At 42.1% G+C, this 113,583-nt stretch overlaps 5 protein-coding genes and 1 long non-coding RNA gene across 6 annotated transcripts; 4 read left to right on the forward strand and 2 right to left on the reverse strand.

Moving 5' to 3' along the window:
• The first annotated feature begins 9,112 nt into the window (after positions 1–9,112).
• FGG (fibrinogen gamma chain) lies at positions 9,113–18,182 on the forward strand. Its single transcript, XM_033160168.1, has 10 exons — positions 9,113–9,307; positions 9,418–9,468; positions 9,780–9,963; positions 10,066–10,159; positions 10,831–10,961; positions 13,323–13,456; positions 13,574–13,758; positions 15,514–15,791; positions 16,760–16,926; positions 17,755–18,182. The coding sequence occupies exons 1-10, from the start codon at positions 9,245–9,247 to the stop codon at positions 17,767–17,769; spliced, it is 1,302 nt and encodes a 433-aa protein (XP_033016059.1). The 5' UTR covers positions 9,113–9,244; the 3' UTR covers positions 17,770–18,182.
• Positions 18,183–22,797: 4,615 nt separating this feature from the next.
• On the forward strand, positions 22,798–30,555 carry FGA (fibrinogen alpha chain). The gene is made up of 6 exons (XM_033159898.1): positions 22,798–22,922; positions 24,890–25,018; positions 25,718–25,901; positions 27,652–27,797; positions 28,319–29,303; positions 29,703–30,555. The coding sequence occupies exons 1-6, from the start codon at positions 22,872–22,874 to the stop codon at positions 30,404–30,406; spliced, it is 2,199 nt and encodes a 732-aa protein (XP_033015789.1). The 5' UTR covers positions 22,798–22,871; the 3' UTR covers positions 30,407–30,555.
• A 3,553-nt stretch (positions 30,556–34,108) lies between these two features.
• Positions 34,109–43,561, reverse strand: FGB (fibrinogen beta chain). The gene is made up of 9 exons (XM_033159981.1): positions 43,419–43,561; positions 43,170–43,190; positions 40,994–41,200; positions 39,525–39,708; positions 38,198–38,425; positions 37,292–37,405; positions 36,188–36,310; positions 35,059–35,344; positions 34,109–34,438 (listed from the first exon to the last, which is right to left on the reverse strand). The coding sequence occupies exons 1-9, from the start codon at positions 43,518–43,520 to the stop codon at positions 34,210–34,212; spliced, it is 1,494 nt and encodes a 497-aa protein (XP_033015872.1). The 5' UTR covers positions 43,521–43,561; the 3' UTR covers positions 34,109–34,209.
• A 6,936-nt stretch (positions 43,562–50,497) lies between these two features.
• Positions 50,498–69,830, forward strand: PLRG1 (pleiotropic regulator 1). The gene is made up of 15 exons (XM_033160193.1): positions 50,498–50,627; positions 55,616–55,722; positions 56,694–56,827; positions 57,539–57,592; positions 60,175–60,268; positions 61,270–61,360; positions 61,554–61,655; positions 63,369–63,461; positions 63,768–63,917; positions 64,009–64,110; positions 65,425–65,527; positions 66,113–66,221; positions 66,415–66,554; positions 67,861–68,054; positions 69,298–69,830. The coding sequence occupies exons 1-15, from the start codon at positions 50,619–50,621 to the stop codon at positions 69,355–69,357; spliced, it is 1,542 nt and encodes a 513-aa protein (XP_033016084.1). The 5' UTR covers positions 50,498–50,618; the 3' UTR covers positions 69,358–69,830.
• Positions 69,831–91,423: 21,593 nt separating this feature from the next.
• LOC117053223 (protocadherin-16-like) lies at positions 91,424–94,061 on the forward strand. The gene is made up of 2 exons (XM_033160810.1): positions 91,424–93,265; positions 93,870–94,061. The coding sequence occupies exons 1-2, from the start codon at positions 91,427–91,429 to the stop codon at positions 94,059–94,061; spliced, it is 2,031 nt and encodes a 676-aa protein (XP_033016701.1). The 5' UTR covers positions 91,424–91,426.
• Positions 94,062–103,825: 9,764 nt separating this feature from the next.
• Positions 103,826–104,735, reverse strand: LOC117052681. Its single transcript, XR_004427307.1, has 3 exons — positions 104,681–104,735; positions 104,086–104,232; positions 103,826–103,906 (listed from the first exon to the last, which is right to left on the reverse strand). It is a non-coding gene; the product is annotated as an uncharacterized LOC117052681 (long non-coding RNA).
• Positions 104,736–113,583: the final 8,848 nt, after the last annotated feature.

The raw sequence follows: 113,583 nt of genomic DNA on the forward strand, positions 1-113,583 counted from the left end.
CCTCCTCCTCTGGTTCCTCCTCCTCGTTCAGCGGCGCTCTAGGATTGCAGAGGGGGAGCAGCTCTGCTCTCCCCGGACCCCAACTCTCCTTCCCAGACACTCAGCTTGCTGCCCGGCCCTGGTTCCCCATGCCACTGGCGCCACAGGGTAGAGACGTGCCTGGGGAGAGGAATATTCCCTTTGAAACAAGGGAAATTTAAGGGATATAAAACATCAGGGATAGCAGCGGGAAATGGCTTGGAATAAGGGAGTTTCCCGCAAAAAAAAGGGAGACTTGACAGCTATGGTCTGGAGACAGGATCCTCCATTGCACCTGAAGGCAGCAGGCTAGCTGAGGGACCGCAGACCACGGGGTCCACACACTCTTCTCTTAAACTATCCTGCTTACTCCCCAGCATCTGCTTCCTGGGATCGTTGTCTCACTAGCTAATGGAGCAGGATATAACAGATAATAAAAAGAAATTCAAATTGCTATACGTCAAAGGAAGCAAAAGGTTACCGATGCAGTTCCATCTGAGAGAAAAAGCGAAAAACAATAACACACACACACGTTTTGGGAGTTTTTATTTAGGGTTCCAGTCACTGCCCCCCATTTTTCAATTCTCGGACAAAAAGATCTGTCAGAATTCTGTGCTCAATAAAAACAAATTTAAAAACAGAAGATAGGCTTAAACGTTATCATCCAGAGCATGTGCAAAGAGCACTTCTTCCCTGTTCCTACATTTTACTTGACTCTGACTAAATAGTACTTAAAACTACACTTATTAATAGTTGGGGAAGAAACAGCATACTTCGGGTCAACATGAAATGTTGGCGTGCCAAGCATTTTTAAAACCTTTTACGTGTACCTGATGTGTACATTCGAAAGTCATTTAATGTCATTAGGACTGCTTCCTGATGGATGTTTGTTAGCTTTCCTCACGCATACATTATTTTATTTTATTTTTTGCAATGATGGCATCAAAATGCCAAAACATATTTTCCCCCATTCCAGTTTTATCCTTCTGGTAAAAATCCAACAAGTTCAAACACACACATTTGCAATATTTTAACAACCTTAATTAAAAACACCATAAGTAAACTTTGGCCACTGTGAGATACTTAACTTAAAAATTCCTTAGAATTACAGGTATACTTTGACCAGCAGGAGGCTGTGTTGCACCACCATCAACAGTGGCCAATAATGATACAGGTATAAAAAGAGCAGGAATCAATTTAAGCAATGCTATTTTTAGTTTACCATACAATGTGCCAACTATCAGTCACTGAAAAGCATAAGCAGAGGCTGGTTTTGCATGATGCAACTCACTACCGTACTTTAGGAACGAGTTAGTCGCAATCAAATTCAGATGGAATAGCCATAGTATAGCTAAAAATAACACTGCATGGCAGCCATATTAACATGCCTTTTGGTTATAAAAAAACACACATTAATTTGAATTTCTTAAGCTTTTTCTCAGTGAAAAGGCATTTCTGATGCATACCATAGTTTGGCATTTTGTTTTCCTTTTCCCCTAAGGAATTCTAATGCTACCATATAAAGACAGCAGGTGGCAGTGTATAGTAGTAATAGATACTTAATATATTTTTGTTTAGAACATGTTCACAAAAGGATTGGTGTTTCAAAACTATTTACTGGCCTATTGATCTAACTATAAAGAAGTTAGCAATGCTGTTGTCTGTGCAGCCTGCTCTAGTCCCTATTGACTTTATGGACCCATATGGGACTAGTGTAAACTTGAAACAACTTTTGGAGTAGAAAAGCAACTAATATTTAATCATTGTGTCATTGGGTAAGGTTGATCTCATCCCCCACTCCCATCTTGTTTTCCGTGTAGATCTTCATTCACCCCTTCTTCCCTGGTGGGGAGGAGGAGGAGGACACCATTTTGTGGTTTGCCTCAGGTGCCAAAATGTCTTGGGCCAGTGTTGCATTGTTCAGATGCAAATCTATCTCTGGATGAAACGAATTAGCTTTGGGAAGTGATTTCACTTTCTGTATTGAGACAAGTGAGGTTATACAACAACTAATCAGAGATGTAACTATATTTAGTGCTGCAGCCAAGGATAAGGTAAAGGGACCCCTGACCATTAGGTCCAGTCGTGTCCGACTCTGGGGTTGTGGCGCTCATCTCAGTTTACTGGCCGAGGGAGCCGGCGTACAGCTTCCGGGTCATGTGGCCAGCATGACTAAGCCGCTTCTGGCGAACCAGAGCAGCGCACGGAAACACCGTTTACCTTTCTGCCGGCGCGGTACCTATTTATCTACTTGCACTTGACATGCTTTCGAACTGCTAGGTGGGCAGGAGCAGGGACCGAGCAACAGGAGCTCACCCCGTCGCGGGGATTTGAACCGCCAACCTTCTGATCAAGCCCTAGGTTCTGTGGTTTAACCCACAGCGATAGGAGCACACTAAAGAAACACCAAGCAGGGTCGCCAACCAGGGTATAGTTGTGGGTGGGACACATCTGGCCCCAAGCCAGCAAGGAGCCCAGATCCATTTTCATTTTTAAAAAAGCGAAGTCAATCGGACGTCTATATAGAGGGTTGGAAAGCAAAACATGGACACAATGTTCTAAGGCTGCAGATACAGCTGCTTTTGCTAAGGTCCCTTAATTACCTTTGCTAAGCAAATCAGGAAGGAACGCTGACCATCCCCACAAGGGAATCGGATGCAGGAGGTAAAAAAGGAGAAGCATGTTAGTGCTGCTAGCCTGAAGCTGGATGAAAGAGGAAAGTGTACTGGGATATGTTTGTTTAAGCACTTTCTTCCATGACCACATTATTTCATACACTCCCCAAATGCATTGCCTTTACAGTGTAAAACACAACTAGTTAACTTTGGTATATTCTACAAGGATGTAACTCATGAAATAAATGAGGTTTTCTTCCTAGTAAGGAAAAAATTGTGATATTGCGGGGGGGGGGGGCTTTACCATGTCTCCCACACAGCCAGTACTCGTCTGTTTGTCATCACTCTTATGTTATTTATTAATATACAGTATTCATCAAACTAAAATATAAAATGCAAAGTGAATCAACAAATACAACCATAAAAATCACAGCTGCAGCAAGTTAAAATTCATGTAGACCGTAATCCAAAGATACTTCTTTTGTTTATCAAGGTTGGTAAAATGGTGTGTTTTGCTGAGAGTTGTGAAACTACATATGCTTAGAGTGTGTGCTGCTTCTTTTTGTATACAGGCAATCCACATTTTGTGCCAAAGTTACAGTCTGGTCCCATGCGTGCGTCAGCAGAGCCCACTTAAAGCATTCTGCCCCATGCCACTCCTGCCCCGCCCCTGTTGCACCCTTTTAGAGATGGTTTGGGGTCACTTCCAGGTTCGGTGCCATGTGTGCACACTCGCACATCAATTGGACACGCATAAATTGGTTGTTGCCTGTATCTGTATCTTGCTTTTGCTCCCAGGAGCTAAAGGCTGTCTTCCCCTCCCCTCTTTTTATTTTTACAACAGCTTTGTGAGGTAGGCTAGACATGTATTGTCAATAGATTGTTTGGGGAGGGGAGCAGAATTCAGATGGCCCAATTCACATACAGTATACCAGTTGCAAGAAATCTGGCTGGCACCCCTAGACTTCAGCCTCAATTATGTCTGGAAAAAACAACAGCTTGACACAGTGTCCCGTTTGCTAAAGAACTCATGGAGGGCATTTTATTTTATAGCCATTTTATTTTACTGAGGACAAATGATGATGTACCTTTTGGCCATTTCACAATTAATGTCACATTTCCGGTTGCCAGTAACATTGCTTATTGTATACGATGTTCTGCAAACACATCAACCTGTATCCAATCCAGAAAATTTGTTTGATTTGTCAGTCTTTTCCTGAGACTACTTCATCAAAACAGCATTACTCACAAACAGCTGAGTTTGTTGTAGACTCTGTCCTCACCTAATTGCCGAGTATTCTGCAAATATTTGAGCTGATTATTTATCTCCCCCTTGCACATTAGCGCATCAGACCTTTGTTGAGCAAATGGAGTTCACTGTCTTCTGCTCAAGGTAAAGCATACACTGCAATCTCATTTGAATAAAGAACTTAAGGCTAACCTTTTATAAATGAGCCGAAGTCCTTCAAATATCTGTAGATCAGTCAAACGAAATCAGGCAATGTTGTGCTCCGGAAGCTGGGGCATGAACTAAGCAAAGAAAATTAAAATCTGATGTTGACAAATGCTTCCAAATTTTGTTCTTTGTATGAGTACATGAATGCAAAGGCTGGGACAGCTCAGTAGGTACAGCGTGAGACTCTTAATGTCACAGTTGTAGGCTCAAGCCCTACGTTGGGCAAAATAAGACTGCATTATTGAGGGTTAGACTAGATGACCCTCATGGTCCCTACCAACTATGCAATTCTATGATTCTATGAATGCAACCACACCTTACAAACTCTGGAAGACATAGAAACTACAGCAGAAAAAAATACTATTGTATTTCTAATGCTATTATCAAATTGTCTCCTTTATAATCTTAAAATGCAGTTAAATCTTCAATCAGACTTGTTGAATAAAACTCATGTGATTGCTATAAAGGGATGTAATTTTCCCTCCTCTGAATTTGGTTTGAATGCTGCACTACTGTATGTGTAGTCATGCAATATTTTGTTGTCTCTATTGCCGGGAGAAGCATATAGCAACAAAATGAGTATTTTCAAAATAAAATTGGTAATGAATATTTTCTTTCGATATACAGTATACTGTGTTATGTTTTAATAGACTTCCTCAGATAGGGATAGAAACCTGGGTAGGATGAACTGTTTGTGTTGGCATGCTTATTTGTGGTATGAGAAGGTTAAAGTTCATAAAGCTTTTCTGAGCCATGTTATAAGGAAAGCGGTATATGAAGTATGGGATAAATATAAAAAAATTGGAACAAAAAACACCATGGTGGCTCTCTCCACTTGAAGCAATATCGGTGAAAATAAAGAATATGAGAAATGATTGGGCAACATATAAAGAATTATTAAATGAAGTAGATCAGGATTTAAAACTAAGGAGTTTTGAAGATATAAGGTAATTAGTAGCAGATTGGTTGCAATATTACCAACTCTATGAAGTTTTTAAGTTGGATAAAAAGAAGAGTTTTTCCCCCAAATAAAACATCCCAGTTCAAAAGGAAACTGTTAGAAAATAAAATTAAGCTAATTTCTAAAATGTATAAACTTTTATTAGAGTGGCAAATCGGTTAGGATCCACTGGGCCAAGGATTTTGGTTATAACATTAAATTAGCAGCATGGGAGAGACTATGGACAACAGGACTGAAATTTACAGCATGTTATACTCTGAAGGAGAATTATATGAAAATGATGTATCGTTGGTATTTAACTCCTAGCAAATTAGCTAAGATGTACAAAGCAAAGTCTAAAATGTTCTGGAAAGGTAAAGAAAAAGAGGGTACTTTTATAATTTGTGGTGGTCATGTAAGATAATGAAAGACTTCTGGGAAATGATATATAATGAACTGGGGGGAAAAGTTGAAAATAACTTTTCCTATGAAACCAGAAGATTTTCTTTTAGGTATTATAGGACCAGAGATCCCGAAGGACCAGATGAAACTATTTATGTGCACAACGACGGCTGCACGGACTCTCTTAGCCCAGAATTGGAAAGATGATACATCTCCAACCAAAGAAGTTGGTTGAACTATGCTGAGATGACAAAATTGATGAACTATGCTGAGATGGCCAAACTTACAGGAAGAATTAGAAACCAGGAAGAGGAGGTCTTTGATAAAGAATGGGGAAGGTTTATAATTTATTTGAAAAGCCATTGTAAACAATTACATACATTGGTAGGATTGACAGAAAACTTGTATTAAAAAAAATTGAACTGTGGATTGACAAAGGGTTTATAAAAATAGAGCTATGAAAGATATGGAAAGGGGGGAAATCATTACATTAAGATCCACAAAGTGGGGGGGGGAGTCAAAAGGGATTGTGTCATTGTTTATGTAAAATAGAAAATGCAAAAATAAAATTTATTTTTAAAAGGATGTACAGTAGTACCTCGGTTTAAGAACAGCCCTGTTTATGAACTATTTGGTTTAAGAACTCCGCAAAACCGGAAGTAGTGTCCCGGTTTGCAAACTTTACCTTGGTTTACAAACGGAAGCCGAATGGTGGAAGGGCACCGGTGGTGGGAGGCCTCATTAGGGAAAGCGTGCCTCGGTTTAAGAACAGCTTTGGTTTAGGAACGGACTTCTGGAATGGATTAAGTTTGTAAACCGAGGTACCACTGTGTTGTTTGTGGAGTGGCTAGCAGAGGGCAGAGAGACTCTCAAATCCTGCCCAAGGACCAGATTGGATGTGTGCAAGCAAGAGACTGGCAGGTGGGCAGAGACGCAGAGTACACCCCAAACAATGGCTCTGCCGGCCAGGAAGAAAAAAACCAAGGTGGGTGAGTAAGTGCGGGTGGCAAAACACTACGAGCAGCCATGCAAGCTCTTTCCTCCTGCTCTATCCCGCTCTTTTTGCGTTATTTTGGCACTGTTTCTTGGTTATTATTATTCATTTATATGTTGCCCATCTGTCTGGGTTGCCCCAGCCACTCTGAGCAGCTTCCAACAAATTATAAAACAAAAACTTCCCTATATAGGGCTGCCTATACATGGTTCAAAACATTCATTTATTTATTTATTTATTTATTTATTTATTTATTTATTTCACAGTGATGCACATGGGGGGGGGGGTTGGTTGCCTGTACAAGTTCTGATTCCATTCTAAAACAGGAGCTCTAAACTTCAGTCTTCACGTTAACACAACGTACAACTTCCATCCCATCACTGCTGTGGTGCACAATATGTTCTGCGAGCGTCCTAACTTATTGCCTAAGTTTCTGGACTGCCTTATAAACAGATATTTCCATGGACTTCCGGTATCACTTTAAAAAAACAAACAAACCCAAAAGTTAATCTTAACAGGAATGTTCAGGATAACTTTCCAATGTCCCTTTGAAAGAAAAGGCAACAAAGATCGGCTCAAACCTATGTACACAACCAATGGGATTTATAAAGTTTGACCTAAAAACTAACCAAATACCATTTTTACCTTTCTTATCAGTTTGAGAAAGGTACATGAGTATCTAGGCTTAAGAAATCTGCCTTCCATCTCCATTTGCATTAATCATTCAGGAGTTGTTTGAGAAATCAGTCAATAAACCACAAAAGGGTCAAACTTGCTCAATTCAGTACACAAAGGGATTCACTTTGGCCTCTACAAATGAACTGCCCATTCTTCTATTTTCTAAAGATTTGTCTCTATAAGGACACCTTAGCAAAACCAAAAGCACTTTGAATGGCAAAGTAAATGCTGCCAGGGTCTTTATTAAATGTAGCAAATTGCCTCTCTTCTCACTCTCTCTTATTTATTTATTTATTTATTTATTTATTTTGATCAACATGACAACAAATCTATGAAGAAGAGTAAGGAGCATCTTGGTTTGTGCCAAAATTTTATCAAGAGATTTTAAGGATCAGCGTTATTTCACAGGTTTATTGCCCAAAGCAACAACACTGTATTTACTTACTTAATTACAGTGGTGCCTCGCAAGATGAAATTAATTCGTTCTGCGAGTGCTGTCGTATAGCGAATTTTTCGTCTTGCGAAGCACCAATGGGGGAATAGTGGTTTGACGGGGGGGGGGGAATCGGAAATTTTTCCGTCTTGCGAGGCAAGCCCATTGAAAAATTTGTCTTGCGAGACAGCCTTTCGCTAGCGAATGCCTTTCGTCTAGCGAGTTTTTCGTCTAGCGAGGCATTCGTCTAGCGAGGTACCACTGTACTTACTTACTTAATTGTTAAGAAAAGAAAAGCAAACAACCCAATAAGCGGTTTACAAAATTCAGTGGTGCCAGAAATCTTTTGGCAGGATAACTAACTTGAGCTTTTTCAGCCAAAGGGCTTCATTCCCTCATAGGCAACTTTCTGTGGCACTGCATGGCAGTGGTTGGCAGGTCCGCGGGCAAAAGTGGGTGAAGCAAATATGGGACTCTTCCCTTTGTACACAAGGCTACATGCTAACTGTGCAAATGCCAGAAGTTTCTGCATCCACGTGCATCAAGATGCATTTTTTCAGTCCAAGCACAGGCAAAAGCACTTGAGAAGGGTACAGAGCAGGGCAAGTGAGGGATGTTGCTAGATGCGGGTGTGTAGCCTCGCTAGAGGCCTGAGGGCCAAAGAGAGAGAGGCCCCACAGCCTCAGGTTCCCCACCTCAGATGTCTCCAGCTTTGTAGAGCAGCTCATTCTTCCCAGGTGTGGGATCTTCTTGAAGTGATACCACTCAGAAAGAATGCGGCACTCTGCAAACCCTGCCTGGAGCCTCCACAGGCCCAGATGACATTTATCAGGTGGTTTGGCCTTGTTTGGTGGACTTTTAAAGAAACAAATAGTCAGCGCAGGGGAGCCCAAGTAATATCAGGTCTGTGGCGTAGGGAGAGGGGACCTTTCTTGCTCAGAATCCGATCACATTGGTGTCAATGGGAGCTTTCCGCCCACAGCAAATAACCTAGAGGGGTTCGTGCACAAGAACTCCAGGATTCTGTTCCAGCTCAGGGGAACCACACACCAGCTATTTGTTTTTTTAAGCATCAGCCGCACAGAAACACTTTCCATGCTGCTACATCCCCAAGACTCATACCTTCCAAAATTTCCCAAACCTTTTAAGTTTATACCAATAATTTTTAAAGGCCACACAGGGGTCGCAGAGCATAGCATAAGCCGTTTTCCAAAATAATGCATTCATATGGAGCTGTTTGAACTTTGTGGTGGCGGACGTAGACTCTTCTTGCAATCTTTGCTATCTGTGATCATCAGGCCCTTCAGAGATACAGGTCACTTAGTGCAAGTGGTTCCTGTAAGTGATTGCTCCATAGGGCAACTTGTGCATCTTCTACAACCTTTTTTCTTTTTGTTGTTGTTGTTGTTCCCTGCAAAGGAGGACTTGTGGACATGGGTGCTGAGTGAGAAATGCACTGGTGCTAAAAATGGGAAGAACAGGCAACGGATCCCGGAAACACCCCCGCAAGGTCAGGAAGAGGCTGCCCTCCCTCCCCGCTCTCTCCCCGCCTATTTACAATACCGTGTCCACCCACTGTGTCCCACCTGATCCCTTAAGCTGCTGCTGTGCAGTTCAGAGAGCAATATCAGGTCCCTGACGCTTGCAAAACCTCACTGATTAAGCACTGCCTCTTCAGTGCTTGGGAAGTCACAGAGCCACAGGCACGATGAAACCAAGGTTCAACATCTGGCTGCCTCTCCTGTCTTTCCTTTTTTCAACTTGCAGCACAGTAAGTGTAGCAGGGAAGGGTAGCAACCTCTTAAAGAAACGGCTGAAATAGCTGCCATAGTAGCAAAATCACTGAAAGTCTCATTCTATTTTATTTATTATTTTACATAGTATGATGTTCCTGTGACCCGTGATAACTGCTGCATCTTGGATGATCGATTTGTAAGTCAATATCTCTTGTTATTCCTGCGCTTCTTACCAATATGGTTACTACTGGCATGTTGGCATGCGTATTCCTTTGTGAAGCAGTTGTTAAAATGTGTGGCTGCTTTTGACGTTGGCTACAGACTTCATGCAATATTTTAAAATAAGCTCATTTATCTTTGTGTTTTAAGCTCTCCTCTTGTCTAGCCTACAAGGAGGTGATTAATATTCATCAGGTTCTGCATGTGTGGGGCATGAAAAATTATATAGTCAGGCTGTTAAATATTTCTTCTTCTGCAGTGTGATTTAAAAGTTCTCTTTTCCTGTAGGGTAGCTTTTGCCCCACCACATGTGGCATTGCAGATTTCTTGAATACATATCAGCCTACAGTGGATCGAGATCTCCGGATACTTGAACAAATCCTGGAGCAGATCTCTAACTCTTCAGATTTAACGGACCAACTGATATCTCAGATTCGTCGGGTGTACATCGGAGCCCCTCAAACTCAGCCAAGTGAGAATGCAAAGGCTGATACAGTGGAAAAATTCCTTTATTTCCCAGTTCACTTAGCAGCACAGCGCTAACATTTTGCATGCTTTTGTTCCTGTTCCCCAGATGTGATTCCAGGTTATACTCAAAAGTCCAGAGAAATCATTGATGAAATCATCAGATATGAAAACATCGTTGTGGCCCATGAAAATACAATACAGTATGTATCTTCTGTTACTGCAGCTTTGAGGACTCTACTTAAACTCACTGCTTCGCTTCCTCAATGAAGTTCCGCTGATGTGTAAAAGAAAATGTGTGTGTTCTTATAACTTAATCTGTGTAAACAGACAAGTTGTTTGCTTAGTTAAGGTTTATCACCTAATCAAGCTATTTACTTGTTTAAAGTTATAATCCAACCAAGAGAATTAAGCTATCTGTGTAGCTACAGCTCCTATACCTGTTTACTTAGAAGCAAGCCTCACTTACTACATTGGGGCTAACTTTTGAATAAACCTGTTTAATCAGAGTACACCAGATGCTTCTTACACATCTAAAGAGCACAGATACAACCATCTGTTATTCCTCCAGTGAGCTCAAGGCAGCAGACGTGGAGGCATGCAGTACAATTATTCTTTTAGGTCATATTAGTGCAGAAAAACAAACACTTGCTCCTAGTATACTGACTGCATCGAGGGGAGAGAGGGGTCCCTCACTGGACCTGTGCCAAGCTCTGTGCCTTCAGTGGACAGTTTGCTAGACATGCAGAGAGTGAAGTAACTTGAGATAAGACATGATTCTCTGCCCCCCGCCTGCCTCCTCACAGTCTAAATGAATTCAGCTTCAACTATTGTTCCAATAAACCTGTCCTGTATTGGGTTTTTCAATTGCTAGGCAACTGACAGACTTGCTGATTTTGAACAATAACAATATTCAACATTTGAAGCAGAAGGCTGCTCAGCTCGAGGCACAATGCCAACAGCCATGCAGAGACACTGTCCAGATACAAGAATTAACTGGAAGAGGTAAGAGTGAGAGCATAGTACCTGTTTGATGAATTGTGTGCCATCACTTCCATCTTTTTGAGATGGCTAATAGCTCTTTTTTTGGGGGGGGGGGACTTAATCTGTTCCAGATTATGAAGTCCACTCAATTCGAATACACACACACACACACACACACACACACACACACACACACATTAATGGGAAGTTACAGTGACAAGATAATGCCAGTTTGATATACAGTGGTACCCTAAATTTCTATGGAAAGGCACTGCAGTTGGCTAATTGGCCTTTTTATAAACTTATTCTTGAGCATGAAGCCCATCCATTTGAGAACATATTCTTAAATCTGAAAGAACTGGGTGTGGGCACAAGGACTGTGGGTTTGAGATCAATAGAAATAACTCTTTATTTGACAGTTGTCAATAGAAAATGGTTTCATCCCTAAAGCATGGAAACAAAACAACTTTCTTCTAGTGACTTCTTCAGATCCAGATGGGCTTAAGTCCAGGCTAACATCTATGGGTTGTCATTCTGTTCTCACTCCAAGTCTAACCACAATTATTCATAGTTTCCGTTGATGTTTGCAGCATATGCTCACAAATAAGTAAATTTAAAAGTGGAGCCTTGAGGTCAACATGTTTACTGCATTGTATCTACTTGTGTCCTTCCACTGATGGAATCCTTTTTGAATGCAGCACAGACTTCCATCAGCTTAAGGTAGTTTTTGCAAAGCTTCCCTTTCACTTGAAGTTCCCCACATCACCTACCAAACTGTTTCAAAATGACCCCCCCCCCCCAAAAAAAAAACATTTGGAGCAGTTGCAAGAGGCCTCATCTCCTTCCCATTAGTGGAAGTCCTGGCTGGACCAATGAGAGGAGAGAGGCAACTCGTGGTATTTTCTGAAGGTCCAAAAGCTTTGCTTGACCTATAAAATTATCAAAATATCTATCTATATAAGTAAAGAGAAGGAGGGCCATAGCTCAGTTGTAGAGCATCTGCTTTGCTTGCAGAAGGCCCTTGGTTCAATCCCCAGTATCTCCAGGTAGGGCTGGGAATCTCCCCATCTGAAACTCCAAAGAGCCACTGCCAGTCCAGGTAGACCATACTGAGCTAGACGAACCAATGGTCTGACTAACAAGGCAGATCCCTTTATTATTATAAAGTGTGGCTGCATAAAGATCTTTAAAGGATATTTCAAATGTTATGGAAAGCATTGCCAGTATAGCACAATGCATGAAAAATGCGTGCAGATTACAACATGTGATCATTGCATATGCAAAACATAGGGGTTGAGAGCGGCGGCATGGTGAAGTATGCAAAATTTCAAAAGCAGGTTTGTTTTATCTCTTCATCTGCTATTCAGAAGACAACGTGAAACTCTTTCAGGAAAGAGTCTTTGCTTTTGCTTCTACCTTCTCAACATTTCCACATAGCGTTTTAGCAACCAGTGCTGGTGCCATTATCAGTAAAACAGTAATAGTGATGATGTTAGTGATGATGATGATGATGATAATAATAATAATATTTATTTAATACTTGAATGGAATCCTATGAGCAGCCATAGGATGACATTACTGTTATTGATTTTAATCAGTTGTAGAAATGCAAATGTTTTTGTTGTTTTGTTTGATTCGGTTACTTAGTGCAGCACCTATGAAGTAGAGTTTCAAAGTACTATATTTGTTGTTGGATCCTATATTGGTAATCATTGCCATTTGACACACACGTTATTGTGCACTAGGGCTGCAGAGCAGGCTATCAATGAATTATTATCACTGCAGCTCAGACTATCAATGGAATTAGCTTGTTATAAATACAAACACAACCCAGGCAACCGCATATTGTAAATGCAAAGGCATAGGTTTACATCTGAGTTTCAAGAGGAGAAATCTTGGTCACAACTTTGTAGGTTAATACAGTTCCAAGAAAACCACATTTCAGTGCAAACGAATAGGAACATAACTCCTATTCTGCAGACTTGCTATGAATAATGTAGGTACACCTCAGTGTCCAAAGCATTTTGTTAACAGTCTTTAAATTATGTACTCCAGAACAGTTTCCACATAGAGCAGAAACCAGTGGTTTGAGGGGTGTGGCTTGTGTGGGGTAGTGGACATAATATCAGGCTTTGTCTTAGGCCAGGGAGACTTGGGTTCAAATCCCTGTTCAGCCTAAGCTACTTCATGTGGTTGTTGAGAGATTAAACCGAGGGAAAATACACTGTGCGTATTGCCCTGAGTTCTTTGGGTAAAGCACTGGAGAAGAATGCAAATTATAACTATTGAGGTATGTGGAGTATTCGGTCTTGTTTAGTTAAAATGTGAATACCATAGACCGCAGTTTCACTAGTATATGTTGCTCCTGTTTCTTCATTATAGATTGTCAAGACATTGCAAATAAAGGTGCCAGGCAAAGCGGTCTCTACTTCATCAAACCTCTCAAAGCCAAGGAGCAGTTCCTGGTCTATTGTGAAATTGATACACTAGGAAACGGGTGGACGGTTTTCCAGAGGGTATGTGGTCTGCAAAGCGAATGTGTGGCACGCATTACATATAAGAGAAAATCAGTCGTATAAAATGAATACTAATCCTGCTCATTTCCCTTTCCTACCTCTCGAATTCCTTATCAGAGGCTTGATGGGAGTGAAGATTTTAATAAAAACTGGATTCAGTACAAAGAAGGCTTTGGGCACCTGTCACCAAACGACCAAACAGAATTCTGGCTAGGAAATGAGAAGGTTCATCTGATAACCACTCAGTCTAATGTTCCATATGCCTTGCGAATAGAGCTGGAGGACTGGAGTGGCCAGAAAAGGTATTCCTCCAAGAGGATTTCTTCAGTAGTTCATGACTCTTATGCTAGTGGTGGTCAAACATTGGCTTATTAACTTACATGCTCCTTCCAGGAGGAACAATGGGGATTTCCCCTTCCCAAACTTCACATTTTCTTTCCATGATAACTTTGTACCAGGGCCGTCTTCATGGGGCAAAGATACCCCCCCCCCCGTTTCCCAGAGTTGCCGACCTTTTTACGGCGCTGCCGGCAGCTTTGCGAGGATGGAGGAGGTGGGCAGCAGCTGGAGGGCGGCTCCTCTGGCGGGGAAGAGGCTGAGGCTCCGGGCATGGCGCTGCTTCAGCAAGACGGGTGAGGGTGGCGAGCTGATGCCGGGAGGCACCACACCCAGCCTCCGGCTCTTCCCTGGCGCCTGTACCATGGTGGCCATGGCAAACAGAGGCTCCGGGCGCAGCGCTGCTTCGGCACGGCATGGCGGAGGCGGGCGAGGGCAGTGAGCTGATGCCAGGAGGCGCCGTGTCCAGCCTCCGCCTCTTCCCTGGCACCCTCCAGAACTTGCCGCCCTGGTGCCCCGCGCCACTTGTCTCTATGGGCAAGACGCCCCTGCTTTGTACCTGCTGGAAACACTGCATTTGGCTCAGAAGGTTAAGAGGAAATAAAAGCAGGAACACACATGAGGCCTCCCCGCAAAAGGGCATCCCAGGGAGTAAAGGATGGGTGAGTGGGGTCTGACCAGAGGCCTGGAGGGGAAAGTGAAGCAACAGTTGTCTAGAGAGAGGTACAATGGTACCAATGGAAGCAGGGAAGGAGGGCTTTGTGAGGGAAGGAAGAAGAGGTAGATGCAGGATCTGTGTATGACCATTGCTGGGGTAGAGGAACTGTAGCAGCAAAGGCTTGGTGTCTTGTGACTTGTTGGGGGCTGGTAAGTGCAGCAGAAAGGGCTATGTGCTGCCTGGTTCTTTGTTGCAGGACATCATTGCTCTTAGACTTTGGAACTCTGGCTATCCAAAGTTTGCACTGTACAGTTGCCAAATTCTAAGGTATAAACTAGATCATTCTGCTTGTCCTCTTCGCCCATCCATGCCCCCACTCCAGGTCTGTGGGCCAAAGTCTGCAAAGAGGGCTCTTGCTTTGTCAACACCTGGCAAGCCTGTTATGCTGCGCCTTCATCATTCTGTCCATTTCCTACCAGCCAATACGAGCCTTAAGGCTGCTGTTGGTTTCTCTAGATTCTGCTGCTTCCTGCAACAGGTGATCCAGGCTCCTTCCCAGCAGCCAATCTGACATTGATACGTGTTCCGGCCATTAGTCCACAGCACTAATGAAAAGATCACTGGGTTGTCCCCAGTGTTCTTTTACCTGACAATGTTCCACTGAAGAGCATAAAAAGCACAATTATATTTGTTTAAAATAGCAAATTTTTAATTATAGAAGCAGGTAAAGTTTGTGTACTATGTTATGACCCAGGGATGGTTTGCATCCCATCTCTCAAACAAGCTCTAGTTTACTCCCGCAGTAACCATAATAGCAGAAAACTGCTTTACTATGGTGCCCAGAGCAGAGGAGTGCGATCAAGTCCTCTACATTTATAGACCTGCTAAGATGAAGTACTCGGCAGGCAGCTGTTTTAGACAGTTTCTGCGCACATGCCCCCATTTTGTACTCTTGAAATGCCTGCACCACGTAATATAATTAACGGACATGTCTGAGGAATCAAAAGTAAAAGACACTTAACGCTAGTAAAATTTGGAACGTTTAACTTTCTCCTTTCTACAGCTATGCAGATTACGCCCACTTCAAAGTGGGAACTGAAGCAGACAAGTATCGCCTGACTTACGCCTTCTTTTCTGGTGGTGAGGCTGGTGATGCCTTTGACGGCTTTGATTTTGGAGATGATCCAAGTGACAAATTCTTCACATCCCACAATGGAATGCAGTTCAGCACACAGGACAACGACAATGATAAATTTGATGGCAACTGTGCTGGACAGGACGGATCTGGGTGGTGGATGAACAGATGTCATGCTGCTCACCTCAATGGCAAATATTATCAAGGTAACACTATGAACTTTCGGCTTGCTCCAAGTCCTCTCCCCCGCCCCCAAACCTTTGAAGGCGGACAGGTAACAGGGACCTGACTCACCCCATCTCAGGTTTCAGAAAGAGTTGGGCAAACATAGACACCTCCTCACATAATCTGGAAATAGATTCAACAAAAGTGAACCCTAGGCTCACTGAAAATAGTGCAACATACTTCTGAGTTAACATGCATAGGTTGCACCTTTAAGCACTTTTCTGTCCCATTGATTTCAATAAGAGAGAAATCAATACAACTTTGATATGCTAGCCTTTGGCTACAGCAAGTTTGCAGGCGCTTCAGTTTTTCCAGGATCAAGTATCTGCTGCGCTGCGAATCTGGATGGCCAGGTATATGCATTTTCCTGTGGTGTAAACCATTTATGATTCTGAGGTAACTTGACATAGGAAACTTTAACACTGAAATGGTGCTATTAGCTTGTCAATTGACTCCTTACAGATCACACACGTGCAATTAAGAATTGTAATTACAAAGTACGTCCCCTTCATCTAACTTCAGAAACTTACTTCTGAATAAGCCTGAAAAGGAACCATTTGCTTGTTAATCGACATTTTACATATCACATATTTATTGTGTGTATAACTAAGTGCAGTGCTTTTTTTCTTTAAAAAATGTTTAGGGCTACTCTCATTTTCCTACTCGTATTGAAATACTGCCCCTTAATGAGGCCAAACTTAGATTCACAAAATGTTTAGGGGTATGCATTCCCCCCCCCCCCCGAAAAAAGCACTGACTAAGTGTTCTTATTATGAAATGTCCCATTCAACTCAGTGGAACTGACTTCTGAATAAACAAGTTTAGCAACTTGCTGCAGAATTGCTGGGGGCACAGAGGAGGTTAAAGTTAAGTGCAGCTTATCTTCTCATTCTGTAAAAATAATCTTACCATCCACTTACATAATATTATGTTGCTGCTTGTATTTTAGGTGGTTCTTACACAGAGAAAGATGCTGGTCCGAGTGGTTATGACAACGGCATCATTTGGGCAACCTGGCGAAGTCGGTGGTATTCCATGAAGAAGACATCGATGAAGATCATTCCATTCTCCAGGCTTTCAGCAGTAACAGGAGGGCAAGCTGGAGGAGTAAAAGAGGTTATTATTATTATTATTTAGTTTCTTTACCTTGCCAAAGCAACCGAAAGAAAAATGGCCTGGCACCTAAAGATAATATGCAATGAAGGTGCCAGAGGAACCTCACTGGGAAGAGCATTCCAAAAGTGGGGAGCCACCACAGAAAAGGCCCGTTCTCATGTTGCCACCCTCCAGACCTCTCGTGGAGGAGGCACTTGAAGAAGGGCCTCAGATGATGATTGCAGGGTCCAGGTAAGTTTATATGGGGAGAGACTCTTTGGGGAGAGGTTCATAAGGGGAGAGGCTGGATTAGGAGGCCGAGGAGACATTTAGGAAGACAGCAAAGTCAACTGAAAATTTAATTAATGGAAGCATTGCACCTGAACAATGTTAAGAGCACTTTACTGGTGTCTTATGGAAAATATGCTCAGAGCTATTTCATTCTGATTACTGTTCTATCACATTAAAATCAAAATGGCATATAGATGTGTGTAACAAACACATGGAACCTGCTGCCATGTGATGTGGTGTCGGAACTCTAGCTGAGAATGGCTTTACAATAGGACTAGACAAATTTCCTGGTGGATCATTCTATTGAAGCCATCATTCAGCCATGATAACTAAACAGAACCTCCATGTTCAAAATAAGTGTATCTTTGAATCCCAAACTGGAGTGGGGATTGTTGTCTGTTATGGTTTTCCAAAGATGCTGAATTAATAATATCTTTGGTTGGAAATAGCAGGGCTCTTTTGTTTTTGTTTTCACAAAATCCTCTTTATAGATGTATGTTATTCAGTCTTTTCTCAGGAGAAAAATGACAGCTGTTCCTTTTTCTTTCTTTCTTATAGGTTGGAGATGTTTAAAAGAACATTTTTAACAAAGATTTAACTGGTCAAGTTCACAAACTTTTATAAAATGCTACTCTGAAGTTCACAAAGCATCCAAAATGTAGCATCTGGAACTAGAAGCAAATCATTAAATGTTCATTTCCGCCCTCCAATAAAAGACATTCATTGCTCACGTTTCCCGCTGCATATTCACAGTTGCACAATTTTGCACAAGGTTGTGGAAAACTGAATAGCTCACAAGTTTAAAAGCCTGAATCCTGAAGTTCTCCAGATTGTGTCTGTATGCAACAATGGTATAGCAAAATCCACATGCAAGAAAACATAGGCAAAAACTGTTCTAGATTAGAACCGCTATTTGTAGTTATTGTTCAATATTTCTCCTCCGTATATATTTGAATAAATATTAATAAATAAAAATGTACTATTAATTGTTTCTCAACTGCCACAATAATTGAAAGGAATTCGGCAAATGTTCAGAATTGTCTTCAAAAGATTGTTTATAAATCTGTAAATGTGCTCCTAGCTTTATTCATCAGCACCCTATATTGTTCAATGAGAAACAATACCATACAAAGCCCAATCTATTACATATAGTTGACTGCCCTTTATTTAATGTCACCTATGGCTCCAGTACTTTGGCCACCTCATGAGAAGAGAAGACTCCCTAGAAAAGATCCTGATGTTGGGAAAGATGGAGGGCACAAGGAGAAGGGGACGACAGAGGATGAGATGGTTGGACAGTGTTCTCGAAGCTACTAACATGAGTTTGGCCAAACTGCGAGAGGCAGTGAAGGATAGGCGTGCCTGGCGTGCTCTGGTCCATGGGGTCACGAAGAGTCGGACACGACTGAACGACTGAACAACAACAAATGTTTTATTTGAGATGGACCACTGATGCAAATTGATTTTGTGAATAAAAGCACCAAATTACCAGATTTGGCAATTTAATAACCAAACTCATCTCACTGAATCCCTTATTGTTAGGTAAAGATGTTTGTGTAGTAAATGATACCCCACCCATTCACATTTAAAACAAATTATTCTTCCCTTGTTATTTATTCATATTCCAGAAATTACTTCAGTTTCTTTTAATGGAATAGGAACAGTGCTTTATGAACCACACTGTTTTAATTAGGAATAAAATATACTTGCACCAAACACTTTATAGACTGAAATTAACCACTAGTGAGTTTTCAAATTGGTTAAATCTTAGTGAAGATCTGACAGATACACAGAACTGGCTCACTAAAGCTCATTCTTCAAGAAGCATCAACATAATAAGGCTAAGACTCAAGCTGCCACTATTTAAGGCAAAATTATCTCATCTATGATACCTTGATTTGTGCAGTTGTATCTGTGTTACTTCTAGTTTGCTTTGGCACAAACATCATACTACCTTCCCGGATATGTTGCTAAATCTATTATATGGAAACATGGTGTTAAAATAAAAAGCGTTTGCATTGCTCTGAATATTGTGATATAGCATCAACTATATATCAGGTATCAATCCAGATAAGGACAGTTGGAATTAATTAATGGGTTGGATCCATATCTGCCATTCTGCAAACAGAAGGGATGTTGACAGACGGCACTGAGATCTAGAAGAGGCTCTTAGAAGATGATGTTGGGTGATTTTGCCAGTTCCTCCTCCTTCTAGCAGTGCCACTTCCCACACGATTCTGGAGGGTCCCACAACTTTAGACATCTGCTCTGCTGATTTGAACAAATCCAACTCAATCCTTGACAGAAGTAGAAAAGCAGATAACTGATGATAGCCCATGAATGGCTATAGCCAAGAAAGGTTAAGCAGAAATATCAGGTATTAATGCAACACAAATGTTATGCAAATCTCTATCCTCTTTTTGGGTAATGGATTTCCTTTTTGCATGCAATGTATAACAGGCCACCTTAGATCAGGTAGGCCTTTCATCTGACCCAGCAGGACTTTTCTTATATACGTGTCTTGACCAACCCCTGCAGAGGAATTTGTAGCAAACACAAGTGAAATTCAAAAATATTGGATCCTGTTATCAACTAGGCAGTTTCATAATATCACTAACCCTGAAATAGTACCTCAGGTTAAGAACTTTGCTTCAGGATGAGAACAGAAATCGCGCAGCCAAGTGGTGACAGCAGGAGGCCCCATTAGCTAATGTGGTACCTCAGGTTAAGATCAGTTTCAGGTTAAGAACGGACCTCCAGAACGAATTAAGTTCTTAACCTGGGGTACCACTGTACATATTAAACAGCAGGCTACTAGGGTGCTTACCTGGTTTGAAACTATGATTCTAGAAACAGAAAGCATGGAAAAAGGTGTCTCCCAAATACACAAACTGTGAACACTACAGGATACAGGGCACAGCAGGAAGTTTAAAACACATGTAGGAAATGAATTGGGAAATAGAAATTGAATATGAATATTGGTTTAAGATCTGGGAGAAATTCCCTTATAAATGTACTTCAGCCGGTATTAAAGAAGTGATGCTGAAAATAATGCAATAAAACTTCCTTATTTTCATAAGAATTCTGTTGGAGTGGATGGGGTGACAGAGGCAACTACTGCCAATGTGGTGGATGTGCCTGAAAAGTGTGATCATTTCGGGACCCGGTGGTTGGTGAAATATACAAGATTTTACCCACCAACACATTACAAGATCCATGGAAGCTGCCTTATTGAACTTATATGAACAAAAAACAGGATCTGACTGATAAACCTTTACTTTGATACTGACTCTTTACAGCACACATGGTTATTGCCATTATGTTCTTTCGGCTTGTAGGGTTCTCAGAGCAATCAGGTGATTCCACTGTGGGAAATAGGATGCTACATTAGATGGATTTTTGATCTGCTCCTAAGATCATATTCAAACCTTCCAAGGACATGCAAAACCTGTTAAAACATTTTGAATAGCCTGTCTACTATGTATATTTAAATATGCATTGCCTTCCAAACATGAGAAATTGAAACTGGAAGACTGAACCAATAGAGCAGAGCTTCCCAAACTGTTCCATGGACCATCAGTTTCATTCCAGAGACCTGTAGGGTCTCAGTGGATTTGTGGTTGACCATGGGAGATGGCACATCCATCACACTGAATATTTATTATGACATTTAATAATTTGTTTATTGCTTCTGTATTTTATTGTATTACAATTTGAATTCTACGGATTTACAATTGCTACAATAGGAGGGCCGTCAGCAATTTTCAAGTGGGAATGACTGCAGTAGACCATTGGAAAGATTGGCAGTTGCATGATAAAATTGTTTTATGAAATAAAAGAAACAGACCCTAGCCACTCTTTTAAAGCAAGCCACTTTCCAGAAGCATGTCACTTCTATCAATAAAAACTTAGAAATTGGAATCTTGTACAAAAAATACCAAAGCCCTTGAAAAATAATCTTCCTGATTCATAGTAACCTTTCCCCCTTTTTCTTTTTTGCACCAAGCACATTGACAAAAATATCATCGGGAAAGACTGAAGTCCCACTGATGTTATGACCACCATGATAGCTGAATGTGTGGCTCATTCAAATAGCTATCTGTCCACAGTCTTGTAACTTTGTAACTCTCCCATTATCACGGTTTATCTTTGGACTGAGCCTATCATTCATTTACTGATAGCGTTTTCAAAATGTGTCCCATATCAAAAGGTTTTTCGATATAGGCATGCACAAAGGTCCTACAAAGATTGGGCATAATTGAACAAATGTTAGTCACAACTAAGAGCAGTAGTATGGTGCAAATTCTTACTGTGTAATTGGTGGGGTCCATCTCTCTCAGAAGGGGCATGATCTGTCCTTGGGGGATCTACTGCAAGGCCTGCAGCCCACATTGGAGTCATAGGTAAGCTGAGAAATGACAAGTTAGGCTGGCTCCATCTTGCAGCAAGCACAACGTGGGTGGGGAAAAGAAGGTAAAGACAGTGCATGTTCCCAATAGTGAGCACTCTATGGCATCACCCTGGTGAAGGGACGTTTACCCAAGACAGTTCTGCAAAGCTTCCCAACTTGAAAGAAACAGGGAAAGGAGCCAACCTTGGGCAACTGAGGATTCACTGATCCTAAAATCTGATGGTTTGAGACTAATGATAAATCAGCAACCTCCTCAGCACCAGCCATAAAGATAGCTAATGCTCTGACCTACAGTGAGGTCACCTGATGGAGGTAGATAGCCTCAGAGGCAAGTTATTCCATTAACTGTTTCATCAGCCACTGTTTTGTGGGGGGGATTTAAGTGTGTCCTCTAAATTTAGTTTTGCACAATTAAAGTAAGTTATAGTTTCTGTCACCATAGTACAAAAATCAACTTTAAAAAATAATCAGACTTTTTGCAGTTTGGAAAGTGATGGGGAAATTCATAGAAAAGTGTGGGGTGAACAAAGGAAGACATATAAAAGCCTCACAAGCAAATCAGGGTGAAATCAGCACAAATTATACTTATCATATAACTGCCCCACAAACAAATCAAAACAAATGCTCAGTAAAGACCAGATATAATCTATTTTTGTGTGTGTAAGCTTTGTACAAGCAAATGAGGATGAATGCTCAATGAACAGGTAATCTGGAGGAGCCAATTGTTTAAAGGAAATTGCAGCCCATCCATGTCTTCATTCCTATTATTGGAAATGAGGCATTTACCCCATTGCTGGCTCTTTCTTCTGGATCCAAACAATAATAGCACAGCACAAAATGGCCATTGTAACCATGTGTTTCCTGTAATGTACTAAGAAGTGACTCTCCATCAATGTTAGAAATGCCAGCTCTAGATCGTTGACATTTGTCAGCGCTGTGTTCTCCCCTATGTGTTCTATCTATCAATTATTCATTTCAAACTTTAGGTCCTCCTTTCCTGGAATAGGGTTGGATTATCCACCCACGCCTGCCTTCCGTGTTTGCTGGAATTGTGCAAATGGACTTCTAGCAAACAAAGCAAGGAGTTTGTGCAACAGACCCCTGGGTCAGCAAACTCAGATGTTGCACTGTGACCCTGCAAACAAAAGGGAAACTAATCATTAATTGTGGGGGAAGATGGATAGTTTAAATTCAAGGTTTAAATTCAACCAAAAAGACCTAAGTGGAACGCATCCCTTTCTGTCACATCCACAGCTTTCTGAAGATGTTGCAGTTGAGAGTCTTCTGTGCCCTGCTGTGCTTCAGCATCACTTGGGTATGAGTTCATTTTATCTGATTCTCCTGTTAGCTTACCAGCTATGTTGCTTTTTGTTCTATTGGTCACTTGCTTGCTTAGAAAGTAATATATTTCAGCCCAAATAAACCTCTTACTACCAGACCAACAGTGACATGGAAGTGAAATCTGGGGGTTTCTCCTTTCAAATGATTGAATTCGGGAGGGGTGATTCTTGGGGCATCTGGCTGCATCTCCATCTATACAATATGTACTTGTTTCCATATGTACATATACAAGAAAAAAAGGAATGCATAACTGGTTGCATATAATAAGTGGCCCCAAGATACGGGAATATGCTTTCTCAACCAGCAGCAGAGATTGCATCTCAGTGGGACCCTGATGAGGGTTTTGATGTGGATGCACATCCAGCTATGTCTCTGCATTGTCATCTTTGTGTGTTAGCCTATCTCTGTGCATGCATCTTCCTTGCTGGACTGGGGCAAATGAGTGCTTTATAGACATGTGTTCATAATAGGAGCCTTTCTGATATGCATTATCTTCATATGAAACCTAGTCCATTAAAGTTGTAACTGTATACAACAACAAATTTAATTGAGTTCTCAGTTATATTACAAAAAGGCCCCAAAATTAATTAAATTATGATGTGATAACTCACCAAACAAAAGCAAACCCAAGGATAAATGCATTACCTTCATATGAAATCTAGCAGTGTTTCAGCATTTCATGAACTTTGTAACTGTATAAAGCAGAAATCATTCTGACAATCTATACTGAATTTGAATTTCAGTTTTGAGAGTTGCCATGCCCTGATGTGATTCATTCAGTTTTATTGTGACTTAATTGTAGACTCGATCTTAAAAACAGCAACTCAGCAGTATAGATTGTCAGAATGATTTCTGCTTTATACAGTTACAAAGTTCATGAAATGCTGAAACACTGCTAGATTTCATATGAAGGTAATGCATTTATCCTTGGGTTTGCTTTTGTTTGGTGAGTTATCACATCATAATTTAATTAATTTTGGGGCCTTTTTGTAATATAACTGAAACAAAACACTTGCTTGAAGCAAAAATTCTAGTGATGTATGAACCTAACCAAACCAAAAGTTTCCTATGGAACAGATTCAGATAAGCTTCCCTCTAGCTTCTAAGCTAAGAAGCCAAGTCAATGGAACACCCATATATAGCCTATTAAGTTATGATTGATCCAATCCATTTGCTATTTCAGTCAGCTGTTTTAATGAAAGAGGCAATCGTACACATACAAAACTTTTTATCAAAACATACTGATTTTAACTGAGGAGGATTGTAGCCTACATGAGTGGTAAATTCCTCTTTAGTTACTATTCATTTCACATACCTCAACTGTAACAGCAGTTACTTACTAATATTTGCTTGGTGATTTACTCGGCTTATTACTTTCCAGTTGCTTGGTACTTGACAGCATATCAATTGCATGAAGTTGTCCTTTGCACCAGAAACACACTTCCAGCAAATTCACTCATGACTCACAGCAGTTTTGCTTGCATTATATTCCACCTACCGTATATAGTAACATTTACTTTTAAAGGCAGAGCTTGAAAATAAACGACATTGTTTCTCTGCTGTGATGCTAGTGAAACAAGTGCAAGAGTTTCTAATTACTAGACTTCATTATTAGGGGCATCTGGGTATATTTTGGGTTGTTTTGGTAACTCAGTGAATTATTATTAAAGAGACAGTGTGGTGTAGTGGTTAGAATGTCAGACTGGGACCTGGGAAAGCAGGATTCAAATTCCCATTCAGCCATGAAGGGTGACCTTGGGCCAGTCGCCAATTCTCAGCCTAACCTATCTCAGGGTTGTTGTGATGATAATATGGAGAGGGTGAGAACCATGTATGCCACTTTGGGCACCTTGGAAGGAAAGAGAAAGATAAATGTAACAATAAATTAGATTAAATAAGTTATAATATGGTTTTGATGATTTCCCCTTCCTTCTACGACAGGCAGCAGAAGGTGAAGGCTCCTTTGCAGAGCTCGGAGGAGGAGTACGTGGCCCAAGAATAGTGGAGCATAAAGCCCAGCCTGGTTGCAAATCCGAAAAGAATTGGCCAATATGCACTGATGACGAATGGGTAAGCCAACGGAGAGCGAACAAGCCTGAAGCACATTCATCACATTTTTTGCTGTGCACCACGGTCTCCATACAAAATCACGGCCATGGCACAATAGACCCTAATGATATAGATATACAATGATACCAAAACACGCCTGCAATTCAGAAATTGCTACAAAGGGTTTCTTCAAATTTCTAGATTAACTGAAAATCAAGGATGAAAAACTATGTATTGCTTAGTAATTAGAAAGCTTTCATTGATTATTAATAAAGTCAATTTAGACTACACATATAACCCACTGAATTCAGTCAGACATCACAGCAGGAGCAAACATGTACAGAATCTAGCTGTTGAACACCCTGTGTGCTAGATTTTGGGCACACAAATCTTAGAAAAAATACAGAGCACTGGGTTTCCTAAAAAATATATTCACATATGACAAAGTTGCTATAAATAGAGAACAATGTTATTATTGCTAGGAAGTCAAATTAAACCAGGTTCTCCATTCCTGCATAAACAATGTGGCATGACAAGCAAGCATGGTTGAAACTGGGCATGTGATTATAATTAAATCTCATGTGATAATTAAATTACATGTGATTATAATTAAATCTCTATTAGCAGTAATAATAAAATAATGAACCTCAAGGACCAAATAAGTGACATGGCAGGTGTTTCATCTGTAATTTTATTTTATTTGCTATTTCCTCATTTCAGGGCACTAAATGTCCTTCAGGATGCCGGATGCAGGGACTGATAGACGAAACAGACCAGGATTTTGCTGACAGGATAAACAAAATTAAGAAATTGCTTGCGGATAATCAAAACAGCTACAAGACATCAAACATTATTAAACAGGAAATCACTAGCTATCTGGATAGAAATTTGGCCAGTGAGCAACGTGAGTATCATCCACACAAGTGTATTGTCATCTGACTTCTCTAACAATCACCAAATACAAACAAATGCATGTTGCATCCTTATTATATAAGACCAAGTGGACTCAAGTAACAGTCACAGAATCATAGAACTGTAGAGTTGGAAGGGATCTCGGGGGTCATTTACTCCCGCCCCCTGCAGTGCAGGAATCTCAACTAGCTCATACATGACAGAATAGAATCGTAGGTGTTATAATTACACACAATTAAGACTCATCAAGAACAATGAAAACTTTCACAACATACTTGCTTTGTACGATTTCACTGTCAAAATAATCTCCTTTCACAAGCTACCTCCATGCAGAATCATACAAAGAAGGGAGCAGGATCACACCTGCTGGCTGTACCCATGGGCCCCTGCACTCAGAGCCAAAGCTCTGTAGAAGGGCACCCACTTCTAGGTGCATGTGCCTAGTGGGTCTGTATCATCAGAAAGGCTGAACGCATAGCATTCTTGAACACACGGTGTCAACCTGCATATCCAGTGTGACATCAGTTACAGTAGGCTTTTAACAACTGTCTGAGACAATTGGGAGAGAAGCACCCTTAGCCAAAGCCTAATCAGCAGCCTCCCAATTTACAATTATCACATAATCTTCATTAATTACTTTGCTTTAAACCAGGCATGGCTATCTGTTTTGGCGTCAAGGACCACATGGACCCATGGCCAGTCCTCCAAGATGAAACATTATGGCAAATGTGGGCTTGGTCCAGATCTCCCTTCCAAAAGCAGACCATGTGATATACTTTCACATAATGTTCTAAAATAATTCTGAGGATTTACCCTGCCCCAGATCAGAGACCCTGTTTCAACAGTGAAAACTTCATTCTTCAAGGATGAATATTCACTTATTTTCTTAGTATCTACAATGTAACAACAGCAAAAATTGTTTCATTCCTAGACAGTCCATTTGTCCACTGAGTTCAGTGTTGTTGAAGCCGAACTTAACTAGAGATGTTGCTGGTTGAACTTAAACTGGAGATGTTGAGGGTTGAACTGGGGCCTTTTACATGTAAACGATGTGCCCTCCCAGTAAGTTGGGCCCCAATACTCTTCCTGAATATTCATGGCCTAGATATGAGCAGAATTCATGGCTCATTATTACTTTCTTCCAACATTTCTTTAACAAATTAAGATCTAACATGAATGATATACAGAGAAAGGGGGAAATAAAAAAGGAAATAAAAAAGCTAGGATTCAAATGGCTACAAAAGAGAGTGCCAGCTCATGCAGTGATGTTTTTCAGCACCTCTCTCTAACAGGTGAATTTTGTGGGTTCCAGTGCAGAACTGAAGGTTGGAAGATTAAGTAATAGGGATGCATAATTCAGGCATACATGGATGCATGCGTCCTTGAGCCTAGCGAAAAAGTTGACAATACTCAAGTGCTTTTTTTACAAATGGCACCCACAAGGCACCTACGCTGGGATCATGACTGGGGTGGGTGTGTCTTCAGGAGTGTTTTTCAATGGAAAGCAGCATGAGGAGGGAAGGTAAACCCTCCCTCTCAGATACTGCTGTCCCGATCTGGAGAAAAAGACAGTATCATCAAGGGTTGTTAAGGTTTGGCCCTAAAGGAGTCATTTGCTAATTTCCTCCTACCTAGTGTCCTTATACAGTACAATGAGTTGTTATTATCATTGTAATTCAATTTGTACCTTGAAATAGCTATTGCGGGGAAAGACTAAGCTATTGCAGATTCTTTTGCTTCAGAGATTGATGATAACTATGGTCAAATATCTGATGATCTGAGAAGGAGACTTGTGACACTGAAGCAGAGAGTCGCTGACCAAGTTAGCCGGATTAAAGTGCTGCAGAACACCATCCGGAACCAAGTTGTAGAGATGAAGCGTTTAGAGGTAGGCTGCAACCATCCAAGTAAATAATAATAATAATAATAATAATAATAATAATAATAATAATCTTGTGCTGGGCTGAATTCCATCCACTTGCCCTTTCTCAAGGGCACCCATCTTCTGTGAAAGTACAAGAGGCATTCTTCTCAACTTCTGGTGGAACTGGACGAATTCTAACTATTTTTTTGTTGAACAATGCCATACTGCTATAGATGAAGGTTTGGCTTCTTTATTTTACAACAAAACCTTTTGGGGTCACTTCAAGCAGTGATGAAACTGCCATCAGCAACAGCCCAGGGGCATTCCTCCTTTACAAACAAAATAGCCCAATAAATGCTTAAGGATACAACAGCTTCGGTAGACTTAGGAATCGAAGCACGCACATTTATACTGAGGTTGTGGTTTTGTATTTTATACATTGCATTTTGTCTTATAGGTTGGTTGACCATAATAAACACTTGCCAGACTGACACACTTCTCTTCTTCTCCCCTGTCTGTATTTTCACCTCTCCATCTCTGCCTAGGTGGACATTGATATTAAGGTACGTTCCTGCAAAGGGTCCTGCTCTCGAGCTGTCAACTACAACGTGGACATCGATAGTTATGACAAGATACAGAAGCTGCTTTTACAGGCCAATTCCATCAACTTGCAGCCAGCATATGAAGCTGCTCCCTTGAGGGTACTGAAAATAAGACCCCTGAAGGATTCCACTGTTCCTAGCCATTTTAAAACTGCTCCTCTGTCGGAACAAGAAACAGGCATCATTAATCGTATCAAGCTGGTCGAAGTCGTATTGGAAGATTCAGAGGCTGCTGGACAACCACACACTAGCAAGTTAGTTACTCCTGGTTCTGGCAGAGGCGATGCCTCTAGTAGTTTGAAAATAGTTGGTCCTTCTGATTCTCGTCTCTCCCGTACATGCATCAAAACCATCACTAGAAAAGTGATCAGAGGTCCTGAAGGTCCCAGAGAAGAGGTTGTTGAAGAGTATAAAACATCTGATGGTTTAGACTGTTTCCATTCTAAAGATTTAACCAGAGAAGCAGGAGGCACCACCCACACGAGAGTGATCACTGGCACTGGTGGAAGTGGCTCCTCTGACTTTTCTACCCTGCCTCTGAATGCAAAAGAGTTTTTCACCTCAGGTTCTGGCGGCAGAATTCATAGCACAGGGACTGGCAGCCGCACATCAACTTTTGAAGGACCCGACGTTTTCTCTGAGCTTGGGGAGGGAGAAACCGATGACTTCTCCATCTTTGACCAGCCCTCCCCCGAATTCCATTCTCATACAAGTGGCACCACATCCCATTCCAAGACGGTTGTGTCCAGCAGCAGCAGCAGCAGTAGTTCTAGTGGCTTCAACAAAGGGGGCTCCACTTTCGAAACCAAGTCAATAAAAATCCCATCAGTTGAGCTGCAACATGACGAGAGTGGAGAAGACAGACCTGATTTTCATGCACGCAGCTTAAGTGCAGGAGTGAAGCAGGGAGAAAGCTACACCGGGACAGGTACCCACCCACTGCATGGAAAATAATTATTGAGGGAGCAGCAGTGAAGTGTGCAACCAAACTGACACACAGATTAAACCACGAGTGCAATCCATGCCATTGTTTAAATAATAAGAGCAATGTGTCTGTTGGTTGCCATTTTGGAAAGCTGGGGGACATAGTTTCTCGCCATGAGTAATTGGATAACAAGGCAGTTGTGCACCCAACGTCATGGGTAATGAAAATGTGCATGCAAGCAATCAGTTTGGGGTGGGGGGAGAGTACAAGGATTCGTTCCACAGCAGCCCCAAATTAAGTGTAGCCAGTTGACTTGAGCATGATTACTGTTTGGATTCCTGTGACCTTGTAATAAAGCTTAACTGAAAACTTCTGTCAACCAGATCAACTTTGTTTTTTTAGACTGTGAGGATATCCACCAGAAACACACTTCTGGTGCCCAAAGTGGCATTTTCAGAATCAAGCCAGCAGGAACCACTAAGGTTTTTTCAGTTTATTGCGACCAAGAGACCACTTTGGGAGGATGGCTTCTGATCCAACAGAGATTGGATGGGGCGCTGAATTTTAACCGGACCTGGGAAGACTACAAGAATGGTTTTGGCAGCGTGGATGGGAAAGGAGAGTTCTGGTTGGGCAATGAAAATCTCCATCTCCTGACCCAGAGGGACACTGTCCTTCGAGTCGAAGTAGAGGACTGGGAGGGCAATAAAGGTTATGCAGAATATAACATACACATAAGCTCTGAAGAAGAAGGCTATAGGCTCAGTGTCTCTGATTATGAGGGGACAGCAGGTGATGCTCTTATCAGGGGCTCAGAGGAAGATGGGGTTGAATACACCACTCACAATAACATGAAATTTAGTACTTTTGATAGAGACAATGACCAATGGGAGGAGAACTGTGCTGAGATATATGGAGGTGGCTGGTGGTACAATAATTGCCAAGCTGCTAATCTCAATGGGATTTACTACTCAGGAGGTCAGTATGACCCAAGGAACAACGCTCCCTATGAGATTGAAAATGGGGTGGTCTGGGTACCCTTCAAGCCCTCTGATTACTCTCTCAAAGTTGTTAGATTGAAAATTCGGCCTATAGAGACACTCTAGATATCAAAGCAGCAACAACAATAAGAACTTCCAAAATTATATATACCTCAACATTATGTAGTGTATGTCTGATTGTGTGTGCGTTTTTTATTATCCAAAACAACTGAATGCAACTGCCTATAAAATAAATGGGTTCACTCAAAAATACATTTCTGGTGTGTTTAAGTTATTTGCAAACAACAGCACAAATAAATATTATAAAATGTCTGTTGGGGATGTCTTCCTCAGTTAAACCATTTGTATCTTTAATGTTCTATAACAAACGTAGTATTAAACAACGCACATTACACACTGAGATCAAATTCAGAACCATTCCTTTGAAAAACCAGTGCTGGCTGAGCAAAGAAAGATCATCTACAGTATTTAAGTCAGAAATGGATAATCCTTTTTCAGCCTAGGATTTCATTCCCTTGTTGCCAACTTTCCAAGGTCCTTGCATGCCAGTGGTGGGTGGGCCCAAAACAAAAGTGGGCGTGGTCAAAGCAACCAAGGACAAAGTAGGCACCCATATCAGGGCTGACCCTACTATTTAAGAAACTGAGGCAGCAGGTGCTCATGAGTGCACCCTGCACCCACTAAGCTAGCCTGCTTCCCTCAGGTGTTGTTGAAGATGCTGTCCCATCATCAGTGTTGAAGGATGCCAGTCTGGTTGGCTTTTGAAAATGGTATAAGGTGGAAGGGCACCATCTTGTCCTTTGCCTCAAGCAGCAAAGTTTCTTCATCAATACATATACAAAGCCCGTGTGTGCACAGATATATCTGTAAATTCCCCCTTTCTCACACAACTTTTTTCAGGCTTAGTTGCTGGAGAGGTGGTGGTCTTAATGGGGATCACAGCCGAGGAGGGGAGGGTTAACCATCTTCATAAATATTGCCCCCCCACCCCACTCTCCATGCAGTAATCAGGCCTGAAACAACAATAGATAGGGGGTTTACAAGCATTGCCTAGTCAGTTAATTTACTAGTAGCAGAATAACTTTCAAAGGTGGATTTGTTTTGGACTATATAAATTACTTCAGTGAAAGCAAGGCTGAGGCGATCAAAACAGAATTAAAAGCAGCTGTAGAACAAATGGTGTTGATCCCTGGTCTCTAAATGTTGGAAGAGAAGCCTTTTAAGGGACAAACTAGATGTTACTTTAATTGCCCAGTCACCAGCCATGTCTGGTTTTTATTATTTACCACCTGCCATGGAGGCCCCTGGTCTTTATTGGGACCGCAGCATGTGGGGATGCATAACCCTCCCCGCCCCGGCAATAATTCACCCTATGCCCTGCAAATAACATTAGTAAAAAGGCTCCAATTAGTGATATTCCATGCTTGCTAGTCAGACAATTATAGGAGCATCTATGCTGATCCACCAATACACTTAAATAGAAAAAGCTTCTCCGGAATCTCTTACCAGTTAAAAATGAAGGTGGGAGAATTAAACAGCTCAATACTCCCTGACATCAGAAACTCTCTGTATTTAGAAAGTTAACATGTGAGGGAAAATATGCAGTGTGAGAGAATGGGAAGGTTTCTGCATACGTATGATCTCTGTGAGAGAGGTGCACTTGAGCAGAGAGAGCGAGGAAACATGCTTATGTGAAGTGTGGGTGACTGGTCTGTGTGTGGTGAGTGCTTGTGCATACTGTGTGTGTAAGCGAGGAAGTGTGGCGTGGTCACCTTGCATATTTTTTCTGGTACTGGGGAATGATCCTTGATGTTGTTAAATGGCAACAGCATCTGGGTATATATGGATGTGGAATCAATATTGTGTGGTCTCTGTAGTCGGCATCAGGAGGATGTGGCTGACTTCTCAGGATAAGCATGAGGTTTCTGGGGTGACATGGTAGGAACAGCAATGACGACTCTCTCTAATTTTGTATTATGCCATACTCCTATGGCAACCATTTTGTATTCTGCCATGCCCCTTCCATGGCAGCCATTTTGTGTTATGCCCACCATGGCAGTTATTTTGTGATTGACATCCATAGCACTTGCTCAGTATTCAAAATGTGCCGCTGGACCAAACAAGCTGGTGACCTCTCTCTTAGTACAACTACCGGTGACAAGGATAAACACGCCTGCAAGTTCTTAGCCCGGGGTAGCCAATGTGGCGCCCTTCAGGTGTTGTTTGACTACAATTCCCAACATCCCTGACCACTGGCTATTTGGAGGGCACCTCATTGTCCACCCTTGCCTTAGCTAGAGGGCAAGGACACACTGAACAGGGGGCTGTGAACTAAAAGGACTCTTGTTTTGTAGTCAACCAGGGAAAGCATTGATATCCCAAGTTTCTTGTTAGCTGTATTAAATAATTATAGCCACAGCCCTGTTTTGTCAGGGATAGCAGACTTCTGCAGGGAAGTGTATAACTGGACAAATGTTAACTGTTTGGTGACAATACACTTCAACAAGGTCACATTCAAAATGTCCTGATGTGCATTGGACATTTTTAGTGCAAATTGTGCAAGAGTGGTTCTGGTCTCAGGTCATTAAAATGAAGTTGGGTAAAAAGTAGCTTGAAGACCAAAGAATAAAATTAAAGAAAAGCCACTTATTGGAATTATTTTTATTACTATCATTTATTAAATTTATATACAGTACTGCCCTTCATCAAGAGACCACAGGGCAGTTTACATACCCGTGTTCAGAGACAGTATACCTCTGTAGTCAAACACAGAAACATAATAGGATCTCTGCTGGATCAGACCAGTGGCCCATCTAGCCCAGTACCCTGTTCTCACAGTGGTCATCAGATGCCTATCAGACACCTGCAAGCAGGGAGACCCAGCTGAAGAAGCATCAAGGTAAGTTAAGCACCCATTTAATTAATTAATTAATTAATTAATTAATTAACACAGTAGCTCAATTGGTTCTCAGAAGCCTCTGGCTGGCCACTTCTGGGAAAAGAATGCTGGACTCAATGGAACAAATCCAGCAGGACCTCTTACGTTGTGAAGCTTTTCCCACAGAATTTGAAACAAGAACTCATTTCCTCACTTTGAATCTACTTTTGAATGGGCAAGTTGTGGAATTCCCTCCACACAAAGATGCATCTAGCTTCTTTATGGTACAGTTTTTATCGCAGCTCATTACCCTGGCCTTTGACAGCTGTGAGGTGTGATTTAAATTGTATAATACTTAAATTGTATTAGGTTTTCATATAAATTCTTTTATCTGATTTTAAACTGTGTGACTGTATTGTAACTTGCCCTGGGACCTTAAGGCGAAGGGTGTGTGTAAGAAATCCTGTAATAAAGAAATAAAAGTGGAACAGAATATGTTAATACTATATAGGAAGTATGAGGTATTCAAAATGTTTTTGGTATTGCCTATCTGTCGCAAATGTATCATATGATGTTTGCAAACTATTTCAATGAGGTTAATCCAAGCCAGGAACCCCTGGAACTAGCACCCCCCACAAGGTGGAGGGCTTCTTACTTGGCTTTGGGAAGGTTGTGCAAAGGTTCTGGCCGTGTCCCAGAGCTCTCCTGCACATTCCCAAAGCCTGGCACCCTGCTCACCCTCAGGGGAAGGGAAATAAATGGAGAGTGGGTTTTCTCCCCCTCTCCCTTTATTTATTTCCCTCCCACCCCCACCTGCACAAAGCTGTGATCACATAAGTAAAATAAGTGTAAGATGCGAATTGCCTGTATTAACACTTCTGCTTTTACTCACAGTGCACTTAACCAACATAAACATGGGAGAGTGCGTGTGTGTTTGCCAATTAATGCTTTAATGCAAAGTTAGGCTCAAATATATCATGAAACAGACATGAGCACAAAAAATTGCCACTGTTTATTTAAATAATGAGCGCTATTGTTGGATGACTGGTCTAATCTTCATGCTGGCTTTCTTCAGTGAATGCCAGGACCCTTTCCAATTCATCCATACCATGCCATCATCTGTTCCGTGTTTCGCCATTTCTGAGGTATAATGCCCACCCCAGTAGTATCTGCCATTTGGATTGGCGGAATGACAGCGATTGTACCACCAGCCACCACCGTCTTCTTTGGAACACTGTTTCTTTGGGTCTGGATTTGGCCTGCGGGGTGAAATATACAAAAGGTATATTTTACATATACCAATTTTAAAAAGTACCGGTAAATGCATAATCTGCAAATCCAACATATATTATATTATTAACTTTTTAAATTCTGAATTTCAAAGTGCCTTGGGACCCCTTGGTGAAGGGCGGGTAATACATTTAAATTAATAATAATAGTAATGATAATTACAAGCATAATAAATGTAATTGTGGACCCAGTAATAGCTATATCTTCCTTGGACAAAGTCATCTCTATTAATCAACCAGGAGACAATCCTAGGATTCTCCAAATGATGACTTATATAAATTATATAGCTCATAACCCCTAACTCTAGGATACTTTTTATAATCTGTTCCAGCCTGACAGCATGATCCTATACATGTCTAATCAAAAGTAGCCCCCCCCCCCCCTGAATTAGAAACACCCCCCCCCCCCAAAAGCCTGACTGGTGTATCTGTGTGCCCATTAGCCATCGGTGCTCATTTATTGCAATGGTAATAAACTACGCCAGCCTAACAAGTTGCAGTCAAGCTGCAAAGGAAGCAATTCATCTCTAGTCATACCCAAATGTGTGCCAGAGTACAGTAGCAAACCAAGTGCAAATGCATACACATACCAGCCATCATTGTCTCTGTCGAAAGTGCTGAAGAACATGCTATTGTGGATTGTCATTGTTCGGTTTTCGCCATACAGCTGCGACGCTCCTTCTAACAAGGCGTTTCCAGCTGTGCCCCTGTAGTTACTAACTGAGAGCTGATACTTGTTTGCTTCCCCCTGAATGCTGAATCCTCCATATTGTGCTTTAACCTTATCACCATTCCAGTCTTCCAGTTCGATTAAAAGCTCAGTGGGTCCCATTTTGGTAAGCTGGCTGATTTTGTCATTTCCAAGCCAATATTCACCTGTGGTATAATGAAAACACATTAGCTAAAGCTATCTTCAGAAGGGGTTTTAAGGAATCTATTCTTTGTCCTAAATCTGTAAAACCTGAACCAAACAAGGCAGATCGAAGAACTATGAGAACACCTAGCTGGACAATGAGTTAAAACCAAATGTCATTTTTTTAAAACAACAGAAACAGAGAAATATTGCTTATTCCTGCTCTTCTAATCACCCCAATGCAACCAACAGTCTTTTATTGTTTTATGTAAGAGGAAAGTTCAGAGACTGTTAAGACAGCTACAGAAAACACTTCTTGACACTGCTTTGCTGTACAAACTTTATGCATCAATACAAAAAGGAAGCAAAAGTAGTCAAAAGTGGCAGGCATTAAGGTGGCAGTGTTTATCAAACCTGGGTCTCCAGTTGTTGTTGGACTACAACTCCCATCATCCCTGACCACTGGTCCTGCTAGCTAGGGATGATGGGAGTTATAGTCCAATAACAGCTGGAGACTCAACTTTGAGAAATGTTGTAATGATGAAGTCATTCATTAACACAGCCACTTGATCCATGTGGCTGCAAGTACATAGGAAGATGCATTATACCGAGTTGGACTATTGACCCACTTTGCTCAGTGCTGTCTACACTGACTGGCAGCATCTGTCCAGGGTTTTCGGCAGGGGACTCCCCCGACCCTACCCAGAGAAGCTGGAGAGTGAACTTGAAACCTTCCACATACAAAGCAGATGCTCTAAGAAGTGATTCAACTCCCAAGTTGCAGTATGCCCTCTCACATTCTTCACCAGCCAAAGCAGCTGTTAATAGTTCATTCATAAGAAGCTGCTCGGAGTTAAGATTCTTACCAGGGGTGTCACAATAGTTCTTTCCACCACTGGATGCAACATTTCCAAACCCTTTTTTATAGGAATCCCATGTTCTTCCAAAGTTAACACTGCCATCTTGGCGGTTTTGAATAAGAAGCCAGCCTGAAAAAGGTAAAAGGATGCAAAAATCACCATTTACCAAAACAAAGGAAAGAAGAAGAAATATGCTGGCACAGGTCATTTTAGTGTGTCATCAATATGGCCTCAGTAATTTGTGTCTCAGTGTGTCTGAATGTACTGGTATAAAGAAGACTTCAGTAAAATAAATAGCTGCACCTCTGTCTAAAGGATATGCACAGCCTATTTGGACATTCTCATATCATTTCAATAGCAGAACTTGTCAGTGGATCATTGCTTGTGTAACATAACAATACCTTCAAGAAATAACAAGATTTTAGATCGTGATTTCTCATGGGGACAGATGCCCACTCTCTGGATTATAACCTGAGATTTTTTACCTTGTCCATCTCAAGATGGGCAGGATATTTAATAGTGAAATATGCAACGATACTCTAAAAATATATGATCACATCAAAAATATATGATCAGACATGAGTTTTCAAAGTGCTAAACTTTGATGTGATAGTATCCATAACACATAGGCTACTGGGGGTGGGGTGGAGAATCTTCTCAGAATTGAAATCTGGCCATAGTTTGAGAGAATGTGCATCATGCTTAACTACCAAATACTTAATTTCAAAGTTAAGTTAACAGGCTGTAACTGTTTTCTTGTTTACGCAAAAGCTGCAGGTGTAATACAGTTGGTACAAATTTCTTTGCCACTCTTTTGGTTCTCTTTACTCAACATAGTAGCAACTTCAAACGGGCAGCTTCAGTGGGTCTTCTCCCTGAATAGCCTCCCCTCTCTCCTTGCCAGTGTCACTTGGACTTGCTCTCTCCCTCTGGGGCCAATCCACACCACTGCCTAGAAAGCAAGTGGAGGCTACAGTTCCTTCACCTTGCTCTTATTTCTGTTTGCATCCTGGAAGCGGCAGATGGACAGGCAGTAACAGCACAGATGGGGAAGGGCAAGGGGTCCTGGAAATCAGCAATGAACTCCTGTGGGACACTGGCCCAACTCACCTCCATTGTCTGTTTTCATGTCGCAATAAACTCTGTATGGTTTAAACATAGGATCCGGTTGGACGAGATACATCTCAGATGTTTCACCTCCTTTCCGAATTATGTCTTCACACTCTGCAATCAGAAAGCCACGATATATATTGCTGAGCAAGCTACAAAAATCCTTTCCTTCCCCCAATATCTTGGTATTAGCAGAACCAATTACATACAGGCATAAAATTGTTTACTGCCTCCCACTTTCTTTCTAAAGGATGAATTAAATTGAGAGGATAAAAGGAAGGAAAGAATACTGTACCTGTACTGTCCCACTCACACCTCTCAAACATGGGGTGTTCATGGGGTCTTTGTGTTTTGGGTCCACACCCATTACTTTTGGGAATCCTACTGGTGTGAAAAGTCTTTCCTCCACTCATTTTGTTAAAATACAAGGTTCCCTCAGTAGAACGAGGTAATAAGAGATTTTCATTAGCTTAAGCTGGCATGTCAGTGAACCAATTACCACAAGGGCCATCAACCAATTGGGAAGAAAGAAAGGAGATGAGAACAGCAGGCAAGTTGGCCTTAGGCCAAGAATGTGGAACCTGCAGCTCTCCAGACTACAACTTCCATCACCCCTGACCATGCTGGCCAGTGCTGATGGGATCTGAGAGTCCGACAACAACTGGAGGACCACACATTCCCTGTCACTGTTGTGGACCTTAGGATGAAGCTACAGGGCTGCTGTAGCCAGACCATCACCAGCCACAATGGACGTAGAAGCTGTAGTTGCTCATTATTTGGTGGTCGCAAGAGATGCCTCATTGGAGATAACAGTGCAGTGTAAGGGTCTCTGTGAATGCGCCAGTGGCACTCTCAAGGCTGCCTGTGCACCTTGGAGCAAGCCAAGCCAAGGAAGAGAGAGATTACCTTTGCCAGACACCACAGGTATATTGCATGAAACCGTACAGGGAGTGCGACAGTCTTGCAACTGAGAAGTGACAGTTTTTTGCAGCTCTTGTATTTTCCTTTGCAAACTATCCACGACTGAACGAAGGAGTCGCAGGTTAGATGGGATGTTGTTGTCTAGGTTATCTTTGATGAAAGTGTAGTGCTCCTCAACCTCCTTGTTGTATTGAGAAATTACATTCTGGTTATCTGAAAAAACCCAAATTCATGTGTACATTTTAAAAAAATCTGCTAACAGAATAAAAGAGCATTTATTGTGGCAGTATATAGACCATAACAGACTTTTTTTTCACCCAATAGGCTAGTAATCTGACACTGACTCCCACTGCCCTCACATTCCTCTGCTGCATCCCTTGTGAATTTCTCTAGATTGGAAGCCCCTTGAGGCAGAGAACTGACCTCTCATTGTTTGTAAAACAGCATCAGTGTTAATAACGCTTATCCTACTCAGAGTAGACCCACTGAAGTTAGTGGACAACACTAATTTAGGTTAATTAATTTAAATGGATCTATTCTGAGTAGGACTTAGCCACATGTATATGGGGCGTACAATAGAAATAATAAATACTAATCTGTTATAACCATGATTAAGATTTGACTTCTGCTTTATCTCCTGGACAAGCACTTCAGACATTTGTAGATGACATCTGCCTATCTGGTCCAGCGCACAAGCCAGGAATTATTACCCTAATTACAGAGATTGAGGGCTGGCTGATATGGTCAAACTGCCATATTGCACACATGGTTTGTACAGTCTGATCCTACATCAAAATAGACAGCAATGTTTAAGTTTTCATTTGATGCTATTTTTATATCTGATTTTGATGTCTCTGCTTTTTTTCTATTTTTGTTGTGTATGTCACCTTGAGACACCCAGTTATAAAAATACAACTACAGTGGTACCTTGGATTAAGTACACTTCAGGTTAATACGCTTCAGGTTAAGAACTCCGCTTAAGAACAGAAACCGTGCTCTGGCGGCGCAGCGGCAGCAGGAGGTCCCATTAGCTAAAGTGGTGCTTCAGGTTAAGTACGCTTCAGGTTAAGAACGGACCTCCGGAAAGAATTAAGTACTTAACCCAAGGTACCACTGTACCGGTAATACATAAAGGTAGGAACTAAAAATAAAAAGGCATTCTGCTGTCCCACCACATGTTTGTGTGGGGAATGTGGTCATGAACGTGCCCTCATTCATCCTTCTTGAGAAGCCTTTCAGGATACCCAGAGCAAGGTAGTTTTGCCTATGTATTGATTTGCAGCATGTGATAAATGACAATAGCAGGGTTTACCTAGTATTTGTTTCTGTTTCTTTGATAGCCTCTCATCCAGCAGATGGGTATAGGAATAGATAGTTGAAGTGGACTGCTCTAGCTTCTGCACTTTGTCTGTTAGATCCTGCACAGTTGGCTTCACTGTCCTTTCCTGTTTCAGCAGCGCAGTCCGCAGCTCACATCCAGTTGGACATAAGACTCCCTTTAAAGAGCGTGCACACACAAACACAATGCAGTTGAATGCAGTAGGTTAGAGCTAACATGACATGAAGTACATTTTTTTAAATTCAATGTGCAAGTAGCAGCCACAGCGGTAGACCAATAATTACCAGCATCACAGCAGGCAGAAAGGGGGGAGTTTAACTCATTCGTCCCAACAAAACTCTGAAGCTGCTATTTGTAGTGGAAGGAAATCCCACATAGGCACCCATAAAGGCTTCTCTTGTGATACAAATACCAACTTTGGGGAGCGGCCAATATTTTTGGTGGACCCACGGCAAGGTGGAAGGCATAAACTCTTCTTTCCACCCTTTAAATTCCAGGGATTCAGATGAGACTTAGCACTCATCCTGAGTTTGTTGTCCCATGCAGTTTTCTGTTTGCCTCGCTGCTTTCTCTGGGGAAAGCCACTTTTAGCACTGAATTGGAATAAACAACAATACACAAAAACTCCATTGATGTTTTTGCTCTGATTCAGTGGTAAGTAGCGGGTTTCCCCGAGGAAAAGTGGCGGGCAAGAGGAAGAGTGGACGAGCCCTAATAGTTCCAGTCACACGGACCCATAGCAGCGTGGGAGACATTTCCTCATGGTGCCATCCCATAGTGCTTGGGTGTGGGTGTGCATGGAGTTCTGAATGGGTAAAAAAAGAGAGAGAGACATAATTGGCCCTGTCTATTTGATTGCTTAATTCATACATGACCATGAGTGATATGGAATTAAATCACAAGAAGGTTACCTCCACAGAATTTCAGGCATATGTGGATCGGGCATACAAGGTAGGTGCAAACAAATCAATTAATTGGCTAGCCACACATTTGTAGCTGGTTTTGTCATAACAGATGGCTAGTAATTGGGGGAGATAAAGAAAAGCATGTCTGTGTTATGATCTGTAAACAAGATGAGTTATTTAACCATTAAAATAGCAATTGTCTAAAAGCAGCTGCCATTTAAATACCTTATGGTCACAAAGATGTTTTACTAGACCCAGCAAAGTAGCTCTGAAGCAAGCTCCCCAGCAGTGCATGTTTGTAATTTTTGAAATATCAGGATTACAGCCCAAAGCAAACCAACAAGAAATGGACTGATAAGCGCATATACTTTCCCACCGAAGTGCTTCTGAGAGGTAGCCTTATCAAACAGGATGAAACCTACTACTTGCTCAAAAAAAGAAAGAAAGAAAGAAAGAAAGAAAGAAAGAAAGAAAGAAACCTACTACTTGCTCTTAAGAATTATTGTCCCACCACACTAGTAATGCACATAAACCTACCAGCTCTTCCGACATGTGTTTGCAGCCTCCATGGTCAGGGAATACAATCTGCTCTCTTTTTTGGCCAGCCACAGGTGGTTTGGTTGGACGAGCCCGATATCTAAAGCCACTACTGGGAGGAAGAGGAGCTGGTCGGAGAGTTGGATATGGCTCCCGTTTTTTGTTTAGTGGCCTGTGACCTCGTACATCTACTCCATCGCCGTCAACCTGTTCACCGACAGCAGTGGGAGGATAAATAATCCTGTTACTGTTATAATCTGCAAACAATTTACATTATACATCGTGCATCTACCGAAGTATTTATTCCTCCAAAGTTTTGTTCATTTCCCAGCTGCTCTCTCCTGTGTAGTTGGGGGAGGGGCTGGGGCTGTGTATTTTTAAACTTTTTCCAGATGTTCTTAATGGTTTAAAATGTTTTCATCTATTTTACTTATTTTTCTTTAACCTGTACTGTTTTGCTGCTTTGTTGTGTTCCACCTGGGCTCCTTTGGCAGGAATGGCAGGGTGGAAATTGAATAAATAAAGCTGGTAGGTTCACATGTAACGTCAAGCTATAGTTAAAACAAACTACGGTTTGTAAGCCAACAACAACGCCGAACGGAGTACTTCCGGGTTTGGCAGGTCGTGCAGACGCAGACGCGTGCAGTGATGTCACGCACATGCGCAAACGTGCCAAATCGCGACCCACGCATGCACAGAAACGGTGCTGTGGGCTGTGGACTTATCAGGATATGAACAGGGCTCCAGAACGGATCCCGTTCATATCTATAGGTACCACTGTATATAAAGATACATAAAGATGCATAAGGAATAGGGCTAATATTCCTTAGATATTCCTAACCTAACATCCCAATGAAATGAACAAAGCCTGAGAAAAAATAAATCCAAAAGCAATGGAAGGCAAAAATCAATTTTAAGATAAAATGAGATAATATATTACAATACAAATAATTACCAATTGAACTTCATTCAAAAGATTAACTGAATTCACAAAAGTTGACAATGTTCCCATAGACAAAGTTCATGTGTTATTGAATTGTCATGTTAGAGAAATTTTCTTCCCCCTGATGGTATCGTGTCCTTTTCAGTATCTTATGTGGAAACAGTCAAACTTTTTTGTATGTAGCTATATGGGGTTTAAATAGAAGTTGAGTATTCAGTGAGTTCTCAAAGGAAAACTTTCAAAAGCATATGCAGATATGCTCATAACACAGTTATTCAAAAGACCAATTCTGGGGACACTGGATTTGGATCCACGAAATCTGAGTACAAATCATGAACCTTTGACCGGCTTCAGTTAGCAATCTGTAAAATGTGAATAATGAGTATTTATCATGCAAAGTCATGGAGAACAAAAACTGGAGGGGGGGGGAATGTGAAGCATTTTGTACATTAAAGCAGCTGTAAAACTAACACACAAGATTAGGATATGAAGAGAATTAGATTTTCATGAGAACTAGTCCTAAATTAAAGAATGCTCATGATGAGTTTGAACCTAGTATGAAATCAAGTAAACATGCATTCATTTTATATATATATTAATGATTAATCTGGAAGCATTAAAAACAGTTAAAACGCTTTTTGTTGTTGTTTGTTTCTTTGTATTTTCCTTTCCCCAGAATATTTTAACTTTTCCTTTGCTGCCAAATTTGTTGAAGATACATTTTTAGCCAGTCAGAAACTCAGCCCTAACTTTTCTAGGTGCTGGGATTTTCCTTCTTCCTATAAGCACCAGAGGTGCTCAGCGTCTCTGTCAATGTGTGTTACTAAGATTGATCTCTCCCTCAAGCCTCCCAGATTTAGAAATGATTTAAAAATGGTTTCCAAGACACTTTTTATTTTATTTTTTTAAAGTTTCATTTTAAATTATGTTTAAATTTTTAACAGATAAATATAAAGCTCTAAATAATGCTTACATATCTCTATACCTGAATAATCCCACCAGCAGGCTTTCCTCACTCCACCCGCCAGCTTTATTTCAAGAAATGAATGATAAATGTCTCTGGAATGGCAATATTAAGCAAATTATTACATTGGAGGTAAGTGCATTTTTTCCACACACACAATTATTTGATAGCAAATTATAAGCAAATATGTAAGTTTCTAGAACGGAATCCATATTTGTAACCATTATGTGGTTTGTTTTTCTTTAATTAAGAAGAAAACTCGGTCTTACCGGAGTTGCATTTGTGGTTACCTATATAAAGGAAAAGGGAAGAGAGAAGGGAAAAGGATAAGCATTAATTACACATAACTGAATAATTCAACCCTTCTTTCGTACATGTTTAGTTTGCAAATTATTATTTCTTTAATGCAAATAAAACAGTATTAGGTTTTGCCTCTATTTTCTGAAATCTAAACCAAAAATGCGAACACATAAAATATTTTTTTAAAAAACAAAACAAAACACCCTTTATATTCTAACCTCCTCTTCCTCATCATAGTCAGCAGCAGCCTGGGATTTAACGGCGACAACAGAAAGGAGAAACAGCAACAGTAGTTTCATGATTTTGGATTGCGTGATCATCTTAGCAGCTTTTCTCTGCTGTAAATCAGAGAAAGCAAGTCAGTGATCATATATAAATGAATCAACCTGAAGTATCTTAGCTGGTTAATGATAGGTCTGCCATCCCACACTGTTAATATTTAACCTAAACGTTCAGAGTTTGTGCCTGGACAAAGTCTCCAGTTGAGCAACATCCTTTGCTATGTACCATCTTCAAGGGAGGACAAATGGATGTCATTTAAATATTTCCCTGTTCATTTGCGGAAATTAAAAATGTTGTAGTCATAAGAAATTGGGTAAAGAAAACAGACTAGCAGTGTTTGCAACTGTAATCAGGGTCTTGATAGTCTTGTTCCTCCTTCTCCTTTTCGCTCTTCAGGTCTCAGCAACCCTGACCCAAAGCTATGCATAACTACATTGTCTCAGACCTAAAGAAAGTCAAATGTCAAACTTTAAGTCCCACTGAAATAAAAAGGGAGAGTTATTTGTTGTGACTATGCCCCTTTAATTCCTATGGAGTTGGTCTTCTCTTTATTCATGTGGAGTTTCAAGTCTGTTACTGTAACTTTACATACTCTTACTGTGGTTTTCAATATTTTTCATACAGTGTAATTGCTAACCTGGTCTTTAAATGGCATTGCATGGTGCCCATCCTAAGCCACGTCATCTCCATTTTAAAAAGTGCAATTTATTCTTCAACCTCAAGTCTCACTGTGCAGATCTGCAGCTTTGAATGCTTACACAATGAGAAGAGCTTGTGCAAATCTTTCATGTGGCACATCAGCCAGATGATGATTTTTATTTAAGCTTATTAGTTGCATACTACCTCAAGCTTTCTCCACGCCAAGCAAAGTTTTATAAACAGCTATCATCTCCCTTCTAACAGTGCCTATCTATGTGAGATTCAGGGGTATCAGATCAGATCTCCTGCTGCAATCCAAGCCCTGCTGGCTTGCACCAGCCAGCACAGGAGATACGTGTGTGACTTATCTCCTTTTCTCCTCACATGGCTCTACTTGGAGAATGGCCATAGCTCAATGGTATAGCATCTGCCTTGCATGGTGAAGATCCTAGTATCTCCAGGAAAGGGTGGGTAATACTCCTGCCCTAAACCTTGGAGAGCCATTGCCAGACAGCACAGATAATGAGCCAGATGGACTGATGGTCTGACTCTGCATGTGGTAGCTTCTATGTAAGTTATGCCAGCTTCAGGAAGTCTGATCCTGGGTCCCAACAAGCATACAGAGGTGGTCTCTGTCCTACCAGTGGACATACTTTGGGGCCTAATATTGACTACTACCAGTGAAAGAACTGCCAGCGGTAACTCTAAGCCCACAGAAATATCCATGAGTATAGTCGTATCTTGGAAGTTGAATGGAATCCATTCCGGAAGTCCGTTCAACTTCCAAAACATTCGGAAACCAAGGTGCGGCTTCTGATTGGCTGCAGGAAGCCCCTGCAGCCAACTGGAAGCTGTGTTGGACATTCGGGTCCCAAAGAACAAACCAGAACACTCACTTCCAGGTTTGTGGCGTTCGGGAGCCAAAACATTTGACTCGCAAGGTGTTTAGGATCCAAGGTACAACTGTAGTTGCTAGAATACCAGTTGCTAGAATAACAGCTGCTGGAAACTTCAGAAAAGTGCTCTTGAGCTCAAATCCTGTTTACAATCTTCCCACAGGCATCTAGTTGGCCCGTGCGAGAACAGAATGCTGGACTAGATGGGTCTTATAATGTCGTGTAAATACCACTTCCCAGAACAGCAGTTGGAGCACACTGGATAAACAGAAGTGTGTATACAGTGGTGCCCCGCTAGACGAATGCCTCGCTAGACGAGAAACTTGCTAGACGAAGGCATTCGTCTAGCGGAAGGCTGCCCCGCAAGACGAATTTGTCTATGGGGCTGCCTTGCAAGACGGAATTTTTTTTTTCGTCTAGCGAAAACCACGGTTTGTATTGGTGCTTCGCTAGACGAAAAAATCGCTAGACGAAAATACTCGCAGAACGAATTATTTTCGTCTAGCGAGGCACCACTGTATAGCCTAAAACTTGCCTATCGAGAGATATTTAACACTATTTAGCAGATGTATAGACATACACAATTGTGCTATACTTGGAAGTCTCACTGAGAGTTCAATAGGACTTATTCCCAGGACCAGAGTTGTTGAAGCTCAGTCTTTGGGACACCCATTCCTGAACATATTTATCTATTATTTATTTGCTTGTCTCACCCTAGGAGTATGTGGAAATGGAGCAGTGAATACAAATGTCCCACAAATCCACCTAACCCCACTCACACTAAGGCAAATAAAAACCACCACCATTAACTCTAGCTATAGCCATTAAAAGCCAGACCAAATAAAAATGTCTCCCAGCACTCCTTGAAAATGATTATTTTCAAGCCTTGAATATCCATGGGATGGAAATTACACAATTTTAGGGCAACACCAAGAACCTCTCTTTGCATGTCCTTGTTGTTCAAATACAGCAAACAGGCCCTTGCAAAGCCAGGCAGAGGCCCGGGCCAGGTAGATAATGTGGCCCCTCCTTTTTTTTACCCTGGGGATCTCCAAAGTCTTATAAATAAGTAAGTATATAATTTTCACATTTTCATATACAATAGTGCTTTTTAAAAATACATAGGGAAAAGGATTGTTTTAAGTATTTACATTTAAATAATGGTGAGCAATTGTGAATATGCTGACCGAGGCCCCCTTTGGAATCGGAGGCCCGGGCCAAGTGGCCCATATGACCCACCCACCTCTGTTTCGACCTGATGGCAAACAGTTGGCACAGTATGTTCATTTCCTTGAACTGTTATGAAGTACTGTACGTTGCTTTTTCTTGTTTTGATGAGGCAGGAAAACGACCATCTTCGCAATTATTGGAAGATACAGTAATTCATTCTACCGAGAGAGAATGTGTAGCAGATTCTTCTAGCTCAAGTGGTGGAAGTAAAGAGTTTTTTATTAAAACAAGATAATGTTGGCTGACATTTCTCCTTTTCCTAGGCTTTCCTCTTATTTACCTATATATCTGGACAGTGGAGGACAGAGACCCTAAACTGCATCGTTTGCCTTGTTGGTTTGTTCAGCCATGGTGCAATGCCCTGCTTTGACTGATAAGCCAAGGCCACTGGTTAGTGACTCTCAGATCAAATGATATGTCTGTGTGCAGCTCTGCAGAATTCTATGAGTAGGCCACAGATAAACCACTGTGTTTGTGCAAGAGGGGGGCTCCCTGGTGGTTGTTAACTTATTTAGAAATGTCCTTTTCCCCCAAGCAGTGTTGCAAACCTACTCTGTCTTTTAAAACAGCAGTGTAAACATGAAATCTCTCTCTGACCCTCTCAAATTGTAGTCTGAAGGCAACAAATATTTGTAGTAGTAGTTTCTCGTAAGTGAGAATACATCTTGACAATATGCTGGAAGCAAGCAAGCAAGCACACACTTTTAAAGATTAATGTGTGGGATGCTTCCTGTTTGTTTTCATCAGCTGAGTTAACCCGGTTGTGAAATTTAGCATGGAACTTGAACTAAACAATTAAAAAATGCTCTGAAAGATCTCCAAAAAAGCGGGACTTATCAGATGACTAAACAAACAATTTAAAAGACTTCTGACCATATATGATACAAAACGAAATAGTGAACTGTAAAAATATTTGGAAGAAACTATAATCTGATACGATCTAGGATTTGTTTGTTTTTTGAAACTTCTTGGAAGGAATTAGGATCATGGCTATCTCTAGCTCTGAGGACAAGCAAGGATCTTTTTGGAAACAGTGGAGCTGCATTTCTACACATACTGTACATGCCTGGCAGCATGCAAGTTTGCTCAGAAGTAAACCACACTGAGTTCATTGGGGCTTACTCACAGATAAGTATGTATAATATCAGAGCCAAGTAAATCTTGCCAGATTTCTAATGTTAAAAAAACATTTTTTTCCATGAGGTCAATGAAAAGCTAACTCATGCACTCTTCTGTTCAGAACCTGTAACTACACTTACTGCCCTCTGAGGTTCAAAACATAACTGAAGCCATCTGATTTAATTTGTCCCCAGATATAATGGAACTCAAGTTTTACAATAATTATTACACAATGCTGTACGTACCTGCGGGCGCACACAAACATTCCACAGCCATTATATTCAGTATATCTTGATGATTTACATGGGTGCTGCCTTGAGCACAATACGTATTCCCATTTTTATTTTCCCAAATTTGCTTTAAGCATTATTCAGTAGCGGCATCAGAAAAAACTTGGTGGGTAAGAATAGAGTTGCCACCATTTCTGCAGAGCAAGCAGCAATGCTAACAGGTACGACCTCTCAGAACTTAATTTATTTACTACACAAAGGTAGAAACAAAAAAAAATGATTTAAAACAGCAAAAATAAGTAAAAATCCACAAACAATAAAATACTGCAGTGACCCAGGGAAAATTAAAATATGTTACAGGTGGGTAGCCGTGTTGGTCTGCCATAGTCGAAACAAAATAGAAAATTATTTCCAGTAGCACCTTAGAGACCAACTGAGTTTGTTCTTGGTATGAGCTTTCGTGTGCATGCACACTTCTTCAGATACACTGAAACAGAAGTCACCAGATCCTTGAATATAGTGAGGGAGAATATTTAAGGATCTGGTGACTTCTGTTTCAGTGTATCTGAAGAAGTGTGCATGCACACGAAAGCTCATACCAAGAACAAACTCAGTTGGTCTCTAAGGTGCTACTGGAAATAATTTCCTATTTTGTTTTAAAATATGTTACTATACCAGAAGTGAATGCAGCCCTCAATATGAAAAAGGTTCCTCACCCATGATATAAATAAAGGTGGCATTTGAACTGCATTACGGTAGTTTCAGCACAGGGATAGTCATATGGCATTCATAGGAAGCTGTGTTATGCCGAGTCAGACCATTGGTCCACCTGGGTCAGTACCATCTGCACTGACAGGCAACTGCTCTCCATGGGTTTTATCTGTCCATCCGAGTACCTTTTGCATGCTAAGGATGTGCTTAACTGCTGAACCACAGCTCTTCCCTGGTTACTTCCCAACACCGCCACAGTTTAATGCTTTTGGAAAACTATCCAGCACCACTGATGTACATGTATTGGAGAAACCTTACTTCCCACTATGTTTAAAGGGATTATTCCAAAGGACTGCAGCTTCAGTTAGTCAGGTAACACAGGAAAATCCAATCTGATACCTTACCCTGGCACTCCAGTCCATGGCTGTCAAGTCTCCCTTTTTTGTGGGAAACTCCCTTATTCCAAGCCGTTTCCCGCTGCTATCCCTGATTTTTTATATCCCTTAAATTTCCCTTGCTTCAAAGGGAATATTCCTCTCCCCAGGCACGTCTCTACCCTGTGGTGCCAGTGGCACGGGGAACCAGGGCCGGGCAGCAAGCTGAGTGTCCGGGAAGGAGAGTTGGGGTCCGGGGAGAGCAGAGCTTCTCCTCCTCTGCAATCCTAGAGTGCCGCTGAACGAGGAGGAGGAGCCAGAGGAGGAGGAGAGTCCACCACCCACCCACCTCCCTGCCCGTGCAGCTAGAGGACCATGCTAGGGAAAGAGGCCACGCTTCCCAAACTTCCTGCCCCACGTTCCTCAACATCCTGCTGCCGAGCGCGCGCCAAGTCTGAGGAGTGAGGAGAGAGCCGCGTCAGAGACCCTTAAAAGTTCTCCTGGATCTGAAAGCAAGCTATTGTGCAGCGCAGGAGAAAAGCACCAAGAGGTGGGCTCCGTGGGTTGCCCGTGAAGCTGCCTGGACCTTTAACTCCCACCCTACACCACTTTCTCGCTCCATCGCCCCCCATCATCTTCGCAGGGACAGCAAGAGCCGCGTGGCTCGTCCAGGGAAGCAGGGGGGGGGGGCAAAGCAGGCAGAGACAGGAGGAGATGGCGAGGGGGGCTTTTTGATGGGGGTGACGTAGAGAGCTTTCTCTCCTTCCTCCGGTGGGTCTCTAACCCCCACCCCTAGATTTGTTCCTGGTGAGTTCTGGCACCTCTTTCTCTATAAAAATAGCACTGGGAGGACAATAAGCATCATATTGTTTGGTCTATGTAGTAGGCAGAAGACCAGAGGCCTGCCTTAAAAGGAATGGTGAGGGACTTTGTTGTCCCAGAGTGGTTGCAACTCAGTGTTCTTCTCTGAGGGGTTGTCCACACTGGAGTTTAATGGGAATTTAAGGTTGCTTATGTCTGTTTATTTAGCAATGCCCTCATGATGCCCTTCCCCACTCAGCCCCTATCTCACACATTCTCATGATGGTGTGTAGCCTGGTGTAAATTAATTTGTAGCCTGGGGATATTACCAAGGCGTGGACTGTCCCTGAGAACCGTAGACTGTCCCCGGGACAGTCATGTTCTGCAGCCTTACTCAAACAGAATTGATTCCTGGATAATACCAAAAAAATGTTTCAGATGAGTAAATAATAATAATGAAAAAATGTGTGTTTGAGGGTGTGGGTGTGTTATTATTGTTTTTAATATGTATTTTGTCTTTTTCATCTTGTATTTTTATGTTGTGAACCACTCTGAAATCTATGGATAAAGGGCGGTATACAAATTTAATAAATAATAACAATAAGTTAGCAATGGTCCTATGGCTATCAGTTTCAGAGCTTTTTTGTTCACAAACCTCCAAGCTCCCGATTATAGAATCACTGAATGTCGTAGGTGTTTCTGAGAATGGCTAATGGGAAGAGAAGCAGAAACATTGAGGTTTGCAGTGTATCCTTCTCACGCGCTTCCCTGGAAGTCCCACGGGGACTCGCTCTCTAGCCAGGCGCATAAGGCACTGGGCACTTCATAAAGGGCATGAGGCTGCCGCCACGTTGACTTCAGGCATCAACTCATCTCCCCGTTTCGAGCGGGCAGCGCTCCGGTGACGCCATCAAGCGAGCGACCGGCACTGGGTGGAACCGAAGAGGTTCCGCCCTAAACGCTGCCCCGCAGCTGCCCCGCGCAGGCGCGGCAGAGGGAACAGTGCGTCAGTTCCGGCGTGGCGAAGGCAAAGCGCCGGAAGTGGCGCCTTCTTGCTAACGGGGCTGCGTCCGGCGTCGGTTTTGCCGCGGATTTCGCTGAATGACCAAGTGGTTGTAACTGAGGAGGTTGGCACCATGGTGGAGGTAAGAGGGCAGGGCTTTTTCTCCCTCCTGCCGCGGGGTGGGACCGCCGAGCCTTGTGTCGCGACGAGTTAAGGGCCGTTTCGCTCCTTCGCGCCGCTTTTTTTTGGGGGGGGGAGGGGGTCAGCTGCGCGAAAATTAGACCCTTTGAAACCAGCTGGATGAGGCTTGTCTTTGGTTTGGGCGTAGAGCTGGGTCTGCCTTCCTCCAACGCCGGCTGTGCCTTGGAAAGGGTTGAACCGGGGCGTGTGGGGGTTGGCGAGAGTGAGAAGCTTGGAGAGTTTCATTCAAAATCCTTCCCGATGTTGGCTTGGAGGAGGGTTTTCACACATTCAGGTTGTCTTACAGATAGTAAGCAGGAAACATGAAGGTAGTCATGGAAAAGATCAAGAATGAGTGTAGACTTGCCCAAATGGCAAAATTAACTGGGAAGCTCAGAAATCAAGACGACAAGAATGGGAAAAGTTTTTAATTTATTTACGAGACCACTATAAGCAGGTTAAAACATTGGCAAAAATTTAATCACACTTGTAAAATAACAGAAAGTATGGGTAATTTAGAAGGACAAAAATTTGGGTAAGTATTGATACGCAGTTGTAAATATCATCAAAAGGACCCATGGAAGGGATGGGGGGAAGTCAGGAGATTCAGAGTAATCTCAGTATTTGGATTTGGAATTTTTTTTTGTTACATGTTTGTACCTTTTAAAAATCAAGTAATTATTATTTTTTTATAAAAAAAAGAATGAGAGTAAACTTAATCCCACCTCAGAAATAACACCTCATGGATTCCATCAATACACGAACTAGCCCCTCTTTCTGGCATTTGAACATGCCAGTGAACATCCATCAGTGATAGTTGGTAGCCAAAGGGGCTTTCAGGTGGTTCTGGATTTAGGAATGATGCAGAAATGTTTGGTTGCTACTGCTTTACCTTCATCTGGTGGTAAAGACTGAAGAGTTATTATATATATATATCTCTTCTGAGTAAGAAAAAATTGTTCATTTGAATAGTGTATACCTTGAATGCAGAAGGCCTCCCATTCAGTCACAGACCTAAAAAAGCATCTTTGGTGACAGACCTAGGAAACCAGAAATGTCTGAGACTATGGAGAGTTACATCCACAATAAGCAATGCTGACAGTACAGGATATATGCATAGTGTTAGTGTTTTCCCTTTTCCTTGGATACTGAGTTAAAAAAAAGTGTGAGTTTTTCTACACCCAAAAATAAATAATACTCAGTGAACTTTTGTTTGCTTACTCGTGAAAAGTGACAGGAAAACTGCATTTCCTTTTTAAAACAAGAGGCAGTAATGTTGGGAAATTCTTGTGCCTGGTCTGAGCTTTATTGGTGTGCTGTGCTTACATGCTCATAATCCTTTTAAAAAGCTGCAATTATCCCCAGATCTGTTTCATTGCAAAATAAGCTGTCTGTAAGGCACACATACTGCCCAAGTGCTGTTCTTTTTTTATTCCTCAAATATCTGACTGAAAACACAGGTCAGACAATAGGAAGAGGAACCCTGCTGTATCCATCTTGCCTATAACATACATAGAGGGATGCTGCTATTACATGCTGAGTTATGCTTGTATGGGGCCCATGTGAGATAATTATCCCATAAACCATGTTTGTGGATGAATTAACTGAACAAAGAATTCTAGAGTATTTAGCTTTTCTGCATTTTGCTACCACTCAGACAAAAGTATTCACTGAAGAGCAGGGGAAGAAATTTGTATGATAAATGAGTTACTATTTACCCAGATCACGGTCAGTTTCTAGGTTTCAGACCCTTCTTTCCAAGTACTAAAGGTAATGCATAAAGTGTCTGGTCTCATTCGCATGTCATGTCAAGTTAAGCCAAACCGTGGCTTAGGATGTAAGTGGCCCTGCATTGATATAGGAATGCTAGTCTCCATCTTGCAACAGTGCAGCCAGAGGTCTTAACTTTACATGGGTGCAAAAGTACAAGAAGGCTGTGGGTGTAGTACCGTGCAGGGCCTTGCACAAATGTCAGATTTGCATTATGTCAGATTTGGTATCTCATTTTGCAGCCCATAAAAGTTTGAAAGCTTGTCTTGAAGCACAAACTCTAACCAATACAGAGCCTTGTAGGATAAACAGCATCATGCACCTTTCACCAAAGTGGCAAGAATATGAATGACACATCTCACAGACATGCAGCCTCCACATCCACACATTTCTCTGTGTGTTAGAACATGGGATTCGTTCCCGAATGACATGGGTCAGCAAAGAGATTTGGGGAGCACAAAGTGCATACAGAACATTAGTGTTAAGGAACAAGAGAGAATGGAGGATAGAATAAGTAAATGCAAGTGCCCATTTTCCTAGCTGGAGAATAAAATCAGGTTGGCAAAATTGCTGTTAAGATGTTTAAAAGAGGCAGAGATTTTCTTTATAGTGTAAAGGAGTATGGAAGCAAAACAGTTTCAGCTGCATGTTGTTGTTGTTCAGTCGTTCAGTTGTGTCCGACTCTTCGTGACCCCATGGACTAGAGCACGCCAGGCACCCCTATCCTCCACTGCCTCCCGCAGTTTGGCCAAATTCATGCCAGTCGCTTCGAGAACACTGTTCAATTGCATAGTGAATGGCAATTAAAGTAATGACTGCATTGATACTGAATAACGTTCTTTGTTATTAAAAGTAGTTGGGGTTTCATGTGTTAACCCAAATACTTCCATGCATCCACATATGATTTTGGGCGCAAACATCTTCTGGGTCATGTGGCCAGCATGACTAAGCTGCTTCTGGCGAACCAGAGCAGCGCACGGAAACGCAATTTACCTTCCCGCCGGAGTGGTACCTATTTATCTACTTGCACTTTGATGTGCTTTCAGACTGCTAGGTTGGCAAGAGCAGGGACCGAACAACAGGAGCTCACCCCGTCGTGGGGATTTTTTTTTTTTAAAAAAAATTATTAGCAAAATTTCAATCCATACAAATCAAACCATATCATCATGTACATTTCCCCCCTTTTCCCCCTCCCCTCCCCTCCATCTCCCCCCTCCAGGACTTTCCCCAGCTCCCTTAACTGTTTTTTTAATTCATATTCATATTATTTCTGCATATTGTACAATTGTAAATATTACCTTTCTATTGTTCAAATTTATATTCTGCCAATAAAATTTGTGTATGTTTATTCAAATCCTGCCAATGATTCTAAGTCTCTTTGTTGTTTTTTCATTTAATTCATAAAAAGTTCCCATTCTTCCTTGAAGTCCCAATTGTCCTTTTTTTGCACCTGTCGCGGGGATTCAAACCGCCAACCTTCTGATCGGCAAGCCCTAGGCTCTGTGGTTTAGACCACAGAGCCACCCACATCCGTGACATTGGCTTCCCAGTATAGGATAATAAAAAGCAGCTTAATGTGGCCTCTGTATTAACATTAGCATGCTAGCCTGATCAACCAAGCAAGTAATAGTTGATTGGAGCCAACAAAAAATGAGAAACAGTTCTCTGACTGGACGTGCAGAAAGCTAATGGATCATGTTTAATGTTCTGTAAATAATGTCCTCACTCTGTTTGTTTTTATCCAGTTTTACAATGACAATAAATTTAGAGGAAATCTGGCCTCTAAATGTATATGAAAGGTGACTTGCCAGAAAGGAAGTGCAGAGCTTTTATGTCTGGATTTACACCCAGTTCACCCTAGGATGGAAAACAGACTTTTGACCAAAGCATTAGTCTAATGTCTTTGATCTTGACACTCCGGAAAGGAAGAAAGTTAATACTTCATTTGGAAAGTTCAGTCATAGTTTTTAGCACTTAGCAGATTCTGTTGCAGAGTAAACAGCTGCTTATTAGAATGGGGGCAAGAGCCATGCTCCCTTTTCTCGTTTGTTTTTGGTAGTTTGCCTTCTTTTTGAATGGGGGTGGGGAAAGTGAGCTACACTTGTTCTAAAGGAGAACAAAATAAAGTCAAGCTAGCCATGTATGCATAAGTACTGTACTGTTAGTCTAATACCTGTTATTGGACTCAATTAAAACATCACAATACAGTGGAACCTCGACTTACTTATGCCTCGTCTTGCGGATGTTCCAAGTTGCGTCCGTGGCAAACCAGGAAGTAAACACCGGGTTTGCAGCGATTTACACATGCGCAGAAGCGGCTTCTGCACAAGACGCCTCTTCTAGCGTCCTGCTACAAGACCAGCAGATGGACTTCTGGAAAGGATTATGTCCGTAAGTAGAGGTTCCATTGTACTAGTGAAAGTAACATTTATGGGTTATATTTTTCCAAGCACATATACTGCTGATAACTATTTTAAAAAACATTTTACATTTTAGTAGCTATTGTACTTCTGTTTATTTCTCGGACACATTTCCAAAATGTTTTATATAAATTAAAACAAAACTTGAATTGCATAACAATTATAACAAGCAGCTAAAAACATACCAATGAAGTTCACCAAAACAAAGTATTTAGTAAACATTATTATTTAGTAAACATGTATCAAGTACATAATACTTAGATAGTTAAGCACAGTGAGTTGTATCCAACTCAATTATGCTCAAAATAGTCCCATTGAAATTCTAATGCTACAAATACCGGTATAATGCTCAGCTCCCCAACTCTCTGGGGAAGGAAAGGTCTCTCATGCCATCATGCTGAACTTAGAAGTATTTTGTGTTTTCTTCTGTCTACTCCCAAACTTGGCAAGGTATGAAGACTCTCACCATTTGCCTCTTCTGACTTGGGAGAGAGAAGGCTGATTTCTCATAAAATGTTTACATTTGAATCAGATAGAAGGGTATGAGATACTTGTGCATTTCTGTCTACTCTAGAGATCAGGAGAAATGAGAACCTTCCTTGAGTTATCTGACATGTGCAAGGGACTTGAGGAAGAGATGGGGGGGGGTCAGTGCTAACAGTAACTTATGACAGTCTAGTAAGCCGATTCAATGTTCGTTGAGCATTTTTAATGAAATAGGTCTTGCTAAAGTTGTGTCTGAAACTTTTCTCCCCTTTAGGAAGTACAAAAGCACTCTGTGCATACCCTTGTTTTCCGATCTTTGAAAAGAACTCATGACATGTTTGTGGCTGACAATGCAAAACCAGTATCATTGGATGAAAGGAGGTAAGCAGGATTGCCAGTAAGCTATTGGTACTTTTGAAGCTGCAAACCAGTTTAAAATCTTACTCAGCAACCCTATTCCATAGTATCATAGTATCACTTTGTAATGAATTAGTTCTTGAGGGCTTAGAATCAACATTGGATTGTGTTTACAATGATGGAGGAGGAAGTTAAAACTTGGCTGTGTACCCAACCAATCCTGTGTTTGTATCACCCACTGAGTTTATGGTGAAGTATCAAAAAAGATTTGGTGGGATATGCATAGCCAGAAATGCATCGTCAAAAAATAATAATAATAACAGAAGGGGGCAGATTTGCTTAAAATTTGTATATGCCAGTTCAGGTGTACAGATGCAAACTTAGAAACTGAACCATGTCCTTCTGGCAGTGGAACAGATGTCTGGTGGAGCAGAACCATCCCCCTTCAGCCTCCTGGAACCCCCAAAATCAGTTCTGGAGGTTTGTGGAGCACATCTGGGCAGTGTGTGGAAGCTGCAGGGGGTAGGAGAGGAAGGGGAGTTATGTCTCAGAAGCATGGCACTGTATTAAGTAGAATACAGTTCTATCTCACTATAGTGGGAATAACTGACCAGGTGATCTGTGTGCCTGTTCAGCCTGTAGTCCAGGTGCTACCTGTTAATGGGGGAGGACATAGCTCTCCGTTTTTAGAATTATTTATCTTTAACCTGGATTTTGACTGGGCAGCCCTTTAAATAGAGGGCTTTCCTTTATAAACTAGGGCCTATGAACACCTAGGGTGTCGTAAAATCTAGAAAATTATAACTTTCAGTAACATTCCTGTTTGCTGGAATATTTTATCTAAATACTGAGCATACTGCATCCCAATGTAACTCCACATGAACATCAGAACTGTTAACAGAACTCCTAATTGTATATCTTACTTAAAGCATGAGTTTGTTATGATAATACAGTGCATCAAAAATATACATGTACTAAAGTGTTTTCTTACACAGCCACAAAGTAAAGATGGCCGTTAAACTTCGTACAGAGTACAGTTCTGTGCTTCACATGCCTGTATTGAAAGAAAGTGCTCGAGAGAAGGGTGTGATTGATTCCTATGGACATAAGCAGTATCTTCAAAATCAAGGTATGGCTACAGTTATAATTGTATAAACTTGAGTATTTGGGCCCCACTTGCAGTGAAAGAATTTTGCTGCACTTTCAGTTACAACGTGGCTACACGAATGAGGACCCTGGATTTTTATTTTATCTTAATTGCCTTACTTTTCTTCTGTCATGGACCCAAGGCAGCATGCATGTGGTTGACAAATACTTGGCATGTGCAAGAGCATATTAAATATTTATAGAACAACACATCAGAAGAGTTTGAAGTTTTTCTTCTTTCATATAGAAACCTTTTGTGTATCGGACAGTGGCATTGGCACATAGCCTGATCTGTGACTTGCCATGGTGTAGCAGCTGGTGATCTTTATCCTAAGTATAGCTTGCTAGTGCATAACATTTTATTATTAATTATATTTATATCTGACTGTGTTTATTAATGGTTTATTGATAAACGTAGTAAGCAAGACATTTAATAATACTCCTCAAAGAAGCAAAAATGGAAATAAATGCCACTGTGCCAGAAGAATGAGTGGGAAAATATGAATTCCTAATTTCTTGTTAAGTGTATAAGCAGCGCATAATGCATGTGCTTACAAGGTAAACAGTACCAGCAGTTCTTGTTATGTGCAAATTATAATGAAAATTGTACAAAGTTGTGTTTAGGAATTCAAGTAATTGTCACTTTACTATAATATTTATTAAAGTAATAATCAGCAAATCTCTTGCTCTTTAGGCGATGATGATGAATATTTGATAACAGGGACACATCCATATCCCCCTGGACCTGGTAAGATTTTGAACAAACTATTTGGGTGAAATTGAGTGCAATTTTAGTATATATATTTTCCCCAGGAAGATGCCACTAATGATGCAGTGATTGATAGTCACTGTCTCTTAATGAAGCTAGAGGATACAATACCAAAAATAATTGGATGCATATATGGAGGGCAGCTTAGACGTGCGAGCTACACAAGTAATGTTTACTGAAGTGTGGTTTGCATCTACACAATCAGTTCTTACATGTTGTAGTGGAAGTGCACTAGGCAAATTTTAAAATGTTTAAATATCTTTCATTATTCCATCACTACTTGAAATGAAGGAGATGCACTTGTTCTTAGACATTTGGATATTGAACCTTTGGATATTGGCTAAGAGGCCCTGCAAAATTGGGGGAGGCGTTCCCCCCATTTTTTCTGAGAGGCGTTTCTGGGCCTTAACATATCTAGCTGTGCTGCTGTTTAGTGACAATTAACAGGAAGGATTTCTGTCATGGAACACTTTGAACCTAAGAATTTAATAATTTAAACTCAAAACACACACACACACACACACACACACTGGAGCTTTAGTTGTTGAAGTATCTAAAGCAGGGGTTCTCAAACTTTTTCAGCAGGGGGCCGGTTCACTGTCCCTCAGACCTTGTGAGGGGCCGGACTATATTTTGAAAAAATAATAATGAAGGAATTCCTATGCACACTGCACATATTGTATTTGCTGACACCAATCAAAGCCCAGCCCCCTTCCACTCGGCTCTAGGCAGGGCGGGGAGAAGCCAGGAGGAGGGAGGGAGGAGGAAAGAAAGCTGCTGGCACCAATGAGAGGGAAACAATGCTGCTGGCACCAATCAAAGCCCAGCCCCCTTCCTCCACAGGGCGGGGAGAAGCAAGGAGGAGGGAGGGAGGAGCTGCTGCCACCGTGTGAGGGAGAGGGAAAGAACGTGTGTGCTGGTGCAGTCTGAACAATCAGATCCACGTTGATTTCTGGACTATCCATGGGCGGGATTTAGAAGGCTATTGGGCTGGATACGGCCCCCGGGCCTTAGTTTGCCTACCCATGATCTAAAGTGTCCAGAAGAGCATTACAAGTTGTCCAGTATACTTAGGTTTTCAGAGCATCACGTGTTATCACTCTCAAAATGTAGCAGCAAAAACATCATTCAGTTCATGTACTCTATTACTTTACAAATATGTAGGAGTTTTTTTCATGTTGGTTACAATTCACTGAAATTTTATAGCTGCTTTTTTACCTGCATTATAGAGAACTATAGTTTCAAACTGTTCCAAAGAGAGAAAATGGACTCTTTGAATTTTAAAAGCCAGTTTAGCCCTATTAAAGTCATGTAAAATTAAATCAACTGAAATCCTTAAATCCATAGCATTAAATACATGTGATCAATAATGACTAAGTTTTGCGGGATGGCTTTTGTTTTTTTTTTTTTTTTTTAAACATATTTATTGATTTTCCAACATATATTTCCAATTACCAAACAAATTACAATGCCAAATTAATTATACAATTCCAATTATAACAATTCCAATTATGCCAAATTTTTAACTTGTGGATTCCCCATGTCTCGGACTCCGGAGCGCTTTCTTATGATCTTTTCCAGTTGCTTCATAAAGTCAATATTTTCACAGCCTCTGATAAATGCCAGCAAGCAGACACTCTTATAGTAAATAATGTCTCTGTGTGGAAAAAGCCATCCTCTCCCAATATCGCATTTCGGCTGACGCCATCTTGAAAGTCTCTCATAAATCAAACTTGTAAATCAAACTGCGACACACCAATTTCTTCCCCTGTGAGCCGTCCCCACTCCTTTCCGGGAGGGCCAGACCCTCGTAAATTCCACTATCAATCGTCCATCAAATCCGGCTTCTCCCTTTGAAGTGGTGTACAGCTCCACAGGCTATCATCAGCACTCGGCAGTTAATTCTAGCTGCGTCACAGCCAGCCGAGGATCCTCCATTTCTGTTGAGTCAAGTCCAGATCAAGTTTCACCTCCACACAGTTTATTTTTGTAATTTCCATTCTAATTTCCATTCTGTCTTTAAAGTCCACTTGCCATTTGCCTGTGAAAGTGGATTTTCTAGGGGGAGGTTTCGCCCGTGTTAAGTAGATATTGAGGCAAAACAAACGGAGATTCCAGAGCTTACCCCCCCTTCTTTTCCCTCCTTCACATACCAATGTAAAGTCCGCGTCTTCTTCCAATCTTCATTCTTAATCACTCAGGGCTGCAGTTAGCAACATTCTTCCCACTCCTTTGTCCGAGACATGCCCAAAATCTTTAAACAAATTTATATATCCAATTAAAGGGAGCGTGCACGAACGGGGCCGGCTCCAGGAGCTGCATCTGAAAACGAGCCCTATGTGCCCAGACTCCCCCACCGGTCCCGAAGGACCCAAAGCGGGTTAAGGAGTACCGCGGGCAAAGGCAGCCCTCCCCGTCGTCCCGGGGAGGTGGGAGGCTGCTTACTCCCATCGCAGCTTGCGGGATGGCTTTTGTCAGCAAGAATAGACTGATCAGGATTTAGTTGGTAACATTAAGTAATTAAGATTTGTCTTAACTGTGTGTATTTTCTCTTTTCTAAGGAGTGGCTTTGACTGCAGACACTAAAATTCAGAGGATGCCTAGTGAATCAGCAGCTCAGTCATTGGCTGTGGCATTGCCACCTTCTCAGTCCAAGTAATTATATTGCATTAAAGTAAAATTATTCTGTGTTTTTAACTGATGATTAACTGTTTTTAACTGATGATTTTAGCTGATAAAGTTTGCATGGAAAATACAATGTAAAGAACAGCTATTTAATTCTGTATTAACCGAAACAGAATATTGTGTTCAGTCTTAAACTGAGATTCCTAGTAAGCGTGCTTAGGTTTGTAGCCTAATGGCCTGCCTCTTCAAAACCTTAGCCCTTCCTTTGCAATATGGAAGCAATAATACTGCCCAACCTTACAGGACTGTTTTAAGGATAACAGGCTGGTCTTCCCCTTGCTGTGATCTTTTCCCTGTAGGTTCCCTGTTCGATGACAGAGGCCAGAGTACATTTCCCTGCAGCTGTGCTGCCCAGGGCAACCTATGATGCATCTGGAAAAAATAGTGCCTCATTAAAATGGCATAGTTTAGCACAAGTTAGTAATGGTTAAGGCTCATTATAAATAATTGGGTGTGACATAGTCTTAGGTAAAGGTAAAGGTACCCCTGACTGTTAGGTCCAGTCGCAGATGACTCTGGGGTTGCACGCTCATCTTGCTCTATATGCCGAAGGAGCTGGCGTTTGTCCGCAGACAGCTTCTGGGTCATGTGGGCAGCATGACTAAGCCGCTTCTGGCGAACCAGAGCAGTGCACGGAAATGCCGTTTACCTTCCTGCCGGAGCGGTACCTATTTATCTACTTGCACTTGGCGTGCTTTTGAATTGCTAGGTGGGCAGGAGCTGGGAGCTCACCCAATCGTTGGGATTCGAACCGCCGACCTTCTGATCGGCAAGCCCTAGGCTCTGTGGTTTAGACCACAGTGCCACCCGCGTCCCTGACATAGTCTTAGTTTGTATTTTTTACATTTACATGCACAAGATTTTGTCAGTTACTTGAAAAGAAGCAACTGAAAACAAGCGTCTGCTAACACTTTGTAGGATAATGTATCTTCACATTCTCTGCCTCACATCCACTCCCCCTGCCTTTCCAGAATGGAATCAAATCGAACGGCTTCTAGTGTTGGTGATATATACAGACATGCTGGAATTCCTGAGCGCTCACAGCCTCCAGGTTTGACTCTGGTAAGTCCCGTTAATTGAAAGCCTCTGATGGAGATGCAGTAAATTTACCAAATTGGATTCTTGACAGTGACTTTGTCAGGAATAGGATTGTGACAGAATGACACTGCATAACCATCTAGGGATAGTAGAAACTTGTTGGGGCGGGGAGGGATATTTGTTGAGTGTAGTTTTAAAATGTCTGTTCCTTTTGTAGGCTATGATGGAAGCTGGTGGGAACAAAAATTCTGCATTAATGGCAAAGAAGGCTCCGACAATGCCAAAACCACAATGGCATCCCCCATGGAAGCTGTACAGAGTAAGTAGGAAATAAGTTGCAAGTATGAATCTCAGGATAAATTGATTGCTAAGCACTGGCAGCATCAAGCCTTAGTTTCAAGCACCCTCACTCCTGCTCCAGTGCAGTCTAGAGCATGGGTCAGCAAACTAAGGCCCGCAGGCCAGATCAATTGCCCTCTGGATCTGGGACAGTCCTGGAATCACTGCTTGGATCGGCATGATTGTTCAGACTGCACCATTTTTTTTTGCCATTTCTCCTGGGCGCCATTCCCCCCACCCACCCACACACACACTGCGGCGGCGCCTTTTCCCTCCCTCCTCCTGGCTTCTCCCTGCCCTGCGGAGGAAGGGAGCTGGGCTTTGATTGGTGTGGCCCAGACTCGCCACCCACCCGTCTGCCTCTCCGTCCATGGCATGTGGGCATCATGACAGGCACATTGCGGGGCTTTGGCTGGAGCTTGGCGCGCCTGCTGGCCCCGCACCTGGCGCCCAGGAAAGCTGGCCCAGAAAGGAGAGGCGCCGCCACTGCCGCTGGCTCCCAACCGCAGGCAGAGTGGCGGAGGAGGTAGGAAAGCAGGGGGAGGGGAGAGGGTGAGGGAAAGAGAGAAGCCCCCCTCCGCCGCCCGCGTGCGCAGTCTGGCCCGCCACAAGATCTGAAGGGTGGTGAACCGGCCCCCTCCTAAAAAAGTTTGCTCACCCCTGGTCTAGAGGAAGCATCTTAAACAAGGGTGCCAAAATAGCCAAACAGGCTCCCAGAGTGAGTTAAAAACACCAGAAACAGGTCAGCCAGTACCATCAGCCTTTCAGTGTTTAAAAAAAAAGATGGAAAGAGGAGTCCAATGGAATAATAAAATAAAGTACTGGATTGAGACCAGTGCAGAAAATAAATAAATAAATAAATACTATTATTATTTATACCCCGCCATCTGGCTGGGTTTTCCCAGCCACTCTGGGCAGCTCCCCACAGAACATTAAAAACACATCACATCAAACATCAAACATAAAAAGGCAAGTGTCACCTTCCATTGCCTAGAGGTGTTTGTTTTCATTTGTTGGCTTGTATGGGAATTGAATAGCAAATCTGGAGGTGCTATGTGGGTGGGTGTAGAACAAGAGAAAGATGGCTTCAGATTACCTTCCTTTAAATTAGCATTGAGTTGGAGAGGGGGTGAGAGGGAAGTAATTCCAACAGCTGAATTTGATGGTTACACTTTTCTATATTAGGTATTCACTGAACGTTTGCAGGTCATATTACACTATCAAAACACAGTATATAACCTGAACTACAGGTTGTGTTATGTTATGTGTTCTAAACTATAAACAAATGGTGAATAAATTGGGTATAGCTCTGAAGTCAAATTCATAAGCAAAACTCTTTTGTTGAATAGTTGTTCATAAATCAACTTGTATATAACAGTTTAAGTTACAAATGTTGATACAGTTGTACCTTAGTTCTCAAACAGAATCTGTTCCGGAAGTCCGTTTGACTTTCGAAAACGTTTGAAAATGAAGGTGCGGCTTCCAGTTGGCTGGAGGAGCTTCCAGCACTCAGTCGGAAGCTGCTTCAGACGTTCGGCTTCCAAAAAACGTTCCCAAACTTCCAGGTTTGTGCCGGTCGGGAGCTAAAACATTCAAGTCACAAGGTGTTCGAGAACCAAGGTACGACTGTATTATATTTAATTGGAATCCATCTTATTTTATAACAATCCATCTCATTTTATAACAATTGCAGGTTATCAGTGGACACTTAGGTTGGGTGAGATGTATTGCAGTAGAACCAGGAAATCAGTGGTTTGTTACTGGCTCTGCTGATCGAACTATAAAGGTAAGAAATAGCAAAGAACTGAAAAATCACTGTCTTCTGCCATTGATGCTATTTTAGGTGCTGTTAAGTGTTTCACGACCAACATAATTTATTGCCCATCTTTCTTTCTGCTACCTAGAATTTTAGTTGCATCAGTGTGCCGGAACTGGAATTAAATAAAAACTGAGTTTTCAGACTATAATTCTGTGTAGAGATTAATTTTGTAGGCTGCTTAGATCCTTGAGATGTTGAGACTCCATTAAATGAACAGTCTTTGATGTCTTAACTTTTGCAAGATCATCAAAACATTTGTTTCTCTTGCTTCAGATCTGGGACCTTGCTAGTGGCAAACTCAAACTATCTTTGACGGGGCATATTAGTACAGTTCGGGGTGTAATAGTGAGTGGACGGAGTCCATACCTTTTCTCTTGTGGAGAAGATAAACAGGTGAAATGCTGGGACCTTGAATATAATAAGGTAAGCTAAGCACATTGGCAGCAGCTGAAATCTTATTAGTAATTTAAAGATTACCTATTCATGTTTTAACTGAAATATGTTTGATGTGTAGGTTATTAGGCATTACCATGGCCACCTGAGTGCTGTGTATGGTCTGGATTTGCATCCAACAATAGACGTGCTTGTAACATGTAGCAGAGATTCAACTGCACGTGTAAGTAAAACAGATATCTGTGATGTATTTGATCTGTCTCTTCTTATGTAAGATAAATAGGTTTCCTGTCTCTTGCCAATTTGGCTTCCATTTCAAAAGCTACAAATCCTACTAACCCTCCCTGGTTTAGGGTGTGTGATTTAGTCAGATCTAAATGATGCAATGGACACGGGTGGCACTGTGGGTTAAACCACAGAGCCTAGGGCTTGCCGATCAGAAGGTTGTCGGTTCGAATCCCCGTGATGGGGTGAGCTGCCGTTGTTCAGTCCCTGCTCCTGTCAACCTAGCAGTTCGAAAGCACAACAGTGCAAATAGATAAATAGGTACCGCTCCTGCGGAAAGGTAAACGGCGTTTGCATGTGCTGCTCTGGTTCTCCAGAAGCGGCTTAGTCATGCTGGCCACATGACCCAGAAGCTGTACGCCGGCTCCCTCGGCCAATAAAGCGAGATGAGCGCCACAACCCCAGAGTCACCTGCGACTGGACCTAACGGTCAGGGGTCCCTTTACCTTTAAATCATGCAGTGGCCTTTGAGCAGGAAGGTATGGCACTCACTTTATCTTACGTGGACATAGTCTCCATTTAGGCAAATTGGGGTATACCACCATATGTGATATATGCTGTGAATATATGTGTGCATACCTGCTTGTAAATAATGTGTTGCTATAGGAAAATACAATTCTGTGTTCTGTCTTATTCCCGTTTTTTAAAAAATATATATAAATAATGTCACAACGTAGGGAAAATGTCAATGTGTGAATCAGCTCTTCAAGGCATATATGCCTCCTGCCTGCCTGCAGTTTAGTTAACATTTAATACTTGGCTGACAGCTTCAGTTTCCATCCTAGTTTATGTGTTTCATTATCTTCAGGGGCATTAGGGTGGGTTGTAACAGATACCTTTGTACAAGTTAAATTTTTTGAAGGCTTCCTGTGGCTTAAGAGTTATTGCTTTGGCTACAGTTCAGTGTGGTATCTGCCACTGCGGAATACACAAATTATGAAATGATTAGGGCAGTAATTCTTAAATGCTGGGCTCAAGTTCACAAGAAGATGAGGGAAGTTTGATGATGAAAGGCCAGGCTGCTAACAGGTAATACTGGAACTAATAGGTGAGCAGAGGAAGAATTGGCCTTCCACATCAGGAGAGACCTGAGTGATACATACTTTTGTCAATGGCATGCACATATCGATACAAAAAAAGGTTATAAACAGAGTGAATACATGTTAAATGGTTTGGTCACAGAAGATTATAAACCAGCTTTTTATGGTGGATGGTATAATTATCGGTTCTAATTTGCTTCTAACCTCCCTAGATTTGGGATGTGAGGACAAAAGCGAGCGTGCATACATTGGCGGGACACACAAATGCTGTGGCAACAGTGAAGTGTCAAGCGGCAGAACCACAGATCATCACAGGTATGGTGGAAGTTGTTTACCAAATGCATACAGCATATCAAGCAGTTCACTGTTACAGTCAGCTGGAGTATAGGGGAGGAAAACTGCCATTCCAATTCCCAGAATCCCTCTGGAAACATATTGAGAACCAGAAAACTACTGATTTGCAGCGATATTGGAATTGAAGATGGTGGAATATGTAGCCCATTTTGCTGCTTGATTTTCAACTGGAAACTAGCAGTGGGAGTTTTTACAATGTTTTGGTGAATGGTAATCCACTAACCAATAGGAATCTATTTACTTACAAATGTGTATACAGCAGATAGAAGGCCTTTTCAGAAAAGAAGTTCCTTGGCGCTTTGAAAATTTGACTATTGGATAAATCTAAGTCCCCCAAGACATTGAAGTGCAATTTAAGGTAACCTTAGATGCATGTGATGATGCCTTCTCTGCAGGGATTCTCAGAAGTAGAGTTGTAATTGTGAAACTTGGAAGCACTGTATAACAAAATTGGAGTGTGTGATTCTCTTAACATACAGGCAGTTCAGATACTTATCCTATCCACTTGCCTTTCTAAAATCTATTGTTATTATTTTGTATTTACAGGAAGTCATGATACCACTATACGACTCTGGGACTTAGTGGGAGGAAAAACACGGGTCACTTTAACCAATCACAAGAAATCAGTAAGAGCAGTAGTACTGCACCCAAGACAGTAAGATTTTTCAGCGTTTTTCCTGTCCTGTTAATGTAATATAATACATATAATATAATAATATTTTATTATAACTACTACAACTGTAACAATGTATATTATTGAAGAAAGTGGTAAATTAAATTGTTAATCAGATGTAGTAGTCTTTGGTTAACTGAACTTCCAATACTTGCTAACATACACTTTGTTACAGGTACACGTTTGCTTCTGGGTCTCCGGATAACATCAAACAGTGGAAATTTCCTGATGGAAACTTTATCCAGAATCTTTCTGGTCATAGTGCTATTATCAATACACTAGCTGTGAATTCAGATGGAGTTCTGGTTTCTGGAGGTAAATGAGAATTTTAAGTAGCTTGAATAGGAATAATTCTCTTTTTTATATTATTTACTGTAACATGTTGTCTGCAGGGCTGAGTTATGTAGACAGTTCTGAAACTGAATAGCTCAGAGGTCACCAGTCCATTTTGATTGACTCCACAAATGTACAGTGGTACCTCTGGTTACGTACTTAATTCGTTCTGGAGGTCTGTTCTTAACCTGAAACTGTTCTTAACCTGAAGCACCACTTTAGCTAATGGGGCCTCCCGCTGCTGCTGCGCCGCCAGAGCACTATTTCTGTTCTTATCCTGAAGCAAAGTTCTTAACCTGAAGCGTTATTTCTGGGTTAGCAGAGTATGTAACCTGAAGCGTATGTAACCTGAGGTACCACTGTATAGCACTAGCAATGAAAGAGATTTAGGTCCCAGACTATTCAAAATACTGCTTTTAACGTTTAGAGCAAAGCTTTCCAAATTGTGTTTCAACACATTAGTGTGTTGGCATCGCACGAATGCTCCCCGCTTCTCCTGGGGCTAGAAAGGGGTTAGTTAAACCACTGGTTTGCTAGTAAAACTGAATTACTGTGTCGTGAAATGATGCATTTCTAAAAAGTGTGTCACAAACAAAATTAGTTTGGAAAGCTTTGATTTAGAGCAGGCACCCCCAACCTGTGGCCCTCCAGATGTTTTAACCTACAACTCCCATGATCCCTAGCTAACAGGACCAGTGTTCAGGGAAGATGGGAATTGTAGTCCAAAACATCTGGAGGGCCAAAGGTTGGGGATGCCTGCTTTAGAGCCATAAATGAACTTGTTCCAAGTATGTTGAGGGTAGTAATTGGAAGAATCCTTGTTCCAAATCCCACCTTTATCTGACATTTGATGGAGATGAGGTGCAGGGCCTTCTAAATGGTGGCACCTGTGTTTTAGTATAGACTGCAGACGGCAAGCACAATCTTATGAAATATCCCCCCTTTATCTTACATAAGACGAAATGCCTCTTCTAAACTGATGCCAGCTATGACATGTGCATTCATCATCTGAAAGCATAATATACTTGCTTCAGAACTACTTGCAAACCAACACAAGTTTAACTAATTGATGAATTGATATGCTATAATTCTATGAATCTTTCCTGGGAGAATAAGCTGCATTGAATTCAGTGGGGTTTGCTTCTGAGTAAATGTGCATAGGATTGTTCTGATAGTGCTGTTGTGATTACATAGAGTAAGTGGTGTTTTTTTATAACAAAAACATTAAAATGAATTTGGGCTGTATGTTGAATTGTAAAGCAGGTGTAACACTGATTTTGTTCTTCAGCTGACAATGGTACAATGCATCTTTGGGACTGGAGAACTGGGTATAACTTCCAGAGAGTGCATGCGGCTGTACAGCCTGGATCATTGGACAGCGAATCTGGAATATTTGCATGTGCATTTGATCAGTCTGAAAGCAGGCTGCTTACTGCTGAAGCTGATAAAACCATTAAAGTCTACAGAGAAGATGATACTGCGGTATGGAGAATCATATTTTTTTCTGCCACATACTTTATATATAAAACTAGGTTTTTAAGATACTCTTAGGACAGATATTCTGGAAGCATTATCCCTAAACGCTGCTTACTGCTAGAGTGATTACACATTAGCTCGGGCAGCAAGCCTACTTCAGCAGCAAACGCATCTCATGGGATGGGAAAATGTAATAAAAAAGCAGTTGCTACAAATAGGTTGCTTGTCCGTAACTTTCTAACAATGGAATAAAATGATTTCTAATTTCATTTTCAGCCTGAACAGGTTAGATTTTTAAAATTGTTAAAAATAAGAAAGTACCATGCATTTATTCAGAGCAGAAAATGCTTGATACTAGTTTCACAAGATTACAAAAAGACGTATGGATTTGGAGATGGCTGCTGCATTTTAAAAGCAGACAAGTATTTCATTAGTCACACTGATTATCTGCTATACTTAGAGCACAATCCTGTGCATAGAAAAAAAAAAAGTCCCACTGAATTCTTGTTACATGTGAATAGGTTTGCGGCCAATATCTGTTGTGCAGGTTTCTGCTGCATTACTGGCTCCAATTTAAAGACTAATCATGGCAGCAGCCTTCTGTCCATTATTATTTCCCTGTACATCAGACTACACTTGTTTTACAGGGGAGAAAATCACTCTTGAATTTTTTATTGGGAATCTTTGATCAAAGGAAACTGAAATGTTTTCTGTTGCTTTATTTTCTACGTTTAAACAAAAGCTCGTTACTGCATATCTTGATTTTATGGTGCATTTGAGCCACTTAAATAACTATAGTAGATCTAGTAAACAAATCTACTTGTATCGTCATCTCCACACATTTGATGCATTGATCTATATTACACTCCATCTGTGAAATGGGATTAGTGGCTTATTTTACCTGGGCTTTTAAATTGATAAATTCTAGTGCTTGTGTGCAGAAGTTGAAAGAAACTCACAGTAATTTCCAGTTCTGCTTCCTCCTCTGCCAGTGGATACCACCCATCATAAACATTTATTGATATGGTTATGTATATTGGACCAAAACTGATAACTTTTCCCCTCCTGTTGATGGCAATATTTTTATATTGTTCTCTTAACTTCAGCTGGATCAATAAACTTAGTTCATCAAGAGTGTGATTTCATAGTTAAATTCAATGGCGCTGATCTTATTAAACATTCTGACTTTAACACAAGCTGGAATTCCAATATGTGTTTTTTTTTCTTTTTCTTTTAAAAATATTTATAGACTGAAGAAACTCATCCTGTCAACTGGAAACCAGAAATCATCAAGCGAAAACGATTTTAATGAGAATCCACCTGAATAGCTGTGCCATAATCCTGACTCTGACTACAAAGCCTGAACTCTCCTCAAGTCATTGCTTTGTTTAGTTTGCAGTTTTTATATTATATATGGCTTCTCTCTAGGATTTTATCATCTCTCTGATCCCAGGAAATCAGCTGCAGATGTTACGCACATCTGAAGAAGTGAAAGTTTCTTTTAATAAAATGGTAATGTGCTGGTGATCCTAGTCACCCAGTGTGTGCATGTCATTCTATGTGGGCAGAAGGTGATATGAATCCCACCTGCTCTTTTCTTGTATCCCTCTTCTTTCTCCCCGAGGAAAACAAAACAAAACTCCTGTTTGGTACTTCATCCTACAGCACCAAATAGTAAAACTGTTGGGGGGGGGGGGAGCCATTGTAAAAGTGATTTATGTCCTTAATACAATGTGCTACTTCATTGAGCGGTAATGCAATAAAATATAAATTTCTTTTCCAGTTTGTTCTTTGGCGTTAACAACTAAAATGCAGAACTGTGCTCTTATGTTGTACGTGTGGTTCTTTTTCAGAGCAATGATTTTGACCATCTCGTGTCAGAATCTTACTTAAAAATTTAATGAAACAAGCTCTTTAAATGCTTGCCGATGAGTGTCTATTATTTCGTTCTCTGTTAGTAAAACTTTTAAAACACAAGTCTTTTTGAGGTAGATGAGCAGCTCTGAAACGACACAAGCGTTTTGGCTGAGATCAAAAGAGTCTTCTAAGTGAGTGGAAATGCTTCCACTTACAATGCAATGGTTCAGCAATTTTGCTTTCTGACTAGGGCTGGGCGATATATCAATATATCGTCCAAAACCGATTTAAAGCTCACATCGTGATAATTGTTTCATAATATTTCAGCAGGCAGTATATTGTGAATCATAATGCATGTAAGGGGTAGGTGATATCTAGTTTTCACCATCACAATATCTCGCCCAGCTCAACGTTGCAGTGTACCACAATGTCTGAAATAAGGATGGAATTATACAAAGGTGAACAGGACAATGTCCAGGCAACTGCTACTACTTAAGAGGTCTAAAATGGATAAATGACAGTAATTATTAATCACCACACAGTTTCATCAGCAGGCAAACCAAAATGCATCCCAATAGGACTTTTTGTTTGGGGCTTAGCTACCAAATGATGGCATGTAGGACAATCCAAAGTACATCAATGAGTCATAGTGAATACAAATAATCTGGAATTGCCAGCAGGCCTCCTAGATGGCAAAAGTGGCAGCAGCTGAAAGGCGGCAGAATCAGCAACAGTGGGGAAGGGGCAGAAGCAGTAGCAGCCTGGCAGCGGTGGCACAATCAGCCTGCGAAGCCTCGCCACAGCAGTAGGTGGCAACAGCAGCCTGTGAGGTCTTCTGGTGGTGGCAGTAGTGGCCTGCAAGGCCTTGTGGTAGTGGCAAAAGCGGCAATGGCCTGCAAGGTCTTATCATGGCGGTGGCAGTGACTGGCTTGTGAGGCCTTTCAGTGGTGGCAGAAGCAGAGGTGGCCTGCAAGGCCTCACTGAAGCAGGCTGGCAGCTTCTGCCACTTCCACTACCCTCAGGAGGACTTGCAGGCTGCCGCCACATTGTGTGGCTATGAGGCCTTGCAGCCTGCCACTACTATTGCCATCACCGTTGCCAGAGTATTGCAATATTACATTGCTGCCGCAAGGCTTCGCAAGATGCCGCAACTGCTGAAGTACGTGAATGGGAACCTTGGTTCTTAAAATAATTGCCAAGCACAGGATTTAGGAGAAATTGAGAGTAAGCGTTTTACTGCTGAGCAATAAGGTCCAGTGAGTCACCTCCAAAAATCTGGACGCCGAGTCAATGAGGTCCAGAGGTTTTATAGATTTCTTCAAACATTACATATTCATATCTTGCATCAAAATTAAACCAGTAAACGTTGACTTCTGTCCTTTTAAGATTACTTCTCTTTTAAGATTACTTTGTAAACAGCTTTAATTAAGGAGCCTGCCAGATGTGAAAGATCAGGTGCGCCATCATGGCACGTTTTAATAAAACAATCTGATAACGTTTGTCAGGATCAGATTGTGAGTCATAACAACAAAGGCCTAATGTCAGAGAGAAATCTGCTCTGCCAGCGCAGCAATTTATAGAATCAGCCAATTGGGTTTTGGAGGCTGGAGTAGAATTCTGGGCCATAGAAATTTAGAGTGATATCAGTACCCAAGATTTCAGTGGGCTTTCTCTTGAGTACTGTTTGGTTGGATGTAGCTGATTGTAACAGAGCTCTTGTCACAACAATTAGTGATGTCCTGTTGGCATGTAATAGAAGAGCTGTTACCATTTATGAATTCAGCCTAGAATACTTTAGAAAGAATAGAAGGTATAAAAATCTTGGGCGGCCTTGCTGTGCCATAAGTTGTTCTTTGTCCTTCAGATTGAAAACCCTTTTTTTTTTTTTTAAACCAAGCCAGTATTAAAACAAGCTTCATATGGTCAAGATTACTGACTCCAGGGGTACATTCAGTATTACAAGTCTGCACACATTTCATTAAGTTTTAGAAGCAGAAAAGCTTTTGGCCCTTGCAACATGACAAGTAGGAAACTGCAAATAATATTCCTGCGCATTTTAATAATTTTATTAATGTCAGCAGTTGCTTTCACAAGGAACTGAGTGGCTCAAATGTAGGCCTGAGGGAGGAAATGTAAAGAGCAGGTGTTGGAGAACAATGCTTACTTATTTGAACCTTTAATTAGTATTTTCAACAATCTTATTTACATTCACACTGTGAAAGGTAGTGATTAGAACACTGATTTCCCCAGACAATAGTTTGGCACCACAGCCAGGAGACCAATTATCACTGCCAGGTAAGGATGCCTCTATAAACACCTATGGCTGCAATCCTAAACACACCTAAGAAAATAAGTTCCATTTGATGCAGCAGAAATTTTAAGTAAACATGAATAGGATGGCACTATATGGCAAAGGGACTGCTAAGCAACAAATTTGGTGCAAGGACAAAATAAAGAATTCCTAGATGCCAAGATCCAAATTTGGGGCAAGTACTACGGTATCCCAGCAGATATTTAAAATCACAATATGCAGCAAAGTATGGAAATATAGGTTATTAGACGTTTAAAAGGTGCCCTTTAAAGTGAGTTCCAAAAATGTTCCCTTAAAAGTTTGTTTCCAAAGTTTCCCTCTTCCTGCAGCATAGGTGAAAAAACCCACACTTTTGGTATGTTAAAAAAAAATGGTTTACTTACAAACTTCAAAGGTCAGATTCATGTGCTTCAGAAAAGTTGCACAGGGAGTAACACTTAGTTCAGTTACAAAGTGGCAAAAGTTCCTAAATTATTGGTATAGGAACTTGTTGTTGTTGTTGTTCAGTCGTTCAGTCGTGTCTGACTCTTCGTGACCCCATGGACCAGAGCACGCCAGGCACACCTATCCTTCACTGCCTCCCGCAGTTTGGCCAAACTCATGTTAGTAGCTTCGAGAACACTGTCCAACCATCTCATCCTCTGCCGTCCCCTTCTCCTTGTGCCCTCCATCTTTCCCAACATCAGGGTCTTTTCTAGGGAGTCTTCTCTTCTCATGAGGTGGCCAAAGTACTGGAGCCTCAACTTCAGGATCTGTCCTTCTAGTGAGCATTCAGGGCTGATAGGAACTTGAGCAGCTTGTAAAAGCCATGCAACTCGGAGCTTCTCATACACTGGATCCACTAGACTGTTTCCTCCCAAGGTGAGGGAAAGTGAGCTAGATTAAATCTGGCAGGACGGTATGGTATTAACCCCTTCATGCAATTAATTAGATTTAAGAATGTTGGTTAGATGAAGCTGGTTATCCCATACAAACAAGCATTGGCACAGAACAATGCTGTTGGCTCTAATAATTTTTTTTGCCTGTTGTTGTACTTCGCAGTTTCTGTCAGATAACAAGTCTGGAATACATTTTGTATGTTTTGCTCTTTTGTTAACTGATACAAGTGTGGAAATTTAGAAAGCTCCATGTTACTTGAGAGTCAGATCTCGTTAAGAGTATTTCAAATTGGAATCAGAACTCCTATGATTTCCTCTTATCTGGTAGCATGTACTGTTCTGAGTGTGTAAAATTTTCTTTCCTACCAACATGACTTAAATGGGTTTTGTTTTTAATATTGTACATAACTATAATAAAGGAAAACAATTTCTTGTAACATAATTGCAAGTTTTATGTGACTGATTAGGACCATAAAGCTTCAAGACTGGATTCCTGTGTATGAAAGCATGCAGGGCAGATTAGAGTGGGGAATGGGGATTTTATCATTTGTTAATGGGAGATTGGGCAACAAAACTAAGTATTTTGTGTGTTAAGTAAAATATGAATATTGTGTATTCTCTGCAATTTAATCACAAATAAAAATTTAATTACTGAAGCATGCGTTTGTTTCTCTTCAGAACTCAATCCAATTAATTTATTATGTTCATGTGCAGACCCTTGTCATGGTTGAATGTAAATAATGCAGGAAATGAGTTCACTCTCCGGAATATGCATTTTTCCCCAGAAGGGGAAATGGGTTTTATGTTTCTTAAATTAATGTGAATATAGAGAGAGGCTTGGATCCATTCAACATATTTTGCATGTCTAAAAGGGTGTTGGAGAAATAAAAGTTGAAACAGCAGCAACTGTACAGCATGGAAAACATACTTTGCAAACTTCTGCAACTTGTGATAATGGCATAGGATCTGCCGTTTAGATTAATCTACCTGAAATTCATCCATGGCCTGAACAATTAAAGATTAGGACTGGGTTGACTGAGATTTCTCAGTGGTGGCATCTTGTTTAAAGAACTTGAACAGCAAGGGTGGGGAACCATTTTGGCCCAGTGTGCCAGATTTCTATCTCCTCTCATGTTGGCAGGCAGCCTTTGACAAGGTGAGTGGAAACACCCACCTATCAAAGTTGGGGTCTGCTGGGGTCCAGGGAAATACTGCGCAAAGCAGGAATGAATTCTCTGTGCATCAGTTTATAAGCACTAGGCTCATTCCTGCTTTGTGCAAGGTTGAGGCATGCCTGACACTTCCCAGCAGGGACCTGGCTGGCATGCCCAAATTGAACTGGGCAGAATTCCCTGACTTTTCCTGGGGGAAAGAACCAAAAGTAGAATTTCATGTATAAGGAATTGACTAGGTCATAAAAGATACATTTCTAGCTTCTGCAAACCACAAACTTTTCTCCTTTGGAATAAATTTATTCTCCACATCACATTGTGAAGAACAAAATTTGTATCTGCTTTGAAGCAGCTGCTTTTAACAACACAATCAACTCATATTGGAAGATTAAATACCTGAGAACTAGAATGCAAAAGTAGAATTTTCGAGGTATAGATTGCCCAGTAAGCTGTTTATAAATTCTTTCCTTGTGTTCTCTTATTCCACCTTGTTAGCCTTTTAAATAAATATTATACAGGTCTGGTCCAAGCTGTGTTACCATTACAGACTCTTATGCCTGGCATGGATTCCACATACTGGATTGTACTGACCCCAAGCCCTGCTAAATCACCATGCCAGTATTGGTAGACTGACCAAATTTGAGAGTGCACCCCTGCGTTCAAAGGATCAAGCAGGACTTACCCCCAAACAAAATAAGCAATATTTGCAGTTGGCACACAGTATTAAATAGAACTCATCCCAGCGCACTCTTGTTTATGCTAGCTAGCCAGTTGGAAAAGCACCTGTGTGACCAGCCAGCATCAACTGCAGCTGCTGACAGAGAAGAGCTTTGCTAGCACTGCCCTTTCTCTGTTGACACGCTCTGGTTGGCTAGAAGGGCCCTCTTGTCTAGCATAAACACCATGCACTGATAGAGAAGAGAACGCAGCTTCCTCGCCAGCCAGAGTAGAAATATAATGTTTTCTGGGAGTATCAAGTGAGCACAGGGCCAGCCCTACCATTAGGTAGAGTCAGGCATCTGTCTTGGGCAGCAGATGCTGTGGAGCACAGAGGTAGGTATTGGGAGACAGCTGTGTGTGCCCCCCAAGCTAGCCTGCTGCCCTCAAGTGTTGTGGTGGCCACTGGCTAAGGCTGAAGAAATAATTGAACTGCCAGCCTGGTTAGCTTCTGTACATGAAATGGACAGCCAGAAAAATATCTTGGCCCAGCCCTGGTTTGATGTCTTGTTTAGATCAGTGGTGCTGGCATCTACTGGGACTGATAGGGCAGAAGGCAAGGAGACCAACAGTAGGGGGAGCTAGAGTAAATGATGTGCAAAGACAGCTCCTTCTGGTTTTGTTCTGATCCTCCTCCCTGCTGAGTTCTATAATGGGAAACACTGAGACTAAGGAAGAGGAGGAGTTAAGTACTTTGAGAAGGCAGGCAGGTGGGGGCAATTTGCTGGCGAGGTTGGTGGGGGCAGTGGCCTATTTGCCCTAATGCCACAACATCTGTTGGCTTAGACTGCTTGGAGAAATGGAGGAAACCTCTCAACTTGACTCAATTTATTGTAAAATTCTTGCTTTGTTGTTTAACAGTAAATTGCATTAATTTTGAGAATCTAAAAAAGAAGTAGTCCAGGTCATTATATATACCCAAAATCTCTCTGAATCCTGGTGCATAATAGTCAAATAAGTCTTTAAAATGTTTTGCAGTTGTCTTCTAAAGAGACAAAAAGAAATACACAATAGATTTCACCATCTGTTCTCTTGCTGATTTGGAAAATCCCCTTTTATGCTAAATTAGTATGTCCTTTTAGGGAGCAAATGAAAGAAAGTGATGATGGAAAATTTCACTTTAAACGCTTTACTGAGTACTAACTAAAGAATAATTACAGAGTGATAAAGGAAAACACTTAATAGCAATTATTCAAATTAAATTATGCTTAGCAGACCAGAAGCTTCCCCATAAATGTAAACACAATTCGTTTGAAGTGAAGTGAATCTGTACACAATGAAGAGAAGACATTTGCATAGGATCAGAAGTGATTTGGGACACTGGTAAAAAAAACAAAAACAAGAGAGAAAAAAGGCGAGTATATTGGCAAGCTTTTGATATACAGAGAAAGGTCTTCAGGATGGCAGATGAATGTGTGACTCTCCCTGTTCCTGCCTTCTGTGCAAGTTAATTGTCCATTTAAAAGGTCTAACTGGAATAATGTTATATACTCTTTCACATAGTGCATAGTTAAACTGTGGGGTTCAGTCCTACAAAGATGGGGTGGTCACCGATTTGGCTTTAAAAAAGATTAGATAAATTCATGGAGAATGAGACTATCCATGGCTACCTGCCATGAAGCTGGTGTTCTACCTTCACCGTCAGAGACAGTATACTTCTATGCAGTGCTGGTAGGGAGAGCATGGCTGCACTCAGCTCCTGGTTGCAGGCTCCAACCCCTGGACGGTTTAAGTGCAGTCAAAGGCAACTGTGGGGTTGCGGCGCTCATCTCGCTTTCAGGCTGAGGGAGCCAGCGCTGGTCCACAGACAGCTTTCCGGTCATGTGGCCAGCATGACTAAACCACTTCTGGCGCAATGGAACACTGTGACACACAGAAATGCCATTTACCTTCCCGCCACAGTGGTACCTATTTATCTACTTGCACTGGCGTGATTTCGAACTGCTAGGTTGGCAGAAGCTGGGACAAAGCAAGGGGAGCTCATCCCATTGCACACAGGAATTCGAAGCACTGCCAACCTTCCGATCAGCAAGCCCAAGAGGCTCAGTGGTTTAGGCCACAGCGCCACCCATGGGCCCTCGGTGTGATCCAGAAAGGTTTTTATTATGTTAACAGATTGCATTGTTTGGCCCTGGTTATCCTACTCATTGTAGCCATTGAGTCACAAAGTAGGAAAAATCTGAACGGGTCTCGTAAGAAATGGAAGAGTTAAGGTTTGGTGATTTGAACAGGACACTTCAAACGTTACTAAAATTTCTACACACGGACAGACCTCTGTGTGCACACAGGTTCTATGCTGATATCTGTGTAACAGTCCCACATCCAGATCCTTCTTGTGTGTGTGCCAAGATGTTATGATTGTTGCCCAGCATTTAAAGAACCAAAGCTAAGTTAGGATAAGCACTGAGGGGAATTTCTTTTCAAAGAGGTTACTTGAGAGCAATGTTTGCCTAAACTGATGTGCTTCAATGCTGTAGTAATTTCCCCGCTTACCCCATAGGCTGTAAAATGTATTTTTGATCAGTTTTAATGTCAAGTATAGACATTATGGCTTTTTCCTGCATTCTATTTTCAAACCTACTTTTATGTGGTCTTTAAGTATGGAACTGCATGTTTCCCTAATGTTCTTTTGCGGGGGGAAGGCAGCAAGCACCACAAGGGAGTGTTGACAAGATGATAATTTATCTATTTAATAAGGTTCAGGCATTTGAAAACGAAGACTAGTCACAGCAAAGTTTTCGCTAAATTATTATGAATATTGGTGAAGATATCTGCTCCCAAGTACAGTTATTAGTATAATGAAGAGGATTAACTTTGCTAAAACACTTGGTAGTTATTATCATGCAACTAGAGTACGGCAAAATCGACTCAATTCTCGAAGGGGCTTTTTCAAATAAGTGTTATGAAATAATGACTAGACTTCGGCTTTAGCAAATGTAGCTACTTTTCCGTCTCTAGACAGACCCAGATTCTGCAAAGCTCTTTGTACAAAAGTTGGTCATCAGTGCCTTCATGGGGTTTCGCAGGTCAAAGAATTACAAAGACTTTTTTTAAAATCATTGCCAACATGCTGTGGCCTTTCCAAGTTCTTTCTGTAATATTAAATACTGCAATGTGTTTTGGAAATGTATCCAATGCTGTTTGTGCAGTTTTGCTCAACTGATGGTGAAGCTTCCATCAATAAAACAGGGAGGGAAGTAATTTTTGATGATTCTCACTCCCTTCTCCTGCAGTTCCCACTTCCTTAAATCTATTCCAGAGTTTTGGGGGGCCACCCCCACCCCCAAGCACATCTAGGGGCGTGTGGGGCTAAAAGGGGGAGGAGAGGATTGTCAGAAAATGTATCAATCCTTGTTATGCTGAAGGAAGTCTTACTGTCAGCTGAGCAACACAGTAGAACATACAGCCCTAGAGATGATAGATAGATAGATGATAGATAGATAAACATATAACACACAACAATTAAACCATCAGCCCAAAATTCTTAAAACTCTTTTTCATTTTCCATGAACAAAGGGTAAGGAGATGGTTTCCTAACTTCTGCTGTTATAGAGTAGTTCTAATAACCAAACGCAGGGCTGGATTTGAAACACTAAGGCTGCAATCTAATGCACAGTAACCTGGGCCTAAATCCCATGGAACACAGTATGATTTACTTGCAAGTAATATGTGCAGATTTAGCCTGCATGATTATATTTCTTTTCCATTCATGCACACACACAAGAACACCATTCCACCTACCAGCTGTTCTGGTGGAACCTTTCTCTAAACTCCCTTGCTCCTCCTCATAGCTTATGGTAGGGAGTGGCTACAGCTGTCCGCTGCCCCTACCAAAGTGATACAATATGGTTCCCTTTGCATATAGACAGCCTGCCTGCTGTGCTCTGAGCTCTGGAGCCTTGACCTGCCTGCTTCTCAACTGGAATTAATTTGGCTTGTGCAAAAGATTGCGCAAACCGACGTGCACATGTGTTTGGGGTCGCACAGTGCTGTTAGCTATTCCCATTATGGGAAAGGAAAATTCTTCTGAGTCTTTGCTGTGACCATATGAATTTGGCAGAGCAGCTCTCCTTTGAAATCGCCATTCCGCTGAGAAGGGATAGGCTCACACACAGGGAGGCGGATTTTGCTTGCCGTTTGCCTCTATCCAGTGAAAGAGCCACAAGCGAGTCCAGTACCACTCGAGCGGCAGGAATGGCTGTGGTAGAAACCACAAGAAAAGCCCCAGAACATCCTTGGCAACAGCTATTGATATCCTAATAAGTGTAGAATCTTAGGGCATTAAGTATAGCTGTTAAGATGCCCCAGATATTTTCCACAATAACTTTTAAATGTGGAACTGCAGTACAATTCATAAGCTTTTTAAGGATTAGAACCATTCTCGAAACCCTCATTTGGAAGAAAGCACTATTGTTTCCTCCTATTAAATGTCCGTTAATGTAATCCATATCTAGTTATTTAAAACCAAAGGAATGTTGCAAATTGAGCTGCTTCTATGTCGGGGTCGTTGTAGCATCCTTTGGTATTTCAATTAATATGTCTACATCTAGCTGCAGGCTTTGCTGAAAACAGACCAGGGGTTGGTGATTTGATTCCCTAAAAGGGGTTGAGTGCTGGCACTGTGGTATTGGCTACAATGGAGAGAAGATCTTCAGTGGATCTGCAGCAACAGATCAAGTAAAAGCTCCTTGCCATGCAAAGAGGAAATAGAAGAGGTCCGATTCCTCATCTTTAAACACACATGAAGGCCTATAAACACATATAACATGCACATGTTATTAAGTGTCTTTGCTATGTCTTAATGGGGGGCTGTACTGAATGTAAATTTATCAACTGTCCCAGCACTAATGGCAGCTGCCCAAGAATGTACTGGCTCTTCCTCAAGGTAATTTTGAACTAAGAGCAACCTGATGACTTGGAGCCCCCTGTGGCATTGAAAGGGAGAAGATGGGACTGGCTCATTTATATAATGGGGTCCCCAACTTTTTGGGGGACCGGGGACACATTTAAAAATCAAAGAAACTGTTGTGGGTAGCACAAAATACCCATTTTACGAATGTAAATTTTACCCATGTGGGTTCTGTAGGGCCAGTGGTGCAATTAAGGCATTTTAGAGCCGATGGTCTTACCTGGGGAAGGGCTTCTTTAGATGATAATGTGTATTATTACTTCACTTACTTCAAAATGTAGAAAGTGCAAGTGTTGCCTGGGGTCATGGGCTTCAGCCTCAAAGTTCTGCCCTGATGGTATCACTGAGCAGAGCCTCATTAACAGATCTCTAATGTTGGGGTTATGAATGTATATGAGAGCCAGTCCAGCCTTTGAAAGCCACACACCAGCAACTAAAAAACCCAGAAAAGCTAAGTCGTTTTGGACACACAAAACATTAAGCAGGTGGGGCAAAAACAACAACCAACACACAATGCTTAATTCTGTTTCCTTGCTGGTTGTCACAAGATGGCAGTGTTTCAGAATTCGTTGCTGATCGCTCTGCCGATGTACAATATTACTTTCTTTAGGTATCAATATAGACATTTATCCTGGATTCGTTTTTTTAAAAGTACTTTATTATTGCACTGGTTTCTGTTAGGCTACAATTGCGGAATTAGTATATTCCTAAATATACTAGGAATACTAGGAATATTTGTGTGTATTTTTCATTAAAAACCAGAAAATAATTGGACTAGATGACAGGAATCAGTGGAGCAACAGAAACCATAACTGCATCCCAGGCCTTGTTTTCAGAAGTGTCTCTCTTCTCTCTGATTCCAATGGGTGAAGGTAGCTGAGAAAGGGGTAAATGTAAGAACTAGTTAATTTTATCTGGGATATTGTAGATGGGAGAATTATCTCCAAGGGCACAATTAGCAGCATAAAATGGCTAATTTAGCTCATTAAAATGTAAATCTTCTCAAGTCTTTAGTACATGTAAAAGGCAATCCGAGGAGACTAATAAGAATAAAGCTTCAAATCTCACTCATTCTCTCTCACTCTGTCTCTAAAATAGAAGCCATGATGGGAATTAAATAATTAAAATAGCTGTTTTAAACATGACAAATGAACATCTATTTTCAGAAGGTGGAAGAAGCAACAAGGGGGTCATCTCTCCTGGAACCTGGTCTTCACTAACAGGCAGGAAAGGATCAATGAAGTGGAAGTACTGGGAACCTTGGGAGAAAGTGATCATGTTTTTTTTTGGGGGGGGGGTTCATTATACAAAGGAAAGGGAAAACTAAGTGTAGTTGGACATGCACTCTGGACTTTAAAAAGTCTGGTTTCAAAAAGCTTAAGGAAATACTGGGTGAGATCCCCTAATCAGAAATACTCAAGAGAATGGATCCAAGGTGGACATAAGTTTCTTAAAGGTGAAATACTGAAGGCACAAATGCTGGAACTGAATTGAGATCACAGATTTTCCACACACAAATCCACTCCTGTTAGCCCACCACCCAACTTCCTCCTCCCATTTCAGCAGTATAATTAAGGGGAGGGGGAGATTCATTTTGTTGCCATTGTTAACAATCTATTACAGATCTACACCCAAAGATTTAACCCTTTACCCTTCTCTACCTGTTGCCTAACCCTGCTTTAACAATCTGGAGTTTACTAAACCTCAGCTAAATCTGCTCACTCCTTCACCGTGTTCATTGCCATATATTACCATACAAATATGGGCTACTGTATGTTCTTGGGAGCTATCTATGATTCTGCCTAAGGCTGTGAAGTTGGGCTGCATGTGCACTGTGTGCCATATTGGTATACTCTTCTGCAATTCTGTGTGACATACAAGATATAATCAAAATAACTTCATCAAGATAATAATAATAATAATAATAATAATAATAATAATAATAATAGTAATATCATATTGAGTTTATGTCATTGGCAGAAGCACCAGAGGCAGCAGGCAGTGTTGGAGTATTTGAACATTTTTACAAAGATGAATTCGCCATTTCCAAAAGTTTGCACTTTTTTACCTGAAAGTTGGATGGATAGCACAAGAGCCAATACCCTGTCTCAAGGCAATCCCTGGGGCATCTTCCAAGAGCATAGTTGCTTGTAATAAAAACAAAAGCAGTCAGGAGGAACACAACCAAAGGAGCGATAGTGGGAGTAGTAAATGATATATGGATCTCAAGAGAAGAGAAAATTGTTTTGTAGGAGAGTCTAAGCCTGCCTGGCTGAGATAACAGTGAAGTGTTCTGCTGAAAAGAAGACTAATCTCTTGCAAAGGAGATAATGTAATGTGGTATTTGTCCTGTTTGTACACATTTTGTCCTGTTTTACATCAGTAGTATTACAAAAGAACAAGGACATCAGAACTCAGCAGTGACTGATCATCATATTCAGCGTGGTGCAAACAGAACCTTCAAAGTCAGAGTTGTTGTGTATACAGGCAGCCCTCCGTATACACGGGGCTTACATCCTAAGGCACCACACGCATTGGTGAAATCGTGTATAACTGAAACCCATTGAAAAAGCCTGCAAACACCCCACTCCACCCTAGCTCTTTTAGTGATGGTTCTGTGACATCTTTATGACGTTTCTGGGACACTTTTAGAGTTCAGTGCGGAGTGGTCTTATCACTCAGGATGGCCCCACCATTAATTGGGGTGAGATAGTGCTCGAGCCTCTACTTTGCACACTCAAGCAAAAATGCGGGCCATGTGTGCATCTTCTGTGTTGCGTGGTTCTTTCAGATGTCTGAACTGCCATGGTTACGATCTGGCCAGTGGGGCCGCAAAAGGTTAAAGCCCCCTGCCCCCATGCCTATCAAGCCAAGGGCCTTTCCTTCAAAATGGTTTCAGAATCTGACCCTATGGTAGCGGGGCATGCTTACCCAATTTACCTATTACTTGTGCTTTAATTTGACATCTCAAAAGAAGTTGTGTTATACTGACACAGGCCATGGGGCCATCTAGCTCAGAAATGTGTATACTGACAGTGGTTCTCCACCATTTTAGACAGGAGAAATATGATACCTAGCTGTCAACTTTTCCCTTTTCTTGTGAGGAATCCTATTTGGAATAAGGGAATTTCCCTTAAAAAGGGGGGGGGGGAGTTGACAGCTATGATATGATGTCAGATGTAGGGGTGGTGGGTGTGGCTTGCCAAAACAGTCTTGCAGGCCGAATGCTGGGCCTTGCTGGCCAAATTAGGCTTGGTGGGCCTAATTAGGTCCACAAGCCAGAGGTTCAACACCACAGGGATAGACAGTATATGTTGTCTCAAGTGTTTCCCTCACTGCCTCTGGATGTGCTCCTGTGCTTTTAAAATAATGATGGTGATAATAAAACATATGCAAGACAAACTATGTGACAAACTTCACGTCTGCTTTGGCTCTCTGAGAATTTAAAGTAGGGATGATTTTTTTTTTGCTTCAAAGACCGAGGTCAATTTTATCAACACAATAATAATGAAATGCAAGTGCATCCGCATATAGTTACATTTTCAGAAAACGGTTTCTGGCCCTCAACCGCATGGTCCTTGAAAGTGTGTGAAATATATTTGGATCAGAAAAATAAATAAGCAGCCTAATTCTAAACACATTTGCTTGGATGTTAGTCCCACTAATTTCACTAGAACTCACTTCCAAGTATGCATGGTTTGGACTGGAGCCCAAATCAGAGAGACTTCCATTAGCTTCAGACATGAAGACGTCTAATAAGGCTCTGCATTGCGGGACACACCTGCAATTAAAAAGGGAATGGCTCCCATCAAAGCTCAGTCGACTTCAAAGCAGTCTGCAGGTTTGTTTGAATTAGAGAGGAGACAAATGTGCTGCTCAGAATTCCCCACTGCAAAAGATGAATATTCATTAGACATTATCTGAATATTTGGTACCCAATGGTCTACTCTATGCTTTATACTATATGGAAGAAGATGGGGTGGTGTTTTCTCTCTTCTCCTTTCAGATTCAACATCTGGTTGTGATGTGTTACTTACACAATTCCAAAATGAGCAAAGCTGAGGTTATCTAATGCTTTGAACTCTGGTACAGCCTCCAGAAGCTTCCTATTTCAACTGTGAAGGAAGTCCAACCTGAAATCTAACACATCTTGGTCCTGTGTCCGCAGCACTATTTTAACAATTAGTGGAGTTAACTAGAGTGCATTAAAAACATATTTAAGCAAGTGGGATTTAAGAGAAGAAAAATTATATTAAAAACAAAACGAAACGAACTACAGATATACAGCCCTACAAAAGCTTATGACCCATTATCTAACTATTTATTTGGTCTTTGCCAATGGCAATCTCATTCAATTAACATAAACTGCACATTCATAGTTCCTGATTTTAGGTTTTAAAAAAGGCAGCCATCAGCTTTGTGATCGGAGTCAGAAATGAAAGTCTATACTTCATCAGAGACAGTCCAAAAATGCAGTTGCAAGACCAAACTACTAACCTCTCAACCTCCTGGCTATTTTTCACTAAAACACCTTTTAAATCTATTTCCACACTGTTAACTAATACTTAGATTAATAAGGGAATTATTAACCAATATATTTTAAATCGATCCCTTCCAGAGTTCAAAAAGCTGGTTCTGATCCAATACTTTGAACTGATCCACATTAGGGAAAACATTTTCACGTCTTTTCTTAGCAAGACTCTGGGAGATGAACTGTGCTGTAAAAAGTTAGGCGAGAAATCCAATCTGATACAACTTCTCTACATTGGGAAATGTGTCTTTGTGCAGAAGACATTGAATAAAAGAAATATATAAAACTGAAATCTACTTTTTTAAACTATCTCCTTATTAGGAAATGACTGCACTTTTAAGCAAATTACTAAAAACAACATGATTTGGAAGGACAGTCCACTAAAATCAGTGCAGCTCACTTCCAACAAATACGCAAGCCTATTATCCTCGCAAGCCAGTAATATAGTGATTACCAGATGTTGTCACTATGGTTTGGATCTGAAGGCAAGTTAGCTTCATGAACTTCATGGAAGGAATGCTGCCTGATCTCTTCCTGCCTGCAGCCACTTGTACCCCCAGAAGACTGTCCACAGGGTTGGGGGCCCTCCTGAACAATATAGGGTGGTGGTGGTGGGAGGACTATATGGAAAATGTTCTTTCTGTGAATTTCCTTAACAGTGCAATCCTATTGCATGCCAGGCCACATTCACACCATACATTTAAAGCACTATGATACCACATTAAATGGTCATGGCTTCCCCTAAAGAATTTTGGGACCTGTAGTTCATTGAGGGTTGTTAAGAGACCTCTATTCCTCTCACAGATGTTTCAAGTGAAGAGGATTGATAAAGCACTCTACATACCCAAACTTCTCCCCTTCCCCCAGGAGCCTGCCAATTATTTATGAAAATATGTCTATATCACCTTCCACCAAAAATCTTGATAATCCAGAGCAATGTCAAATTTAGCATTATTGCTGGAACTATGCACTAGCAAATGTCTGGGAGCACAAATTAGGTCACGTAGGATGAAAGTAGGCTAAGGGCCACACCTGACCTCTGGATGTATCTCCGTCCTAGATTAGAATGCAATCAAATTTGGAGTGGGGAACTTGTGGCCCAAATTCAAATTCCTACTCAGCCATGAAGCTCAGTGATTTTGGGCCTGCCATTCTCTCAATCAGTAACCTCACAGGGGTGTTGTGAAGATGGAGTAATCTCATCTATGTATGCCACCCTGAGTCCATTGGATAAAAATGTGATGACTAATATTAGCAATCTGGTTCCTGACAAACCACAAAGGTGTCTGAGAACAAGATGGGTCAGGATTCTAGGGTGGGGTAATCATACAAGTCCATCACACAACCTAGTTAAACCATGAACCTAGGTTTAACTGTATGAAGCGTGTATGAAATATACACGCTTCATACAGTTAAACCTAGGTTCATCATCCTGCTTTTCATGGAATCAATGGTTTGAGCAAGTCAGAGCTTTCCACATTCACATGCAATGGCTAACTATGGTTTGTTGGGAAAGCAGAGGTTATTGAAGACCTTACTGTAACCAAGGGCAGGAGGATGTAGGCCTCAGGCCTCCAACGCCTTATTTGCATGGAGTCAAGCTATGAAGGAGCAGTGACATGGCCCCTCACGATTTGGTATTTCTTGACATCAAAAAAGTCTCCAGGATAAATAGTGTAGCAACTAGGATATCATCATAATATAGGTTCAGTTTTCCTTACCTACCAGGGGCTTGTGGAATATAAATACAGCTTTGATGAAACACCCAGCTCCTGAAGAAATTCTGCGTACATAAATGGTTCCAGATACAAAAGAGTGTGAGTAAAATTGAGATAAATCCTAATGGACCCAGAGATTATCCAGCTAACCCAGCCATTTTTGTATATTTCCTCAGCAGTGACCCCTGCGTTTTGCACTGATTAAATCAAAATGCAGATGGTTACTATTGAGAGGCTCGCTGCACTTGCTTCCAGGAGGTTTAAGTTTAGTTCCGTAGTAACAACATCTCGATAAAAAACATGTTTCATTAATTTCCTTAATGATCATGGAATAAGCAGGATGTGGGGCTGCCCCCCCAAATGATGTTATGAACCAATATGATCCAGGTACTTTCCTGTCAAACATCTGTGACTTAGGGACAACCCACGTCTGTATTAGTAAACTTGCCAAGGGCCTGTTTCCTGCTTAGGATTATCACAACGTAGTTGCTCTCTGGGTCTGCAAAACTAACAAAGCCAGACAAGAGAAGGGTTCCTTCTCTTTGAAACTCTCTCATCTCTACAAAAAGAAGTATCCAACTCTGAACACTGGGAAGGCTGGTACAATTTCTAGAACCTTGTGTACTTTTCTTCAAACTGCGCTGCTAAGATGTTCACAAATGTGTCAGTGTTGCAATCATAGTTACTTTCTAAAGGTAAGGCTGAGTTTTGATTATGGCTGAGTACACGCTAACCCAGCTGAAGCAAAAAAACCATAGTTTTTCTCAGTCTGGAACCATTCCTGTTTGCCACCAACATGCTGCTTTCAGTCTAGATTGGGTTCTAGATCCTGTCATCCACAAGGATGGCTGCAGTTACTTGAAATGCGTTTGAAAAAACACCCCTTGCTAGGTGATGCACACCTTTTCCTGCCCTGGTGACTGAAGTAGTAAGTGGTGATTGTAATCTCGGTATACACCCATTCACAATGTCCTTGTGGCTGCACACACACTCATTTCTGGGACTACCCATATCTGTTTTCAAAAGGATGCACTATGTGGTAACACAGAATCTATCTGCAATGACCTTCTAATTTTGGAATGAAACCAGTTCCTCAATAAGCATCTTTCAGGGGCAAAAAAATAAAATAAAAATGCAACAGATCTGTTTGTGAATACAGATATATGTAGAAAAAAAAACAAGTATTCAGTCTACATGGATTCTCGAAAACCGTTCCTCAAAAAAAGAAAAAGAACATGCCTTGTCAGATTCAAATCCTGGCTACTCCAGGAAGGACTCAGCAAGATACTCTGGCCAGTCACTGCTATTCAGTGTAGTCAGTACTGAATTTGACTAGCCAATGGTTTGACTCAGTATAAGGCAGTTTTCTATATTCCTAATTTAAATCCCTGAACTTGTTTTAAGTAGTTCTTTGGATCCTGCCACTATATTTATTTATAGGTACAACTGGCCTTCGATTGCATTGCATTTTAAAGACTCCAAGGCAATGGGAGCAAAACCAGAGAAAGGAGGAATGCTTGCACTTTAATCTGTGTGGTGTGTCTGGAAAAGACAATAAAGTACCTGGATCTAATGCGGCCATTTCTGAATGTGCTGTATATGTAGCACATAAATGGGAAATTTGTAGCACATATATGTAGCGCATAAATAGGAAATAATAACCTAAATCAACGTTCTTAAAATTATATTTTGATATAAACAACTACTCACACAAGCCAATCATTTTTACTGAATCCTACCCAGGATTTGAAAACCAAAAAACAATGTGGAAGAAAAGGACTGTGTTAAGTTATTGGATTTCACTTAATGTGGCTATTATTGCTAGTAAATGCTTCCCCATAATGCTTTACAATGTCTACTGACCTTGGGAAAATACCAGATTTAGCTGTTCAAGAGACAAACCGGGAGAATTTAAGGAATATAATCTTCCATCACCTGGTGGTGGGATTTGTCTTGAGGGGAAAATATGTTCTCCGACCATAAAGTAACTTTTTTTCTTTTATTACTTATATTGACTCTGTACCATCTAAAATTGATTGCCTATCTTTCTAATACAAGGGCTATATTTGCAATGCCCTCTGCCTTACAAGCTACTCGTATCTTCTGATTAGAGCAAACCAAATAACCGCTTGCCTTTTAAAAGCGCGAGAAATCATTGCGCAGCATGCTATGCTACAGTCTGTCAAAGTGTTTGTGTGCATCTACTCAAGAGGAAGCTCTGATAGGAAAACAGGAGGCTGGTTCATTTAGCTCCGTATTGCCTGGACTGATCTGCAGCAGTTCTCCATTCGTACATATCTTCTTTGGCACTTCCAGAAAGTTATCTCTGGTCAACAAAATGTGTAGGATGGATCACATTTATTTTCAATTGTTCATGAAAATATGACAGAGTTATGCAACACACAGCATGACACACAATATTGACAAGTTGCTACAATGGATTTGCACTACAGAGGCCTGCATTTTAAATCCCTGCTGTACCAGGAACACTTTTCAATGACCACTTACCCCTTTGCCACCCAAACTTAAGCACATTCACTCAGCAGCAAGTCCTGCCAATGTTAACTGCATTTACTTCCCCGAAATGTGTACAGGGCAGCAACTTTGACCTCGGTTTCCCATCTCTAAAATGGGACTACAACCCATACCAGCAAGGCTGAACGAACTAATTACTGTAATGAAGCATCATTCACGCACTTAAGGACTACAGGGCTTGCAATGGCAGTCTAATATTACAGAACGCATAATTTTGCAATGGTGTGTTTGTACAAGAGAAAAGTCAAGCAGAACCCTCCCCTAAAAACCCCCATATCCTTTTAAAGTATTGTAATTTCCCAGCTGGGGAACATATATTCTCTTTATGTGGTTTGGACTATTATTCGGTTAACTATACTGTTATATCACACTTACCTCAGTGTGCAGTTTCCGATGCTCAGCATGAGTTTCTCTTTCTAGGGTTTTCATAAATAAACCATGCCAATATGGGCCACATTAATCACTTAAAAGGAAGGAAGAGATCTTAACTAAGGGAGGGAGCTGCAGTTTGAGTCTGCTAATGGCTTTGTACAATGATTTAATAAAATTTGTAAAGTGCTTTGGCTTCGATGTGGTTGAGAGGTTATATTAAAAATGCAAGATTCTTATCATTATGGACATGCTTAGTCTGGAGGATTAGAAATCACAGACCAACTACATCTCAATGAAATTGAGGTACCGGGGGGGGGGGGGGCTCAGAGACAGTTAAGACACCTTCACATAGCTAACATTAAGTGTGGCTTTTTATCCAGCAGAATTAAGAGAAATGGGCTTAAAGCACAAATAGCCCAATCAGAGAATAACATTTAACCTACATCTTTTTCCCCCCTTTTTATGAACTGATGTCCCTGGTTCAAATGTTGCCTCTGGCATGAACTCACTAGGTGAGCCACTCTTTGAGCCTCAGTCTCCACATCCACAATATGGGGAATAATACTGTAGGAAGCTACCTTACACCATCAGATCACAGGTCCCTCTAATGCAGTATGGTCAACAATGACTGGCAATATATGGGTTTCAGGCAAGGAATATCCCCAACCTTACCTGGGGATGCTAGAGATTGGACTTGAAACCTTCTGCATGCAAAATAGATGATCTACCACTAAGCCGTGATATGTTTACAGGTAGGTAGCCGTGTTGGTCTGCCATAGTCAAAACAAAATTAAAAAAAATAAAAATAAAAATAAAAATCCTTCCAGTAGGTCTCCAAGGTGCTACTGGAAGGAATTTATTTATTTATTTACTTTAAGCAGTGATACAACTTCCAAGATGTAATAGGACTTTTCAGCAGCTGAGAATAGTTCATTAATAGAAGCTGCTCAGAGCCAGATTCTTACCTGGGGCGTCACAATATTTCTTCCCACCACTGAATGCCGCATTTCCAAACCCCTTTTTCTATGAATCCCATATATTCTCCCCAAGTCAACACTGCCATCTTGGCAACAGCTCACCCAGGTTTCAGGTCAGGTTGTCTTCTAGCCTTACCTGGAGGTGCCGGGGATTGGCCAACCTTGGGACCTTCTGCATAGGAGATGCTCTGTTGCTCCACAGAGCCTGCTGGATCAGGCCAATGGCCCACCTACTCCAGCATCCTGCTCTCACAGTGGCCAACCAGATACCTGTGGGGAACCCACAAGCAGGATTCAAGCACAAGAGCTCTCTTCCCTTTTTGTGGCTGCCAGCAGCTGGAATCCAGAGTATTGCTGCTTCTAACTGTGGAGGCAAATCATAGTCATCATGGCTCGTAGCCATTTACAGCCCTCTCCTCTCCCTCCTCTAAATTGGTTTACAGGGCTATTGTTAAGGCTAGTAACTTGCCAAGGCACCTAAAATGCTTTGAATCCTCGAAAGTGCTTTACAAATGTTAATAATACTGTAATGATGATTCAATGAACTGGTTGTGGACGGGAAATTCATGGAGCTTGGTACACTGTGTGCAGAGAGGGTAGATTTCTCCAGCCAGTGTGATGTACCTTCACATGCCATCATTTCCTACCTAATCCATAAGTTCCTAATGGGCTCAGGAATGACTACAGACCTACCGCTGCTTTGTTAGTATTCCACACCATTGCTTCGCAGAGAGATCTTTCCAGGGGGGGGGGATCCTGCTGGCGTTTGCGTTGCTGTTATTATGAGCTGGGGTTTACCTGCTCACCGGCTGGGCGCCTGCCCACCCCCCACCCCCCGCGTCACGCTGCTCCCGGCTGGGTAATTAGGGACAGCCCCCTGCTGCAAAGTGGCTGTCGCCGTTTCTCCCAGGCGCGGAGTTTGCCCTTGCCTGCTGTCACATGGGGAGGGGGTGTGTTAGCAGCTCAGAGACGCGGAGGGGAGCAGCCGGAGCAAGGCTGCAGCAGCAGCAGCAAGCAGAAGCCAGCAGCAGCAGCAGCAGCCGCCTGAGCAAAAAGGCAGGGAGCTGTCCTCTCTCCGGGCTGCCTCTGGCACTTATTCCCAGCCTGAACTTTTATGGGTGTGCTGGAAAGGAGGGTGAGGAAGGAGGTTTCTTTCTAGCGGAGCAGAAGGGCTGCAGAGCACCTGATTGCAAATGATGAGGCCGGTCGAAGCTGGGCAAGGCATAATAAAAGCGGCCAGGGAGCAAAGGAGCGCCCGGCACCGGCTGTGGTCACTGTGACTTGGTTTAGCCACAGGCGCGCCTGCCTGCTAGGAAGAGGACTCGCTGCGCCCAGGAAGAAGCCACCCCCCCCCGGGACACTGGCTGGGTTTGCTGGTGAGACAGGCAGCGTGAGAGGAGCATGGAGCTCCGGCCACTTGCCCCCGGGGGCAGAAGGGGGTGCCGGAGGAGGGCACGGGAGTGGCTGATCCCCCTCTGGCTCTGCGTGTGCGCTGCGGGGAGCTGCAAGGGGCAGGTGTATAAGCTCAGCCTGGCGGTGGACGAAGGGCTGCCCGCGGACACGCTGGTGGGGGACATCAGCGCAGGGCTGCCCCCCGGCGAAGGACACCCCGGCGGCTTCTTCCTCTCGGAAGGCAGCGGCGAGTCGGCCGTGTTGGCGGATTTCCACGTGCACACGGACACGGGCATCATCCGAACGGCGCGGCTGCTGGACCGAGAGCGCCGGGCGCGCTACAGCTTCGTGGCGGCCACGCTAAGAGGGGAGATGGTGCAGGTGGAGATCACGGTTAGCGACGTGAACGACCACGCGCCGCGGTTCCCGCGGGACTGGGTGCGCCTCAACATCTCCGAGCTGAGCCCGCCCGGCAGCTCTTTCCGCTTGCCCGCTGCGCGTGATCCCGACGCCGACAGCTTCGGCACGCAGGGCTACTCGCTGCTGCCGGAGGATCAGGACCAGGATCGGGAGAAAGGTCCGCTTTTCCAGCTGCGCTACGGGACCCCGCCGGATACCCTGGATCTGGTGCTGCTGCGACGCCTGGACCGGGAGCGGGCGGAGACGCACCGCCTGCTGGTCGAGGCTTGGGACGGCGGAAGCCCCCGTCGGAGCGGCCGCCTGCGCGTGGAGATCCAGGTGATGGACGAGAACGACAACGCGCCCGCCTTCGGGCAGAGCGAGTACCGCGCGCGCGTGAGGGAGGACGCGCCCGTGGGCAGCTCAGTGTGCCGCGTCTGGGCCACCGACCCGGACCTGGGCGCCAACGGCGAGGTGCGCTACAGCCTGGCCCGCCGCCAGGGCGACCCTTCGGCCGCCTCCTTCTTCGAGGTGGACGAGCGCAGCGGGCTGCTTCGCCTGCTGCGGCCTCTGGACCGCGAGGCCCGCACCCTCCACCGCCTGGCCGTGGAAGCCCGCGACGGCGGCGCCCAGCCGGAGTTGGCCACAGCCCTGGTGGCCGTCGAGGTGCTCGACGTGAACGATAATGCGCCCACGATCCACCTGCTCTACCTCACCGACAGCGGCGCCAGCGTGTCCGAGGGGGCGCAACCGGGAGACTACGTGGCCCGCGTGTCCGTCTCGGACCCGGACGAGCGGGACCAAGCCGGCGGGCAGGGCGGGCGGTCGCCTCCGGGCGGCGTGGCGCTGAGCCTGCAGGGTGGCAGCGGCGCCTTCTCGCTGCGGCCTTCTGGCGGCGACGGCGGCGTCTACTTCCTGTGCGTCGAGGGGCCCCTGGACCGCGAGAGGCGCGACGCCTACGAGCTCCGCCTGGTGGCCGTCGACTCGGGCGCGCCGCCCCTCTCCTCGCAGCGGGCGCTGCTCCTCCGCGTGGCCGACCTCAACGACCAGGCGCCCGCCTTCGCGCAGCCGCGCTACCGAGCCGCCGTTTCCGAGGCCGCCTCGCCGGGCACCGTCGTGCTGCGCCTCAGCGCCTCTGACGCCGACGAGCCGGGTTCGCGCAACGCCCAGGTGCGCTACGCGCTGGGCCCCGAGCAGGCGCACGGCGCGCTCTTCCAGCTCGACTCGCTCAGCGGCGCCCTCAGCGTCCGGGCGGGCCTGGACCACGAGCGGCAAGCGGCGCTGGAGCTGCTGGTGCTGGCCAGGGACTTGGGCGAGCCGCCGCTGTCCGCCTCGTGCGTCGTGAGCGTCGCCGTGGAGGATGCCAACGACAACGAGCCCGTCTTCGAGCACCAGGTCTACAACGCCAGCCTGGCCGAGCACGCCCCGGCCGGCCATTGTCTCCTGCAGGTAACGGGGCACGCCCACCCACGGGGAGAAAGAAAGCTCGGCCTTGGCCCCTTAGGCCAGGGGGGGGGGTTCATGAAGCCTGACAAGTTGCACCTGTTGAAATTCCTTCCTGACTGCTAAGGAAGAGGCCCTTCTGGTAGGGCGGTATGCAAATTTAATAAATAAACATAAAGGTCCTAAAAGGCTGCTCAGATGCTGTGGAGAGTCGAGGGATAGAAGCCCTTCTCCCCACTGCATCTGAGCAGCCTTTGCAAGGTTGAACCCCACAAAGGAAATCTAGGGGGGGGGGTTGCTCATGAGCAGGCAGTTAGGGCCTCAAGTGGCATGTGGTACCCAATGCCAATGGAGTTATTTGGCAGCTCAGGAAGAAAATTCTTCAGGGGCCCTGGCGATACAAAAAACACAATAAGCAAATAACTTTTTTCTGGCCCTTTCATGACACCCCAAATCAGCTGTCTGAGGTGACGGTTCTGCCTCAATCTCCCTCTTGGCAGAGCTGGCCCACCCTGGTCATGTGCAGCAGCCGTTGCAGAGCCGATCGCCCCTTTTGCATGGCAGCCCAAACTTACTTTGTCTGTGCAAAGTGTGATCCCGTGTGTGGCAGCAGAGAAGCACAGCTGACTGGCATTTGTGTTGTGGGCCTGTGCCCCTGAGGTACCTAGCAACACTCCTGGATGAATGGTTGCAGACAGTGATGCAACAGTTTCAGCTGGATTCAAACGAAGAGGAGAAAAGGGTGACGTCTCAAAGGGATGATTTGGTTTGGCATGATGACAGCCTCTTTGACACTGTATGATTAAGTAAGTGAGATAGCAGTGACCATTTCCTGGGGAAAAGATTTTTCTCTCTAGGTAGTGATGTTCTTGCTGTTGGACCATGGTCTGGCCAAATAGCTTTGCCTTTTAAGTCACACAGTGATTCCTTCACTACATCCGAGTTATTTGCGTAATTTAATATTGAGTCTTCAAATAAAAAGAACATTGCTAAGGAAGAAAAGTCCCCCCCCCCCCCGGTTATAGCTTCTGTGCTGTTCCTTTCTTTGTGATTCCTGAATACCCTTCTCTCTTGATATATTGTCTGGCTAAGCTTGGTTATGGAGTGAGAATTGGCGTTCCTGCATTAGCCAAAGAGCAGGAGACTTCATATTTGCGTAGGGTGGTAGCCACTTGCAGCTGATTTTATGTTATCAAAGTATCATGACTCCTTTTCCATCTTCGAACTTTTGTAAGCTCCTCAAGCTGTGAGACCATCTTATTCTATTGACAAAACCAAACTTTCAGGGCTAAGTTCTGGCCTTGCTTGTAATGTGTGTTGTAGTGGACTTTTAAGCGTACAAAATTCTGAAACTGACTTAATTGCATATGAATAGCTCAGTCCCAGGGACTTGGACTGAATGAGTACTGTACTGGCGTTTACATTTTCCACCCCCTACAGGCTCTAGCAAACAATTTTCAAGAGATGCATGCAAGTGTTAAATGTTGACTTATGTGCTCTCAGACGATTCACTGAATCCTTAGTGCATCCTTGGGGAGTCGTGTGGCTGTCAAAATGGCCCAGTTTGTTCTGCTCATATGATGATTATGATGGTGACCTACTGTTGCCTCTCTTCATTCCCCTGTTATGCACTACAGTATTAGCACTGCATAGCTACAATGTTGCGGTCCTAGTTTGCGGAAAACTCTGCTTATAAACAAAAAGTGTAGCCATCAGTTCAAGCTCAGCCTAAACTCAAATTAGGCTTTAAATGCAGTTTACAAACTGAAGTGGAGGTGTAGACCTCAGTTCAATTTAAAAGCTCAGTGTTTAGTTCAGTGTTAAAATCTAGGCTGTGAGTTTGAATAAGAGTACATTGAGTCAGATACTTGCATTTGAATAGGTGCTCTATGTAACTGCCATTCATTGTCCTCTGCTTTGATAAAAATCATTATCCCCACAGGACTCAGCTGACCTAAAGCCACCTTTAAATTTCCACTCACAGGTGTCAGCAGCTCAGTAGATCATACTCTGGGCTGCATCAATAGGAGTATAGCGTCTAGATCAAGGGAGGTAATAGTACCACTAAATTCTGCTCTGGTCAGACCTCACCTGGAATACTGTGTCCAGTTCTGGGCACCACAGTTCAAGAAGGATACTGACAAGCTGGAACGTGTCCAGAAGAGGGCAACCAAAATGGTCAAAGGCCTGGAAACAATGCCTTATGAGGAACGGCTTAGGGAGCTGGGTATGTTTAGCCTGGAGAAGAGAAGGTTAAGGGGTGATATGATAGCCATGTTCAAATATATAAAAGGATGTCATATAGAGGAGGGAGAAAGGTTGTTTTCTGCTGCTCCAGAGAAGCGGACACGGAGCAATGGATTCAAACTACAAGAAAGAAGATTCCACCTAAACATTAGGAAGAACTTCCTGACAGTGAGAGCTGTTCGGCAGTGGAATTTGCTACCAAGGAGTGTGGTGGAGTCTCCTTCTTTGGAGGTCTTTAAGCAGAGGCTTGACAGCCATCTGTCAGGAATGCTTTGATGGTGTTTACTGCTTGGCAGGGGGTTGGACTGGATGGCCCTTGTGGTCTCTTCCAACTCTATGATTCTATGATTCTTATTTTTAAACGAGGTCCTCTTAATCTAACTGGTGGTAAGCAGAGGTGGTGGGGAGGTATCCAGGGGTATAAAAGTAAGGCAAGCTTATGAGAGACCCTACTTCACTGTGCTTAAGGGAAGTGTCAAGGCAAACAGTTTCGCAAATGGGCAAGTTAAGGCCCTTTCCAAGAAGAGGTAACCCATCTTACAGACCCCAACTTTGCACGTGAACAAGCCTAATAAACAAACAGTTGTGAAGGTAGAAAGCAAGCACTGGGCACGAAGGCTATCCAGTGTACCTGTCTGATGGACAGACATTACAGGTGTGGGCTTGGTACAAAATGAGCTCCTGGTTCTCGGGGGGCAAATTTGTCCCCTTAGATGGGGAAAACGTTTGTGGTGTCATTCTGAGGATGAGGAGAATTATATCCCAGAAGGGGCCCATTCACCGAGGGACACACTGTTACCCTCCTGCACAGAGGATATGTCATTGGTTATCGGTGGCCACTAGGCATGTTATCTGAATGCTGTTTCCAGGATCAGAGGTAGCATGCCTCTGAATGTCAGTTGCTGGGGATCAACAGCAGGAGAGGGCAATTGCCCCTTGGTCTTGCTTCCGGCTTTCTCAGAAGCATCTCATTGACCACCGTGGGAAACAGGATGCTGAATTAAATAGGCTCTGTCACAATGCCAGCAGCAGTGTGATCCTAGCAGGTAAGGAACTTGTTGGACAAGATCCACATTGCAGGTGTGCATTGGCCAAGAATATGACTTAAGCTATCAATTTCTTTTAAAATATTTTATTGACGTTTTTAAATACAGATAAACAACTTGGGGTTTGAAGAAGCTAAACACTTGTACAGGTGGTGTTACAGAACTTATTGCCATTTATTCTGCTATCAGTCTTAACTGCTTTGATGGTAATGATGCTGTTTGTTTGTGGAGTTCTTCCACAGGCATTCCTATTATTGGTCGTCCCTTTGCATTGTATGCAAGTCCTATTGACTTACTCCTTGGTAAGCGTGTATAGGGTTGCTGACTTGGTCTCCCTTAATGTATGGCTGTCAGATTCTTCTTTGGAATTGCCCTTAAGCTACTGGTTGGCAAGAGGTGTGCAGGGCACTGGATCAATAGAATGGAAGAGAAACTACATCAGCAACAGCATGAATGGAGCAGATATATGTGACTGGACAGGCTCCAAACCGAGTGGAGTTATTACCACAGCAGAAAGTCAGGCCAACAATGCACTCTAAAGGAAATATTTCATCAGTAGAAGAACACATTACTTGCACAGGGAAAGTTTGAGTAATTTCTATAAGCACAGCCACATGCTAGTTGTTCTTACGCATTTTGAAAGGGCCAGATATTTTCCTTGTCTGTAATTAATGAGCACCATTTGGCAGAAAGGTGGGGTGCAAATTTAACAAATAACTGATATAAACAAATACAGATGTAGTAATTGAATAATTAAGCTCTGGTGTGCTCTGAATTATGAAATAGTGTTCTCCTAATGTGTTAAGTTTGATAAGGTGGAACACTGCTCTGAAGCAATCCAAACAATTGGGATAAGATTTTCAGATTTTGAAAGGTTTGTTGGGAGCCTCTGAATGTCATTTGAGCCTCCTTTCCTTATCTTTTTAGGTAAAGTGTATTGTTTGTTAGGGTGGATGCGGTGCCCTCCATGTATAGATTCACCTACCTTAATGTAGGTCTGATGATCTTTTTAGCCTTTCCATGAAAATCTACATATTTAGTTGCTATTGCCAGGAACTTTCTTAACATTCAACCCATATCTACGTGGTTGTTAACTTCAATCTTGCTTCTTGTGCCATCAGTGAATCCAGCAATCAGTTGTTCTGTCTTCTAATATGCTTTTAATTTTACTATAAACCAGGGGTGCGGAACCTCAGGCCTGCAGGCCAAATGTGGCTTTGCAGGCATCTCTTGGGACTCTCTCTAGGCCAGCCCTGCTCCATGCTGTCCTTGAAAACTTTTGCCTGATTGTAATGTAGTTTTGAGCTGTAGTGATGCATCTTACTTGCTTGGGTGAAGAGAGCTGTGTGTGTGTGTGTGTGTGTGTAAACCTCAGATTCATATTGTACAAAGGTAAGCGTTACATCCATCGCTCCACCTACTTCTGCCTCTGGCTTCACCAACCAATGGCGTACAGTCCCTGGAAGGTTACCCACAAAGGAATGTTGCCCTTGGAGTGAAAGAAGTTCCCTTCTGCTGCCATAAACTGTCAGAATATTGTTAAATATTTTCTGTGCTTAACCCCAGGCAGATCCTTCAGCTTTTTGCTTTCAGAATCGCTTTGTAGATCTTTCATGACCCATAAAACTCTCTCTGTGATTTAATGTACCAGGCACTTCATCCTGCTTTGTGTGAGCTGATAGAATCCTTTCTAAGTTTGCCAATGGATCCAGTGTGTTCTGTTGATGATATGTAGATCAGTGTTTTTCAACCACTGTTCCACGGCACACTAGTGTGCCGTGAGATGTTGCCTGGTGTGCCGTGGGAAAAATTAAAAAATTACTTTATATATAGTCAATATAGGCACAGAGTTAATTTTTTTTAACATTTTCTAATGGTGGTGTGCCTCGTGATTTTTTTCATGAAACAAGTGTGCCTTTGCCCAAAAAAGGTTGAAAAACACTGATGTAGATAATCTTATGTTTGATTTTATGAAGTGTGTTGCCACATAGAATCATAGGGCAGTGGTGGGTGGGGAGCCTTTTTCAGCCTGAGGGCATCCTTCTATGATGGGCAACTTTCAAGGGGCTGCATGCCAGCTGTTGGAGCAGGGGGACAGAGGCAAAAGTGGATGAGGCCAGAGGCAAAAGATGGGGGGGGGGCAACAGCTGTGAGTTTTTTATATATATACTAGGCTGCGTTCCAGCTGGACAAAAGCCAGAGGTCTCTATACCACCCCTCCCCATCTCTCTGTGCTGTTACGCAAGGCACATTGTCACAGGTTAAGGACACATTTCCAACCAGGCAAAAGCACTTGACGAGGATGCAAAACTGGACCAGTGAGCGATTTAGCTTGAGGAGAGTCCTGAGGGCTAAAGAGAGGGAGGCCCAGAAACTGAGGTTCCTCTCCCCTGCTTATAGGGAAACTGCTAGGATTAGAAAATTTACTTTATACTGTCCCCAGGTCTCTAAATGCTGGATTTAGATCTACTTGTGGAAACAAAAGAATTGATGTAGATTCAAGAGATCAGTATCAGTGTTGTAGATCTGAGGAGTATTGTAGCCAGTTGCTAATTTATGCTATAATCCAGAGTTTCGGTGACTTCAGATGATCTGTGTGCTGCTGCTGCCCACATTTATTGTCCAAAGCCAAAGTGTTGTGTTTCCATGGGGAGATGTGTGTGCTACAGATGTGGAAACACTGTAAGCACAGTCCTTTACAGGGGGGGGGGGAGAGACAGTCTCAGCTTGGGATAGCCTTAATAAGCGTGCAGAAAGGACAGTTCGCTCCTGCTCACTTTCTCTTGTTTAGAACATCTGAAGCCGCAAAGGCCAGCATTTCTTGTAAGCAGACCTTGAAATCTTGTTAAGATTCAGCTCTATAACTCTAGGAAAGGAGAAGCTGCCCTGGCATCCACCCTTGTTCCTCCTATAAGAATGGAACATTTGCAGTCTTCTGAAAAAGAAGGCATGTCTTTCAGCACTAAGATAGTGTGGGGCTTTTTACCGATAGGCAGCTCTCAAAGCTTCCAGTCGCACCAATGGAAATAATTTAAAAAATAAAATAAAAATAAAAACACGCAAATTATGCATAGTGCCTGCTGTTGGCGAAACCTCTGATCAGAAAAGATTCCATTTGGTATCTGCATGCAGTTTTGATGTAATCTATTTTCTTTTGGGTTCCACGGTGTAAGAGATTTAAAGTACTTTTTTTTTCTTTAAAAGCAACTAGACAAACTTTCATTGTTGATAGGCTACAAATGTTCCAGACAAGAAAGCAGACGATTGTAGGTGGCTTTGCGCTCAAGGTATTCCTAGTCTGTCAAAACTATTATGCCCAGGCACAGCAGTAAATGTATTTCGTCACCCCTGCTCCTAGTGATTGGACAACTGTCCAGAGCATCTTTGTGAGATGCATAAGAATCTGTTGAACCTCTAAGTGACAGACAGCATAGATGTGTTTATTGCTCCTGTCATTATGTGCGTGTATGTATTGGAAAGCCTTCTGAAACTGGGAGACTCATGGAATATGAAATAGAGCCCTGGGTAACAGTTTTGTAGCCTCTTTGTGCCATGCCTTTATGCAATAAGGTTTTAATTGTACCTCTTGAACATTGCCATAGGCTTAAGTAGGGATTACTTTTTGTTTGTATTTTTTCATAATTAAAAATTGAGCATTTTCACTTTTGTAGTTTTTATACTTTAAAAAAACCAAGCCTTTTGGATGAATGGCAAATTTATTAATTCCCCCCTTGAGCATCTCAGAATTCTATTGAACTTGCTCCATGCTATTACTATTATATTAATAATGTTAATCGGATTAATAATGAAATATCTAGGTATGGTTGGGGTTTTTTTTGGCCAATCTAATGCAAATACTTAAACAGGGAGAAATCATTGATTCCAATGGGCGTGGGGGAATGCTCTGCTCATTGCTCATTCTATGCTGTGTCACTTGGTTACCCTAATTTATATTTTACTGAATTCCCTGGTCCATGACTTGAATTAAGGTTCAATCAATTGGCTGCGGCAATATGACCTTTGCAAGGTCATTCTGTTTTCTGCTTACAAGCCAATCTTTTCTTGTCACCATAGTCTTGATAAACACACATTTTGAAGTGGAATTAAAAGACAGCCAAATCTATCTCATTAGCATTTCCCCCCTTGAAGTTAATGTGCCTTTTCAGATTTAAATAAATCTTCCACGTCTGCATTAAATCTTCCTTGTGGCGCTTTTATACATGTACATTTGACCCATTGTTTCAGCTTGGCATTAGCGAGCATGTATTGAGGAAAAAGTGCTGAAGCTGATTCATTTTGTTTCAGGCAGTGTTCTTTTTTTAAAAAATACAATAAATTTAATGGGAGTAGTTGTGATATGATTTCAGGTTCATTGTTACAACTTCCAGGGGGGTAGTTTGTTGCAGTAAAAACAATAAAGTCTTGTTGTTCTATAAATATTAATTACATCGCCCAGGACCCAATTTCCTGTTGAGACACTTTTTCTTGCTTTAATCCACCTGTTGATTGAAATCCTGCTACCTAAGTATGGTGGGTGGTGACCTTTCTCACTTTCAGAATGGCCTTCCCAGGAAGGCCCACCTAGCTCCCTCATTACTGTCATTTAAATGCCAGGAGAACACATTTATGTTTTCCCAGCTTTTTAGGTATGGTTAATGTTTGCATTTTTAACTGAGAGCAGCATTCATCTTTTACTATCAGTTAGAATGGACTGTTTCTTTATAGTGTGTTGTGTTAGTATGTATTATTTATTTAATTATTTGCTATTTTTTATGGTTCTTCTGTTATATCTTACTACTTTGTTAGCTGTGCTGGAAACTTACGTTTATATATGAAAGATTCACCCCCCCCCCACTATAGCTCTGCTTCATCAGATGTCACCATACCATGTTATGGTTGGTTTAGAGCAGGGGGTCGTGGTCTGCAAGCGTCATGCTGGCGGTCTGTGGAGTGTCCGTGAAGAACGGTGGGAGCAGAAGCAGCCCCACCATTCAAAGGTTTTACACTGTATTTTGTTGCAGGATAGAACTAGGTTTTCATCCTTCCCCACTGCTGTTGGCAGGGCAGCCTGCATTCCCCTTGTCTCATGCTGTCTTTTCTTTCTGAGTCTACTTCATTTTGGAGGTAGGGAAGATTACTGGATGTGGAAAGTCCCTGAGAGGAGCGAAAATGGTAGTAGTGTCCTTTGCAATCTAACCCTAGAAGGCAGGTAGCTGGCATTCAAGAAGGTTGTACTTAAATGTTCTCACCATGATTGGCATCTGTTCTGGTAGTTCTGGTTCTGGTGGCTCTTCCCACTCTTCCTTTCACTGTTGGTGCACGTGTACCAAGGGCCTGTCAGTCAGTCAGTCATTCAGGCAAGCAAGGGTTTGACAAACTGTGCTGCTAATTTCCAATTGCAACTGTGGTCGCTCCAATCTTATGTCGTAGAAGTGTCCTCCCTTTGTTTTGTAGCCCCCTTTAAGGTATCATGGTTCTCCCCCTGCGCTTCAAAGTGGAAATCTCCTTTCTTCCTCAAGAGGCTGGATGTTCTGAATATGAATGGTATTGTCTGTGTCAAGGGACGTAAGATAAGATAAGGAGGGATAAAACTGATGAGAGGTTTCAGAGCTGCAAACCATGATGCTTGCAAGTATAGAGCAACTATTAGGCTTCCTTTTGAGGAAAGGTGCATGGGATCAAGCTTTTATGGCTCCAGTCCCTATGCACCCCTACAACTGATCTTGGTGGAGCCTACTTCCAAGTAAATACTCATGGCATCAGCGAAACAGAATTCAGATTCTAATCCAACAAAATGTAATAGTAATAAAAGAAGCAATAAAAATTCAGTTACACAGCATTCAGCACAGTGCATTACAATTGACAGAAAATTCATCAAATGGTCTGCCAAGACCCCCAACAATTTTCAAGTGGTCCATGGGTGGTGGCGAAGGAAATAAGTGGTTTAGAGATATTACATCCGCGTCTCTAGTTTGGATTGTGGGCTAGTGAGGTCTGGGAGACTTCAGGTTGGATTGTTGGCTGCTACAGCTGGGTGTTGGCAGAAGGTATGGCAGTTTCATTTCTTGGGATGCTCTTTAAAGCAGTATTTTTGGCAATTACTGACAACACAAGTTAGTCCAAATCTGCCTGTTTCCTGGAACTTCAGCTTTACACTTTGTAAGCTTTGCCATTATTGTAACTCCTACCGTGGCAACAAATTCATGTTAAACATTCTCTATTTCTAAGGGCAGTGATTAAAAAAAATGCAGCTTAGGGGAATGGGAAAGCTGAATAGGATTCAGGATTGTTCTTCAGTTTAGTTGATACTATTTTTTTTACCTCTCTTTCTCTCTCTGTTTTTCATGGGCAGTAATCACTACATGGATTTGCAACAGTATTATGTTATGCTTCTGTTGATAAGTTGTACAGGGCAGGCATGGCCGGAACAAAGACCTGTTTCTCTTCCTAAAACTCCAAGCCCACCTTCTTAAGTCAGGTACAAATGAACACGAGCAGATGCAAAATCATGGTTCAAGAGGCAGAGACAATTGTCTGCAGTACTCCATGAACCATAAACGAGGATGATCTGCACACATATGTAGTAGTAGTAGTAGTAGTAGTAGTAATTTATTTGTACCCCGCCCATCTGACTGGGTTGGCCCAGCCACTCTGGGTGGCTTCCAACAGAAAAACATAATAGAAAATTCAGTCAGCTACTACTTGCAAAACCCATCTTCTTCTAGGACTGTTATGAAATCTGTCCTCCAGTTTCTTAGAAGTTTTCTTCCTTGGCCAAAGGGGCTTCCATTTTCGTGCCTCATTCTTCGGGTCCTGAGTTTTGTACTTGCCTTAATGATGTGAGGTGGGTAAAAGTGGTGTATGTGTTTTCTTTCTTTCTAGTAAATACTTCTCTAGCACACTGTAGCTTTCTTGGCTGTCCAGACTTCCTGATCTGAAAAAAAAAAATCCCTGTGAGAGAAGTTAACTCATGATGTCTTTCCCTCTGCTTTGATTGCCATGGGGGCACCTGTGAAGGCTGCAGAGTAGTGGGATGAATTGTAAAATGAAAGAAAGGACACCCACAAATTCTCTACTCATGAGAATTTCACTGAATTTCCCCCTCCTCTTTGATACTTTTAAAATGCAATACATTTGTTTACCATCTGATGCAGAGTGGTTGGTGGGGAGAATGCAGGAGACATTTTTGGCACAATGCTACCTTCATTAATCTCCAGTTATCTCTGTTTAATCTTTACTCCAGATTGGAGAGTTCACAGGCACACAATTGCTGGGCCTCTTTCCTCCCTTCAATTTTTTCTGAATTGATTTCTGCCCCCAGTTGATTACAACCTCTGGCTTCGTCTGTCATAACCTGGGGAAAGAGAGAAGAGGCATGGGTAGATATTTTTTTTTAAGTGTTTGTAGTCTGGACCATTGGTATTTGCTGGACTGTACTGATTAACAGTATGCTTCATTTAACAGAATCCAACCCTTGGTTCCTGAGCATCTTTTGTACACTGTTTATGTCCTCATTGCCTCAAGATTATTTACCTGATCCAAATCTGAGACAGGCATTCCACTTGAACATGTGTCCTTGCAACCTCTGCAAGCTGGTGTGTGTGAGAGAAGTGCTTCATTTTTTTTCTTCTTCGTGTGCCTGAAATAAGCTATGATAAACTTCATCCCTGAGGAAAGGAACTAAGAACAAATTAAACCCAGCACTTTAGAAGGTAAACAAACAGAAATAAAAAAGAGGAATTGGAAAAACAGCAATGGCACCAAATAATAAACACAAATTGATGGTCTCTTGAACATTTCATGGTATGCACAGAAACAACAAATAAGACTTTATTAACATTTCTAATAAAGGCAGCTGATGTTCATAATGCTAATGTCAGCCAGGTCAGCATGGGTAATAAGTTTGCCTTTTATCTTAGAAATTTGTTATAGATTGACAGCCTGAGCAGAAACCCAAAGCTATTATTCTTTCTAAATGAGGGTTACAGAACATTTGCTGTAGCTGTTCTGCAGCTGTGGGACAGAGACTGTATGATCAATAGAAAAACAATGCCCTTCTGGTGACTTGTTTGATGAGCACGTGGACACGTTGACTGACTCATTAAGTAAGTTTGACTGTGCATCTCACCTCTATTCCTAAAGCAGGAGTAGGGAAGTAGATCTGGCTGGTGGGCTGGATCCTTTTCTTCCCCCATCTCCTGCAGGTCAAGTATGACAGGTCAGGGTGGCTATCTATCAATCACGTGATGTCATAACGATGTCACAAGTCAAGCATGTTAAACCAGCAACAAAGCCACAAAATTATTTTGCTTTATTTCTAAAACAAATTTAGTAAAATAGCAAAAATAAATACTTTTATCTTTTTTAAAAAATTGAGAAAATAAATAAATTCTAAACTACTGCTCATGCTCATAGGTCCCCCCCGTCCCCGTCGTCCCCCCCGCCGCCATTAAAAACCAGCATCTTGTTCTTCCTTCATACTCCAAAATCCTGTATGGAGTAGCTTGGTAAAATGATGTTTACTATACATTTGTAAAGTAATTTATTTAAAAGGCTGTGATATACTTTCACTTCTGAATAGCCTTTGAAATGTTATGAGGCACAGTAAAAAGTAACATGTTTTATCTTATGCCAGTAACCACTCATTCTAATGACGTATGTGGTGATGTGATAGCTTTTGTATGAAGGCAACCATAAAATGTATTGTATAACACATGGATTTTTAATACTGGTTTAGTTAATTTAAGGAATCATAAACTCTGTGGTAGAATAGACGTATTATATAGGATCCAGCTCACAAAACTGTTAAAGTTCAACTATTAGCATGTGAGATCAGGACTGGAGAAATTTCCTATGACCTGGTATAAAAATGTGATGGGGTCAGCTCTGCTCCAGAATCTGTTTTTGTTTTTTTTAAAAAAGGAAAATGTGTAGGCACCCCCCCATGAAGAAAGCATCTACTGGTATTTATTTATTTAATATATTTATACCCCACCTTTCTCCCAAGTTGGGATTCAAGGTGCCTTGCAATGTGTAAAATGCAATGTAATAAAAACAAACTAGCTGAAGACAATAATTAAAATACGGTACATCAAAGTGCACTTAAAATTAGCATTGTCTGCACCTTAATTGCCGAAGGCCTGTCTGAATAAGAAAGTCTTAGGCTGCTGGCAGAAGGATAACCAAGAGGGAGCCAGTCTAACCTCTCTTGGGAGGGAATTCCATAATATGGGGTGAGCCACAGAAGAGGCTCTCCTTTGTGTCATCACCAGCCATGCTTCTGATGTTGATGACTGAGAGAATGTGCTCAACGGAGGATTTTAGCACCTGGGAGCGATTCTAGCAGCGATTCTCCCGGTTCTCAGGCAGCAGTCTTTCCCTGGCTTACCTGGAGGCACTAGTAAGGAGTGAACCTGGGATCTTTTGCAACCAAAACATGTGCTTTACCACAGAGCTATGGCTCTTCCCCAGCCCCACCACTAGAATTCCTTCCACTGGTATATTTCTGAATCCAATCCATTCTTAAGTTTCAGGAAGACGGAGCAATTGTCCTCTATAATAAATCTAAGATTTTTATTATTTTGGTATGATTTTCTTTTGCCTATTGTGTTTAGAGTTTATATCAGGCATAGGCAAACTTGGCCCTCCAGATGTTTTGGGACTACAACTCCCATCATCCCTAGCTGACAGGACCAGTGGTCAGGGATGATGGGAATTGTCGTCTCAAAACATCTGGAGGGCTGAGTTTTCCTCTGCCTGGTTTATATTATACATAGCTAAAGGGTTTTGTATCAGTGGTGATAAAGCCTCTCGCTTAGCTGCCCTTACGCTATGGTGAAGGGAGCGGAAGGCACAAGTGCCTTTTCCCATCATTTGATGGTACTTTTGCTGACCCTGGCTTATACGTGTCTCCAATAGCCAGTCAGATCCTGACTGAGGATGAGGATGAGGCTAGGAGAGCAGGGGGCAAAGAAAGCATTAGGTCAGGGCTGGGGAACCTATAGTCACCCAGTTGTTGTCTGCCAGCATTGCCAGTGGTCAGGAATGGCAGGAGTTGTGGCCCTTCAGTTGCTATTAGACTCCCAAGTTTCCAACCCCTGTTCTAGGCCATGGAAGGATTGCTTTACGCACAGTGAAGTTATTGACATTAGCTGCTATTTTGAGGGTCCAGAAGTCAAAAAGGTCGAAAACGGTTGGGATACGTTAATGCATTTCTCTCACTATTACATAGCCCTGTTGGGTTGCCATGTTTTTCAGTTCGTGGTATGATTTGTGACTTCTGTTATGTCTGCTCATGACAAAAGCACAAGGTCACTGTGCAGCCCATGTCACATCATGTTTTGGTGATGATGTGTTACCATTACTGTTGGCGTGCTTCTCACAAAGTAGCTTTCACACTGTTTCCCCTCTAATGCATGGCATCTAGGACACTGTTATTTATATAAATATGCTGCAAACGTGTGCACTACCAGAATGGATTCAGCAAAGTTCAGTTATTCATGAAATTAGAATGTTTTTAGATAATTCTCTTCCTGAAAACGTAGACCCAAACCCAATATTCTTCGTACGCTTCTTCCTTATCACTTCTGCTGTGCTTCTGAGAGTGCAGAGTGCTTTATTTTATTTTTTAGCAATTAGACTTTTCAAACTTTTTTTTGGAGATGAAGGAATTCTTGAACTCATCATCATCATTATTTTTCTGCCCACAGAAGCAAAGGACCAGTAAAGCCTGAATTTGCAAAGCATATTCGTTTGTATTCCTAAGACGAAAATTTTCAGTGTCAATTAAATATTTTGCTGACTTAGTGAATCTAGATTAATGGCTAAAAATAGAGTTTTGAGAGAAGTGGGCAGGAAAGGCTTTGATTAGGTGAAGAAGAGGAAATACGATGGATGATGAGTCTTCCACAGTTAGCGCTTAAAAAAGACAAATCTCCCTGGAGAATTCCACATTCTTTTAGTGTGCCATAAATGTCAGGCGAAGTCGAGACCACAGAAAATGGATAGCATGGAACGTTCCTAGATTTGCCTTAAAGAAAGAAGGCTGAATTCTGTAACTGAGTAACAGTGATAATAGTCTTTTCCTATATTTATATTTCCCCCAAGAGGCATAGCAGGCAGCCCAAAGCTGTTGGTGGTTTTTTTTTACACATTTTTTTTTTTTACACATTTCCGTGCGCTGCTCTGGTTCGCCAGAAGTGGCTTTGTCATGCTGGCCACATGACCCAGAAGCTGTACGCCGGCTCCCTCGGCCATTAACATGAGATGAGCGCTGCAACCCCAGAGTCGGACACGACTGGACCTAATGGTCAGGGGTCCCTTTACCTTTAATCTTTGAGCTCTTAGCAACATGTACCTTAGAAGAGTTCAGAGGTAGACGAGTTCAGAGATTGTAGCAAGGGGGGGGAGATGGGGGGTATTCAAGCCCATCTGGAGGTGCCAGTAGACTTTGTTAGGAAAAATACAGGTCTCCTTACATTAATGATGTTCTTTTAATTACCCTCCCCCCCACCCATTTCCCACTAGCTCTGCAAGTGTGGGGTTTGGATCATTTGCTGAGCCTTTAAAGTCACTCTTCTCCGGCTCAGGAATTATCCCCCTTTAATTGCCTCTCACATTTCATGGACCGAGTCAGGGACTTGCGTTTGATTTAGCAGAGAAGAGTATTGGATCTCTTTAAGAATTCTAACAGCACTATTTCGCATGCATTTGTGTTCAGGAGGTTGCTTCGAGATTTGGAATGAAGTCGTGCCATCAATAGGCTGATTACATCCTGTTTTGTGTGTCCCCCCGCCCCCGCCCTGGATCCAGAGATGAGAGCAATGGATATCCAATGCAGGGATCAGTAGGGCAGGAGGATGCTGTGCTGGGTGGTGGTTATATGTGATCTGTTCTGACAAATTAGAATCGTCTTCCAGGTGCAATTTAACATGTTAAGTATTAACCAAAAGCTCTAAATGGCCAAGACCTCAGATTATTTGAAAGACTGTCTGCTCCCTTTCAACCTGCCTGGTACTTAGGCCTTAAAAAAAATCAACAACACCCAAAGTAGTTCTGATCTTTTCACCTTTTACCACCAGCCTTTAGAAGGTAAGGCAGATGTTGACAGAAGAAACCTATAGCTTATGCACCCTAGGCATCTTGCCAAACAATGTTTAATTAAGGCAATGCTGCTATTATTTAATTATTTTAAAGAGCTTTTAAAAAAGTAATATTATTCGTTTAGATGTAAAGTGAATATGGTACAATTGCATCTTCATAATAGGGATGTGGAATTGGATCTGTTTTGTTTCATTAAAAAAAGCTGTTTTAGAAATGCCATCTTATAGGTATTTTGCCTTGTAAAGATTATGGAATTATGAAATATGCTGACCAAAAATGATGAGAAAAAGGTAAAGGTAAGGGACCCCTGGATGGTTAAGTCCAGTCAAAGGCGACTATGGGGTTGCAGCACTCATCTCGCTTTCAGGCCAAGGGAGCTGGCGTTTGTCCACAGACAGCTTTCCCGGTCATGTGGCCAGCATGACTAAACCGCTTCTGGTGCAACGGAACACCGTGACAGAAACCAGAGTGCACGGAAACACCGTTTACCTTCCTGCCACAGCGGTACCTATTTATCTGCTTGCACTGGTGTGCTTTCGAACTGCTAGGTTGGCAGGAGCTGGGACAGAGCAACAGGAGCTCACTCCGTCATGGGGATTCGAACCGCCAACCTTCCAATCGGCAAGCCCAAGAGGCTCAGTGGTTTAGACCACAGCACCACCCACTGCAATGATCAGTATAAAACAAAAGTATTTATATTCTACTGGTCTTTGTACCCTGGACATGTATGGTCCTTAGCACTGCAGTTTTGTCCTGGGAGATTTCTTTTCAACTTTGCATTATCCTGCTATAGCAACCTTGGATTAGAACTCTCTTTTACCCCCCCCCTTTTTTTTGTCCAGCCATGAAAATCCTTATAGTGTTTTTCTTACTTTTGTCTATTGGAAACTTTGCCATCTAAACATCGTTGCTGGTAGGAAACACTTTACTTTCTTCATAGCTTTGAAGGACCCATGAGTGCAACTAAATTAAGACCACTAGTTTTGAAAACTACTACTTCTTAAGAAAAAAAAATATGTTTTTGAAAAATTGTCCCTTATCAAAGTTTGAAAATGGTTGTGGCCATTCATCTCTGGTTTTCTTGTCTCTTCTATTTCCTCTTTTGGGGCCAAACAAAACATTTAAAAAATGTAAACCAGACTGTGCTAATTCTTAAGATTTCTGTTGCTTACAGTCCAAACTTTTCCATAAAGGTCAGAATATTTTTAGACCTGTGTACTTGAAATAGTCTCTTCACTTTGAAGTTTGGATTATTTTAAGCATGAAGCTGTTAATAGTATTGCAACTCCTTTTTTTCTATACAGAACAAGCAAATGTATGAATTTCCAGACCTGACACATGTCTTAGTCTCCTGCGGTGACCTTGGAAGGCTTTTATATCATGTTTTTCTTCCCCTCTTATGTAGAGAATTGGATTGTCATGCTTGTGTCTGCTTCACTTCCAGTGACGGTACTTACATCTGGTACTTGGAAAAGGGTGATGGGAAGGGCAGTTATTTAAACCTCCTAGACATGCTTGAGACAAACAACTTGTGTATGCTTTATTGTTCTTACCAATAAAAACAAATGCATATGGTTCAATGTAATTTCCAAAGTACTGGATGTACATTTCCACGCACAGAAACTATTTAAAGCTGTTGCACATTGAGTTGTTTTTTCTGTGCATTCCATTTGTCCTTTGCTTTGAAAGTGCCGATAGACCTGAAAATAGCCGTCCAGAAATTATTCTAAATAGAATTGTCTATAGCATTCACTATCATTACACCGAACTCAGAATCTGCAGTGGTTTTGGATGATATGGTGCGAGACATAGACTGATGCAAAAAGCTCTAATTCTGTATTGGTGCACTTTAAATCTGATGACAGGATTGGACCTGCTTTGCTGTCATGGCATGTTTGGGTAGGTAGTGGTGTTGAAACAGGGAGAACTATAAGCACATGGGATTGTTGCTTAGCAACAGTCTCTTGTGCTCTTTGCTGCTTGCAAGATATCTGTAAGCAGTAGGAGAATGTGCAGGCCACATTGTTAGGCAGACGTCTCAAATAGCTGCATCAGGTGAGTATATGGTAAGAAAGGGACACTTTTACCTAGAAGTCTCACTTTTTTTTCAAAGGCCAGATAGCTTTCAAGCATACATTTTGTTGGGAAGGTGAAAAGGGTGGATGGATGGCACACACCATTTGTGGCAAAGGCAGTGATAGGGAGTTTCATAAATTATTTGGTCTAGCAAGTCCCAGTCCCATGCTTTTTCATAATAGACTGGATTCTGCAAAGCCCTTATGGTATCTAAAAGACTTATGCTGCAAGGATAAACTCCCTCCATCTACTTCTCACTGCCCTTTCTACGTTTGAACACATGACTTATAAATCCTCAATTTATACCTCTTTGGACAGATGGACTGCCTGTATTTATCTATACATTTAAATGGCTATATTTTCTTTTTTTTCTTTTTCTTTTTTTAAATAAACTTTATTATTTTAAAAAACACTCAGACGTATAACAAATATCACAACATTGAGAATTAAATACAGCAAAACATAACATAAAGGAAAGAGAAAGAAAAGAAAAGAAAGAAGGAAAGATGTAAAGGAAGAAAGAAAAAGAAAAGTAATAAAAAGGAAAAATAAAGATATTTACATTATTACCAAAAAGAATAATCCAATACAAACATCAAAAACAAAAATTGTAACATAATTTCCACAAATTAAATGGCTATATTTTCACAGGCTTTGCTATTTTATGGCTATTCCCAAAGAAGAGTATAGGGTTGACAGAGGCAGGTAATAATGTACTTAATCAGGAGCGGGCATCAGATACCATTGTATAAGAAAAAGAATCATAAGGGTCCTTTGCTGCAGTCCTGGTCTGAAACCTACAGAGGACTGATATTCTCTAATTTTTGAGAATAATTGCTTGCTAATGCCTTCACAGTGATGAATACAATATGTCCTATACAGTGGTCCCTGTTGGGGAGATGGGTTTCTTGTTTGAGGGGAGGCATGCGCTAGGCATGGAATAAGATCATGTACCATTGATCGTAGTTTAGGAACCAATATGCAAAATCAGGTCAATCTGAGGCTGAGTTGTAGCACGGCAAAGTCGAACAAGTCAGAGTCCATTGAACAGGATCAGACAAAGCAGAGGCTAGATTCTAGTGAAGTCAATCAAACAAAAGCAGAGGTTACTAGCCCCAGATAAGCATAGCCAGGTGAAGAAGAGGTCAAAAATAAAAATAAAAAGGTGCATACATTTAAAGCATACAACTTCCACTTGGGAATCCTGTTAAGGGTGCTGGGAATTGTAGCTCTGTGAGGAGTGAACCATGGTTCCCATGATTCTTGGGAGGAAGCAGTGTGCTTTAAATGTGTGGCATGCGACCCAAGTGAAGCAGTTAGCACCCTGGAGAGCTCCAAGTGGTGTCTAAATTGGAAGTCTGATAAGGCAGGCTTGCATGTTGCTCCAACAGCCAGCAAACCAGACTGAGCCTTAAGCAGGATAGCAGTTTCCTCTGATAAGCTAGCCCTGGCCCTACTGATGCCTCTGTTCTTAAAGGAGCTCAGCTTGTCTTAGCAGTGATTGACTCTGGTGGTGCAGCAGAGACCACGGTTCTGTTATGGCCTCTAAGTGGAAGTCCTTTGAGTCTGAGGAAGGAAATGCAAGCTCTTCTGGCCATAGAAGTGCTGGCAGCCTCTGATCTGGAACTCCCAAAGAAGTGGAGATATCAAAGGTTGGTTCTGAGGACAAATCACCCACCTAGTCCAAAATGTCCTTTGTGTTCATTTGCTGTTCCCCTAAGGACAAAGAATTATCATCCTGGATCATGATCATTTCCTATCCAGAAATTTCTCTGGCTTTAAGGAGCCCGCATGTTCTGCAACAGTCCTAGATGTGGAAGGGGACATCAGTCTTATTGGGCTGCATGCCTCAGAAACAGGCTGCTTCTGCTTTTACTGGTAGACCTCACCTGAACTCCACCAGTGAGGTAAGGCCTGGAAGGTTCACCTCTCTGCAGCATTTCCCCCTAGACTTCTGGAAGCTGCAGAACAAAGCTGAAACCACATTCCTTATTACCTGATCTCTGTCCTACGCCCTGCAGGTGACTTTTAGCCTTGCCTCTAGCTCCCATAAGAAGCTGTCCTAGATCCTTATGTGGAAATAACACTGCATGCCCCTTGCTGTGTAACCTGCTGAACTCTGCAGCTGTGTAGGAGTTCCTGAGTGGATTAACTTACATTGGTATATAACTGGTAGGTAAGGCATCAATATTTCCCAGTTTGGGTAGTGTTAAGGCTATGTGCTGCTGGCACAAAACATGATGATGAGGACTAATTTTGGGTTGGTTGAGCATTATCTCGAGTCACTGCAGTATTCAGGAAACATTTATCTGATTGCATTAGGTTTGAACCATAGTCTGATGGAGGCATGTCTGCAAGTCTGTAAGTGATGCACATTTGATTTCTAGTAGCATGGAAAACAAAGTAGAAAAACGAAAAGGAATCTAACCTGCCCCCCCCCCAATATGTAGAAACATGGTGTATGCATGAAAAAAGGGCATGAGAGCGGAAAGAAGTTGTTTTCCTAAAAACTGCATAGGAGAACTAATTCATGCTGTGGTAACGTCTTTGGTCTCTCGGTTTGATTTTACACAGATAATTTCCTTCGAAGCTGTGTTTGAGCTTTTTTTGCAGTGGCTCAAAACCAAACATTTATGCAAAACAAAAATATATTTGGTCAGTATTTTGGTTTGTTCCCTTTGATGACACTCGAGGCAAGGCTCCATTCTCCAGGATAACGTTTTTGTTTATTCATTTTCTTTTTAAAAGATGCCTTTGAAGTTCCAGCCTACAGTATTGTTTTTGCGTCACTATAGCTCCAATAATGGTTTTATGCTGCTACTAGGCTGCTTGAGCGTTCTGTTTTCATTTAGC

This window comes from Lacerta agilis, chromosome 9 (genome assembly GCF_009819535.1).
Source record: "Lacerta agilis isolate rLacAgi1 chromosome 9, rLacAgi1.pri, whole genome shotgun sequence".
In the NCBI taxonomy this organism is placed as follows: Eukaryota; Metazoa; Chordata; class Lepidosauria; order Squamata; family Lacertidae; genus Lacerta; species Lacerta agilis.

Bases quoted from the DNA above. Each gene is read 5' to 3' on its own strand.
- FGG (XM_033160168.1), top strand. From the start codon at position 9,245: ATGAAACCAAGGTTCAACATCTGGCTGCCTCTCCTGTCTTTCCTTTTT. The intron at 13,457-13,573 runs GTATGTGGTCTG...ATTCCTTATCAG, and splicing joins GGTGGACGGTTTTCCAGAGG to AGGCTTGATGGGAGTGAAGA. The intron at 13,759-15,513 runs GTATTCCTCCAA...TCCTTTCTACAG, and splicing joins GACTGGAGTGGCCAGAAAAG to CTATGCAGATTACGCCCACT.
- FGA (XM_033159898.1), top strand. From the start codon at position 22,872: ATGTTGCAGTTGAGAGTCTTCTGTGCCCTGCTGTGCTTCAGCATCACT. The intron at 25,902-27,651 runs GTGAGTATCATC...CTTTTGCTTCAG, and splicing joins AAATTTGGCCAGTGAGCAAC to AGATTGATGATAACTATGGT. The intron at 27,798-28,318 runs GTAGGCTGCAAC...ATCTCTGCCTAG, and splicing joins TAGAGATGAAGCGTTTAGAG to GTGGACATTGATATTAAGGT.
- FGB (XM_033159981.1), bottom strand. From the start codon at position 43,520: ATGATCACGCAATCCAAAATCATGAAACTACTGTTGCTGTTTCTCCTT. The intron at 43,191-43,418 runs GTTAGAATATAA...TCCTTTATATAG, and splicing joins ACTATGATGAGGAAGAGGAG to GTAACCACAAATGCAACTCC. The intron at 41,201-43,169 runs GTAAGACCGAGT...GTCGGTGAACAG, and splicing joins TAACCACAAATGCAACTCCG to GTTGACGGCGATGGAGTAGA.
- PLRG1 (XM_033160193.1), top strand. The intron at 61,656-63,368 runs GTAAGTAGGAAA...TAACAATTGCAG, and splicing joins CCCCATGGAAGCTGTACAGA to GTTATCAGTGGACACTTAGG. The intron at 63,918-64,008 runs GTAAGCTAAGCA...TTTGATGTGTAG, and splicing joins GGGACCTTGAATATAATAAG to GTTATTAGGCATTACCATGG.
- LOC117053223 (XM_033160810.1), top strand. From the start codon at position 91,427: ATGGAGCTCCGGCCACTTGCCCCCGGGGGCAGAAGGGGGTGCCGGAGG. The intron at 93,266-93,869 runs GTAACGGGGCAC...CGTGTGTGGCAG, and splicing joins CCGGCCATTGTCTCCTGCAG to CAGAGAAGCACAGCTGACTG.